Source organism: Atractosteus spatula (assembly GCF_055471065.1).
Source record: "Atractosteus spatula isolate fAtrSpa1 chromosome 16 unlocalized genomic scaffold, fAtrSpa1.hap1 SUPER_16_unloc_1, whole genome shotgun sequence".
NCBI classification, from domain to species: domain Eukaryota; kingdom Metazoa; phylum Chordata; class Actinopteri; order Semionotiformes; family Lepisosteidae; genus Atractosteus; species Atractosteus spatula.
The window spans coordinates 1,925,621-2,048,517 of NW_028296631.1; the positions used below are offsets into that span (position 1 = coordinate 1,925,621).

At 43.1% G+C, this 122,897-nt stretch overlaps 13 non-coding genes across 13 annotated transcripts; all 13 read right to left on the reverse strand.

Moving 5' to 3' along the window:
• Positions 1-2,144: 2,144 nt before the first annotated feature.
• Positions 2,145-2,226, reverse strand: trnas-aga (transfer RNA serine (anticodon AGA)). The gene has a single exon. It is a non-coding gene; the product is annotated as a tRNA-Ser (tRNA).
• A 1,842-nt stretch (positions 2,227-4,068) lies between these two features.
• trnag-gcc (transfer RNA glycine (anticodon GCC)) lies at positions 4,069-4,139 on the reverse strand. The gene has a single exon. It is a non-coding gene; the product is annotated as a tRNA-Gly (tRNA).
• A 21,253-nt stretch (positions 4,140-25,392) lies between these two features.
• Positions 25,393-25,474, reverse strand: trnas-aga (transfer RNA serine (anticodon AGA)). The gene has a single exon. It is a non-coding gene; the product is annotated as a tRNA-Ser (tRNA).
• Positions 25,475-29,010: 3,536 nt separating this feature from the next.
• On the reverse strand, positions 29,011-29,092 carry trnas-uga (transfer RNA serine (anticodon UGA)). The gene has a single exon. It is a non-coding gene; the product is annotated as a tRNA-Ser (tRNA).
• A 2,607-nt stretch (positions 29,093-31,699) lies between these two features.
• Positions 31,700-31,773, reverse strand: trnai-aau (transfer RNA isoleucine (anticodon AAU)). The gene has a single exon. It is a non-coding gene; the product is annotated as a tRNA-Ile (tRNA).
• A 19,856-nt stretch (positions 31,774-51,629) lies between these two features.
• Positions 51,630-51,700, reverse strand: trnag-gcc (transfer RNA glycine (anticodon GCC)). The gene has a single exon. It is a non-coding gene; the product is annotated as a tRNA-Gly (tRNA).
• Positions 51,701-56,776: 5,076 nt separating this feature from the next.
• trnag-gcc (transfer RNA glycine (anticodon GCC)) lies at positions 56,777-56,847 on the reverse strand. Its single transcript has one exon. It is a non-coding gene; the product is annotated as a tRNA-Gly (tRNA).
• Positions 56,848-69,216: 12,369 nt separating this feature from the next.
• Positions 69,217-69,298, reverse strand: trnas-aga (transfer RNA serine (anticodon AGA)). The gene has a single exon. It is a non-coding gene; the product is annotated as a tRNA-Ser (tRNA).
• Positions 69,299-72,827: 3,529 nt separating this feature from the next.
• On the reverse strand, positions 72,828-72,909 carry trnas-cga (transfer RNA serine (anticodon CGA)). The gene has a single exon. It is a non-coding gene; the product is annotated as a tRNA-Ser (tRNA).
• A 2,584-nt stretch (positions 72,910-75,493) lies between these two features.
• Positions 75,494-75,567, reverse strand: trnai-aau (transfer RNA isoleucine (anticodon AAU)). The gene has a single exon. It is a non-coding gene; the product is annotated as a tRNA-Ile (tRNA).
• Positions 75,568-76,125: 558 nt separating this feature from the next.
• Positions 76,126-76,196, reverse strand: trnag-gcc (transfer RNA glycine (anticodon GCC)). Its single transcript has one exon. It is a non-coding gene; the product is annotated as a tRNA-Gly (tRNA).
• A 14,712-nt stretch (positions 76,197-90,908) lies between these two features.
• trnas-aga (transfer RNA serine (anticodon AGA)) lies at positions 90,909-90,990 on the reverse strand. Its single transcript has one exon. It is a non-coding gene; the product is annotated as a tRNA-Ser (tRNA).
• A 1,452-nt stretch (positions 90,991-92,442) lies between these two features.
• On the reverse strand, positions 92,443-92,516 carry trnai-aau (transfer RNA isoleucine (anticodon AAU)). The gene has a single exon. It is a non-coding gene; the product is annotated as a tRNA-Ile (tRNA).
• Positions 92,517-122,897: the final 30,381 nt, after the last annotated feature.

Below are 122,897 nucleotides of genomic sequence, written 5' to 3' on the forward strand. Positions count from 1 at the left end.
CAACTGTTATTATTGATCACCGAATTATTGTACTTGACATGACTTCATTCAGCCTTTCCTGAACGTCTATGACAGGCAGAGAGAGTGCTGTTTCTGGTGCGATCTTTTGCAGCTGACATTTCACTGTTTTAAACGAACAAGAAATTAGATTGCTCATAAATCAGTTATTCTATATAAACACAGCGTAATTGCCCTCCGAAAATCCTCTTTTTCTTGTTCGTTTTAGAGACCTTGATCGAAACTGATTTTAGATGTCAGAAAGGATTTATTTTCTCTGTATTTCCTACATTGCTTTGTCGAGATTTTAACTTTATATCTAACTTTATATCTAGGCTCAGATTTCAACTATAAATCGTACAGTAATTAATAGCAGTAAATACTGATGTTTTGCGCCCTCTTACCACAAAAATATATGTTTTGTAGTTGGGATTAACTTTATTTCGTACGCGTAGCTACTCCGATTCGGACACCGAACAGTTAAAGATGGCGGCAAATCAGACACCCAGAGGGGGGGCGTCTTCTCGCCTCCATAACTAAAATGCCAAATAGGAGTGGCTTAAGCGACATACACAGTCGTGTAACTGACAGTTTGAGGTAGCCTATCGTGTAAATTTCGCTTTGTTGCTGATAGGTTAAGCTTTCGAAACTCTGCCCCAAAGTCATGTGACTGATTTTTCGCCCTGTTTCGTTGGTTAAACGCAATGATCACAAGCACCACCATGGTAACTGGGATGTGTAGTTTTTAATTCCGTTTGAATTATAACTGTACGTACTGTCTTCATATTTGGCCAGGGCTTTAAAGAGAAGGCGCGCCAAAAAAATTCGGTGCCGTCGTCTCCGCTTTAAAGGTACCCCCGTGCTGGAAGAATTTGACCTCGGAACGTTTGCCCAGCGTAGTTATAGTGGACATAAAAACAAGAGTTCGCTGGCATTATATCCTAGAAGACACAGACCGGCACCAGACCGGTAAATGCTTGATGAACTAGGGATTGGACAGTTTCCAAGTGCTTGTACAATCGATGGAAATGTTCAAATAAATGTGCAAAAGAAATAAACAAAATAATCATTTATTTCTTTATCATATTGGCTAGCTAATGTCCTCTCTTTGCTAGTTAGTGGCTGTGTTTCTGCGTTGGGTAGCAACGGGTGACTGTTCTCAGGCGGAAGATGTAAACAGCTTAATTTTCGTCTTAAATAATTTTTAAAAATTAAAATTCATTCTATACAGCAATCACATATTTGGGTACCGTTTCATAAAACTTTCATGCTTAAAATGTTTAGGGAGAAATGGAAGACTGGTGTGTATTTTTTCTTTAAACTATCAAGACCAGCCATACACAGTACAGTTTATGTACATACAGTAATGTTTATGTTCCTAAATTAATATCGTTTATGACCTTCAGATGCGTTATGCTCCTCTTCTTTTTATGCTCAGCTACTAAAATTTCCCTTTAGTGGTAAAATTCCATATAAATATTCAAAACTAAGCAGATTGAAATGTGCACAGTAAAGACATTAGATGATTAAATCTTTTCACTACCAACCAATGCACCACGAGTGCCCCTGTCGCAGGGCACCGTAGGGCGGTGCCCTACGGTGCCCTGCGGGTTGGTTACTGTACCACGGGTTTTTACCGCTCATTTTGAATGGCTGCATCTGTAGGTTGTCTCTCGCAGTGTTCAGGAATTGCATTCCGAAACTGAGTCAGATCAAAAGTTGTAAGAAAAGCACCTATGGTGTCGGTTCTAACAGCTTTATTGATTCGATGTTAAAGGCCGGAAATGGGGCACAAGACACGCGACCGCAAAAAGCGTCGCCATCTGCTTCCAGCTGCAAAATGCCGTTTGCGGACGCTGAAGCATTTGAACTTGAACTTTATTGCCATATGTAACCGGTACTGGTACAATGGAATTCTTACTTACAGAAGGTCTCTCGATTGTAAAACAAGTGTAAAAAACAAGACAAAGTGCAAACAGTGCATCAAGACAATGTACAAACAAACAATAGACAATGTGCAAGTAAACATGTAGACATTTCTTTCCAAGGCAGCGGGTACAAGCGATCTCGCGTTTTAAAACCACCAGGAAAAGCAGAAAGGCACTTTTCCTTGCTTGCGCCGGCACACAACGACGTGAGGAGAACACCGTAGTCGGCAGGATTCGAACCTGCGCAGGGAGACCCCAATGGATTTCTAGTCCATCACCTTAACCACTCGGCCACGACTACAGCAAGCGCTGCCGTTGCTGCGTTCTTGCTACAATCTCACATGGATCGCGAGGCACCGGTGGAAACCTTTTTCAAAGTCGTTCTCCATTAAAAAAAAAACCTTTCCAAAATACAAGCCTTGCAGACAGACACGCCTCAGAGGACTTAAGGGTGGCTTCATGTGGGAATGATAAAGTCTCCCTGTCCGGACAGGAAAATGGCACTTTGTTAGACACAAAGAAACAATCAACAACAGACAAATGTCTACAAGCATTTTAGAAGCCGCACTTGAAATAGCTCTTATATTCGTGTTAGACGCTGGAATCGCCTTTTTATTGACGCTCTTACGAACGCCATGGAAAGCAAAACAAAGCAAAGTAGAGCAGAACAAAACGAACAAAATAAAACCCTCACGTCCTGCACTTGAATATAATGCCGTTACGTGCCGAAGCGGTATTGGACGTCATCCTAGCACTGCAACCCGGGGCGTACGGTATATGGGAACGAGCACACGTCACGAATCGTCTCTAATCACTCCCTGCACTGTAAGGCGCCTTGAAGCGTGCACCCTCAACATTCATCTTTGCGCATCTGTGAAAGGTAAACTCTTGAGCAAACTCTGAACCAGACGCTCAAACTCCAGCTAGGATTAGGGGTTGCATTCCCACGCTACTTGAACACTTTGTTTACGCTCAGTGCTGGATTTTGGGAACTTTAGGACGAGTGGGACTTTTCTCCTATCTGTCAATTCGTTTTGTTTTGGAGACTCTTGGCTGTCTGTGTTGTATAGTGCAGCGTGAAGAAAACGTTTTCGAAAACTGTGCCGGCTCAAAAGTTGTAAGAAATCCTCTCCAGCTCTTTTAAGTCTCTTCAGTTTTGTCATTTAAAGTGAAACTAGATGTATAACTGGAGCCTCACTTATGCAAATGGTGAGGCTCCAGTTCGACATCTAGTTTTACTTTATATGACAGAAGTACGTCAGACTGCGCCGGACTGGGGGATCACTTCCGGTTATTTTTACCATCTTAAACATTTGAAATCCTCCCCTAGGCAATTGTGACACTTCATCTTGGCTCCACCTAGGACACTCTTCAATCTTCCATCACTTCTCTCTTCTCCTGCAACACTCTCGTCTGTCGGTAGTATGTGGCGTCTTTGCATTACCACCAATCTCACCACAGCAAGAAAGCAACAGGTTTTGGCAAGAGAGGAGGAGACTGCCTGGCCCGAACAGGGATCGAACCAGCGACTTTGGCGTTACTAGCACCACGCTCAAACCAACTGAGCTAACAGGCCTTGTTCCCACTGTCCTCTCTGTGCTGCAAAAAATGGAATTCAGGGAAGTTTCTTTTGTCCTTCTTTGAATAGAAAGCCCTGCAATTCAGTGTACGGGCTTTCTCGTGCTGTTTAATGGTTCTTCAAAAATTCAAATTCAAATCCTACACTGGCCTGAAGTGCCCCCCCCATTTCACAGCATTTTTCAGCTGATTTCAAATGTACCTAAAGGAGAAGCATTATTGAAGACCATCAATTACCAAGAGCTTTTGTCAAAGGTTTTGGTGGTCACTTTTAATGACCACAGAGAGCTATGACCTCGGTTTTACATCTCATCCAAAAGACAGCGCCTTTTTACCACACAGCGTCTCCGTCACTATACTGGGGCATTGGGACCCGCACAGACCTCAGGGTGAGCGTCCCACCGCTGGCTCCATTAACACCGCTTCCAGCTGTAAGCTTTGCTTTTCCCTGTAGGTCACCCTCATCCGGGTACTGACCTGGCTCACAGCTTCTAAGCTTCAGTGGGTTTTCAGTTGCGAGTTGAAAGGGGATGCAAGTGATGGAGCCGCTCGCTGCAAAAGCCACTGCATTGGCCAGGAATCGAACCCGGGCCTCCCGCGTGGCAGGCGAGAATTCTACCACTGAACCACCAATGCACGCTGCAAGGGTCTACAAAAAAGACGTTTTTTACCACTCTGTGCTGGATGTTGGGTCCCAAGGGAACTTCTGGACGAGTGAGAATTTTCTGCTATCAAAATTTGGTTTCGGAGACTTTTGGCAGCCTACAGATGCAGCCATTCAAAATGCGCGGGCGATACCGCATTATTTTGCGGTACGCTGTACGCAGTCTACCTCAAGCTACCGGTAAATACCGCGAGTTACCGTAAATTCTCCTATAATACGACAAGCAAAATAATAGTATCCGGAATTTCCGCAAGGTGGAGCTAATAAAGCTCAACCTCTCATGTTTGAGCTGTGGCCATCAAAGTCTTTAACGAAGATATTACTAATAGTATTAATAATGAATGACCTTGGACAAGCTGTAAGTGTAAACTCAAAGTATTGCCCTGGTCAACATTCTTTTTTTCATTGACCGTCTTTGTAAAAGTAACACCACAGCATTTCGCAATCACGCATTTGTTTCCAATCATGCAAAGTACAGTAATTTTTGAGAATCGATTCACCATGCCTTTCACATGCTCATAAAAGAGATTGATTTAGGAACATAAACATATTACCGTATGAAAACTGTACTGTATACAGTATGTATATGTATATTTAATGTCTTAACTGTGCCCGTTTAAGTATTGAATATTCATATCTGATTTTACCACTGAAGGGAAATCTTAGTAGCTGAGCATAAAAAGAATAGGAGCATACTGCAACGCGTGTGAAGCCATAAACGATATTAATTTTGGAACATAAACATAGAGTATATGGCTGGTCTCGGTACTTTAAAGAAAACATACACGAAACATGGTTTCATTATGACCAGAATCGGTCTTGAGATATTTTTAACTTGATTTACAGTATTTGAGAGGTATGTCTTAACACCGATACTACAGTGCTTAAGTACTGCTCACGTATATGTTTCTAGGTTTATATTATGCATTTCATACGGTCAAATTACTTTTGAGCAACTAATAAGAAGCGCGAAACGGTATGCGTTTTAGTTTCGTTTTGTGCTGGGACCCGTGGATTGATTAGAGATATCAAGTACATACAAGTCATTTTTTAAATGTTGTAGTTCGTCTTGAAAAAATGTTACGAGTACATCATCTATCAACAATTACACAGGTTCTGTTTCCATATTGCGGATTTTGGTTACGTAATATTATTTTCTAGATTTCACGTTGTGAATATATGATTTGGGCAAACAGAGCCGCAAAGAAGTACATTATGGGTTGTTGTTGTTTTTTTTGCAGTTTTATCTAGAACAAGCGATGCTTAAACCTTTGTCTGATTCTTGTGAAACTATCCACACGACAGTTACAGTACCTAGGAGTTGACTTCAGTGATGTCACTGATGGGATGTTTCTAAAAATCCATCCTCTGTAAAACGTCTTCTCTAGTTGTCCTGCATATGTATTCGCTAATGAAGCTGTGTGTTCTGAGCCTGGATCTCTACATTTCTGTATGAACCAGCTTAGAGGGCTAAAGACAGCTTGTGTTTAAATTGAGTGTAAGGCAATTTATGCTTCTAAAGTCATGGTCAGCATTTATTATTGTACTGTGCTGTAAACTTGTTCTGTGCCTAGTCACATTATTTTATAGCGTTTTTATAGTGTTATCAAATCCGGTGGCGCTGTGTGTTAGTTTCCTGACTCCCATGTCACATGGTCTGTGATTGAAACCTGTGAAACCGGTTTAATTCGTCACAGCCAGCACTCCGGCAGAGAGGGGGTTGTGCTCGTAAAGTAGAAGCAGGCGAGATTTCCAGCGAAAGACACCTCCCCCCCACCCTCATACGATTCGCATTGTAATTACACATTCTAATTGTATTACACATTGTACACATGCTTAAAAGAGAAGAGAGAAAACGCAAGCCTTCTTCAGGTGTGAGGGTCTTCTGCTCAGAATGAAACGCTAAAATGTAATGTAGGCTCTGAATGGGTTCAATTATGATTTGGGCTTGATTAAGGTCGCTGCCTTTCATCTAAAACCCTACTTGAATCCTTCTAAACTAAAAATCAGTGTTAGTGAGTTCTAAATAAAGAGGTATCCAGGTAACAGTGAAACGGGCGGACAGTCTGGGGAGATCGCCCGTTTTCCATGTAAATAGTTCCCTGGTTCCGCACCCCTTGGTGTTTCTCTCGCTCTCTCTCGGGTCACCTGATCATTAGCTCGAAAGATTTCAGTGCTTTGTGTATATTCTAATGGTAGTGGGGGCAGGGTGTGTGGGAACAGGTTTGGTTGAAATTGCATTGGAGATCTATGTTCTTCACACCTGAAACATTTTCTCTGAAAGCATTTTCTTCGCAGTTTAACCGATCTTGTTACAGCATGTTACAGTTTACTATTATTAACCATATTAATTTTAAGTGCTTAATGCCATTTTTTGACCAGGCACGAATATTCTTAAGTCCATATCTTCGCAAGTGAATCAGTGCGAATTGCAATACTAATTAAATTAAAACTACTAACTACTAACTAATACTAATTAAAACAAACCAGAAACGTGTTGTTCTGTCTAATGACATTACAAGTGGAAAGATTACAGATTTTAATCGTCTTTAATTTTGTTACGTTATACATTTTAGAAACGTTTCATCCATACAAACACCACAAAACTATTTTCGATTGTATTTCTGAATAGTATGTTACACTTAGTTCACTGTTTTAAATACATCTAATTAAGAAAGTTAGGTGTTAGCATAAACTATTAGCAATCAATAATATTAAATTTAGCACTGTAATAAGATGTTGCACTTTCCCCCGCATCTTGTAAAAATATATTTTCATTGTTCAAATATACATTAAGTCTGACTATCATATAATAAGTTAAATACAAAACTAAAGAAAAAATAGGGTTAAATATAATTCAAAATATTTTGCTAACAATGTTAACTGTTTATGAATAATAAAATGTATTAACTAAGGAGTAGGATGGCACAGTTGTTAGTATGTTTTTTGTTTTGTTTCTTTTTCATAAATACAACAGTAGTACCTGATGTCTCAGTGGCTTTCAAAATTAAATCATGCATGCAAACCTGTGAACTAGAAAGATAACTAAGATATTGTCATGGAAATATAACTATCAAGGAAGCCACAAAAGAGAGTTCTCACCTGAGTAAGGTCTTTATTTCAATATTGCAATATTGGGAGCCCTGCTGCCACTTCGCAAAGTGCAACCAGAGACTCAATTTGTTACAAGCAGTACAGGGTTTTTATAAGACGTTGCACTGTAAAAAAGTTCAGCACTTGGTCCCTTCTAAAACTTCCCCTTTCTCTAAGAGAAAACAGATTACATCATAGAGCGAGAGAAGAAAAACTAGATTTGTTATTCAAAGCTTATCGGTTACTTTCAGCTAATTCTAATGACCCAGACAGCATATATTGTTTTGGTACATTGTCTTCTAAACTAACCTAAACAGTGTACTTTGTTGACGAACTGTTTTCTAAAATTCTGCACGCACTGTAGCACAGCAGTTACATCCTTGAAATATATTATCTAAAAGCACCAATATATTTTTTTCAAAGCTCTCTACATTTTTAAGAATCAATTTACTTATTAGATTTCCACTTCAATATCCATCCATTTATAATGGTGGCGAAGTGGTTAGCATTGCTATCTTGCAGCTGAAGAAAGATGTGAAGACGGGGTTTTGAATTTAATCCTTTCTGTAGGGGGTTTAGACTTCTAAGTCACAAGCTGGGGTTTATGGCAGGAAAGGGGGTTAACTGATAAGGATTGCAGATGCAAGCTAGGAACCCCCCTGGGTGTAATGTTAAACTGACCATTTGCCCAGAACATCGTAAACTGGCCAAATACCATGAACCCCCCTCTTTACCATCAGACCGAGTGACGTCAGAAACGGAGAAGAAAACACTATATAACCCAAAAGTTTGTAACAGTACGTTGAACAATGCTTCGGTTTTGTTGTTTCTTGCGGGAAACAAGACTTCGGCTTTATTGTTCCTTGCATGCAATAAACTCATCTGTTTTACTTCATCTCAGGATCAAGAACCTTATTTCTTCTGTTACAACAAATTTGGCGTAGTCGGCGGATGCTCCAGAAGGCGCAGAACTTCCCATCGGCAGGAGAGACGGTCAGCGCGCACATACAGATGCAGCCATTCAAAATGCGTGCGTTATTTTGCGGCATACCCCGGTGGGCGTGTCGCGGCATCACGCAGTGTCACGCAGTGTGACGTGGTTAATCGCGCGTCATTTGACGCTCTGCCGGAAACTATCCGGCGTCACCTTGTAAAACCGCCAGGGGGAGCTTAACCTCTCATGTACAGCATTTGAGCCTTTAATTTTGAACAGTGTATTACAGCATGTTAATCTTCAGTCATTAAAATGTTGGTATATTTTATGAAAGCAAGATTGCTCAGTTGGACAAAAGTACACAACCTACCTTTATCAGAAATATTTATGCATCAAAGCCTTTACCGAAGATATTACTAATAGTATTAATAATGGATGACTTTGGACAAGCTGTATACTCAAAGTATAATTTCTTTAGCACATTTGTACAAGCACTTGGAATCTGTCCAAGCCATACTTTGTCAGGCATTTTGTTTTACTTCAACGGGCATAAAAACTTCCTTGCTTTTAACAGGGCGTTTCATAATTTCTAACTACGAAAATGATTTAAAATGCGACACCTATCATTCAACTAGAGCTTAAAATATCACAAGGAAAAATACACACCGGTATTCCATTTCTCCCTAAACATTGTAAGCTTCGAAGTCTTTCACTAACGTGATACCGGAGTCAACAAGCATACTTTTAGAATTTGATTAAAAGGGAATATAATATGGAATCGCGTATCTCAAGAATTTAATAACGGTATGATTATATCCGTGTACTGTGGCAGGGCTGTGTAGGGCTGTTTCGCCTGCCTGCTCATGCGAGCTGACTGTAGCCGACTGGTCTAGGTGCGTGCCTACCAACGGGCAGGTTGTGTGCTCGAATCCAGCTGGTGCTGAACCTTCCAGTTTTATTTATTTATTTTTTAATCGCGTAACATATTACCGTATGCAAACTGTACTGTATACAGTATGTATATGTATATTTAATGTCTTAACTGTGCCCGTTTAATTGAATTTTAAAAAATTATTTAACACGAACATTAAGCTGTTTACATCTTCCGCCTGAGAACAGTCACCCGTTGCTACCCAACGCAGAATGGTGATTGGCTGACACCATCTGACACCCCTCTGATTGGAGAAAAAAGACGTGCTAGTTTGCTATACATACTGTAACAGGAAGAGGATTTCTTTCTATTCAAAACGTGTATTTTAAAAGTTTAAGAAGTAAAAACCTTACAGCGTACACAGATTTCTAAACTGATCAGGATCGTTATCTTTGTCTTATGCATAATAATATTCACCGCTCTGTGCAGCAAATTAATAATAAACTTTATTTTATATAGCGTTTTAAACGAATAAGTAATTAGATTGCTCATAAACCTAATCACTTGCTTTTTCTTTTTATTTAGGCTCAGATTTCAACTATAGATCGTATTATTAATAACCATAATAACAACCAACCAACAAAAACAACCATATAAACATAATACCAACCAAAAACATAGATAACAACCACAATACAAAATCAAATATATCAAACCATTTTACTCTCGCAAAGTCCTCCAATTATCATAATCCCGCCCCTTATGCAAAACCAAACCTTCCTCCCATCCCAGTTTATCCTGTTTATCATAAACAAAATCCACCTCAATTTTCAACATAAAGCATTACACAAAATCAATACCTCAACACTCCATACTCAACAATGATAATTCACAAACAGCCAGAACATGTAACTACACATTCCCAAACAGACCTAATTTCCATAGCCCCGCCCCTTATGCAAAACCAACATCCCTCCCCTGTTCTCTCTCTCCCCTGGCGGTTGTAATTGTTTTTATTTTCAAATAAATTTTAGCAAAGTCATGCATTTTAAAAATCTTAAGATTTTTATATTTATGTCTTTATTTAGTGGTTTCATTAGTGACAAAGGCTAAACTTTCTTGGAAAAATGTCTTTTATGTAAACCATGTTTGCTATTTATTCATTCAGGGCTAAAATATGTTCATTGTATTCTAATGAAAGAAGGGTTCCTTTCGCCGTAGTCGGGAGCCTAGCCTTTAACTAGTAAGTACTGTACTTACTGGGTTTTTGAGGGGGGGGGGGGGAGAAAAATCGTTTTCCCAGCCTAACAGTATTATTTTTAACCTGTAAATTTGCTGGACAGAGAGGTGAACATTATTACACAGAAGACAAAGATAGCGATTTACGTTGCATTGTGTATCGTGCTGCTTTAATACAGTTTTAAATAATTGGAAGTCTAAACAGTATCAGCTTTATTTATGGGTTTTAAATAAAGGTGATTTAAACGCGATTTAAATCAATATAAATGTTTATATTGTAACGCATAGGTGACTATTCATTGTTATTAAAATGACTTAAATTCGATCATGTTGTGATATTTAGAAATATACATTTGTTTGGTGCGAGTGAAGTTTTATTTAATCTCTGAGCCATACTGATTCTTCTGGAAGCCAGTTTCCGCCAGGGAGTAAAAAAAAACACACTATGGTATTCTCTCCAATGCAGTGCAGTTAAAAACATACCTCTGATGCTGCTCCTAAATGAATATCGTTTATGACCATCAGAAGCTTTATGCTCCTTTTCTTTTTTCCAGTGGATTGAACAGGGAGAGGCATTTCATGATGTACTTTTCACTGATGAAACAACAGTGGCTCTGGAACAGTTTTCAACCATGTCGTTTTATAAAAAGGGGAGATATGTACACGTTACTGAAGCTAAACGTTTAGCCTTTGTCACTAATGTAAACACTAAATAAAGACGTATAGAAATCCCTACGTTACAGACTGTATATGGCTGGTATTGGTAGTTTAAAGAAAAAATACACACCAGTATTCCACTTTCTCCCTAAACATTTTAAGCATCAGAGTCTTACATGTGGTTATTTATTGCATAATTTAATTTTGAAAGCCACTGAGACATCAGGTACTACTGTTGTATGGTACAAGTGTGGTACTTTTAGGGGTTCCACGGTACAGAACACTAGTTATTTAAATATGATTGATAGATAAATAGGCCCACTTTATTCATCCTGAAGAAGATAGAAGACATCCTGATGTCTTAACACAGATACTACAGTGCTTAAGTACTACTCACGTATATGTTTCTAGGTTTATATTATGCATTTCATACGGTCAAATTACTTTTGAGCAACTAATAAGAAGCGCGAAACGGTATGCGTTTTAGTTTCGTTTCGTGCTGGGACCCGTGGATTGATTAGAGATATCAAGTACATACAAGTCATTTTTTAAATGTTGTAGTTCGTCTTGAAAAAATGTTACGAGTACATCATCTATCAACAATTACACAGGTTCTGTTTCCATATTGCGGATTTTGGTTACGTAATATTATGTTCTAGATTTCACGTTGTGAATATATGATTTGGGCAAACAGAGCCGCAAAGAAGTACATTATGGGTGGTTGTTTTTTTTTTGCAGTTTTATCTAGAACAAGCGATGCTTAAACCTTTGTCTGATTCTTGTGAAACTATCCACACGACAGTTACAGTACCTAGGAGTTGACTTCAGTGATGTCACTGATGGGATGTTTCTAAAAATCCATCCTCTGTAAAACGTCTTCTCTAGTTGTCCTGCATATGTATTCGCTAATGAAGCTGTGTGTTCTGAGCCTGGATCTCTACATTTGTGTATGAACCAGCTTAGAGGGCTAAAGACAGCTTGTGTTTAAATTGAGTGTAAGGCAATTTATGCTTCTAAAGTCATGGTCAGCATTTTTGTACTGTGCTGTAAACTTGTTCTGTGCCAAGTCACATTATTTTATAGCGTTTTTATAGCGTTATCAAATCCGGTGGCGCGGTGTTAGTTTCCTGACTCCCATGTCACATGGTCTGTGATTGAAACCTGTAATACCGGTTTAATTCGTCACAGCCAGCACTCCGGTTGTAAAGTAGAAGCAGGCGAGATTTCCAGCGAAAAACACCTCCCCCTTCTTCAGGTGTGAGGGTCTTCTGCTCAGAATGAAACGCTAAAATGTAATGTAGGCTCTGAATGGGTTCAATTGTGATTTGGGCTTGATTAAGGTCGCTGCCTTTCATCTAAAACCCTACTTGAATCCTTCTAAACTAAAAATCAGTGTTAGTGAGTTCTAAATAAAGAGGTATCCAGGTAACAGTGAAACGGGCGGACAGTCTGGGGAGATCGCCCGTTTTCCATGTAAATAGTTCCCTGGTTCCGCACCCCTTGGTGTTTCTCTCGCTCTCTCTCGGGTCACCTGATCATTAGCTCGAAAGATTTGAGTGCTTTGTGTATATTCTAATGGTAGTGGGGGCAGGGTGTGTGGGAACAGGTTTGGTTGAAATTGCATTGGAGATCTATGTTCTTCACACCTGAAACATTTTCTCTGAAAGCATTTTCTTCGCTGTTTAACCGATCTTGTTACAGCATGTTACAGTTTACTATTATTAACCATATTAATTTTAAGTGCTTAATGTAAAATCTTGTAAAAATATATTTTCATTGTTCAAATATACATTAAGTCTGACTATCATATAATAAGTTAAATACAAAACTAAAGAAAAAATAGGGTTAAATATAATTCAAAATATTTTGCTAACAATGTTAACTGTTTATGAATAATAAAATGTATTAGCTAAGGAGTAGGATGGCACAGTTGTTAGTATGTTTTTTGTTTTGTTTCTTTTTCATAAATACAACAGTAGTACCTGATGTCTCAGTGGCTTTCAAAATTAAATTATGCATGCAAACCTGTGAACTAGAAAGATAACTAAGATATCCATCCATTTATAATGGTGGCAAAGTGGTTAGCATTGCTATCTTGCAGCACTGGGGTCCTAGGTTCAATTCCTGCCATCCTGTGTGTGTGGGGTTTACATGTTCTCTCTGGGTTACATGGTTTTTCTCCATATGTGTGATATGACTCCCTCTCGCACTCCAAAACATACTGGTAAGTTAATTAGTTTATGGGAAACCTGGCCCTGGTCTGTGTGTGTTTGTGTCTGTCTGTCCTGTGATGGACTGGCGCTATGTCCAGGGTGTATTCTGCCTTGTGTCCGTTGCTTACTGGGATAGGCTCCAAATCCTCTGTACTGGATAAAGAGATTAGAAATGGAAGTAAAGGCACTGTGTGGATGGAACTATACACAGTGTTAGAAACCCACTATGAAATGGCAGCATCTCACTGAGAATAAAATATTTTATACTGCTGGCTTAAGGAAACAGCCTTTCCACCTCTCTTGCACATCAGTATCCATACCTAGTTATTTAAACAAATTGCCTCTAATTATAAACATCTTAATATGCTGGCTCTGTGGATCCGCATCAGCTATGTTTGCCCATTCCTTCAATTCATGTGCATCCAACACACAGTTCAATGCCAGCAACTACACATAATCTAAAATACAATCCTTATTTCAGTATCTATGTAAACATATAGTCTGTTAACTTCATCATCTTCATCAAAAGTATGCCTAACCCCATTAGGAAGTGTTCTTGTTATAAGTGTATTCCTCAGCTTTCCCCAAACTATCTTCTTCTTGCCAACATCTCTAGTCTTTTATCTTGCAATAACTCAGCCAACACTTAAATCTCCAAAAGCTGCTTGTGTTAATTTCTTTAAATCACAAATATCATGTGTAAATACTGGCCATGTAATACTCTGCATTGTGGAATAATAGTTTATTTTAAAGGGAACTAGAGAAATCAAGAAAGGCTTTTTTTCTAGAATTAATAAATGCACATCCTGTTCACTGGGGAAATTAAATCCACACTGAGCAATCTTCAATATGTTCACAATATGACAGCAAGAATCCTATCAGGGATGCATTACACCTGTTTTCAAGTCCTTGCACTGGTTACCTATCAGATTTCGAGTCAACTTCAAAATCCTTATCCTCCTTATGTACTGTCCTACAACTGGTATTATTGATCTCCGAATTATTGTACTTGACATGACTTCATTCAGCCTTTCCTGAACGTCTATGACAGGCAGAGAGAGTGCTGTTTCTGGTGCGATCTTTTACAGCTGACATTTCACTGTTTTAAACGAACAAGAAATTAGATTGCTCATAAATCACTTATTCTATATAAACACAGCGTAATTGCCCTCCGAAAATCTTCTTTTTCTTGTTCGTTTTAGAGACCTTGATCGAAACTGATTTTAGATGTCAGAAAGGATTTATTTTCTCTGTATTTCCTACATTGCTTTGTCGAGATTTTAACTTTATATCTAGGCTCAGATTTCAACTATAAATCGTACAGTAATTAATAGCAGTAAATACTGATGTTTATACATAAAAAAGTCATGCCTTGGAGTATAGACCCCCAAAGGAATGCCATAGACTCAAACTGCAAAATAAACACATACAGAAAGAAAGTATTTGTATTGTAATTGCAAATCCTGGTACTGTATGAGTGATTGGTATGACTTTCCTCATTACAAATCTCTTATTAGAATTTAAATTTCTCTGTAACTCCAGGTCAGAACAGAGAAAATGTAACTGCCTTAAGGAGTTTACGATTATGAAAAATAGAAGGATAAGCATGATACGTATGTCTTCTGTCATTTTCTAAGTCATGTTACTGAGCACCAAATCTTATTGAGAATATGAATCCATTTAAGGTTTATACCATTAAAGTAATGGTTTATTCCATGCTGAAAATGTTTGTACCAGACTTTTTTGAGGCCTGTTTAATTGTGTCTGAAGTCTGATGTTGTAAATTTTATTGTTAAAAAGATCCATGAAAATGTCACTACTAAAGTTAGCTGGTACTGTTGGTACTGTAAGTGGCAAGTAGAGCTCATATTTTAGATTTTGTGTAGTTGCTAGCGTTGAACTGTGTGTTGGATGCACATGAATGAAGCGACGGACACAAGGCAGAATACACCCTGGACATAGCGCCAGTCCATCACAGGACAGACACAAACACACACACACCAGGGCCAGTTTAAATCTAACCTCAGAACCTTTCTTTTCAGAAGACTTAGTGTCTGTATCTGCTTCATTTTCTAATTTTGGTAGCACCTCTACCTGCTTGTCTTTCTTATATGCATTTACTTTGTAATCTGTGGTCCTTTTATCTGTTTTTACATCTACTGTATTGCTTTGAGATGCCACCTTTAATGGTGATATATCAAATAAAGTTTTTTATTATTGTTATAGGGAAACATGATCAGATTGTCCCTGGTTCAGAAAAAAAAGATCTAAAGTATACTAGTTTGTCACTCTTCTAATTCCCTTTGCTAAATGACTTTTCATACTAATCTGATCAATCTAACTGCCAGTTTTCTGTGCTTTCTCTATCCTGCTAGATTTGCAATTATTCTGAAAATTTTCATCTTGAAATAACTCATTTCTAAATACCTTTTTCACTGTTAACATCTTGCAGCAACTCTGCGACAAAATATACACTCTGACAGTTCATCCTGCTACCAACATTAAATAAAACAAATCTTAAGATTTCTATATTTATGTCTTTATTTAGTGGTTTCATTAGTGACAAAGGCTAAACTTTCTTGGAAAAATGTCTTTTATGTGTTGCGGAAAAAACTGACTTGCTTTAACAAAATATGTTTACAAATCCTTTCACCTGGCATTTTCGTAGTTAGAAATTATGGAACGCTCTATTAAAAGCAAGGGAGTTTTTATGTCCGTTGCAGTTCTTTTGCAACATGAATATAATTATATCGTTATTAATTTCTTGAGATACGCGATTCCATATTATATTCCCTTTTAATCAAATTCTAAAAGTATGCTTGTTGACTCCGGTATCGCGGTAGTTAAAGACTTCGATGCTTAAAATGTTTAGGGAGAAATGGAATACTGGTGTGTATGTTTTCTTTAAAGTACCGATACCAGCCATATACTGTATGTTTAAGTTCCAAAATTAATATCGTTTATGGACTTCACACGCGTTGCAGTATGCTCCTATTCTTTTTATGCTCAGGCACAAAGTAAAAGGGGATGCTTCATATTGCTTGACTAATTTTAAAAACTAAGTTAGAAATGCAGACGCTCCCTCGGTGCGCTGCTCTGGTGCGCCGGCTCTTACACAGTGCCTGTCTGCCGTAAGCGTTACAATATACATACCCAACACTGCTTGTACCCATCTGTCATGCAAATAAAACACCTTGAATTGAATTGAATTGAGGGGAGAGGGGGGGAATACTAAAGCCAATACTGGCTCAATACCCTCGATGGGCTTTGACGTGCTAATGCGTTGGTTTAAGAGTCCGGGTGTGGCAGGCTTCCAATGTCAACTCGATTCGATTGGAAGACAATGAACGTATTTTGTGATATTTAGAAATATAAATTTGTTTGGTGCGAGTGAGGTTTTATTTAATCTCTGACCAAGGGAAACGTTTCATTTTTTTCAAAGAAATGTTTGTTAAAAAATAAAGTCATAGTTCTATGGGATTCAATCACAGACCATGTGACATGGGAGTCACGAAACTACTGTAACACACAGCGCCACCAGATTTAATAACGCAATAAAAACGCTATAAAATAATGTGACTAGGCACAGAAAAAGTTTACAGCACAGTACGATAATAAATGCTGACCATGACTTTAGAAGCATAAATTACCTTACACTCAATTTAAACACAAGCTGTCTTTCTGTATGAACCTCTAAGCAAAGACGTTTTTACTGTAAGTCTTTCTACGACAGACCAACGGACCACGAGTGCCCCTGTCGGTCAACCAATCGCTTACTGCGGTGCCACGCGTCATCTTGCGTCATACTGAGCGACGTCACCTGCGGTACGTGTCTGTGACGCACACTTTGAATGGCTGCATCTGTAACTAAGAGGTAAGGACTCCTCTTTTATTTAAAAGTCCCGACTCTCTCTGACCGATTGGGAAATCTCTGCTCCCTGCGAGAATCGCCCGAGATGACGGAGTAAACGTGAGTTTCTGAATTCCTCTGGCCCGGGGAAGGCACCGGTGTATGTAATGGGTTGGTTGCTGTAAGCCCAGAATTTGGTCTGGCAGGGGTTCCGCGGTATTGTGTACAGGCGTTCGAAGCTGGTGTATGCCTTAATTGCGCGTGGAGTTTTGAACGGGTTTTGGACCCTTACCGTGAAGTTCAGGACTGGTGTGGGTCTTAATTGCACCCGGAGTTCTGAAGGTCAGAACTGGTTTGGGTCTTAATTGCACCCGGAGTTCTGAGGCTCAGAATCGGCGTGGGCCTTAATTGCGCCCGGGGTTCTAGAGCAAGTGGTGCATTAAATGCACGTAGTTCAGGACTGGTGTGGGTCTTAATTGCACCCGGAGTTCTGTGGCTCGGGATCGGTGTGGGCCTTAATTGCGCCCGGGGTTCTGGAGCTGAGTGGTGCATTAAATGCACGTATAATCCAGGATTGGTGTGGGCTTTAATTACGCCCGGGGTCCTGAGATTAGCTACGCCTTGATCGTGCACAGATTGGAGTGGCGTGGTTTCTGGCGTGGCGTGGGTTTTTTTGTTTTAAAGGAAACAGGAGTAGAAGAGATATATGCATGTATGTTTTTGGTGTTTTCCTTGTTTGTGAAATACATATACACACGCACGACACTAACATAAACACACCTCATAATAAAAGAGCAAAGCATTAAGTAGCAGGATTTAAAGGACGTTGAGACCCGAGAATCGCCCTGATTGAGCTCAGTGCGTAAGTCCACCCCGGGGCAAAAGCAGCGATGCTGGCGTTCTGGGGATGGTGAATTACTGATCAAGAAAGGGGGTTTTCGAGGTCTCGTTTCTTACCTGTGAACAGTGCGGTGTAAATCCTCTCTAAAGTCTCTGAGAGGTATTTAGATCTGGAGGTAACAGACGCCTTTGGCTGAATGAGTGCAGGAATGCACAGGTTTTTCAAGTGAAAGCATCCCCCTACTGAATGAGCTGTTACCTCACACACGACAAAAGTAAATCTTAAAGAGACCGAACATGTGCGCTAACTGATGGTTTGAGAAAGTGGTGGAAGGGTCCGTTTAAATATCGGAAAAGTGTAAGTTGACGGAAAAGAAGGAGAAAAATATGGAAAAAGCTGAGTTTGTCAGAGGGAATTTGGGGCGAAGACGCCTGTAAAGAAAGCATATGAGTATTGATTGGCAAAAGCACAAGCATGTAGCTCCCACCCTGGTGCACGGCCGGCACCAGTAGTGGCAGATACATGACGAAAAAGAAAGAAATTGGGATGTGACTTAAAAGTGTGTTTACGGGGAAAATAAAAACCCGGAAGAAAATATACTTTACTCGCTACGAAAGAGTATAGAAAAAAAAAGCTAAAAGAGGCAGTACAGGAGAATGAGAAACTAAAGAAGGAATTAACTTCTGGTCACGCTGCACTGGTTAATGTGCTGCAGCCAGCGACTAAGTTATATCCTGCTCTCCCACAGGGGAACAAACAGGCAGGAAACGAAAATAATTGGGATCAATTCCCTCAGTGGCCATATGGAGAAGGGGGGTCTGATTGGGATAACACTTGGTATGAGTGTGATAAAGACGGATCAGGGTCTCCCCTGTTAGAGGGAGGGCGCCCGCAGATCTGTACTCTCACTCGAAGTGGGAAAGGACTTGATGTAGCAGGGGCTGGCGCCGTTGATGACAGCGCCACTCTAACACTGTCTCGCACCCCGTCGAGGGGGTCTGCAATCGCACTTACCTTCCCTGATTTCCCCCATACGATCAAATCCAAAACCGTAAGATATTGACCGGTGGGCTAAAGTACCGCACCCGAAATTAGAAATGCAGCGAACCTGGAGTGCGCTTCAGGAATTAAAAGGATTCATGTAGAAGTAAAACAAGAATACAGCACATTGTATTACGAAGAGAAAAATATATTCTCGATGTGTATGTGTGTTTTATGAATTTGTGTGCCGGCATGTATGTGTGTAACTGTGAGTTTTGGTATACTAAATGACGGTGTGAGTGTGTTTAGCCAGCGGGACTGGCTAGAGACGTAACTAAAGAGACTTGACGAAAATCAACTTAAGGAGATTGGAAAATATAAGAGCGTCTGAAACGTATAAGTACAGTACAGGTGGACGTAAAAGTAGTTAAACAGTTTTTGTATTATTATAAATTATTATAAATTGTAATTTATACAATTAGTTGCAATAGTGGAAACAATTTGGTTTTATTCGAATGTCTCGAAACCAGACATGCTGAAACGCTGTAGGTTTAGAATCGAGACTGGGGAGAATAACGTCTTGTGAGAAAATCTGTTTACCTAACGATTAGATCCTGTAAATCCCTTGTAGCCTCCCTAAGTCTGTCCCAGTCCAGTGGATAAAAATGTACTGTTAATGGAGTGTTGGTTTCTCTGTTAGGGGATACTGGAGCACTACTGTCCTGCTTGTTTCACTCCTCTGTTCAACAGTGTACTATAGAGCAATGTATAGGGGAAGATGGCAGGAGGCCACAGGAGTATTGGGACAGCAAGTTTTACTTGCCGAGTACCAGATTTTAATGGGTGGTTTTATACCAGATCTATTGGGTTGGAATATTATGCATTACAAAGAATGACTATGCAGAACAGGGTATCACGTAGCTTCAACTGGCTGTGATCACTCAGTATGTTGATGGTATTCTGAGTGCTTCCCCTGATGAGGAAACCCACAAGTCTGAGTTGCTTCAGCTTTAGAGTGTCTAATAGAAGCAGTTATGATAAGGCCCTTTTGTGTCTAGCATTGTGAAATTTTAACAGGGCCTGGGTGCAATGTTTTTTACAGGGTGAGCACAACTCTTAACAGATCTGCTTAAGGGGGGAGTGCAGTACAAGGACAAGATTGCCTTGGTTCCCGCAGCAAAAGCCGCCTTTAATAATTTGAAACAAGTTCTCTTACAGGTGCTGAGACTGGGGTTTCCTCAGATGGATCAACCATTCCTTTGTATTATTGCAAGTTGCTGACAGAGGCCACCCAAGGAGCCCGCGAGCAGGTCCTGGAGGCGTGGGGACCACCACCTGAAGGAGGGCACAACCTCATCCCAGGAGAGTGGGTGTGGATCAGGAAATTTCCTTCACAGGTTCTCCAGCCCAGGTGGGACGGACCCTACCAGATCCTGTTGACAACCGAGTCTGCGGTTCGAGTGGAAGGAAAAGATCGCTGGATCCACGCGCCACACTGCCGACGAGCCTCATCCCCATTTACAGACTCAGAAAGAAATCATTTCTGTTTATAAGAATAATTGTTGCTGTAGGACTATGTTCCGCAGGAATTAATGATCATCTCTCCCACAAAGGAGAACATGGAATTAATTCCTTTTTAGGCCTCTCCTATCTGACAGCTAAGAAAACCAACCAAAGTGCCTGCTGGGTGTGTGCCACATTACCCAAATATGTACAGGGAGGACTTCCTATGGGAGCCATTCCTTGGCGTCTCGAGGAAGTCATAGGCATGATCATTTGGAGGGATAATTTAGGAGATTTTAATATGACAAACTATGGGGGGTTGCCATAACACGACTTTAACCTGCACAACATTACAATATCTACAGGAGCGAGGCTTAGAGCCCACGAGTTTCACAGGCTCTTACGCTCCTAAATATAACAGAAGCCATACACCACCATACCTGACTCTCAATAAGGAACGTGAGGGAAACATATGTTTTCAGCACACTAATTGGTCTGCACTTGGTTGGATGGAGTCGTTGCAACCTTACCATCGCTGCAAATATATCCACCTCTACCTTCCAAATTCCAGGATGGGATCGGCACACCCCACAATTCAGTATAAGCTTCTTATTTTCAGAGGCATGGGGAGCGCCAAACGGAACATCTTTCATTTGTGGAAAACGAGCCTACCCATGGTTGCCAGCCCAGTGGTCTGGCTCGTGTTATTTAGGATATGTGGTTCCTCATATCCGTGTTCAAATCCACAGCCCCTTCGGACCTAACCACAGACCACAAAGAAAATTGGCTGATTGGGAATATTATTTAGGTATAATATTTCCACAAGCCGGCATGAACTTTCTGAGTCGAGAGTTAATTCAAATGGCCTCGACTTTAGAAGAATTAGCAAATTCTACCTCATCTAGTCTGAAGGCTGTTAATGATGAGATGGTAGCCCTCAGAACAGTGGCCATGCAGAACCGACTAGCTTTAGATTATGTACTGGCGGCCCAAGGAGGAACTTGTGCAGTAATTGACACTGAATGCTGCACATATATTCCTGATAATTCTGAGCACGTCTCAGATCTGGCCCAACACATTTACAATGAGGGACAGAAATATCAGGACTATTATACTGAAAATTGGGGAATTGGGTCTTGGGTAAAGTCTGTGTTTGGGGCCTGGGGTGGAACCTTTTTATAGTGTGTATCTGTAGGAGTAGTATTGTTTATATGTATAATTGTAATCATCACATTCACAAAAACATGTATCACATCTTGCTATAACCGTGGAACGTACAATGACATGGCAATACATACCTGTTCGCCAAGAAAGGAAAGATCTGCCCTGACATTGTATGTATAAAAATAGGCTACACTGACGTATGCCATATTTTATAAGGGGGGAATGAAGAAAGATGTGAAGACGGGGGTTTGAATTTAATCCTTTCTGTAGGGGGTTTAGACTTCTAAGTCACAAGCTGGGGTTTATGGCAGGAAAGGGGGTTAACTGATAAGGATTGCAGATGCAAGCTAGGAACCCCCCTGGGTGTAATGTTAAACTGACCATTTGCCCAGAACATCGTAAACTGGCCAAATACCATGAACCCCCCTCTTTACCATCAGACCGAGTGACGTCAGAAACGGAGAAGAAAACACTATATAACCCAAAAGTTTGTAACAGTACGTTGAACAATACTTCGGTTTTGTTGTTTCTTGCGGGAAACAAGACTTCGGCTTTATTGTTCCTTGCATGCAATAAACTCATCTGTTTTACTTCATCTCAGGATCAAGAACCTTATTTCTTCTGTTACAACACAGCACTGGGGTCCTAGGTTCAATTCCTGCCATCCTGTGTGTGAGGGGTTTACATGTTCTCTCTGGGTTAGATGGTTTTTCTCCATATGTGTGATATGACTCCCTCTCGCACTCCAAAACATACTGGTAAGTTAATTGGTTTATGGGAAAACTGGCCCTGGCGTGTGTGTGTTTGTGTCTGTCTGTCCTGTGATGGACTGGCGCTATGTCCAGGGTGTATTCTGCCTTGTGTCCTTTGCTTACTGGGATAGGCTCCAAATCCTCTGTACTTGATAAAGAGATTAGAAATGGATGGAAGTAAAGGCACTGTGTGGATGGAACTATACACAGTGTTAGAAACCCACGATGAAATGGCAGCATCTCACTGAGAATAAAATATTTTATAGTGCTGGCTTAAGGAAACCTTTCCACCTTTCCACCTCTCTTGCACATCAGTATCCATACCTAGTTATTTAAACAAATTGCCTCTAATTATAAACATCTTAATATGCTGGCTCTGTGGATCCGCATCAGCTATGTTTGCCCATTCCTTCAATTCATGTACATCCAACACACAGTTCAATGCCAGCAACTACACATAATCTAAAATACAATCCTTATTTCAGTATCTATGTAAACATATAGTCTGTTAACTTCATCATCTTCATCAAAAGTATGCCTAACCCCATTAGGAAGTGTTCTTGTTATAAGTGTATTCCTCAGCTTTCCCCAAATTATCTTCTTCTTGCCAACATCTCTAGTCTTTTATCCTGCAATAACTCAGCCAACACTTAAATCTCCAAAAGCTGCTTGTGTTAATTTCTTTAAATCACAAATATCATGTGTAAATACTGGCCATGTAATACTCTGCATTGTGGAATAATAGTTTATTTTAAAGGGAACTAGAGAAATCAAGAAAGGCTTTTTTTCTAGAATTAATAAATGCACATCCTGTTCACTGGGGAAATTAAATCCACACTGAGCAATCTTCAATATGTTCAGAATATGACGGCAAGAATCCTATCAGGGATGCATTACACCTGTTTTCAAGTCCTTGCACTGGTTACCTATCAGATTTCGAGTCAACTTCAAAATCCTTATCCTCCTTATATACTGTCCTACAACTGTTATTATTGATCACCGAATTATTGTACTTGACATGACTTCATTCAGCCTTTCCTGAACGTCTATGACAGGCAGAGAGAGTGCTGTTTCTGGTGCGATCTTTTGCAGCTGACATTTCACTGTTTTAAACGAACAAGAAATTAGATTGCTCATAAATCAGTTATTCTATATAAACACAGCGTAATTGCCCTCCGAAAATCCTCTTTTTCTTGTTCGTTTTAGAGACCTCGATCGAAACTGATTTTAGATGTCAGAAAGGATTTATTTTCTCTGTATTTCCTACATTGCTTTGTCGAGATTTTAACTTTATATCTAACTTTATATCTAGGCTCAGATTTCAACTATAAATCGTACAGTAATTAATAGCAGTAAATACTGATGTTTTGCGCCCTCTTACCACAAAAATATATGTTTTGTAGTTGGGATTAACTTTATTTCGTACGCGTAGCTACTCCGATTTAGACACCGAACAGTTAAAGATGGCGGCAAATCAGACACCCAGAGGGGGGAGGGGGGGGGCGTCTTCTCGCCTCCATAACTAAAATGCCAAATAGGAGTGGCTTAAGCGACATACACAGTCGTGTAACTGACAGTTTGAGGTAGCCTATCGTATAAATTTCGCTTTGTTGCTGATAGGTTAAGCTTTCGAAACTCTGCCCCAAAGTCATGTGACTGATTTTTCGCCCTGTTTCGTTGGTTAAACGCAATGATCACAAGCACCACCATGGTAACTGGGATGTGTAGTTTTTAATTCCGTTTGAATTATAACTGTACGTACTGTCTTCATATTTGGCCAGGGCTTTAAAGAGAAGGCGCGCCAAAAAATTTCGGTGCCGTCGTCTCCGCTTTAAAGGTACCCCCGTGCTGGAAGAATTTGACCTCGGAACGTTTGCCCAGCGTAGTTATAGTGGACATAAAAACAAGAGTTCGCTGGCATTATATCCTAGAAGACACAGACCGGCACCAGACCGGTAAATGCTTGATGAACTAGGGATTGGACAGTTTCCAAGTGCTTGTACAATCGATGGAAATGTTCAAATAAATGTGCAAAAGAAATAAAATAATCATTTATTTCTTTATCATATTGGCTAGCTAATGTCCTCTCTTTGCTAGTTAGTGGCTGTGTTTCTGCGTTGGGTAGCAACGGGTGACTGTTCTCAGGCGGAAGATGTAAACAGCTTAATTTTCATGTTAAATAATTTTTAAAAATTAAAATTCATTCTATACAGCAATCACATATTTGGGTACTGTTTCATAAAACTTTCATGCTTAAAATGTTTAGGGAGAAATGGAAGACTGGTGTGTATTTTTTCTTTAAACTATCAAGACCAGCCATACACAGTACAGTTTATGTACATACAGTAATGTTTATGTTCCTAAATTAATATCGTTTATGACCTTCAGATGCGTTATGCTCCTCTTCTTTTTATGCTCAGCTACTAAAATTTCCCTTTAGTGGTAAAATTCCATATAAATATTCAAAACTAAGCGGATTGAAATGTTCACAGTAAAGACATTAGTAAAGGTGCACAGTAAAGGCACCACGAGTGCCCCTGTCGGTCATTTTGACCAGCCAATCACTTACCGCGGTGCCCTACGGTGCCCTGCGGGTTGGTTACTGTACTACGGGTTTTTACCGCTCATTTTGAATGGCTGCATCTGTAGGTTGTCTCTCGCAGTGTTCAGGAATTGCATTCCGAAACTGAGTCAGATCAAAAGTTGTAAGAAAAGCACCTATGGTGTCGGTTCTAACAGCTTTATTGATTCGATGTTAAAGGCCGGAAATGGGGCACAAGACACGCGACCGCAAAAAGCGTCGCCATCTGCTTCCAGCTGCAAAATGCCGTTTGCGGACGCTGAAGCATTTGAACTTGAACTTTATTGCCATATGTAACCGGTACTGGTACAATGGAATTCTTACTTACAGAAGGTCTCTCGATTGTAAAACAAGTGTAAAAAACAAGACAAAGTGCAAACAGTGCATCAAGACAATGTACAAACAATAGACAATGTGCAAGTAAACATGTAGACATTTCTTTCCAAGGCAGCGGGTACAAGCGATCTCGCGTTTTAAAACCACCAGGAAAAGAAGAAAGGCACTTTTCCTTGCTTGCGCCAGCACACAACAATGTGAGGAGGACACCGTAGTCGGCAGAATTCGAACCTGCGCGGGGAGACCCCAATGGATTTCTAGTCCATCGCCTTAACCACTCGGCCACAACTACAGCAAGCACCGCTGTTGCTGCGTTCTTGCTACAATCTCACATGGATCGCGAGGCGCCGGCGGAAACATTTTTCAAAGTCAGTCTCCATTAAAAAAAAAACCTTTCCAAAATACAAGCCATGCAGACAGACACGCCTCAGAGGACTTAAGGGTGGCTTCATGTGGGAATGATAAAGCCTCCCCGTCTGGACAGGAAAATGGCACTTTGTTAGACACAAAGAAACAATCAACAACAGACAAATGTCCACAAGCATTTAAGAAGCCGCACCATGTTCTTGCTACAATCACACACGGATCGCGAGACGCCGGCGGAAATCTTTTTCAAAGTCGTTCTCCGTTAAAAAAAAAAACCTTTCCAAAATACAAACCTTGCAGACAGACACGCCTCAGAGGACTTAAGGGTTGCTTCATGTGGGAATGATAAAGTCTCCCCGTCCGGACAGGAAAATGGCACTTTGTTAGACACAAAAAAACAATCAACAACAGACAAATGTCTACAAGCATTTTAGAAGCCGCACTTGAAATAGCTCTTATATTCGTGTTAGACGCAGGAATCGCCTTTTTATTGACGTTCTTACGAACACCATGGAAAGCAAAATAAAGCAAAGCAGAGCAGAACAAAACGAACAAAATAAAACCCTCACGTCCTGCACTTGAATATAATGCCGTTACGTGCCGAAGCGGTATTGGACGTCATCCTAGCACTGCAACCCGGGGCGTACGGTATATGGGAACGAGCACACGTCACGAATCGTCTCTAATCACTCCCTGCACTGTAAGGCGCCTTGAAGCGTGCACCCTCAACATTCATCTTTGCGCATCTGTGAAAGGTAAACTCTTGAGCAAACTCTGAACCAGACGCTCAAACTCCAGCTAGGATTAGGGGTCGCATTCCCATGCTACTTGAACACTTTGTTCAAACCAGGCTGTCCGGACATGAGTTGGCGCGCTCCAGATTTTCTTTTTCTTTTTTTTCCCTCGTACTCGAGGGTCATTTTCCTGTTCCACATGCAATTTCAACATCTTCCTTGGGAGATGTCAAGCCAGCAAGCCACTGCTGTGCTTCAGTGGCCGGTGTGGAGTTCAGTGGCCCTGTTGTACACGGAAAGCACATTGAGCTCCTTGGACATGAAAAGTTCCAGTTAAAAGCCATTTGTCATCCTTTCTCTTGGTGTCGATGTTGCTATTGTATGTAAAGGTGGCAACTTGCTCAGCGAGCAGGCGGAGCGCACAGCGAATGCAGATGTGTCTGAGTTGTGTGTCCAAGTGGCTGCAAAAGGACAGAGCTCCTGGCGCGCTGTGGCTTAGTTGGTTAAAGCGCCTGCCTAGTAAACAGGAGATCCCGGGTCCGAATCCCAGCGGTTCCTTTTTTTGTTCTGTCTTCTCGAACAGGACTGGTCATTATGGACAACCGCCTACGGCTAGACTTAATTAAATGCAAGTATTCATTTCCTGTCTTGAACGACTTGTTTTTCTTAGAATGCAACTTGCAAAACATGAAATGCAAACCTTGCTAATCAGCGCTCGCGGCTGGAAAACAAAAAAGAAGTCAGCAATGTTTTTTCTTTAACCTTAACCCTGCTAATGGAGAAGAGTTAAACGACCGAGTCTACGTAGCTTAAACGGTCCGCACGTCGGGTTCTTAGCTGAAAGGGTAGTAAATCAGGCTCACCCAGTCCTTAATCTTTTAAAGAGGATAAAAAATTGAACCTAGTCGCCACATCACATACATCCTGTTCAATGATAAGAAGGTGACATCTGTCCTCGCTCCAGAGTAAATCACACGTTGAGGGCATTTTTTTTCCACTTTACCGTGAGTCGGGCTCGGTTGCACAGAGGCGAGAGCAGAGCAATGAGGTCACGGGGACAGGGGAGTCACACGCTGGCGGTTTGAACACGCGGAAGATCACTGAGGGATCTACAGTATATGGACCCTCTGTGCGCCACCCGTCCAAACTCTGGACTCTGAATCCTGCCATCCGAGTTTAGATCTCGGCGGAACCTGAGCCGCAGTTCCTTCTTAAAACGTAATCTGGTGAGCATTTCTAGAATCGTACTTGTATAGATGCAGCCTTTAATGTGTTGCTAGGTTAAAATTGATGACTTCTTGAACTTCAGTAGGCAATTGCCCTCTTGATTTCGGATTTAATTGCTTTACTACAGGGGTGATTTTATGATGACAGAGTCATGTTCAGGTACTTTGCTGGATGGAGGAAGCTCATTTCGGACTCTGTGATCTGCTCACCTGGAAAGGTCTGCTGTACTACTACAAGAGAGAAGTAGAGTCTGGAAGAAGGGAAAATTTTATGATGCTTTGGAAGAAAGTGTTTTTTTTTTCTTTGAAATCGAAATGAATCAGAATATCAGTGCAAAGGACAAACTCTTGGTTTGGTTTAAAGAGATATGGTTTTAAACAGACACAATGTAGAAAACAGGTGTTTCTCACTTTTGGAAAAGAATGGACCGGGGGTAATGTTTTACTAGTTGCACTGCTGAGCTCACTGGGTTGCAGTCGTGCAGTGTGACACCAGGGCCAGTGGCGCAATGGATAACGCGTCTGACTACGGATCAGGAGATTGTAGGTTCGGCTCCTGCCTGGCTCGGGTCACTTTTAAACGCATCAGGCTACTCCCTAAGTAGCCTGTGCTACTTACTGTATGTGGGTGTAATCGTACCCAGTACAAGATTTCCTTCATGTAAATGAACTGCACCTGGGCTCAGTACGGTGCTGAGAGCCCAGCGTTGCTGTTCTAATTAGCACGCACTGCATCGGCTATGAACCCGAACATTTCAATTATTCCGATCAGTAAGTCAACACGTAGTCCACATGAAAGGTAGAAATATTCTCTTGTCTGTCTCTTGTTTGTATATAACTGAATGTCCCTGACAATGTACTGTTAGTTTTAATTGAAGAACGGCATTTGTGTTCAAATATAGCAGACAAGTTTACGTAACTGCTCATGCGACACTCAGTTGTAATTAGTCAAGAAATAAAGTCGAACAACAGCTGAGGGTTTGAATGTGAACGTATCAGATTGCAGCGCCTTTTACTTCCATTGACAAATGATAGAGATTCGAAGAGAGATCCTTCAGACTGGCAAGCAAACCCACGGCTTTTTCGGTTTTCTATCTAGGCAACGTTGGTGTCTGCAATAGCATAAATGAAAGCACGATGCAATTTCTGTGGCTACATTTGTTGCACTTCATGCACAGTAAGAGTGTTTCTAACACCAAATAAAAACTCAACAATTAGCGATCACGCCTTCTCCTCAGTTAACCCACTGAAACCCTCGCTGATAAGAATTCTTTACTGCGTGCTTTACGAGCACCTATCTTGTCGGTTCTTTGAGCTTTATTGATCCGATTTTCAAAGGCATAAGTAGAGCACCAGACGTGCGAACGCAAAATGTGTGGTTATCTGAAGAATTGATTTCCATGGCAGCGGGTCCAAGCGATTTAGCGTTTTTATAGTACCAGAAAAGGAGAAGCGGCACTTCGCCTCTGCCGCGCAGGCACACTACAACGTGCGGCAGCCGCCGTAGACGGCAGGATTTGAACCTGCGCGGGGAGTCCCCACCAGATTTCAAGTCCATCGCCTTAACCACTCGGCCACGACTACGGCAAGCTTGCCACTGCCGCATTCCTCCTATAATCTAACACGAGTGCGAGGTGGCTGGGGAAACCTTTTCAGAGTCGCTCCCCGTTAAAAAAAATACCTTTGACAAAATACGTGCCGGCAGACAGACACGCCTCCGAGGGTTTAAGGGTGGCTTCACGTTCAAAGGATAAAGTCTCCCCGTCCTGATGTCAAAATGCAACTTTGGCAGACAGAAAAAACATCAACAAACCACAAATGTGGACAAGGATTTTACAAGCTGCACCACACTGCACTTTGAAAAGCATTTAAATTAGTGTTAGACGCAGGAATTGCCTTTGGTTTACGCGCTTACGAAAGCCCTCAGCTCCTGCAGTTGAATATAATGCCGTTACGTGTCGAAGCAGTAACGTACGTCATCCTACCACTGCAGCACGGGGAATATAGGGAAATGAGCACACGCTACGAATCGTCTCAATCACTCCCTAGAGTTGTAAGGCGCATTGAAGGGTGCACCGCCATCATTAATCGTTGCGCCTCTGTGAAAGGAAAGCTCTTGAGCAGTTTTGAAACAGCTCGGATGAAACACTTGATTGCTTCCATGTGCATCTGGAGTTCATTTCTTATTTTCACTTCACGCCGCCCAAAGCATTTCTAAAACAGGAGATTCGCGTTTGGGAATGCGCCCTGCCCTAAAAATAAAACAGGTCTACGGGTCTGAAACCTGCTCCACAGAAAACAGTTTTGTTGCGCTTTTGATCAAAGGGAGATTCGTTGTTCTTACTTTTTGATGACATAACATCCAAAGGGGCTTCTTTGGAGCTGAATTCCAACCAGCATCCTAAAGTTTCTTGGTGGTATCCTTTACAGTCCTCTGTTCGGTCGACAAGGGACTGAAGTGGGCAGCTTTCCTCACACATGCAGTGCAATGTACTGTAGTGTTCCCGTTCACTGAATTCGCAGTTCTGCATCAGACCTCTAACTCGTTTCCTAAGTCTTGGTCAGCTTGAATTTAAGCCACGAACCATGCTTCTACTGTATAAACGTCTAGAGGAATCACAAACTATTTGAGAGGCCATCATTCCAGGGGGAACTGACAAAGTCTATCTCTAAACACCTAGCGCAGTCTCTCGAGAGACTGTCAAAAATCTCTTTCTCCATTTGCGTTGCAAGTAAACGGAAACACAGTCTCAACCCAGAGTCACTTGGCAGTAGCGGCACTTAACCACTGTTATTGTCACTGCTTGATACCAACGTTAGCCTACTATACCATGTTCAGCCACCGCTGGAAAACGTACTGCTCTAGTACCACACGTGTCAGACATGGAGAGCGACAAGTGTGTGATTTGAACCCATGCATGCAGAGCACAATGTATTAGTAGTCCATCACCTTAACCACTCAGCCACGACTACAGCAAATGCTGTTATTGCTGCATTCTTGCTACAATCTCACATGGATCGCGAGACGCCGGCGGAAATCTTTTTCAAAGTCGTTCTCCGTTAAAAAAAAAAACCTTTCCAAAATACAAACCTTGCAGACAGACACGCCTCAGAGGACTTAAGGGTTGCTTCATATGGGAATGATAAAGTCTCCCCGTCTGGACAGGAAAATGGCACTTTGTTAGACACAAAAAAACAATCAACAACAGACAAATGTCTACAAGCATTTTAGAAGCCGCACTTGAAATAGCTCTTACATTCGTGTTAGACGCAGGAATCGCCTTTTTATTGACGCTCTTACAAACGCCATGGAAAGCAAAACAAAGCAAAGCAGAGCAGAACAAAACGAACAAAATAAAACCCTCATGTCCTGCACTTGAATATAATGCCGTTACGTGCCGAAGCGGTATTGGACGTCATCCTAGCACTGCAACCCGGGGCGTACGGTATATGGGAACGAGCACACGTCACGAATCGTCTCTAATCACTCCCTGCACTGTAAGGCGCCTTGAAGCGTGCACCCTCAACATTCATCTTTGCGCATCTGTGAAAGGTAAACTCTTGAGCAAACTCTGAACCAGACGCTCAAACTCCAGCTAGCATTAGGGGTAGCATTCCCACGCTACTTGAACACTTTGTTTACGCTCAGTGCTGGATTTTGGGAACTTTAGGACGAGTGGGACTTTTCTCCTATCTGTCAATTCGTTTTGTTTTGGAGACTCTTGGCTGTCTGTGTTGTATAGTGCAGCGTGAAGAAAACGTTTTCGAAAACTGTGCCGGCTCAAAAGTTGTAAGAAATCCTCTCCAGCTCTTTTAAGTCTCTTCAGTTTTGTCATTTAAAGTGAAACTAGATGTATAACTGGAGCCTCACTTATGCAAATATTGCAAATTTACATAAGTGAGGCTCCAGTTCGACATCTAGTTTCACTTTATATGACAGAAGTACATCAGACTGTGCCGGACTGGGGGATCACTTCCGGTTATTTTTACCATCTTAAACATTTGAAATCCTCCCCTAGGCAATTGTGACACTTCATCTTGGCTCCACCTAGGACACTCTTCAATCTTCCATCACTTCTCTCTTCTCCCACAACACTCTCGTCTGTCGGCAGTATGTGGCGTCTTTGAATTACCACCAATCTCACCACAGCAAGAAAGCAACGGGTTTTGGCAAGAGAGGAGGAGACTACCTGGCCCGAACGGGGATCGAACCCGCGTCCTTGGCGTTATTAGCACCACGCTCTAACCAACTGAGCTAACAGGCCTCGTGCCCGCTGTCCTCTCTGTGCTGCAAAAAATGGAATTCAGGGAAGTTTCTTTTGTCCTTCTTTGAATAGAAAGCCCTGCGATTCAGTGTACGGGCTTTCTCGTGCTGTTTAATTGTTCTTGTAACCCAAATCCTACACTGGCCTGAAGTGCCCCCCCATTTCACAGCATTTTTCAGCTGATTTCAAATGTACCTAAAGGAGAAGCATTATTGAAGACCATCAATTACCAAGAGCTTTTGTCAAAGGTTTTGGTGGTCACTTTTAATGACCACAGAGAGCTATGACCTCGGTTTTACATCTCATCCAAAAGACGGCGCCTTTTTACCACACAGCGTCTCCGTCACTATACTGGGGCATTGGGACCCGCACAGACCTCAGGGTGAGCACCCCACAGCTGGCTCCATTAACACCGCTTCCAGCTGTAAGCTTTGCTTTTCCCTGTAGGTCACCCTCATCCGGGTACTGACCTGGCTCACACCTTCTAAGCTTTAGTGGGTTTTCAGTTGCGAGTTGAAAGGGGATGCAAGTGATGGAGCCGCTCGCTGCAAAAGCCACTGGATTGGCCGGGAATTGAACCCGGGCCTCCCGCGTGGCAGGCAAGAATTCTACCACTGAACCACCAATTCACGCTGCAAGGGGCTCCAAAAAAGACGCTTTTTTACCACTCTGTGCTGGATGTTGGGTCCCAAGGGAACTTCTGGACGAGTGAGAATTTTCTGCTATCAAAATTTGGTTTCGGAGACTTTTGGCAGCCTACAGATGCAGCCATTCAAAATGCGCGGGCGATACCGCGTTATTTTGCGGTACGCTGTACGCAGTCTACCGCAAGCTACCGGTAAATACCGCGAGTTACCGTAAATTCTCCTATAATACGACAAGCAAAATAATAGTATCCGGAATTTCCGCAAGGTGGAGCTAATAAAGCTCAACCTCTCATGTTTGAGCTGTGGCCATCAAAGTCTTTAACGAAGATATTACTAATAGTATTAATAATGAATGACCTTGGACAAGCTGTAAGTGTAAACTCAAAGTATTGCCCTGGTCAACATTCTTTTTTTCATTGACCGTCTTTGTAAAAGTAACACCACAGCATTTCGCAATCACGCATTTGTTTCCAATCATGCAAAGTACAGTAATTTTTGAGAATCGATTCACCATGCCTTTCACATGCTCATAAAAGAGATTGATTTAGGAACATAAACATATTACCGTATGAAAACTGTACTGTATACAGTATGTATATGTATATTTAATGTCTTAACTGTGCCCGTTTAAGTATTGAATATTCATATCTGAGTTTACCACTGAAGGGAAATCTTAGTAGCTGAGCATAAAAAGAATAGGAGCATACTGCAACGCGTGTGAAGGCCATAAACGATATTAATTTTGGAACATAAACATAGAGTATATGGCTGGTCTCGGTACTTTAAAGAAAACATACACGAAACATGGTTTCATTATGACCAGAATCGGTCTTGAGATATTTTTAACTTGATTTACAGTATTTGAGAGGTATGTCTTAACACCGATACTACAGTGCTTAAGTACTGCTCACGTATATGTTTCTAGGTTTATATTATGCATTTCATACGGTCAAATTACTTTTGAGCAACTAATAAGAAGCGCGAAACGGTATGCGTTTTAGTTTCGTTTTGTGCTGGGACCCGTGGATTGATTAGAGATATCAAGTACATACAAGTCATTTTTTAAATGTTGTAGTTCGTCTTGAAAAAATGTTACGAGTACATCATCTATCAACAATTACACAGGTTCTGTTTCCATATTGCGGATTTTGGTTACGTAATATTATTTTCTAGATTTCACGTTGTGAATATATGATTTGGGCAAACAGAGCCGCAAAGAAGTACATTATGGGTTGTTGTTGTTTTTTTTGCAGTTTTATCTAGAACAAGCGATGCTTAAACCTTTGTCTGATTCTTGTGAAACTATCCACACGACAGTTACAGTACCTAGGAGTTGACTTCAGTGATGTCACTGATGGGATGTTTCTAAAAATCCATCCTCTGTAAAACGTCTTCTCTAGTTGTCCTGCATATGTATTCGCTAATGAAGCTGTGTGTTCTGAGCCTGGATCTCTACATTTCTGTATGAACCAGCTTAGAGGGCTAAAGACAGCTTGTGTTTAAATTGAGTGTAAGGCAATTTATGCTTCTAAAGTCATGGTAAGCATTTATTATTGTACTGTGCTGTAAACTTGTTCTGTGCCTAGTCACATTATTTTATAGCGTTTTTATAGTGTTATCAAATCCGTCACATGGTCTGTGATTGAAACCTGTGAAACCGGTTTAATTCGTCACAGCCAGCACTCCGGCAGAGAGGGGGTTGTACTCGTAAAGTAGAAGAAGGCGAGATTTCCAGCGAAAGACACCTCCCCCCCACCCTCATACGATTCGCATTGTAATTACACATTGTAATTGTATTACACATTGTACACATGCTTAAAAGAGAAGAGAGAAAACGCAAGCCTTCTTCAGGTGTGAGGGTCTTCTGCTCAGAATGAAACGCTAAAATGTAATGTAGGCTCTGAATGGGTTCAATTATGATTTGGGCTTGATTAAGGTCGCTGCCTTTCATCTAAAACCCTACTTGAATCCTTCGAAACTAAAAATCAGTGTTTGTGAGTTCTAAATAAAGAGGTATCCAGGTAACAGTGATACGGGCGGACAGTCTGGGGAGATCGCCCGTTTTCCATGTAAATAGTTCCCTGGTTCCGCACCCCTTGGTGTTTCTCTCGCTCTCTCTCGGGTCACCTGATCATTAGCTCGAAAGATTTCAGTGCTTTGTGTATATTCTAATGGTAGTGGGGGCAGGGTGTGTGCGAACAGGTTTGGTTGAAATTGCATTGGAGATCTATGTTCTTCACACCTGAAACATTTCCTCTGAAAGCATTTTCTTCGCAGTTTAACCGATCTTGTTACAGCATGTTACAGTTTACTATTATTAACCATATTAATTTTAAGTGCTTAATGCCATTTTTTGACCAGGCACGAATATTCTTAAGTCCATATCTTCGCAAGGGAATCAGTGCGAATTGCAATACTAATTAAATTAAAACTACTAACTACTAACTAATACTAATTAAAACAAACCAGAAACGTGTTGTTCTGTCTAATGACATTACAAGTGGAAAGATTACAGATTTTAATCGTCTTTAATTTTGTTACGTTATACATTTTAGAAACGTTTCATCCATACAAACACCACAAAACTATTTTCGATTGTATTTCTGAATAGTATGTTACACTTAGTTCACTGTTTTAAATACATCTAATTAAGAAAGTTAGGTGTTAGCATAAACTATTAGCAATCAATAATATTAAATTTAGCACTTGAATAAGCTGTTGCACTTTCCCCCGCATCTTGTAAAAATATATTTTCATTGTTCAAATATACATTAAGTCTGACTATCATATAATAAGTTAAATACAAAACTAAAGAAAAAATAGGGTTAAATATAATTCAAAATATTTTGCTAACAATGTTAACTGTTTATGAATAATAAAATGTATTAACTAAGGAGTAGGATGGCACAGTTGTTAGTATGTTTTTTGTTTTGTTTCTTTTTCATAAATACAACAGTAGTACCTGATGTCTCAGTGGCTTTCAAAATTAAATTATGCATGCAAACCTGTGAACCAGAAAGATAACTAAGATACCCATCCATTTATAATGGTGGCGAAGTGGTTAGCATTGCTATCTTGCAGCACTGGGGTCTTAGGTTCAATTTCTGCCATCCTGTGTGTGTGGGGTTTACATGTTCTCTCTGGGTTACATGGTTTTTCTCCATATGTGTGATATGACTCCCTCTCGCACTCCGAAACATACTGGTAAGTTAATTGGTTTATGGGAAAACTGGCCCTGGTGTGTGTGTGTTTGTGTCTGTCTGTCCTGTGATGGACTGGCGCTATGTCCAGGGTGTATTCTGCCTTGTGTCCGTTGCTTACTGGGATAGGCTCCAAATCCTCTGTACTGGATAAAGAGATTAGAAATGGATGGAAGTAAAGGCACTGTGTGGATGGAACTATACACAGTGTTAGAAACCCACGATGAAATGGCAGCATCTCACTGAGAATAAAATATTTTATAGTGCTGGCTTAAGGAAACAGCCTTTCCACCTCTCTTGCACATCAGTATCCATACCTAGTTATTTAAACAAATTGCCTCTAATTATAAACATCTTAATATGCTGGCTCTGTGGATCCGCATCAGCTATGTTTGCCCATTCCTTCAATTCATGTGCATCCAACACACAGTTCAATGCCAGCAACTACACATAATCTAAAATACAATCCTTATTTCAGTATCTATGTAAACATATAGTCTGTTAACTTCATCATCTTCATCAAAAGTATGCCTAACCCCATTAGGAAGTGTTCTTGTTATAAGTGTATTCCTCAGCTTTCCCCAAATTATCTTCTTCTTGCCAACATCTCTAGTCTTTTATCCTGCAATAACTCAGCCAACACTTAAATCTCCAAAAGCTGCTTGTGTTAATTTCTTTAAATCACAAATATCATGTGTAAATACTGGCCATGTAATACTCTGCATTGCGGAATAATAGTTTATTTTAAAGGGAACTAGAGAAATCAAGAAAAGCTTTTTTTCTAGAATTAATAAATGCACATCCTGTTCACTGGGGAAATTAAATCCACACTGAGCAATCTTCAATATGTTCAGAATATGACAGCAAGAATCCTATCAGGGATGCATTACACCTGTTTTCAAGTCCTTGCACTGGTTACCTATCAGATTTCGAGTCAACTTCAAAATCCTTATCCTCCTTATATACTGTCCTACAACTGTTATTATTGATCACCGAATTATTGTACTTGACATGACTTCATTCAGCCTTTCCTGAACGTCTATGACAGGCAGAGAGAGTGCTGTTTCTGGTGCGATCTTTTGCAGCTGACATTTCACTGTTTTAAACGAACAAGAAATTAGATTGCTCATAAATCAGTTATTCTATATAAACACAGCCCTCCGAAATCTATATAAATTGCCCTCTGAAAATCCTCTTTTTCTTGTTCGTTTTAGAGACCTTGATCGAAACTGATTTTAGATGTCAGAAAGGATTTATTTTCTCTGTATTTCCTACATTGCTTTGTCGAGATTTTAACTTTATATCTAAATTTATATCTAGGCTCAGATTTCAACTATAAATCGAACAGTAATTAATAGCAGTAAATACTGATGTTTTGCGCCCTCTTACCACAAAAATATATGTTTTGTAGTTGGGATTAACTTTATTTCGTACGCGTAGCTACTCCGATTCGGACACCGAACAGTTAAAGATGGCGGCAAATCAGACACCCAGAGAGGGGGGGGGGGGGCGTCTTCTTGCCTCCATAACTAAAATGCCAAATAGGAGTGGCTTAAGCGACATACACAGTCGTGTAACTGACAGTTTGAGGTAGTCTATCGTGTAAATTTCGCTTTGTTGCTGATAGGTTAAGCTTTCGAAACTCTGCCCCAAAGTCATGTGACTGATTTTTCGCCCTGTTTCGTTGGTTAAACGCAATGATCACAAGCACCACCGTGGTAACTGGGATGTGTAGTTTTTAATTCCGTTTGAATTATAACTGTACGTACTGTCTTCATATTTGGCCAGGGCTTTAAAGAGAAGGCGCGCCAAAAAAATTCGGTGCCGTCGTCTCCGCATTAAAGGTACCCCCGTGCTGGAAGAATTTGACCTCGGAACGTTTGCCCAGCGTAGTTATAGTGGACATAAAAACAAGAGTTCGCTGGCATTATATCCTAGAAGACACAGACCGGCACCAGACCGGTAAATGCTTGATGAACTAGGGATTGGACAGTTTCCAAGTGCTTGTACAATCGATGGAAATGTTCAAATAAATGTGCAAAAGAAATAAACAAAATAATTATTTATTTCTTTATCATATTGGCTAGCTAATGTCCTCTCTTTGCTAGTTAGTGGCTGTGTTTCTGCGTTGGGTAGCAACGGGTGACTGTTCTCAGGCGGAAGATGTAAACAGCTTAATTTTCGTGTTAAATAATTTTTAAAAATTAAAATTCATTCTATACAGCAATCACATATTTGGGTACCGTTTCATAAAAATTTCATGCTTAAAATGTTTAGGGAGAAATGGAAGACTGGTGTGTATTTTTTCTTTAAACTATTGTAGTGGCAATGCTTGTTAATAAGACAGAATTAAGCGTTGGTATGCTCCTAAAGGAGGCCCCATCTCACCCTCCATCTCTGTGGTGCAGCCACAGAGAAAGAATTCATGCAAGCTGATTTAAGATGTTTTTCTTTTGATAAGAAGCAAGCTCCCAGACGGGGATGCAATTAGCTAAGCCTGGCTATCATGATCAATGGTCATCCACTGGCGCCTATCTGTCTAGGGAGTGCCGAATGGACATCTGGACTGCATTTCTAAGTGTCAAGAGTAAGTGACTTATATCTCACCTTGACCAACCAATCAGGGACTGGCAGGGCGTGGTAATACCACGTGGGTCTCCAATGCCCGCCAAACTCTCAACCAATCAGCACACATCTGGGTCTTGATCAAAAAGGGAGCGCAAGCTCAGTTCTGGGCTCTCCTTGGCCATTTTCACGCATCCTCAGAGACAATCACGTGACAACTGCTGTTGTCTGCAAAAGGACTTGGACTTTGTTCTAAGCGCGAGGCCGAGGATCCCGTACGTATTCAGAATTCTACCAACGTGAATGCTCCGCTTGATCAACGGCAGCCTACAGTTGGACCCTCGTCGACAACCTGAATAGCTTATTCAGAAGCAGCGCTGGACCGGGAACGAACCAGCTTCTTCCCAGGCAAAAGAGTGACTTGTGAGGACTCGCGGTCACACTCTGTGCATAGAGACTTTCTACTAGCCAGCCGGACTGCTGGTAGATCCCTTCGGAGCAACGACTGCCCTGCGCGCCGCAGTCAGATTCCTCCGCCCGTCCTACTCCGAGCTGCACCTCGACTGGTTGGCCGGTAGCCAGAGGACGCCGACACAACGCCCATTGGACAACCGCTGCAACAGAGCCTGTCAGCTGGTTTGGTGTTCGTGCCGGGAAATTCCAAATCCAAACACAGTGGATAAGTAAACCCCATGTTCTACATTGCGTCTCGAGAATTTAATTGTACCTCAACACAAGTTGTTATCAATTTAATTCATGAGTAATGTATTTACTTCCGAGTTTAGAGTAACAGTGGGTAATAACACTGATTAGCGATTTGGTAACCGAACAATATATATTGACATATATTCTCTGTTGTGTATCTCTTTGTGTTTGCATCTCTTCGAGATTATATACCTTGTATATTGATAACCCTCACAGTAAGGTCTGCCGCTCGTATCCAGGCAGACTAGTATATGTTTGGTGCACAGTTTATATTAATAAATGTATCTCGTGTATTGAACCCGTGTGTGTGCGTTGTTAGTTGTTCTGACGATTGATTTTCTAAAAGCCCCAACGAACAACCTCGTGATTACTGCTACAATTGATAATTGTCTCAGTAAACCCATCAAACCACTACATTTAATGGCGTCCCTGGGTGGGCGAGTTTAGAATGAAATGAGAATCAATCGCACAGAATAACTGATATTGCTGTGAGTTCAAGTTCAGCACAGCACCGCGGCTTCTATACGCGAATACCGGGTGTGCTGATAACTGCGTAAAGAAATCCCCCTGTTTTCTAGCGTTTAGTGTAACGTGTACTGATTGGAAATCCATCTGCTCGGGTGTTTAGATTCCATACTGTATTTTGGTAAAAGAAAAAAAAGTAATACTCTTAAAGTTTCTCTGACGTAATGACAATGGCTGCTAAAATGTCTGAAGTGGAGTCGCTTATAAGTACTATTTCTAGCGACGACAATCCTGGTTACTGGAGCGGTATCGAAAAGTTGAACTTTGATGATATTGAGAAGCTGCAAGTAGATTTAGTAGCTAAGGTAGCGAACCAGCTTAACACAGGAGGGTCCGTGAACGCAGTTCAGGTCCTATCGAGTTTCGCCTTAAATCTAGCTAAACAGCTGGAACTGTCTTTGTCCGAGCTGACAAAGTTTCAAAAGCTTCAGGGAAAGCTAGAAAGATATAAGGCGGAGCGAGTTGAGTTGTTGGATATAATCAGAGAAAAGAGAGTGAAAAATGAGGAAAGTGAAGACAGACTCAGGGAAGTTTTAGGTAAATTAGATGACCTGTCTGCTAGAGAAACTGCGGCTGAGGTAGCTAGGAGAGACCTGGAAGCGAGCTTGAAAGAAAAAGAAAAAGAAATTGAGCGTTTAAATGAGCTCAGCCAGGAAAGGCAAAAGGAGTTAGATGCTGCCGTACTGGAAGCAAAACAGGCTAGATCCCACTTGCATGCCAGCCCACCTAGCAGCCCGGAGCGCTCACCCAGCGCGCCGGGAGGAGGTTTCTCCCGGCCAGGGTCTGTGGTCGGATCGGCATGGGGGAGATCGCCGAGTCCTGCGCGAGACGCAAGGGCGATGCAATTCAGGCATAGACCCCCTGCTCCTGATCACGGCCGTCCCCCTGCCCGCGGAGAAACCGTAAAAATTAACGTCCACTCCCTGAGGCAGTTAGCCAAAGATGTAGAAAGGTTTGACCCGTCAGTGTCAGGGAATAATGTGGAAACCTACATCGATGAGCCGAGACATACTTTGCAGTTTATGCCCGGAGCGTCCGAACAGGAAAAGGCTATGTTAGTAAGGAAAACTACTAGCCGAGCGGTCCACGAGTGGATGTCTAGACAAGGACCGGAGGTCTGTAATAGCTTTGAGGAGCTGTGTCAGGCAATGATCGGAGAATTTTCGGCTTTTATCGATCCCATAGCTGCCGTGGCCGCTGCGCACCATATTAAGCACGAAAAAGCTGAAGCCCCTCGCGACTATTATGAGAGGCTTAGGCGCACTTATTTTGCAGGGCGGAATGAAGAGGGTTGCGAAGAGAACGTGAATTTCAAAGGTTTATTCATTGCTAATCTGCATCCCTCAATCAGGAAAATGATTGTGATGCACACTGATACAAAAGCGATGAAAATGGCTGACATTAGAAGGTTGGCTCAAAAAGCCTGGGGAGCTGAAGTCTCTGCTTCCTCAGAGCGAAAACCTGCTAAAACGGCCGTGTTCGCCACTAAAGCCAGCAGGGTTGACGACTCGCCTCAGCTCGAGGGAGCTGAGGTTCCTGAGCCCGCTAAGCCCCGGCGCAAAATAGGCAGGCAGGACCGCACTAAGCGTCAGAGCCGCCGTGAGCGCTACGGGGAAGGCAAGGGCACAGGCAGAGCCTATCAGAAGGCTGGACGAAGGGAGTCGACTGCAACCCGCCTGGACAGGCTTGAACAAGCCCTGCTTGAGAGATCAGGACAGGGTAAACCTTCCGCACTGAATGCCGGAAGCGTGAATGAGCTTAGTGGGACCACGCCCCTTCTCACTGGAGGAGGCGGGGATCCATCCCAAACCCCTCCCTCAGTCTATCTGATTGGGTGGGAGGGTTCCTGCCTGGAAGAAGGCTGTGACTCTGAGTTGGGCGCTGACCCCGCCCCTGAAGTCAAAGAAAAGGCAGGCTTCCAACAATTCTTAGGGAATCTCAGCCAGAAAGGCAAAGCAAGGCGTATTTATATCAAGGTTTCTCTTGAAAACGTCTTAGATAGAGAAGCACTGGTTGACACTGGGGCTGAAATTAGTTTGATGTCAGCCGATCTACTCAGCGAGCTCAAACGAGTAGCGAAAGGAAAAGGCATCAGACTTAAGGTAGAACCGTGTAAGATAGATATTTCCAGCTATACCCAGGATCATGCCAGGATCACACACCGAGTGTGGGTGGCACTTAGGTTCGGGCCAATGAACGTGGTGCATCCTGTTTACATCTCTAGGTTTAAAACAGAGCCACTACTCATTGGCCAAGACCTGCTTGACAGGCTGGAGCCTCTGGTGGACTGCCAGCGTGGAAAATTGTGGGCTCAGGTCAAGCACCCTAAGCCTGTCGTACAGCAAAAAGGGGGGTTCAGTGGTTATGCTGTGATCACACAGTGCCCACTGAACACCATAGCTGAGTTGGAGGATTCTCCTGGTTCCTCTGGACGAGAAATAAATGTCTCTTCTTGCTTTCCAAAACTACAGGGAAGTCCTGCCCAGGCCAGCACTCCCACGGTCTCCCAACTACAGGAGCAGTGCTCCGAGCAGCTGCTTGACCCGCCAGGTAAAGCACACCCCTTTTTCATCCCTGAAGAAGAGTGGATCTCCCTGTCCGGTAATGAATGGGAGTCCTTTCTGTGCGCCCTGGTACCTCAGGGGGACAAGGACTACCACCCCATGGTGGTGGGAGGGGTCCAGGTGGCAGAAGTGCAGGTTGATGATGTAATTCTCAGCCTCAGCTCTGAGAAGTCCATAATCAGTGAAGGTCTGTTCGAGGACCTGTCGCGAAGCCGTCAGGTGACCCTGGTGACGCAATCACAGGGTCTGTGGTGGGCACCCCCACCTCATAGGTCCATTTGGAGCAAAGGAAGCTGTGCAGCTTCCATCTCCATCGGAAAAAGGAAGTTTGCTCACTACTTCCAGGTAGCACCTCAGCTGACCCATTCGGTCTGTATTGGTGCAGACCTGTTGGTTCGACTGGGCGCCCAGCTGGACACAGTAAACAGTGTGCTGTGGACACGGGTGAACCCAGATGCCCACTCTCTAAGCGGCGACCCCGAGAACATTCGGTCAGGTCAGACGATTCCTCAGGCCTGCCAGGTAGTAAACGAATCGGACCTGATCGTTCCTGCGTCAACAGCAGGGTTTCCGGTACGCCTTGTCCTAAAGAAGGGACAGAGGATGGATGCTGGCCGAGATCAGGCATGTGTTGACCCAGCTCTCCCGTGCAGGGGCCAAACTGTCTCTGGCTAAGGGACAGTGGTGTAGGACCCAAGTGGAGTACGTGGGACTATTGGTTGGAGCCCAAGGCATACAGCCACAGTCCAGCAGAGTCCAAGCTATCCAGAATATGAAGTCGCCCACTAACCTGTCTGAACTGCGCAGCTTTCTGGGAGTATGTAATTATTCCCGGCAGTTCATTGAGGATTACGCTGAAATAGCAAGGCCCCTCCACAAGCTGCTGCAGAAAGACGTGCCCTTTGAGTGGGGACCTTCCTCAGAACAGGCTGTGATGGAGCTGAAGCGCAGACTCGGTAGTGCGCCGTGCTTGGCCTACCCTGACAAAAATAAGGTCTTCTACCTTGAAGCAGGGTTCTCAGAGCACTGCCTTGGGGCTGCTCTGAGTCAGGAATATGACCAAGAGCGAAGGGTGGTGGCGTATGCCAGTCGAGCCCTGAACCCAGTGGAGCAAAAGTTCTTGGACTGCGAGAAGGCCCTGTTGTCTACGGTCTGGTCAGTAGAACACTTCCGTAGTTATGTAGGGGGACAAAAGATCATCATCGAAACCTGCCACCAACCTGTGACATTCCTGCATAGCCAGAGACTGAAAGCGGGCAGGGTGTCAAATAGCAGGATTGTGGCATGGATGATGGCCCTACAAGGCTATGAGATAGAGGTACGTTATGCACAGAGCAAGAAAATGTACCTGGGACAGGGCCTGGCTTTGGGCCAAGTGTGTCACGGCTGTGACACTGACATGGAAGCTCCAGAAACAATTCCCGCTGCTGAGCTACCGAACAATCACCGGTACTACGATGAAAACGTGGGCCAGGGCTTACCCATGGCCTATGTTGACGGTTGCTCTTTTCGCCACGAACAGCAGGTGCTAGCAGGGGTAGGAGTAGTCTGGCAAGACAATACTCCCTGTGGGCCGACCCGCTATAAGCTAGGACCAAAGACTAGTCAGTATGCGGAAGTAGCTGGGGTGCTGATCACCCTCCAGCAGGCCCTGACAAATGGCCTTAAACAATTTGTCATCTGTAGTGACTCGAACTACGCCCGACATAGCTTCGTGTCCCATCTTCCGTATTGGAAGGGTACCGGCATGAAAAATGCCCGGGGCAAGGAAGTAAAGAACAAAGAGTTGTTCCTGGCCAGTGACAAGCTCACGACCGAGGCTGGAATGATGGTTTACTGGAGGAAGGTGAAGGGACACTCCCAGGTGAAGGGACCCGACAAAGACGGGAATGATGAGGCCGACCGGCTGGCTAAATCTGGCTCCTTAGAGGGTGAACCCTGGCAGTTCCAGCAGGAATGGCTACCCCCAGAAACCGTGGCTGAGGTCAAGGCGGTCACCCGAAGCAGGGCTAGACAGGATGTCGGAGCTGACCCTCAATCTGTAGTGCTTGGGTCACAGGGTTTTAACACCGATCTTGCGGAAATGCAGAAACAGGACCCAGCAATTGGGCTAATGTATCAGCATATCGCTGACCCAGTGCGTCAACCTCTTTCGGAGCAGGTGCTGAGCCAGTCTCCAGAGCTGAAGGAGCTGGCAGAGGTGAAAGACAACCTAAAAATTATAAAGGGGTTGTTGGTTTGTGTACCAGTTGCACAAGGTGTCCCAAAGTGGGTAGTTCCCCGCTGCCATCGGGGGGTCATGATCCAACACGCTCATGACGAGCCCTGTGGGGGTCACCGGGGAATCAAGGCCACGTACGACACTATCCAGCAGGTGGCATTCTGGCCTCACATGGGCCAAGACATCGCCGCGTATGTAAAGGGGTGTCTGACGTGTAGCCAGTTCCAACCATCACGGCCCTTGCACCGTGCACCACTCCAGAAAAAGGGCATGACATTCCCCTGGTCCAATCTACAAATGGATTGGGTGGGGCCGCTGGTGAGGTCATCCAGAGGGAACAAATATTTCCTCACGGTTACGTGTGCATTCACAAAATGGATTGAGTGCCTCCCAGCACCCAACGACACGGCAGAGACAACTGCAGTGCTGTTGGTGAACCATGTGTTCAGTCGATGGGGACTCCCCCTGACCGTGGACTCGGATCGGGGAACCCATTTCACAGCTACAGTAATGGCAACCCTGTGGAATATGCTTGGGGTCAAGGCCCAGTTGCATATCTCCTACCACCCTCAATCCTCGGGCCAGGCAGAAAGGGCAAACCGAACGGTGGTTAGTATGCTCAAAAAGTTTGTCTCCACCAGCAGTAGGGACTGGGACATTAAGCTGCCCCTGGTTCTGATGGCCATCCGAGCCACGCCCCATTGCTCTACGGGGGTGCCACCTTTTGAGATGATGACAGGTCGGAAGATGACTCTTCCCCTACACTGTCTTTATGGGGTGGAGGACCTGAGCACGACGGGGGCTGCTACGGCCCATCAGTATGTGTCAGCAAGCACATCTGCAGGCAACCTTTGCTTTTGCCCAGAACAATCTGGGAAGGAGTGCAGAGGGTAGGAAAGCATACTATGACCGAAAGGCAGTTAACCAGGAACTCCAAGTAAGAGACAAGGTCCTGTACTTCCAATTTGCCAAACCCACAGGGGTGGCCCGGAAATTCTTACCCAGTTGGACAGGACCCCACGAGATTGTCGATAAGGTATCACCGGTAGCTTATCGAATTCGGATTGAAAAAGGAAGGCAATCTCTGGTCTATAAGTGGGTGCATCGCAACCACCTCCGGTTGTATCGCCCACCTCAAATGGCGCCGGAGGACACAGAATAGGGTTAAAAGTCTAAACCCGATCAAGAGGGGGGTGCCCCTTTGTAGCTGCAGGTAGTTAGGTACTGTAGTGTAGGTCCTCCTAGGAAAATATATTCAAAATTATAGTGGAACTGTACCATGTGCCTCATCTGTGTTCCAGAATGGGAATCCTAAAACTGCCACGGCTGGTCCTGACAGTGCTGTGGATCGCTTCGACACAGCCCCTTGAAGTTGTGGAACCCGGTCCTCCTACCGGCATAGTCCTGCAGGACGCTCCCGGATTGTTGTTAACAAATTGCAGAACATATACTCAGCGAGTGTATGTGCGGCTGGACCCAAGTGATGTGTTTCGGAAGCACATCAACATGAACAGTAGGGTGTCCCATCATGGCAGGCAGTGGGCTAAGGATGCTGTATGGCATGCCCAGCTAGACACTATACACATGCTCCGCCAGCTGAGGAAGGCAACAGTCAGCCAGGAGGAGATGACAGGCCTCAGCCGCCCCAAAAGGTTCTTGGGGGGTCTGATTGCTGCGGCCTCCGCCGTGGGCTCGCTATTTTCAGCTGGTCTGTTTGCTGCTTACACTGTCACCCTGACCACCCTGAGAAGGCAGGTGTCTGGGTTACTTAAGGAAATGCCAGAAATTCAGGACAGGCTGTATCAACAGCAGCAGCGGCTGGAAAGCCTAGGGAAAACCTTACAGGGCACAATATTAGCAGTAAACCTTCATGCAGCAGTGTTAAATAACACCCTCCACACCGTGGGCAGGATTGTCGACGTGTTACAGTGGGATTATGCTTACGTGCAACAGGTCAGGATGCTGATGCAGGATTTGCTTAGGGAGCTTAGTGCCAAGATAACTAGCTTAGCCATGGGACAGATTCCAACTTACTTGCTTCCACTGTCCTTAGTAGAAGAAGTACTTAGGACAACCACTTCTGAGATGGTGCAGCCATTACAGGTACATTTTGCATACAGTCTAGGCAGTGCCATTCCTATACATGTCAACCCTGAAGCCAAGGAAATAGGTTTCCTGTTGAACCTTCCCATCGTGAGTGGCAAGGATATCTATAGACTCAAGTCTATATCGAACGTTGGCTTCTGGAGGGGGGACATGCATGTGAAGTTGACCACCCCACCGCTCGTAGCTTACCAGGAGGATGATCCAAATTTGTATCTTGTTCCAAACCTGGAACTGTGTATATCAACCAAGGATATCCACTGGGTATGCCCAAGTAAGCCATTCCTTAGGGACACAACTCAGAGGTTGTGTGGTATCAGAAAGGGGGCTGCCACTGAAAAGTGTAAAGCCACAGTGACGAGCAAAAGTGAGGTTAACGAACCCCAGGTTGAGCAGGTGGGAAAGAAATGGCTGGTCAGCACACCACAGTTAACGGTTACAATAACATATGACAGGCATGATACAGCTACCGAAGTGCAGCTACCCAACCAAACAGTTTTTCTACAAGTTCCTGAAGGAGCGATAGTGCATCTCAACGATTTAGCACTGTATCACCTGGAGTCAGAACTATACGAAACGGAACTCGAGATTGTGGACGCTTTCAGAGGACACGGCATTGACTTGGATGAGAGAATCCAAGAGACAGTAAGTCTTGAGGGTGTACAGGTAGTCGAATTTGTTCTTAACGACACAAACTTAAAAACTACACTGGTAGGTCCCAAGCACAGTCGTTGTGGATCCTCTGGGGCGCTAGGAACAATAAACGTGGTCATCTTGACACTGCTGCTGGGTAGCTGGATCATGGCTGGGGTAATGTGTTGGATGCTGTTCTCTTGTATCAAAGCCTTGCGGGGTAGTTTGAATGAGACAAAGGGAGCAATGGTTTATCACCGAAATCAGGTAACCACTCCCAAACGTCTGCCTGCTGCAGAGCTATCCGATACTGATAGTGAACTGCCGGAAGTTTAAGGTCTAGAGCTAATGATGATGCCCAATGCCTCATTCCTAGGTACCTTATAACTGAGAGCAGGTATACGCAACGTTCTTTCCAACACTATTTCCTGTACAAATTCTCGAGAGGTAATGTGAATATTGGGTGGTAGAATCCACCGTGGTACAACAAACATCACTTAACTCTGTTTTTGTTTTGAAGGCAACAACGCCTCAGGACCTCGTGACCTTCAAAAAGGGGGGATATGTAGCGGCAATGCTTGTTAATAAGACAGAATTAAGCGTTGGTATGCTCCTAAAGGAGGCCCCATCTCACCCTCCATCTCTGTGGTGCAGCCACAGAGAAAGAATTCATGCAAGCTGATTTAAGATGTTTTTCTTTTGATAAGAAGCAAGCTCCCAGACGGGGATGCAATTAGCTAAGCCTGGCTATAATGATCAATGGTCATCCACTGGCGCCTATCTGTCTAGGGAGTGCCGAATGGACATCTGGACTGCATTTCTAAGTGTCAAGAGTAAGTGACTTATATCTCACCTTGACCAACCAATCAGGGACTGGCAGGGCGTGGTAATACCACGTGGGTCTCCAATGCCCGCCAAACTCTCAACCAATCAGCACACATCTGGGTCTTGATCAAAAAGGGAGCGCAAGCTCAGTTCTGGGCTCTCCTTGGCCATTTTCGCGCATCCTCAGAGACAATCACGTGACAACTGCTGTTGTCTGCAAAAGGACTTGGACTTTGTTCTAAGCGCGAGGCCGAGGATCCCGTACGTATTCAGAATTCTACCAACGTGAATGCTCCGCTTGATCAACGGCAGCCTACAGTTGGACCCTCGTCGACAACCTGAATAGCTTATTCAGAAGCAGCGCTGGACCGGGAACGAACCAGCTTCTTCCCAGGCAAAAGAGTGACTTGTGAGGACTCGCGGTCACACTCTGTGCATAGAGACTTTCTACTAGCCAGCCGGACTGCTGGTAGATCCCCTCGGAGCAACGACTGCCCTGCGCGCCGCAGTCAGATTCCTCCGGCCTTCCTACTCCGAGCTGCACCTCGACTGGTTGGCCGGTAGCCAGAGGACGCCGACACAACGCCCATTGGACAACCGCTGCAACAGAGCCTGTCAGCTGGTTTGGTGTTCGTGCCGGGAAATTCCAAATCCAAACACAGTGGATAAGTAAACCCCATGTTCTACATTGCGTCTCGAGAATTTAATTGTACCTCAACACAAGTTGTTATCAATTTAATTCATGAGTAATGTATTTACTTCCGAGTTTAGAGTAACAGTGGGTAATAACACTGATTAGCGATTTGGTAACCGAACGATATATATTGACATATATTCTCTGTTGTGTATCTCTTTGTGTTTGCATCTCTTCGAGATTATATACCTTGTATATTGATAACCCTCACAGTAAGGTCTGCCGCTCGTATCCAGGCAGACTAGTATATGTTTGGTGCACAGTTTATATTAATAAATGTATCTCGTGTATTGAACCCGTGTGTGTGCGTTGTTAGTTGTTCTGACGATTGATTTTCTAAAAGCCCCAACGAACAACCTCGTGATTACTGCTACAATTGATAATTGTCTCAGTAAACCCATCAAACCACTACACTATCAAGACCAGCCATACACAGTACAGTTTATGTACATACAGTAATGTTTATGTTCCTAAATTAATATCGTTTATGACCTTCAGATGCGTTATGCTCCTCTTCTTTTTATGCTCAGCTACTAAAATTTCCCTTTAGTGGTAAAATTCCATATAAATATTCAAAACTAAGCGGATTGAAATGTGCACAGTAAAGACATTAGATGATGAAATCTTTTCACTACCAACCAATGCACCACGAGTGCCCCTGTCGGTCATTTTGGCCAGCCAATCACTTACCGCGGTGCCCTACGGTGCCCTGCGGGTTGGTTACTGTACCACGGGTTTTTACCGCTCATTTTGAATGGCTGCATCTGTAGGTTGTCTCTCGCAGTGTTCAGGAATTGCATTCCGAAACTGAGTCAGATCAAAAGTTGTAAGAAAAGCACCTATGGTGTCGGTTCTAACAGCTTTATTGATTCGATGTTAAAGGCCGGAAATGGGGCACAAGACACGCGACCGCAAAAAGCGTCGCCATCTGCTTCCAGCTGCAAAATGCCGTTTGCGGAAGCTGAAGCATTTGAACTTGAACTTTATTGCCATATGTAACCGGTACTGGTACAATGGAATTCTTACTTACAGAAGGTCTCTCGATTGTAAAACAAGTGTAAAAAACAAGACAAAGTGCAAACAGTGCATCAAGACAATGTACAAACAAACAATAGACAATGTGCAAGTAAACATGTAGACATTTCTTTCCAAGGCAGCGGGTACAAGCGATCTCGCGTTTTTAAACCACCAGGAAAAGCAAAAAGGCACTTTTCCTTGCTTGCGCCGGCACACAACGACGTGAGGAGGACACCGTAGTCAGCAGGATTCGAACTTGCGCGGGGAGACCCCAATGGATTTCTAGTCCATTGCCTTAACCACTCGGACACGACTACAGCGAGCGCCGCCATTGCTGCGTTCTTGCTACAATCTCACATGGATCGCGAGGCGCCGGCGGAAACCTTTTTCAAAGTCGTTCTCCATTAAAAAAAAAACTTTTCCAAAATACAAGCCTTGCAGACAGACACACCTCAGAGGACTTAAGGGTTGCTTCATGTGGGAATGATAAAGTCTCCCCGTCCGGACAGGAAAATGGCACTTTGTTAGACACAAAAAAACAATCAACAACAGACAAATGTCTACAAGCATTTTAGAAGCCGCTCTTGAAATAGCTCTTACATTCGTGTTAGACGCAGGAATCGCCTTTTTATTGACGCTCTTACGAACGCCATGGAAAGCAAAACAAAGCAAAGCAGAGCAGAACAAAACGAACAAAATAAAACCCTCACGTCCTGCACTTGAATATAATGCCATTACGTTCCGAAGCGGTATTGGACGTCATCCTAGCACTGCAACCCGGGGCGTACGGTATATGGGAACGAGCACACGTCACGAATTGTCTCTAATCACTCTCTGCACTGTAAGGCGCCTTGAAGCGTGCACCCTCAGCATTCATCTTTGCGCATCTGTGAAAGGTAAACTCTTGAGCAAACTCTGAACCAGACACTCAAACTCCAGCTAGCATTAGGGGTAGCATTCCCACGCTACTTGAACACTTTGTTTACGCTCAGTGCTGGATTTTGGGAACTTTAGGACGAGTGGGACTTTTCTTCTATCTGTCAATTCGTTTTGTTTTGGAGACTCTTGGCTGTCTGTGTTGTATAGTGCAGCTTAAATAAAACGTTTTCGAAAACTGTGCCGGCTCAAAAGTTGTAAGAAATCCTCTCCAGCTCTTTTAAGTCTCTTCAGTTTTGTCATTTAAAGTGAAACTAGATGTATAACTGGAGCCTCACTTATGCAAATGGTGAGGCTCCAGTTCGACATCTAGTTTTACTTTATATGACAGAAGTACGTCAGACTGCGCCGGACTGGGGGATCACTTCCGGTTATTTTTACCATCTTAAACATTTGAAATCCTCCCCTAGGCAATTGTGACACTTCATCTTGGCTCCACCTAGGACACTCTTCAATCTTCCATCACTTCTCTCTTCTCCCGCAACACTCTCGTCTGTCGGTAGTATGTGGCGTCTTTGCATTACCACCAATCTCACCACAGCAAGAAAGCAACAGGTTTTGGCAAGAGAGGAGGAGACTGCCTGGCCCAAACAGGGATCGAACCAGAGACTTTGGCGTCACTAGCACCACGCTCAAACCAACTGAGCTAACAGGCCTTGTTCCCACTGTCCTCTCTGTGCTGCAAAAAATGGAATTCAGGGAAGTTTCTTTTGTCCTTCTTTGAATAGAAAGCCCTGCAATTCAGTGTACGGGCTTTCTCGTGCTGTTTAATGGTTCTTCAAAAATTCAAATTCAAATCCTACACTGGCCTGAAGTGCCCCCCCATTTCACAGCATTTTTCAGCTGATTTAAATGTACCTAAAGGAGAAGCATTATTGAAGACCATCAATTACCAAGAGCTTTTGTCAAAGGTTTTGGTGGTCACTTTTAATGACCACAGAGAGCTATGACCTCGGTTTTACATCTCATCCAAAAGACAGCGCCTTTTTACCACACAGCGTCTCCGTCACTATACTGGGGCATTGGGACCCGCACAGACGTCAGGGTGAGCGTCCCACCGCTGGCTCCATTAACACCGCTTCCAGCTGTAAGCTTTGCTTTTCCCTGTAGGTCATCCTCATCTGAGTACTGACCTGGCTCACAGCTTCTAAGCTTCAGTGGGTTTTCAGTTGCGAGTTGAAAGGGGATGCAAGTGATGGAGCCGCTCGCTGCAAAAGCCACTGCATTGGCCAGGAATCGAACCCGGGCCTCCCGCGTGGCAGGCGAGAATTCTACCACTGAACCACCAATGCACGCTGCAAGGGTCTACCAAAAAGACGCTTTTTTACCACTCTGTGCTGGATGTTGGGTCCCAAGGGAACTTCTGGACGAGTGAGAATTTTCTGCTATCAAAATTTGGTTTCGGAGACTTTTGGCAGCCTACAGATGCAGCCATTCAAAATGCGCGGGCGATACCGCATTATTTTGCGGTACGCTGTACGCAGTCTACCGCAAGCTACCGGTAAATACCGCGAGTTACCGTAAATTCTCCTATAATACGACAAGCAAAATAATAGTATCCGGAATTTCCGCAAGGTGGAGCTAATAAAGCTCAACCTCTCATGTTTGAGCTGTGGCCATCAAAGTCTTTAACGAAGATATTACTAATAGTATTAATAATGAATGACCTTGGACAAGCTGTAAGTGTAAACTCAAAGTATTGCCCTGGTCAACATTCTTTTTTTCATTGACCGTCTTTGTAAAAGTAACACCACAGCATTTTGCAATCACGCATTTGTTTCCAATCATGCAAAGTACAGTAATTTTTGAGAATCGATTCACCATGCCTTTCACATGCTCATAAAAGAGATTGATTTAGGAACATAAACATATTACCGTATGAAAACTGTACTGTATACAGTATGTATATGTATATTTAATGTCTTAACTGTGCCCGTTTAAGTATTGAATATTCATATCTGATTTTACCACTGAAGGGAAATCTTAGTAGCTGAGCATAAAAAGAATAGGAGCATACTGCAACGCGTGTGAAGGCCATAAACGATATTAATTTTGGAACATAAACATAGAGTATATGGCTGGTCTCGGTACTTTAAAGAAAACATACACGAAACATGGTTTCATTATGACCAGAATCGGTCTTGAGATATTTTTAACTTGATTTACAGTATTTGAGAGGTATGTCTTAACACCGATACTACAGTGCTTAAGTACTGCTCACGTATATGTTTCTAGGTTTATATTATGCATTTCATATGGTCAAATTACTTTTGAGCAACTAATAAGAAGCGCGAAACGGTATGCGTTTTAGTTTCGTTTTGTGCTGGGACCCGTGGATTGATTAGAGATATCAAGTACATACAAGTCATTTTTTAAATGTTGTAGTTCGTCTTGAAAAAATGTTACGAGTACATCATCTATCAACAATTACACAGGTTCTGTTTCCATATTGCGGATTTTGGTTACGTAATATTATTTTCTAGATTTCACGTTGTGAATATATGATTTGGGCAAACAGAGCCGCAAAGAAGTACATTATGGGTTGTTGTTGTTTTTTTTGCAGTTTTATCTAGAACAAGCGATGCTTAAACCTTTGTCTGATTCTTGTGAAACTATCCACACGACAGTTACAGTACCTAGGAGTTGACTTCAGTGATGTCACTGATGGGATGTTTCTAAAAATCCATCCTCTGTAAAACGTCTTCTCTAGTTGTCCTGCATATGTATTCGCTAATGAAGCTGTGTGTTCTGAGCCTGGATCTCTACATTTCTGTATGAACCAGCTTAGAGGGCTAAAGACAGCTTGTGTTTAAATTGAGTGTAAGGCAATTTATGCTTCTAAAGTCATGGTCAGCATTTATTATTGTACTGTGCTGTAAACTTGTTCTGTGCCTAGTCACATTATTTTATAGCGTTTTTATAGTGTTATCAAATCCGGTGGCGCTGTGTGTTAGTTTCCTGACTCCCATGTCACATGGTCTGTGATTGAAACCTGTGAAACCGGTTTAATTCGTCACAGCCAGCACTCCGGCAGAGAGGGGGTTGTGCTCGTAAAGTAGAAGCAGGCGAGATTTCCAGCGAAAGACACCTCCCCCCCACCCTCATACGATTCGCATTGTAATTACACATTCTAATTGTATTACACATTGTACACATGCTTAAAAGAGAAGAGAGAAAACGCAAGCCTTCTTCAGGTGTGAGGGTCTTCTGCTCAGAATGAAACGCTAAAATGTAATGTAGGCTCTGAATGGGTTCAATTATGATTTGGGCTTGATTAAGGTCGCTGCCTTTCATCTAAAACCCTACTTGAATCCTTCTAAACTAAAAATCAGTGTTAGTGAGTTCTAAATAAAGAGGTATCCAGGTAACAGTGAAACGGGCGACAGTCTGGGGAGATCGCCCGTTTTCCATGTAAATAGTTCCCTGGTTCCGCACCCCTTGGTGTTTCTCTCGCTCTCTCTCGGGTCACCTGATCATTAGCTCGAAAGATTTCAGTGCTTTGTGTATATTCTAATGGTAGTGGGGGCAGGGTGTGTGGGAACAGGTTTGGTTGAAATTGCATTGGAGATCTATGTTCTTCACACCTGAAACATTTTCTCTGAAAGCATTTTCTTCGCAGTTTAACCGATCTTGTTACAGCATGTTACAGTTTACTATTATTAACCATATTAATTTTAAGTGCTTAATGCCATTTTTTGACCAGGCACGAATATTCTTAAGTCCATATCTTCGCAAGGGAATCAGTGCGAATTGCAATACTAATTAAATTAAAACTACTAACTACTAACTAATACTAATTAAAACAAACCAGAAACGTGTTGTTCTGTCTAATGACATTACAAGTGGAAAGATTACAGATTTTAATCGTCTTTAATTTTGTTATGTTATACATTTTAGAAACGTTTCATCCATACAAACACCACAAAACTATTTTCGATTGTATTTCTGAATAGTATGTTACACTTAGTTCACTGTTTTAAATACATCTAATTAAGAAAGTTAGGTGTTAGCATAAACTATTAGCAATCAATAATATTAAATTTAGCACTGTAATAAGATGTTGCACTTTCCCCCGCATCTTGTAAAAATATATTTTCATTGTTCAAATATACATTAAGTCTGACTATCATATAATAAGTTAAATACAAAACTAAAGAAAAAATAGGGTTAAATATAATTCAAAATATTTTGCTAACAATGTTAACTGTTTATGAATAATAAAATGTATTAACTAAGGAGTAGGATGGCACAGTTGACTATGCAGAACAGGGTATCACGTAGCTTCAACTGGCTGTGATCACTCAGTATGTTGATGGTATTCTGAGTGCTTCCCCTGATGAGGAAACCCACAAGTCTGAGTTGCTTCAGCTTTAGAGTGTCTAATAGAAGCAGTTATGATAAGGCCCTTTTGTGTCTAGCATTGTGAAATTGTAACAGGGCCTGGGTGCAATGTTTTTTACAGGGTGAGCACAACTCTTAACAGATCTGCTTAAGGGGGGAGTGCAGTACAAGGACAAGATTGCCTTGGTTCCCGCAGCAAAAGCCGCCTTTAATAATTTGAAACAAGTTCTCTTACAGGTGCTGAGACTGGGGTTTCCTCAGATGGATCAACCATTCCTTTGTATTATTGCAAGTTGCTGACAGAGGCCACCCAAGGAGCCCGCGAGCAGGTCCTGGAGGCGTGGGGACCACCACCTGAAGGAGGGCACAACCTCATCCCAGGAGAGTGGGTGTGGATCAGGAAATTTCCTTCACAGGTTCTCCAGCCCAGGTGGGACGGACCCTACCAGATCCTGTTGACAACCGAGTCTGCGGTTCGAGTGGAAGGAAAAGATCGCTGGATCCACGCGCCACACTGCCGACGAGCCTCATCCCCATTTACAGACTCAGAAAGAAATCATTTCTGTTTATAAGAATAATTGTTGCTGTAGGACTATGTTCCGCAGGGATTAATGATCATCTCTCCCACAAAGGAGAACATGGAATTAATTCCTTTTTAGGCCTCTCCTATCTGACAGCTAAGAAAACCAACCAAAGTGCCTGCTGGGTGTGTGCCACATTACCCAAATATGTACAGGGAGGACTTCCTATGGGAGCCATTCCTTGGCGTCTCGAGGAAGTCATAGGCATGATCATTTGGAGGGATAATTTAGGAGATTTTAATATGACAAACTATGGGGGGTTGCCATAACACGACGCTCAGTGCTGGATTTTGGGAACTTTAGGACGAGTGGGACTTTTCTTCTATCTGTCAATTCGTTTTGTTTTGGAGACTCTTGGCTGTCTGTGTTGTATAGTGCAGCTTAAATAAAACGTTTTCGAAAACTGTGCCGGCTCAAAAGTTGTAAGAAATCCTCTCCAGCTCTTTTAAGTCTCTTCAGTTTTGTCATTTAAAGTGAAACTAGATGTATAACTGGAGCCTCACTTATGCAAATGGTGAGGCTCCAGTTCGACATCTAGTTTTACTTTATATGACAGAAGTACGTCAGACTGCGCCGGACTGGGGGATCACTTCCGGTTATTTTTACCATCTTAAACATTTGAAATCCTCCCCTAGGCAATTGTGACACTTCATCTTGGCTCCACCTAGGACACTCTTCAATCTTCCATCACTTCTCTCTTCTCCCGCAACACTCTCGTCTGTCGGTAGTATGTGGCGTCTTTGCATTACCACCAATCTCACCACAGCAAGAAAGCAACAGGTTTTGGCAAGAGAGGAGGAGACTGCCTGGCCCAAACAGGGATCGAACCAGAGACTTTGGCGTCACTAGCACCACGCTCAAACCAACTGAGCTAACAGGCCTTGTTCCCACTGTCCTCTCTGTGCTGCAAAAAATGGAATTCAGGGAAGTTTCTTTTGTCCTTCTTTGAATAGAAAGCCCTGCAATTCAGTGTACGGGCTTTCTCGTGCTGTTTAATGGTTCTTCAAAAATTCAAATTCAAATCCTACACTGGCCTGAAGTGCCCCCCCATTTCACAGCATTTTTCAGCTGATTTAAATGTACCTAAAGGAGAAGCATTATTGAAGACCATCAATTACCAAGAGCTTTTGTCAAAGGTTTTGGTGGTCACTTTTAATGACCACAGAGAGCTATGACCTCGGTTTTACATCTCATCCAAAAGACAGCGCCTTTTTACCACACAGCGTCTCCGTCACTATACTGGGGCATTGGGACCCGCACAGACGTCAGGGTGAGCGTCCCACCGCTGGCTCCATTAACACCGCTTCCAGCTGTAAGCTTTGCTTTTCCCTGTAGGTCATCCTCATCTGAGTACTGACCTGGCTCACAGCTTCTAAGCTTCAGTGGGTTTTCAGTTGCGAGTTGAAAGGGGATGCAAGTGATGGAGCCGCTCGCTGCAAAAGCCACTGCATTGGCCAGGAATCGAACCCGGGCCTCCCGCGTGGCAGGCGAGAATTCTACCACTGAACCACCAATGCACGCTGCAAGGGTCTACCAAAAAGACGCTTTTTTACCACTCTGTGCTGGATGTTGGGTCCCAAGGGAACTTCTGGACGAGTGAGAATTTTCTGCTATCAAAATTTGGTTTCGGAGACTTTTGGCAGCCTACAGATGCAGCCATTCAAAATGCGCGGGCGATACCGCATTATTTTGCGGTACGCTGTACGCAGTCTACCGCAAGCTACCGGTAAATACCGCGAGTTACCGTAAATTCTCCTATAATACGACAAGCAAAATAATAGTATCCGGAATTTCCGCAAGGTGGAGCTAATAAAGCTCAACCTCTCATGTTTGAGCTGTGGCCATCAAAGTCTTTAACGAAGATATTACTAATAGTATTAATAATGAATGACCTTGGACAAGCTGTAAGTGTAAACTCAAAGTATTGCCCTGGTCAACATTCTTTTTTTCATTGACCGTCTTTGTAAAAGTAACACCACAGCATTTTGCAATCACGCATTTGTTTCCAATCATGCAAAGTACAGTAATTTTTGAGAATCGATTCACCATGCCTTTCACATGCTCATAAAAGAGATTGATTTAGGAACATAAACATATTACCGTATGAAAACTGTACTGTATACAGTATGTATATGTATATTTAATGTCTTAACTGTGCCCGTTTAAGTATTGAATATTCATATCTGATTTTACCACTGAAGGGAAATCTTAGTAGCTGAGCATAAAAAGAATAGGAGCATACTGCAACGCGTGTGAAGGCCATAAACGATATTAATTTTGGAACATAAACATAGAGTATATGGCTGGTCTCGGTACTTTAAAGAAAACATACACGAAACATGGTTTCATTATGACCAGAATCGGTCTTGAGATATTTTTAACTTGATTTACAGTATTTGAGAGGTATGTCTTAACACCGATACTACAGTGCTTAAGTACTGCTCACGTATATGTTTCTAGGTTTATATTATGCATTTCATATGGTCAAATTACTTTTGAGCAACTAATAAGAAGCGCGAAACGGTATGCGTTTTAGTTTCGTTTTGTGCTGGGACCCGTGGATTGATTAGAGATATCAAGTACATACAAGTCATTTTTTAAATGTTGTAGTTCGTCTTGAAAAAATGTTACGAGTACATCATCTATCAACAATTACACAGGTTCTGTTTCCATATTGCGGATTTTGGTTACGTAATATTATTTTCTAGATTTCACGTTGTGAATATATGATTTGGGCAAACAGAGCCGCAAAGAAGTACATTATGGGTTGTTGTTGTTTTTTTTGCAGTTTTATCTAGAACAAGCGATGCTTAAACCTTTGTCTGATTCTTGTGAAACTATCCACACGACAGTTACAGTACCTAGGAGTTGACTTCAGTGATGTCACTGATGGGATGTTTCTAAAAATCCATCCTCTGTAAAACGTCTTCTCTAGTTGTCCTGCATATGTATTCGCTAATGAAGCTGTGTGTTCTGAGCCTGGATCTCTACATTTCTGTATGAACCAGCTTAGAGGGCTAAAGACAGCTTGTGTTTAAATTGAGTGTAAGGCAATTTATGCTTCTAAAGTCATGGTCAGCATTTATTATTGTACTGTGCTGTAAACTTGTTCTGTGCCTAGTCACATTATTTTATAGCGTTTTTATAGTGTTATCAAATCCGGTGGCGCTGTGTGTTAGTTTCCTGACTCCCATGTCACATGGTCTGTGATTGAAACCTGTGAAACCGGTTTAATTCGTCACAGCCAGCACTCCGGCAGAGAGGGGGTTGTGCTCGTAAAGTAGAAGCAGGCGAGATTTCCAGCGAAAGACACCTCCCCCCCACCCTCATACGATTCGCATTGTAATTACACATTCTAATTGTATTACACATTGTACACATGCTTAAAAGAGAAGAGAGAAAACGCAAGCCTTCTTCAGGTGTGAGGGTCTTCTGCTCAGAATGAAACGCTAAAATGTAATGTAGGCTCTGAATGGGTTCAATTATGATTTGGGCTTGATTAAGGTCGCTGCCTTTCATCTAAAACCCTACTTGAATCCTTCTAAACTAAAAATCAGTGTTAGTGAGTTCTAAATAAAGAGGTATCCAGGTAACAGTGAAACGGGCGACAGTCTGGGGAGATCGCCCGTTTTCCATGTAAATAGTTCCCTGGTTCCGCACCCCTTGGTGTTTCTCTCGCTCTCTCTCGGGTCACCTGATCATTAGCTCGAAAGATTTCAGTGCTTTGTGTATATTCTAATGGTAGTGGGGGCAGGGTGTGTGGGAACAGGTTTGGTTGAAATTGCATTGGAGATCTATGTTCTTCACACCTGAAACATTTTCTCTGAAAGCATTTTCTTCGCAGTTTAACCGATCTTGTTACAGCATGTTACAGTTTACTATTATTAACCATATTAATTTTAAGTGCTTAATGCCATTTTTTGACCAGGCACGAATATTCTTAAGTCCATATCTTCGCAAGGGAATCAGTGCGAATTGCAATACTAATTAAATTAAAACTACTAACTACTAACTAATACTAATTAAAACAAACCAGAAACGTGTTGTTCTGTCTAATGACATTACAAGTGGAAAGATTACAGATTTTAATCGTCTTTAATTTTGTTATGTTATACATTTTAGAAACGTTTCATCCATACAAACACCACAAAACTATTTTCGATTGTATTTCTGAATAGTATGTTACACTTAGTTCACTGTTTTAAATACATCTAATTAAGAAAGTTAGGTGTTAGCATAAACTATTAGCAATCAATAATATTAAATTTAGCACTGTAATAAGATGTTGCACTTTCCCCCGCATCTTGTAAAAATATATTTTCATTGTTCAAATATACATTAAGTCTGACTATCATATAATAAGTTAAATACAAAACTAAAGAAAAAATAGGGTTAAATATAATTCAAAATATTTTGCTAACAATGTTAACTGTTTATGAATAATAAAATGTATTAACTAAGGAGTAGGATGGCACAGTTGTTAGTATGTTTTTTGTTTTGTTTCTTTTTCATAAATACAACAGTAGTACCTGATGTCTCAGTGGCTTTCAAAATTAAATCATGCATGCAAACCTGTGAACTAGAAAGATAACTAAGATATTGTCATGGAAATATAACTATCAAGGAAGCCACAAAAGAGAGTTCTCACCTGAGTAAGGTCTTTATTTCAATATTGCAATATTGGGAGCCCTGCTGCCACTTCGCAAAGTGCAACCAGAGACTCAATTTGTTACAAGCAGTACAGGGTTTTTATAAGACGTTGCGCTGTAAAAAAGTTCAGCACTTGGTCCCTTCTAAAACTTCCCCTTTCTCTAAGAGAAAACAGATTACATCATAGAGCGAGAGAAGAAAAACTAGATTTGTTATTCAAAGCTTATCGGTTACTTTCAGCTAATTCTAATGACCCAGACAGCATATATTGTTTTGGTACATTGTCTTCTAAACTAACCTAAACAGTGTACTTTGTTGACGAACTGTTTTCTAAAATTCTGCACGCACTGTAGCACAGCAGTTACATCCTTGAAATATATTATCTAAAAGCACCAATATATTTTTTTCAAAGCTCTCTACATTTTTAAGAATCAATTTACTTATTAGATTTCCACTTTAATATCCATCCATTTATAATGGTGGCGAAGTGGTTAGCATTGCTATCTTGCAGCTGAAGAAAGATGTGAAGACGGGGGTTTGAATTTAATCCTTTCTGTAGGGGGTTTAGACTTCTAAGTCACAAGCTGGGGTTTATGGCAGGAAAGGGGGTTAACTGATAAGGATTGCAGATGCAAGCTAGGAACCCCCCTGGGTGTAATGTTAAACTGACCATTTGCCCAGAACATCGTAAACTGGCCAAATACCATGAGCCCCCCTCTTTACCATCAGACCGAGTGACGTCAGAAACGGAGAAGAAAACACTATTTAACCCAAAAGTTTGTAACAGTACGTTGAACAATGCTTCGGTTTTGTTGTTTCTTGCGGGAAACAAGACTTCGGCTTTATTGTTCCTTGCATGCAATAAACTCATCTGTTTTACTTCATCTCAGGATCAAGAACCTTATTTCTTCTGTTACAACAAATTTGGCGTAGTCGGCGGATGCTCCAGAAGGCGCAGAACTTCCCATCGGCAGGAGAGACGGTCAGCGCGCACATAACTAAGAGGTAAGGACTCCTCTTTTATTTAAAAGTCCCGACTCTCTCTGACCGATTGGGAAATCTCTGCTCCCTGCGAGAATCGCCCGAGATGACGGAGTAAACGTGAGTTTCTGAATTCCTCTGGCCCGGGGAAGGCACCGGTGTATGTAATGGGTTGGTTGCTGTAAGCCCAGAATTTGGTCTGGCAGGGGTTCCGCGGTATTGTGTACAGGCGTTCGAAGCTGGTGTATGCCTTAATTGCGCGTGGAGTTTTGAACGGGTTTTGGACCCTTACCGTGAAGTTCAGGACTGGTGTGGGTCTTAATTGCACCCGGAGTTCTGAAGGTCAGAACTGGTTTGGGTCTTAATTGCACCCGGAGTTCTGAGGCTCGGGATCGGTGTGGGCCTTAATTGCGCCCGGGGTTCTGGAGCTGAGTGGTGCATTAAATGCACGTATAATCCAGGATTGGTGTGGGCTTTAATTACGCCCGGGGTCCTGAGATTAGCTACGCCTTGATCGTGCACAGATTGGAGTGGCGTGGTTTCTGGCGTGGGTTTTTTTGTTTTAAAGGAAACAGGAGTAGAAGAGATATATGCATGTATGTTTTTGGTGTTTTCCTTGTTTGTGAAATACATATACACACGCACGACACTAACATAAACACACCTCATAATAAAAGAGCAAAGCATTAAGTAGCAGGATTTAAAGGACGTTGAGACCCGAGAATCGCCCTGATTGAGCTCAGTGCGTAAGTCCACCCCGGGGCAAAAGCAGCGATGCTGGCGTTCTGGGGATGGTGAATTACTGATCAAGAAAGGGGGTTTTCGAGGTCTCGTTTCTTACCTGTGAACAGTGCGGTGTAAATCCTCTCTAAAGTCTCTGAGAGGTATTTAGATCCGGAGGTAACAGACGCCCTTGGCTGAATGAGTGCAGGAATGCACAGGTTTTTCAAGTGAAAGCATCCCCCTACTGAATGAGCTGTTACCTCACACACGACAAAAGTAAATCTTAAAGAGACCGAACATGTGCGCTAACTGATGGTTTGAGAAAGTGGTGGAAGGGTCCGTTTAAATATCGGAAAAGTGTAAGTTGACGGAAAAGAAGGAGAAAAATATGGAAAAAGCTATGTTTGTCAGAGGGAATTTGGGGCGAAGACGCCTGTAAAGAAAGCATATGAGTATTGATTGGCAAAAGCACAAGCATGTAGCTCCCACCCTGGTGCACGGCCGGCACCAGTAGTGGCAGATACATGACGAAAAAGAAAGAAATTGGGATGTGACTTAAAAGTGTGTTTACGGGGAAAATAAAAACCCGGAAGAAAATATACTTTACTCGCTACGAAAGAGTATAGAAAATAAAAGCTAAAAGAGGCAGTACAGGAGAATGAGAAACTAAAGAAGGAATTAACTTCTGGTCACGCTGCACTGGTTAATGTGCTGCAGCCAGCGACTAAGTTATATCCTGCTCTCCCACAGGGGAACAAACAGGCAGGAAACGAAAATAATTGGGATCAATTCCCTCAGTGGCCATATGGAGAAGGGGGGTCTGATTGGGATAACACTTGGTATGAGTGTGATAAAGACGGATCAGGGTCTCCCCTGTTAGAGGGAGGGCGCCCGCAGATCTGTACTCTCACTCGAAGTGGGAAAGGACTTGATGTAGCAGGGGCTGGCGCCGTTGATGACAGCGCCACTCTAACACTGTCTCGCACCCCGTCGAGGGGGTCTGCAATCGCACCTACCTTCCCTGATTTCCCCCATACGATCAAATCCAAAACCGTAAGATATTGACCGGTGGGCTAAAGTACCGCACCCGAAATTAGAAATGCAGCGAACCTGGAGTGCGCTTCAGGAATTAAAAGGATTCATGTAGAAGTAAAACAAGAATACAGCACATTGTATTACGAAGAGAAAAATATATTCTCGATGTGTATGTGTGTTTTATGAATTTGTGTGCCGGCATGTATGTGTGTAACTGTGAGTTTTGGTATACTAAATGACGGTGTGAGTGTGTTTAGCCAGCGGGACTGGCTAGAGACGTAACTAAAGAGACTTGACGAAAATCAACTTAAGGAGATTGGAAAATATAAGAGCGTCTGAAACGTATAAGTACAGTACAGGTGGACGTAAAAGTAGTTAAACAGTTTTTGTATTATTATAAATTATTATAAATTGTAATTTATACAATTAGTTGCAATAGTGGAAACAATTTGGTTTTATTCGAATGTCTCGAAACCAGACATGCTGAAACGCTGTAGGTTTAGAATCGAGACTGGGGAGAATAACGTCTTGTGAGAAAATCTGTTTACCTAACGATTAGATCCTGTAAATCCCTTGTAGCCTCCCTAAGTCTGTCCCAGTCCAGTGGATAAAAATGTACTGTTAATGGAGTGTTGGTTTCTCTGTTAGGGGATACTGGAGCACTACTGTCCTGCTTGTTTCACTCCTCTGTTCAACAGTGTACTATAGAGCAATGTATAGGGGAAGATGGCAGGAGGCCACAGGAGTATTGGAACAGCAAGTTTTACTTGCCGAGTACCAGATTTTAATGGGTGGTTTTATTCCAGATCTATTGGGTTGGAATATTATGCATTACAAAGAATGACTATGCAGAACAGGGTATCACGTAGCTTCAACTGGCTGTGATCACTCAGTATGTTGATGGTATTCTGAGTGCTTCCCCTGATGAGGAAACCCACAAGTCTGAGTTGCTTCAGCTTTAGAGTGTCTAATAGAAGCAGTTATGATAAGGCCCTTTTGTGTCTAGCATTGTGAAATTGTAACAGGGCCTGGGTGCAATGTTTTTTACAGGGTGAGCACAACTCTTAACAGATCTGCTTAAGGGGGGAGTGCAGTACAAGGACAAGATTGCCTTGGTTCCCGCAGCAAAAGCCGCCTTTAATAATTTGAAACAAGTTCTCTTACAGGTGCTGAGACTGGGGTTTCCTCAGATGGATCAACCATTCCTTTGTATTATTGCAAGTTGCTGACAGAGGCCACCCAAGGAGCCCGCGAGCAGGTCCTGGAGGCGTGGGGACCACCACCTGAAGGAGGGCACAACCTCATCCCAGGAGAGTGGGTGTGGATCAGGAAATTTCCTTCACAGGTTCTCCAGCCCAGGTGGGACGGACCCTACCAGATCCTGTTGACAACCGAGTCTGCGGTTCGAGTGGAAGGAAAAGATCGCTGGATCCACGCGCCACACTGCCGACGAGCCTCATCCCCATTTACAGACTCAGAAAGAAATCATTTCTGTTTATAAGAATAATTGTTGCTGTAGGACTATGTTCCGCAGGAATTAATGATCATCTCTCCCACAAAGGAGAACATGGAATTAATTCCTTTTTAGGCCTCTCCTATCTGACAGCTAAGAAAACCAACCAAAGTGCCTGCTGGGTGTGTGCCACATTACCCAAATATGTACAGGGAGGACTTCCTATGGGAGCCATTCCTTGGCGTCTCGAGGAAGTCATAGGCATGATCATTTGGAGGGATAATTTAGGAGATTTTAATATGACAAACTATGGGGGGTTGCCATAACACGACTTTAACCTGCACAACATTACAATATCTACAGGAGCGAGGCTTAGAGCCCACGAGTTTCACAGGCTCTTACGCTCCTAAATATAACAGAAGCCATACACCACCATACCTGACTCTCAATAAGGAACGTGAGGGAAACATATGTTTTCAGCACACTAATTGGTCTGCACTTGGTTGGATGGAGTCGTTGCAACCTTACCATCGCTGCAAATATATCCACCTCTACCTTCCAAATTCCAGGATGGGATCGGCACACCCCACAATTCAGTATAAGCTTCTTGTTTTCAGAGGCATGGGGAGCGCCAAACGGAACATCTTTCATTTGTGGAAAACGAGCCTACCCATGGTTGCCAGCCCAGTGGTCTGGCTCATGTTATTTAGGATATGTGGTTCCTCATATCCGTGTTCAAATCCACAGCCCCTTCGGACCTAACCACAGACCACAAAGAAAATTGGCTGATTGGGAATATTATTTAGGTATAATATTTCCACAAGCCGGCATGAACTTTCTGAGTCGAGAGTTAATTCAAATGGCCTCGACTTTAGAAGAATTAGCAAATTCTACCTCATCTAGTCTGAAGGCTGTTAATGATGAGATGGTAGCCCTCAGAACAGTGGCCATGCAGAACCGACTAGCTTTAGATTATGTACTGGCGGCCCAAGGAGGAACTTGTGCAGTAATTGACACTGAATGCTGCACATATATTCCTGATAATTCTGAGCACGTCTCAGATCTGGCCCAACACATTTACAATGAGGGACAGAAATATCAGGACTATTATACTGAAAATTGGGGAATTGGGTCTTGGGTAAAGTCTGTGTTTGGGGCCTGGGGTGGAACCTTTTTATAGTGTGTATCTGTAGGAGTAGTATTGTTTATATGTATAATTGTAATCATCACATTCACAAAAACATGTATCACATCTTGCTATAACCGTGGAACGTACAATGACATGGCAATACATACCTGTTCGCCAAGAAAGGAAAGATCTGCCCTGACATTGTATGTATAAAAATAGGCTACACTGACGTATGCCATATTTTATAAGGGGGGAATGAAGAAAGATGTGAAGACGGGGGTTTGAATTTAATCCTTTCTGTAGGGGGTTTAGACTTCTAAGTCACAAGCTGGGGTTTATGGCAGGAAAGGGGGTTAACTGATAAGGATTGCAGATGCAAGCTAGGAACCCCCCTGGGTGTAATGTTAAACTGACCATTTGCCCAGAACATCGTAAACTGGCCAAATACCATGAACCCCCCTCTTTACCATCAGACCGAGTGACGTCAGAAACGGAGAAGAAAACACTATATAACCCAAAAGTTTGTAACAGTACGTTGAACAATACTTCGGTTTTGTTGTTTCTTGCGGGAAACAAGACTTCGGCTTTATTGTTCCTTGCATGCAATAAACTCATCTGTTTTACTTCATCTCAGGATCAAGAACCTTATTTCTTCTGTTACAACACAGCACTGGGGTCCTAGGTTCAATTCCTGCCATCCTGTGTGTGAGGGGTTTACATGTTCTCTCTGGGTTAGATGGTTTTTCTCCATATGTGTGATATGACTCCCTCTCGCACTCCAAAACATACTGGTAAGTTAATTGGTTTATGGGAAAACTGGCCCTGGCGTGTGTGTGTTTGTGTCTGTCTGTCCTGTGATGGACTGGCGCTATGTCCAGGGTGTATTCTGCCTTGTGTCCTTTGCTTACTGGGATAGGCTCCAAATCCTCTGTACTGGATAAAGAGATTAGAAATGGATGGAAGTAAAGGCACTGTGTGGATGGAACTATACACAGTGTTAGAAACCCACGATGAAATGGCAGCATCTCACTGAGAATAAAATATTTTATAGTGCTGGCTTAAGGAAACCTTTCCACCTTTCCACCTCTCTTGCACATCAGTATCCATACCTAGTTATTTAAACAAATTGCCTCTAATTATAAACATCTTAATATGCTGGCTCTGTGGATCCGCATCAGCAATGTTTGCCCATTCCTTCAATTCATGTGCATCCAACACACAGTTCAATGCCAGCACCTACACATAATCTAAAATACAATCCTTATTTCAGTATCTATGTAAACATATAGTCTGTTAACTTCATCATCTTCATCAAAAGTATGCCTAACCCCATTAGGAAGTGTTCTTGTTATAAGTGTATTCCTCAGCTTTCCCCAAATTATCTTCTTCTTGCCAACATCTCTAGTCTTTTATCCTGCAATAACTCAGCCAACACTTAAATCTCCAAAAGCTGCTTGTGTTAATTTCTTTAAATCACAAATATCATGTGTAAATACTGGCCATGTAATACTCTGCATTGTGGAATAATAGTTTATTTTAAAGGGAACTAGAGAAATCAAGAAAGGCTTTTTTCTAGAATTAATAAATGCACATCCTGTTCACTGGGGAAATTAAGTCCACACCGAGCAATCTTCAATATGTTCAGAATATGACGGCAAGAATCCTATCAGGGATGCATTACACCTGTTTTCAAGTCCTTGCACTGGTTACCTATCAGATTTCGAGTCAACTTCAAAATCCTTATCCTCCTTATATACTGTCCTACAACTGTTATTATTGATCACCGAATTATTGTACTTGACATGACTTCATTCAGCCTTTCCTGAACGTCTATGACAGGCAGAGAGAGTGCTGTTTCTGGTGCGATCTTTTGCAGCTGACATTTCACTGTTTTAAACGAACAAGAAATTAGATTGCTCATAAATCAGTTATTCTATATAAACACAGCGTAATTGCCCTCCGAAAATCCTCTTTTTCTTGTTCGTTTTAGAGACCTCGATCGAAACTGATTTTAGATGTCAGAAAGGATTTATTTTCTCTGTATTTCCTACATTGCTTTGTCGAGATTTTAACTTTATATCTAACTTTATATCTAGGCTCAGATTTCAACTATAAATCGTACAGTAATTAATAGCAGTAAATACTGATGTTTTGCGCCCTCTTACCACAAAAATATATGTTTTGTAGCTAGGATTAACTTTATTTCGTACGCGTAGCTACTCCGATTCAGACACCGAACAGTTAAAGATGGCGGCAAATCAGACACCCAGAGGGGGGAGGGGGGGGGCGTCTTCTCGCCTCCATAACTAAAATGCCAAATAGGAGTGGCTTAAGCGACATACACAGTCGTGTAACTGACAGATTGAGGTAGCCTATCGTGTAAATTTCGCTTTGTTGCTGATAGGTTAAGCTTTCGAAACTCTGCCCCAAAGTCATGTGACTGATTTTTCGCCCTGTTTCGTTGGTTAAACGCAATGATCACAAGCACCACCATGGTAACTGGGATGTGTAGTTTTTAATTCCGTTTGAATTATAACTGTACGTACTGTCTTCATATTTGGCCAGGGCTTTAAAGAGAAGGCGTGCCAAAAAATTTCGGTGCCGTCGTCTCCGCTTTAAAGGTACCCCCGTGCTGGAAGAATTTGACCTCGGAACGTTTGCCCAGCGTAGTTATAGTGGACATAAAAACAAGAGTTCGCTGGCATTATATCCTAGAAGACACAGACCGGCACCAGACCGGTAAATGCTTGATGAACTAGGGATTGGACAGTTTCCAAGTGCTTGTACAATCGATGGAAATGTTCAAATAAATGTGCAAAAGAAATAAAATAATCATTTATTTCTTTATCATATTGGCTAGCTAATGTCCTCTCTTTGCTAGTTAGTGGCTGTGTTTCTGCGTTGGGTAGCAACGGGTGACTGTTCTCAGGCGGAAGATGTAAACAGCTTAATTTTCATGTTAAATAATTTTTAAAAATTAAAATTCATTCTATACAGCAATCACATATTTGGGTACTGTTTCATAAAACTTTCATGCTTAAAATGTTTAGGGAGAAATGGAAGACTGGTGTGTATTTTTTCTTTAAACTATCAAGACCAGCCATACACAGTACAGTTTATGTACATACAGTAATGTTTATGTTCCTAAATTAATATCGTTTATGACCTTCAGATGCGTTATGCTCCTCTTCTTTTTATGCTCAGCTACTAAAATTTCCCTTTAGTGGTAAAATTCCATATAAATATTCAAAACTAAGCGGATTGAAATGTTCACAGTAAAGACATTAGTAAAGGTGCACAGTAAAGGCACCACGAGTGCCCCTGTCGGTCATTTTGACCAGCCAATCACTTACCGCGGTGCCCTACGGTGCCCTGCGGGTTTGTTACTGTACTACGGGTTTTTACCGCTCATTTTGAATGGCTGCATCTGTAGGTTGTCTCTCGCAGTGTTCAGGAATTGCATTCCGAAACTGAGTCAGATCAAAAGTTGTAAGAAAAGCACCTATGGTGTCGGTTCTAACAGCTTTATTGATTCGATGTTAAAGGCCGGAAATGGGGCACAAGACACGCGACCGCAAAAAGCGTCGCCATCTGCTTCCAGCTGCAAAATGCCGTTGGCGGACGCTGAAGCATTTGAACTTGAACTTTATTGCCATATGTAACCGGTACTGGTACAATGGAATTCTTACTTACAGAAGGTCTCTCGATTGTAAAACAAGTGTAAAAAACAAGACAAAGTGCAAACAGTGCATCAAGACAATGTACAAACAAACAATAGACAATGTGCAAGTAAACATGTAGACATTTCTTTCCAAGGCAGCGGGTACAAGCGATCTCGCGTTTTAAAACCACCAGGAAAAGCAGAAAGGCACTTTTCCTTGCTTGCGCCAGCACACAACGATGTGAGGAGGACACCGTAGTCGGCAGGATTCGAACCTGCGCGGGGAAACCCCAATGGATTTCTAGTCCATCGCCTTAACCACTCGGCCACAACTACAGCGAGCACCACCGTTGCTGCGTTCTTGCTACAATCTCACATGGATCGCGAGGCGCCGGCGGAAACATTTTTCAAAGTCAGTCTCCATTAAAAAAAAAACCTTTCCAAAATACAAGCCATGCAGACAGACACGCCTCAGAGGACTTAAGGGTGGCTTCATGTGGGAATGATAAAGCCTCCCCGTCCGGACAGGAAAATGGCACTTCGTTAGACACAAAGAAACAATCAACAACAGACAAATGTCCACAAGCATTTAAGAAGCCGCACCATGTTCTTGCTACAATCACACACGGATCGCGAGACGCCGGCGGAAATCTTTTTCAAAGTCGTTCTCCGTTAAAAAAAAAAAACCTTTCCAAAATACAAACCTTGCAGACAGACACGCCTCAGAGGACTTAAGGGTTGCTTCATGTGGGAATGATAAAGTCTCCCCGTCCGGACAGGAAAATGGCACTTTGTTAGACACAAAAAAACAATCAACAACAGACAAATGTCTACAAGCATTTTAGAAGCCGCACTTGAAATAGCTCTTATATTCGTGTTAGACGCAGGAATCGCCTTTTTATTGACGTTCTTACGAACACCATGGAAAGCAAAATAAAGCAAAGCAGAGCAGAACAAAACGAACAAAATAAAACCCTCACGTCCTGCACTTGAATATAATGCCGTTACGTGCCGAAGCGGTATTGGACGTCATCCTAGCACTGCAACCCGGGGCGTACGGTATATGGGAACGAGCACACGTCACGAATCGTCTCTAATCACTCCCTGCACTGTAAGGCGCCTTGAAGCGTGCACCCTCAACATTCATCTTTGCGCATCTGTGAAAGGTAAACTCTTGAGCAAACTCTGAACCAGACGCTCAAACTCCAGCTAGGATTAGGGGTCGCATTCCCATGCTACTTGAACACTTTGTTCAAACCAGGCTGTCCGGACATGAGTTGGCGCGCTCCAGATTTTCTTTTTCTTTTTTTTCCCTCGTACTCGAGGGTCATTTTCCTGTTCCACATGCAATTTCAACATCTTCCTTGGGAGATGTCAAGCCAGCAAGCCACTGCTGTGCTTCAGTGGCCGGTGTGGAGTTCAGTGGCCCTGTTGTACACGGAAAGCACATTGAGCTCCTTGGACATGAAAAGTTCCAGTTAAAAGCCATTTGTCATCCTTTCTCTTGGTGTCGATGTTGCTATTGTATGTAAAGGTGGCAACTTGCTCAGCGAGCAGGCGGAGCGCACAGCGAATGCAGATGTGTCTGAGTTGTGTGTCCAAGTGGCTGCAAAAGGACAGAGCTCCTGGCGCGCTGTGGCTTAGTTGGTTAAAGCGCCTGCCTAGTAAACAGGAGATCCCGGGTCCGAATCCCAGCGGTTCCTTTTTTTGTTCTGTCTTCTCGAACAGGACTGGTCATTATGGACAACCGCCTACGGCTAGACTTAATTAAATGCAAGTATTCATTTCCTGTCTTGAACGACTTGTTTTTCTTAGAATGCAACTTGCAAAACATGAAATGCAAACCTTGCTAATCAGCGCTCGCGGCTGGAAAACAAAAAAGAAGTCAGCAATGTTTTTTCTTTAACCTTAACCCTGCTAATGGAGAAGAGTTAAACGACCGAGTCTACGCAGCTTAAACGGTCCGCACGTCGGGTTCTTAGCTGAAAGGGTGGTAAATCAGGCTCACCCAGTCCTTAATCTTTTAAAGAGGATAAAAAATTGAACCTAGTCGCCACATCACATACATCCTGTTCAATGATAAGAAGGTGACATCTGTCCTCACTCCAGAGTAAATCACACGTTGAGGGCATTTTTTTTCCACTTTACCGTGAGTCGGGCTCGGCTGCACAGAGGCGAGAGCAGAGCAATGAGGTCACGGGGACAGAGGAGTCACACGCTGGCGGTTTGAACACGCGGAAGATCACTGAGGGATCTACAGTATATGGACCCTCTGTGCGCCACCCGTCCAAACTCTGGACTCTGAATCCTGCCATCCGAGTTTAGATCTCGGCGGAACCTGAGCCGCAGTTCCTTCTTAAAACGTAATCTGGTGAGCATTTCTAGAATCGTACTTGTATAGATGCAGCCTTTAATGTGTTGCTAGGTTAAAATTGATGACTTCTTGAACTTCAGTAGGCAATTGCCCTCTTGATTTCGGATTTAATTGCTTTACTACAGGGGTGCTTTTATGATGACAGAGTCATGTTCAGGTACTTTGCTGGATGGAGGAAGCTCATTTCGGACTCTGTGATCTGCTCACCTGGAAAGGTCTGCTGTACTACTACAAGAGAGAAGTAGAGTCTGGAAGAAGGGACAATTTTATGATGCTTTGGAAGAAAGTGTTTTTTTTTTCTTTGAAATTGAAATGAATCAGAATATCAGTGCAAAGGACAAACTCTTGGTTTGGTTTAAAGAGATATGGTTTTAAACAGACACAATGTAGAAAACAGGTGTTTCTCACTTTTGGAAAAGAATGGACCGGGGGTAATGTTTTACTAGTTGCAGTGCTGAGCTCACTGGGTTGCAGTCGTGCAGTGTGACGCCAGTGGCGCAATGGATAACGCGTCTGACTACGGATCAGGAGATTGTAGGTTCGACTCCTGCCTGGCTCGGGTCACTTTTAAACGCATCAGGCTACTCCCTAAGTAGCCTGTGCTACTTACTGTATGTGGGTGTAATCGTACCCAGTACGAGATTTCCTTCATGTAAATGAACTGCACCTGGGCTCAGTACGGTGCTGAGAGCCCAGCGTTGCTGTTCTAATTAGCACGCACTGCATCGGCTATGAACCCGAACATTTCAATTATTCCGATCAGTAAGTCAACACGTAGTCCACATGAAAGGTAGAAATATTCTCGTCTGTCTCTTGTTTGTATATAACTGAATGTCCCTGACAATGTACTGTTAGTTTTAATTGAAGAACGGCATTTGTGTTCAAATATAGCAGACAAGTTTACGTAACTGCTCATGCGACACTCAGTTATAATTAGTCAAGAAATAAAGTCGAACAACAGCTGAGGGTTTGAATGTGAACGTATCAGATTGCAGCGCCTTTTACTTCCATTGACAAATGATAGAGATTCGAAGAGAGATCCTTCAGACTGGCAAGCAAACCCACGGCTTTTTCGGTTTTCTATCTAGGCAACGTTGGTGTCTGCAATAGCATAAATGAAAGCACGATGCAATTTCTGTGGCTACATTTGTTGCACTTCATGCACAGTAAGAGTGTTTCTAACACCAAATAAAAACTCAACAATTAGCGATCACGCCTTCTCCTCAGTTAACCCACTGAAACCCTCGCTGATAAGAATTCTTTACTGCGTGCTTTACGAGCACCTATCTTGTCGGTTCTTTGAGCTTTATTGATCCGATTTTCAAAGGCATAAGTAGAGCACCAGACGTGCGAACGCAAAATGTGTGGTTATCTGAAGAATTGATTTCCATGGCAGCGGGTCCAAGCGATTTAGCGTTTTTATAGTACCAGAAAAGGAGAAGCGGCACTTCGCCTCTGCCGCGCAGGCACACTACAACGTGCGGCAGATGCTGTAGACGGCAGGATTTGAACCTGCGCGGGGAGTCCCCACCAGATTTCGAGTCCATCACCTTAACCACTCGGCCACGACTACAGCAAGCTCGCCACTGCCGCATTCCTCCTATAATCTAACACGAGTGCGAGGTGGCTGGGGAAACCTTTTCAGAGTTGCTCCCCGTTAAAAAAAAATACCTTTGACAAAATACGTGCCGGCAGACAGACACGCCTCCGAGGGTTTAAGGGTGGCTTCACGTTCAAAGGATAAAGTCTCCCCGTCCTGATGTCAAAATGCAACTTTGGCAGACAGAAAAAACATCAACAAACCACAAATGTGGACAAGGATTTTACAAGCTGCACCACACTGCACTTTGAAAAGCATTTAAATTAGTGTTAGACGCAGGAATTGCCTTTGGTTTACGCGCTTACGAAAGCCCTCAGCTCCTGCAGTTGAATATAATGCCGTTACGTGTCGAAGCAGTAACGTACGTCATCCTACCACTGCAGCACGGGGAATATAGGGAAATGAGCACACGCTACGAATCGTCTCAATCACTCCCTAGAGTTGTAAGGCGCATTGAAGGGTGCACCGCCATCATTAATCGTTGCGCCTCTGTGAAAGGAAAGCTCTTGAGCAGTTTTGAAACAGCTCGGATGAAACACTTGATTGCTTCCATGTGCATCTGGAGTTCATTTCTTATTTTCACTTCACGCCGCCCAAAGCATTTCTAAAACAGGAAATTCGCGTTTGGGAATGCGCCCTGCCCTAAAAATAAAACAGGTCTACGGGTCTGAAACCTGCTCCACAGAAAACAGTTTTGTTGCGCTTTTGATCAAAGGGAGATTCGTTGTTCTTACTTTTTGATGACATAACATCCAAAGGGGCTTCTTTGGAGCTGAATTCCAACCAGCATCCTAAAGTTTCTTGGTGGTATCCTTTACAGTCCTCTGTTCGGTCGACAAGGGACTGAAGTGGGCAGCTTTCCTCACACATGCAGTGCAATGTACTGTAGTGTTCCCGTTCACTGAATTCGCAGTTCTGCATCAGACCTCTAACTCGTTTCCTAAGTCTTGGTCAGCTTGAATTTAAGCCACGAACCATGCTTCTACTGTATAAACGTCTAGAGGAATCACAAACTATTTGAGAGGCCATCATTCCAGGGGGAACTGACAAAGTCTATCTCTAAACACCTAGCGCAGTCTCTCGAGAGACTGTCAAAAATCTCTTTCTCCATTTGCGTTGCAAGTAAATGGAAACACAGTCTCAACCCAGAGTCACTTGGCAGTAGCGGCACTTAACCACTGTTATTGTCACTGCTTGTTACCAACGTTAGCCTACTATACCATGTTCAGCCACCGCTGGAAAACGTACTGCTCTAGTACCACACGTGTCAGACATGGAGAGCGACAAGTGTGTGATTTGAACCCATGCATGCAGAGCACAATGTATTAGTAGTCCACCGCCTTAACCACTCAGCCACGACTACAGCAAACGCTGTTATTGCTGCATTCTTGCTACAATCTCACATGGATCGCGAGACGCCGGCGTAAATCTTTTTCAAAGTCGTTCTCCGTTAAAAAAAAAAACCTTTCCAAAATACAAACCTTGCAGACAGACACGCCTCCGAGGAATTAAGGGTTGCTTCATGTGGGAATGATAAAGTCTCCCCGTCCGGACAGGAAAATGGCACTTTGTTAGACACAAAAAAACAATCAACAACAGACAAATGTCTACAAGCATTTTAGAAGCCGCACTTGAAATAGCTCTTACATTCGTGTTAGACGCAGGAATCGCCTTTTTATTGACGCTCTTACGAACGCCATGGAAAGCAAAACAAAGCAAAGCAGAGCAGAACAAAATGAACAAAATAAAACCCTTATGTCCTGCACTTGAATATAATGCCGTTACGTGCCGAAGCGGTATTGGACGTCATCCTAGCACTGCAACCCGGGGCGTACGGTATATGGGAACGAGCACACGTCACGAATCGTCTCTAATCACTCCCTGCACTGTAAGGCGCCTTGAAGCGTGCACCCTCAACATTCATCTTTGCGCATCTGTGAAAGGTAAACTCTTGAGCAAACTCTGAACCAGACGCTCAAACTCCAGCTAGGATTAGGGGTAGCATTCCCACGCTACTTGAACACTTTGTTTACGCTCAGTGCTGGATTTTGGGAACTTTAGGACGAGTGGGACTTTTCTCCTATCTGTCAATTCGTTTTGTTTTGGAGACTCTTGGCTGTCTGTGTTGTATAGTGCAGCGTGAAGAAAACGTTTTCGAAAACTGTGCCGGCTCAAAAGTTGTAAGAAATCCTCTCCAGCTCTTTTAAGTCTCTTCAGTTTTGTCATTTAAAGTGAAACTAGATGTATAACTGGAGCCTCACTTATGCAAATGGTGAGGCTCCAGTTCGACATCTAGTTTCACTTTATATGACAGAAGTACGTCAGACTGCGCCGGAATGGGGGATCACTTCCGGTTATTTTTACCATCTTAAACATTTGAAATCCTCCCCTATGCAATTGTGACACTTCATCTTGGCTCCACCTAGGACACTCTTCAATCTTCCATCACTTCTCTCTTCTCCCGCAACACTCTCGTCTGTCGGTAGTATGTGGCGTCTTTGCATTACCACCAATCTCACCACAGCAACAGGTTTTGGCAAGAGAGGAGGAGACTGCCTGGCCCGAACGGGGATCGAACCCGCAACCTTGGCGTTATTAGCACCACACTCTTACCAACTGAGCTAACAGGCCTCGTGCCCCCTGTCCTCTCTGTGCTGCAAAAAATGGAATTCAGGGAAGTTTCTTTTGTCCTTCTTTGAATAGAAAGCCCTGCGATTCAGTGTACGGGCTTTCTCGTGCTGTTTAATGGTTCTTATAACCCAAATCCTACACTGGCCTGAAGTGCCCCCCCATTTCACAGCATTTTTCAGCTGATTTCAAATGTACCTAAAGGAGAAGCATTATTGAAGACCATCAATTACCAAGAGCTTTTGTCAAAGGTTTTGGTGGTCACTTTTAATGACCACAGAGAGCTATGACCTCGGTTTTACATCTCATCCAAAAGACGGCGCCTTTTTACCACACAGCGTCTCCGTCACTATACTGGGGCATTGGGACCCGCACAGACCTCAAGGTGAGCGCCCCACCCCTGGCTCCATTAACACCGCTTCCAGCTGTAAGCTTTGCTTTTCCCTGTAGGTCACCCTCATCCGGGTACTGACCTGGCTCACAGCTTCTAAGCTTCAGTGGGTTTTCAGTTGCAAGTTGAAAGGGGATGCAAGTGATGGAGCCGCTCGCTGCAAAAGCCACTGCATTGGCCGGGAATCGAACCCGGGCCTCCCGCGTGGCAGGCGAGAATTCTACCACTGAACCACCAATGCACACTGCAAGGCTCTACAAAAAAGACGCTTTTTTACCACTCTGTGCTGGATGTTGTGTCCCAAGGGAACTTCTGGACGAGTGAGAATTTTCTGCTATCAAAATTTGGTTTCGGAGACTTTTGGCAGCCTACAGATGCAGCCATTCAAAATGCGCGGGCGATACCGCATTATTTTGCGATACGCTGTACGCAGTCTACCGCAAGCTACCGGTAAATACCGCGAGTTACCGTAAATTCTCCTATAATACGACAAGCAAAATAATAGTATCCGGAATTTCCGCAAGGTGGAGCTAATAAAGCTCAACCTCTCATGTTTGAGCTGTGGCCATCAAAGTCTTTAACGAAGATATTACTAATAGTATTAATAATGAATGACCTTGGACAAGCTGTAAGTGTAAACTCAAAGTATTGCCCTTGTCAACATTCTTTTTTTCTTGACCGTCTTTGTAAAAGTAACACCACAGCATTTCGCAATCACGCATTTGTTTCCAATCATGCAAAGTACAGTAATTTTTGAGAATCGATTCACCATGCCTTTCACATGCTCATAAAAGAGATTGATTTAGGAACATAAACATATTACCGTATGAAAACTGTACTGTATACAGTATGTATATGTATATTTAATGTCTTAACTGTGCCCGTTTAAGTATTGAATATTCATATCTGAGTTTACCACTGAAGGGAAATCTTAGTAGCTGAGCATAAAAAGAATAGGAGCATACTGCAACGCGTGTGAAGGCCATAAACGATATTAATTTTGGAACATAAACATAGAGTATATGGCTGGTCTCGGTACTTTAAAGAAAACATACACGAAACATGGTTTCATTATGACCAGAATCGGTCTTGAGATATTTTTAACTTGATTTACAGTATTTGAGAGGTATGTCTTAACACCGATACTACAGTGCTTAAGTACTGCTCACGTATATGTTTCTAGGTTTATATTATGCATTTCATACGGTCAAATTACTTTTGAGCAACTAATAAGAAGCGCGAAACGGTATGCGTTTTAGTTTCGTTTTGTGCTGGGACCCGTGGATTGATTAGAGATATCAAGTACATACAAGTCATTTTTTAAATGTTGTAGTTCGTCTTGAAAAAATGTTACGAGTACATCATCTATCAACAATTACACAGGTTCTGTTTCCATATTGCGGATTTTGGTTACGTAATATTATTTTCTAGATTTCACGTTGTGAATATATGATTTGGGCAAACAGAGCCGCAAAGAAGTACATTATGGGTTGTTGTTGTTTTTTTTGCAGTTTTATCTAGAACAAGCGATGCTTAAACCTTTGTCTGATTCTTGTGAAACTATCCACACGACAGTTACAGTACCTAGGAGTTGACTTCAGTGATGTCACTGATGGGATGTTTCTAAAAATCCATCCTCTGTAAAACGTCTTCTCTAGTTGTCCTGCATATGTATTCGCTAATGAAGCTGTGTGTTCTGAGCCTGGATCTCTACATTTCTGTATGAACCAGCTTAGAGGGCTAAAGACAGCTTGTGTTTAAATTGAGTGTAAGGCAATTTATGCTTCTAAAGTCATGGTAAGCATTTATTATTGTACTGTGCTGTAAACTTGTTCTGTGCCTAGTCACATTATTTTATAGCGTTTTTATAGTGTTATCAAATCCGGTGGCGCTGTGTGTTAGTTTCCTGACTCCCATGTCACATGGTCTGTGATTGAAACCTGTGAAACCGGTTTAATTCGTCACAGCCAGCACTCCGGCAGAGAGGGGGTTGTACTCGTAAAGTAGAAGCAGGCGAGATTTCCAGCGAAAGACACCTCCCCCCCACCCTCATACGATTCGCATTGTAATTACACATTGTAATTGTATTACACATTGTACACATGCTTAAAAGAGAAGAGAGAAAACGCAAGCCTTCTTCAGGTGTGAGGGTCTTCTGCTCAGAATGAACTTCAACTTGAACTTTATTGCCATATGTAACCGGTACTGGTACAATGGAATTCTTACTTACAGAAGGTCTCTCGATTGTAAAACAAGTGTAAAAAACAAGACAAAGTGCAAAGAGTGCATCAAGACAATGTACAAACAAACAATAGACAATGTGCAAGTAAACATGTAGACATTTCTTTCCAAGGCAGCGGGTACAAGCGATCTCGCGTTTTAAAACCACCAGGAAAAGCAGAAAGGCACTTTTCCTTGCTTGCGCCGGCACACAACGACGTAAGGAGGACACCGTAGTCGGCAGGATTCGAACCTGCGCGGGGAGACCACAATGGATTTCTAGTCCATCGCCTTAACCACTCGACCACGACTACAGCAAGTGTCGCCGTTGCTGCGTTCTTGCTACAATTTCACATGGATCGCGAGGCGCCGGCGGAAACCTTTTTCAAAGTCGTTCTCCATTAAAAAAAAAACCTTTCCAAAATACAAGCCTTGCAGACAGACACGCCTCAGAGGACTTAAGGGTGGCTTCATGTGGGAATGATAAAGTCTCCCCGTCCGGACAGGAAAATGGCACTTTGTTAGACACAAAGAAACAATCAACAACAGACAAATGTCCACAAGCATTTAAGAAGCCGCACCATGTTCTTGCTACAATCTCACACGGATCGCGAGACGCCGGCGGAAATCTTTTTCAAAGTCGTTCTCCGTTAAAAAAAAAAACCTTTCCAAAATACAAACCTTGCAGACAGACACGCCTCAGAGGACTTAAGGGTTGCTTCATATGGGAATGATAAAGTCTCCCCGTCTGGACAGGAAAATGGCACTTTGTTAGACACAAAAAAACAATCAACAACAGACAAATGTCTACAAGCATTTTAGAAGCCGCACTTGAAATAGCTCTTACATTCGTGTTAGACGCAGGAATCGCCTTTTTATTGACGCTCTTACAAACGCCATGGAAAGCAAAACAAAGCAAAGCAGAGCAGAACAAAACGAACAAAATAAAACCCTCATGTCCTGCACTTGAATATAATGCCGTTACGTGCCGAAGCGGTATTGGACGTCATCCTAGCACTGCAACCCGGGGCGTACGGTATATGGGAACGAGCACACGTCACGAATCGTCTCTAATCACTCCCTGCACTGTAAGGCGCCTTGAAGCGTGCACCCTCAACATTCATCTTTGCGCATCTGTGAAAGGTAAACTCTTGAGCAAACTCTGAACCAGACGCTCAAACTCCAGCTAGCATTAGGGGTAGCATTCCCACGCTACTTGAACACTTTGTTTACGCTCAGTGCTGGATTTTGGGAACTTTAGGACGAGTGGGACTTTTCTCCTATCTGTCAATTCGTTTTGTTTTGGAGACTCTTGGCTGTCAGTGTTGTATAGTGCAGCGTGAAGAAAACGTTTTCGAAAACTGTGCCGGCTCAAAAGTTGTAAGAAATCCTCTCCAGCTCTTTTAAGTCTCTTCAGTTTTGTCATTTAAAGTGAAACTAGATGTATAACTGGAGCCTCACTTATGCAAATGGTGAGGCTCCAGTTCGACATCTAGTTTCACTTTATATGACAGAAGTACGTCAGACTGCGCCGGACTGGGGGATCACTTCCGGTTATTTTTACCATCTTAAATATTTGAAATCCTCCCCTATGCAATTGTGACACTTCATCTTGGCTCCACCTAGGACACTCTTCAATCTTCCATCACTTCTCTCTTCTCCCGCAACACTCTCGTCTGTCGGCAGTATGTGGCGTCTTTGCATTACCACCAATCTCACCACAGCAAGAAAGCAACGTGTTTTGTCAAGAGAGGAGGAGACTGAGAGGTATGTCTTAACACCGATACTACAGTGCTTAAGTACTGCTCACGTACATGTTTCTTGGTTCATATTATGCATTTCATACGGTCAAATTACTTTTGAGCAACTAATAAGAAGCGCGAAACGGTATGCGTTTTAGTTTCGTTTTGTGCTGGGACCCGTGGATTGATTAGAGATATCAAGTACATACAAGTCATTTTTTAAATGTTGTAGTTCGTCTTGAAAAAATGTTACGAGTACATCATCTATCAACAATTACACAGGTTCTGTTTCCATATTGCGGATTTTGGTTACGTAATATTATTTTCTAGATTTCACGTTGTGAATATATGATTTGGGCAAACAGAGCCGCAAAGAAGTACATTATGGGTTGTTGTTGTTTTTTTTGCAGTTTTATCTAGAACAAGCGATGCTTAAACCTTTGTCTGATTCTTGTGAAACTATCCACACGACAGTTACAGTACCTAGGAGTTGACTTCAGTGATGTCACTGATGGGATGTTTCTAAAAATCCATCCTCTGTAAAACGTCTTCTCTAGTTGTCCTGCATATGTATTCGCTAATGAAGCTGTGTGTTCTGAGCCTGGATCTCTACATTTCTGTATGAACCAGCTTAGAGGGCTAAAGACAGCTTGTGTTTAAATTGAGTGTAAGGCAATTTATGCTTCTAAAGTCATGGTCAGCATTTATTATTGTACTGTGCTGTAAACTTGTTCTGTGCCTAGTCACATTATTTTATAGCGTTTTTATAGTGTTATCAAATCCGGTGGCGCTGTGTGTTAGTTTCCTGACTCCCATGTCACATGGTCTGTGATTGAAACCTGTGAAACCGGTTTAATTCGTCACAGCCAGCACTCCGGCAGAGAGGGGGTTGTGCTCGTAAAGTAGAAGCAGGCGAGATTTCCAGCGAAAGACACCTCCCCCCCACCCTCATACGATTCGCATTGTAATTACACATTGTAATTGTATTACACATTGTACACATGCTTAAAAGAGAAGAGAGAAAACGCAAGCCTTCTTCAGGTGTGAGGGTCTTCTGCTCAGAATGAAACGCTAAAATGTAATGTAGGCTCTGAATGGGTTCAATTATGATTTGGGCTTGATTAAGGTCGCTGCCTTTCATCTAAAACCCTACTTGAATCCTTCGAAACTAAAAATCAGCGTTAGTGAGTTCTAAATAAAGAGGTATCCAGGTAACAGTGAAACGGGCGACAGTCTGGGGAGATCGCCCGTTTTCCATGTAAATAGTTCCCTGGTTCCGCACCCCTTGGTGTTTCTCTCGCTCTCTCTCGGGTCACCTGATCATTAGCTCGAAAGATTTCAGTGCTTTGTGTATATTCTAATGGTAGTGGGGGCAGGGTGTGTGGGAACAGGTTTGGTTGAAATTGCATTGGAGATCTATGTTCTTCACACCTGAAACATTTTCTCTGAAAGCATTTTCTTCGCAGTTTAACCGATCTTGTTACAGCATGTTACAGTTTACTATTATTAACCATATTAATTTTAAGTGCTTAATGCCATTTTTTGACCAGGCACGAATATTCTTAAGTCCATATCTTCGCAAGGGAATCAGTGCGAATTGTAATACTAATTAAATTAAAACTACTAACTACTAACTAATACTAATTAAAACAAACCAGAAACGTGTTGTTCTGTCTAATGACATTACAAGTGGAAAGATTGCAGATTTTAATCGTCTTTAATTTTGTTACGTTATACATTTTAGAAACGTTTCATCCATACAAACACCACAAAACTATTTTCGATTGTATTTCTGAATAGTACAGATGCAGCCATTCAAAATGCGTGAGGTATTTCGCGGCATACCCCGGTGGGCGTGTCACAGTATCACGCGGTATGACGCAGTTAACGTGGTGTCACGTGGTTAACTATCCGGCGTCGCCTTGTAAAACCGCCAGGGGGAGCTTAACCTCTCATGTACAGCATTTGAGCCTTTAATTTTGAACTGTGTATTACAGCATGTTAATCATCAGTCATTAAAATGTTGGTATATTTTATGAAAGCAAGATTGCTCAGTTGTACAAAAGTACACAACCTACCTTTATCAGAAATATCAAAGCCTTTACTGAAGATATTACTAATAGTATTAATAATGGATGACTTTGGACAAGCTGTATACTCAAAGTATAATTTCTTTAGCACATTTGTACAAGCACTTGGAATCTGTCCAAGCCATACTTTGTCAGGCATTTTGTTTTACTTCAACGGGCATAAAAACTTCCTTGCTTTTAACAGGGCGTGTCATAATTTCTAGCTACGAAAATGATTTAAAATGCGACACCTATCATTCAACTAGAGCTTAAAATATCACAAGGAAAAATACACACTGGTATTCCATTTCTCCCTAAACATTGTAAGCTTCGAAGTCTTTAACTAACGTGATACCGGAGTCAACAAGCATACTTTTAGAATTTGATTAAAAGGGAATATAATATGGAATCGCGTATCTCAAGAATTTAATAACGGTATGATTACATCCGTGTACTGCGGCAGGGCTGTGTAGGGCTGTTTCGCCTACCTGATCATGCGAGCTCTCTTGTAGCCTACTGGTCTAGGTGCGTGACTATCAACTGGCAGGTTGTGTGTTCAAATCCAGCTGGTGCTGGACTTTTATTTTAACAAACATTTCTTCGAAAAAATAGGTAAGCGATATTATGGACAATCAATTGACTTTTATATTTCAAAATATCGCAACATGATCGATTATGTGTTTATGTGTTTAATTATGTGTTTTTAATCATAATCAGGCTAATGCATTTCTACATTTTCTGTATGAACCAGCTTAGAGGTTCATACAGAAAGACAGCTTGTGTTTAAATTGAGTGTAAGGTAATTTATGCTTCTAAAGTCATGGTCAGTATTATTGTACTGTGCTGTACTGTGTCACATTATTTTATAGCGTTTTTATTGTGTTATTAAATCCGGTGGCGCTGTGTTAGTTTCCTGACTCACATTATTTAAACTACCACACTGATCATTCATCTCTAAATAAACTTTATTTTATATAGCGTTTTAAGCGATTAGGTAATTAGATTGCTCATAAACCTAATCGCTTTTTCTACATAAACACAGTGTGATTGCTCTCTGAAAATGCTTTTCCTTTATTTTTAAAGTAGGCTCAGATCGTATTATTCTAAACTTTCTTGGAAAAATGTATTTTATGTAAACCATGTTTGCTATTAATTCATTTAGGGCTAAAATACGTTCATTGTCTTCCAATCGAGTCGAGTTGACATTGGAAGCCTGCTACACCCGGACTGTTAAACCAACGCATTAGCACGTCAAAGCCCATTGAGCCAGTATTGGCTTTAGTATCCCCCCCTTCTCCCCTCAATTCAATTCAATTCAAGGTGTTTTATTTGCATGACAGATGGGTACAAGCAGTGTTGGGTATGTATATTGTAACGCTTACAGCAGACAGGCACTGTGTAGGAGCCGACGCACCAGAGCAGCGCCTGCATTTATAACTTAGTTTTTAAAATTAGTCAAGCAATACGAAGCATCTCCTTTTACTTAGTGCCTGAGCACACTGCAACGCGTGTGAAGCCCATAAACGATATTAATTTTGGAACTTAAACATACAGTATATGGCTGGTCTCGGTACTTTAAAGAAAACATACACACCAGTATTCCATTTCTCCCTAAACATTTTAAGCATCGAAGTCTTTAACTAACGCGATACCGGAGTCAACAAGCATACTTTTAGAATTTGATTAAAAGGGAATATAATATGGAATCGCGTATCTCCAGAATTTAAAGACCAGACAATCGCAAACTCGTTTTCAATAAAATTATTTTATTCATTCAGCAGTTTGTGAGAGGGACATCCAGCAGGGAGAGACACACACACCGGTTTTCATTGACAACATTGTTTTTTTTTCAATTCCTCTTGTCTAACAGGAATGTTTTGTTTGTGGACAGACTGTTAGACAAGAGGAAAAGACCGCCTCCTCCTACGAAGCATTTCGTTGATCCGATCACGAATTCTTTTCCAGTCGTACGCAGCAAGGGTTGAGAATCTCCGATTCACCATCGTACTAATGGTTTCCCGGAGATTGCAAGGCAAGGCACTTTTGCCTCTGGACCCATCGAAATTTACAGACGTGGTCCACCCCCAGTAAATTTCAAAAGTCACAAGATTTCGAAACACGAGGGCGGCGTAGCGGTCGGCTCTTGCTTTCCCGTCTATGCCGATGCACTGCAAGTACAACCCCCCCTCCATCTCCTGGGTGATGGGTAGCAGTTGGACATCTGGGAGAATTATTCGTCCCACTGGCATCTGTGAATTCCGCTGTGCTTCCTGGGGGGAGATAGCCGGCGGGGACAGCATCAACAGAGTCCTGCGCGGTGGTGAACTGAGAGGCCGGGATGGAGTGTCCTGAGGCGGTGTGTGCTCTGCGGGGGGCAGAGCTTCCGCCAGGCATTGCAACCTGCGCGGCGGGGAGAGGCACTTTTCAGGAGACAGCTGCTCAACTGTTTGACTGCTGGAACATACTGTCTCCTTCCTCTGCATTTTCAGGAGTGTCTCTAGCCTCCCAGTCCTCCCCAGTAATGCATCGTACTGCTCCCGCTGCTGCCGAAATGTCTCCATACAGGTGCTGCTTCTACAGGTTGGCACCCTGGCCAGTGGCCGAGAGCAGAGACCCACGGCCTGTGGCAAAATAACATAAGTCATGTAAGAAATAAAGTCACACAGTAGTATTCATCAGTCGCGGAACAGAAGTCAAAATAAACTTTTCTTTTTTTCCGTCTTACCGCTTTCTTTTTTACTGTCCTTGTGGTAGATCGTTTCGCCCGTGCGGTGTTTTCTTGAAGAACAGGCTACGAAGAAATAATTATAATTGAATTTAAAATTCAAAACGGCAATAATACCTTGTAATATGCGCTGTAATCGCGTATTTCAGATGAAGTCTGCTGTATTTGCTTACCCTTCGCTCTTTGGAAGCTGGGGCGGCAGAAGCACCTCGTCTCTTCCCGTAAAAGGTCTTGGTCTCCATACTGTACTATGGTCGCTGTAGTGCAGGTTCGCAGTTTTTTTTTTTGCGATGGGAGCTCACCCAATCCCTTGGTGTCTTTTATGCTATATTCACCTGTACGGCTAGAGTGTGTTCATTGTCTTCCAATGAAAGGCGGGTGCCTTTTGCCGAAGTCGGGAGACATTGGGGGCTTGCCACACCCGGACTGTTAAACCAACGCATTAGCACGTCAAAGCGCATTGAGGACCCGGGCGCAATAGTTGTTTTGTCCCTTGATTTACTGATCTGCATTAATTAAATCTTGTCAGTCAGGTCTTTTTTTCTCTATTTTAATTGTCGTTTACACATGCACGACTTTAAAAGCTAGCATGACAGGTTTCGATTCACATTAGCTGGCGAGCCTTGTTAAAAAAAACAATGACAATGTAACATGCCACTGTTTGTTCATGAACAAAGTTATACTGAGATTTCCTTAGATACGCGATTAAAAAATAAATAAAAATTTGAATCTCCTGCGGAACACATTCCATAAGAATCAGCGGTTCTACAACATATATCGCCTTTAAAGGTGGCTTCTCAAAACGCTTTACGGGATAAAAACAACCAGAACAGCAGCAACAACAATATTGTATTTCATTGCACTTTGAAAACCAAGTAATAACTTAACTCAGTACGTGCAAACGTTTTGTATGTTGCTGTCTTGAATGCCTGCGTACCCATAAGTATCTTATTTGCCTTGAGGCCTGTCTACAGTATATTTGTCCCCCTATCTCCCTCAATTCAATTCAATTCAAGGTGTTTTATTTGCATGACAGATGGGTACAATTCTTGTTGGGAATGTATACTTTGATATTTACACCCGGCGCGTCACCGAGGGAGCGTCTGCATTTATAACTTAGTTTTTAAAATTAGTCAAGCAATATGAAGCATCTCCTTTAGCTTTTAAGTCCCTTATGGTTTTTTCGTATTATATTCCCTATTAATCAAACTCTAAGAGTATGTATCGGCTTGTCAGTCAGGTCTTTTTTTCTCTTTTTCAATTGTCGTTTACACATGCACGACTTTAAAAGCTAGCAAGACAGGTTTCGATTCACATTAGCTGGCGAGCCTTGTTAAAAAAAACAATGACAATGTAACATGCCACTGTTTGTTCATGAACAAAGTTATACTGAGACTTCCTTAGATACGCGATTAAAAAATAAATAAAAATTTGAATCTCCTGCGGAACATATTCCATAAGAATCAGTGGTTCTACAACATATATCGCCTTTAAAGGTGGCTTCTCAAAACGCTTTACGGGATAAAAACAACCAGAACAGCAGCGACAACAATATTGTATTTCATTGCACTTTGAAAATTGCATTTGAGCACGGTTTTTGACTTTCTTAAAATTGCATTTTGGGCGCGGACAGCACATACAAGGGTTAATGAACTGCGCCAAGAAATTTAAAATAGTTTTCTTTAGGTGTGAGGGTAGGAATGGACCGCAGCAGGCATAATCAGCAAACCAGGAAAACAAAGAACAGGACAGGTGAGATGTGTAGCCAGAAAGCGAGTGATCAGAAAAAGGAAATGGATTTGTCAACTGATTGTCCATAATATCGCTTACCTATTTTTTCGAAGAAATGTTTGTTAAAATAAAAGTCCAGCACCAGCTGGATTCGAACACACAACCTGCCAGTTGGTAGGCACACACCTAGACCAGTAGGCTACAAGACAGCTCGCATGATCAGGCAGGCGAAACAGCCCTACACAGCCCTGCCGCAGTACACGGATATAATCATACCGTTATTAAATTCTTGAGATACGCGATTCCATATTATATTCCCTTTTAATCAAATTCTAAAAGTATGCTTGTTGACTCCGGTATCACGTTAGTTAAAGACTTCGAAGCTTACAATGTTTAGGGAGAAATGGAATACTGGTGTGTATTTTTTTCTTTAAAGTACCAAGACCAGCTATATACTGTATGTTTATGTTCCAAAATTAATATCGTTTATGGCCTTCACACGCGTTACAGTATGCTCCTATTCTTTTTATGCTCAGCTACTAAGATTTCACTTCAGTGGTAAAATTCAATATCTACAACGAGCACAGTAAAGACGTTTACAGTAAGTCTTTCTACGACAGACCAATGGACCATGAGTGCCCCTGTCGGTCAACCAATCACGCACCGCGGTATCCCGTGTCATCATACCTGCGGTATCTGTACCGCGGTGTCTGTACCGCGCACTTTGAATGGCTGCATCTGTATGTTACACTTAGTTCACTGTTTTAAATAGATCTAATTAAGAAAGTTAAGTGTTAGCATAAACTATTAGCAATCAATAATATTAAATTTAGCACTGTAATAAGCTGTTGCACTTTCCCCCGCATCTTGTAAAAATATATTTTCATTGTTCAAATATACATTAAGTCTGACTATCATATAATAAGTTAAATACAAAACTAAAGAAAAAATAGGGTTAAATATAATTCAAAATATTTTGCTAACAATGTTAACTGTTTATGAATAATAAAATGTATTAACTAAGGAGTAGGATGGCTCAGTTGTTAGTATGTTTTTTTGTTTTGTTTCTTTTTCATAAATACAACAGTAGTACCTGATGTCTCAGTGGCTTTCAAAATTAAATTATGCATGCAAACCTGTGAACTAGAAAGATAACTAAGATATCCATCCATTTATAATGGTGGCGAAGTGGTTAGCATTGCTATCTTGCAGCACTGGGGTCCTAGGTTCAATTCCTGCCATCCTGTGTGTGAGGGGTTTACATGTTCTCTCTGGGTTAGATGGTTTTTCTCCATATGTGTGATATGACTCCCTCTCGCACTCCAAAACATACTGGTAAGTTAATTGGTTTATGGGAAAACTGGCCCTGGCGTGTGTGTGTTTGTGTCTGTCTGTCCTGTGATGGACTGGCGCTATGTCCAGGGTGTATTCTGCCTTGTGTCCGTTGCTTACTGGGATAGGCTCCAAATCCTCTGTACTGGATAAAGAGATTAGAAATGGATGGAAGTAAAGGCACTGTGTGGATGGAACTATACACAGTGTTAGAAACCCACGATGAAATGGCAGCATCTCACTGAGAATAAAATATTTTATAGTGCTGGCTTAAGGAAACAGCCTTTCCACCTCTCTTGCACATCAGTATCCATACCTAGTTATTTAAACAAATTGCCTCTAAGTATAAACATCTTAATATGCTGGGTCTGTGGATCCGCATCAGCTATGTTTGCCCATTCCTTCAATTCATGTGCATCCAACACACAGTTCAATGCCAGCAACTACACATAATCTAAAATACAATCCTTATTTCAGTATCTATGTAAACATATAGTCTGTTAACTTCATCATCTTCATCAAAAGTATGCCTAACCCCATTAGGAAGTGTTCTTGTTATAAGTGTATTCCTCAGCTTTCCCCAAATTATCTTCTTCTTGCCAACATCTCTAGTCTTTTATCCTGCAATAACTCAGCCAACACTTAAATCTCCAAAAGCTGCTTGTGTTAATTTCTTTAAATCACAAATATCATGTGTAAATACTGGCCATGTAATACTCTGCATTGTGGAATAATAGTTTATTTTAAAGGGAACTAGAGAAATCAAGAAAGGCTTTTTTTCTAGAATTAATAAATGCACATCCTGTTCACTGGGGAAATTAAATCCACACTGAGCAATCTTCAATATGTTCAGAATATGACAGCAAGAATCCTATCAGGGATGCATTACACCTGTTTTCAAGTCCTTGCACTGGTTACCTATCAGATTTCGAGTCAACTTCAAAATCCTTATCCTCCTTATATACTGCCCTACAACTGTTATTATTGATCACCGAATTATTGTACTTGACATGACTTCATTCAGCCTTTCCTGAACGTCTATGACAGGCAGAGAGAGTGCTGTTTCTGGTGCGATCTTTTGCAGCTGACATTTCACTGTTTTAAACGAACAAGAAATTAGATTGCTCATAAATCAGTTATTCTATATAAACACAGCGTAATTGCCCTCCGAAAATCCTCTTTTTCTTGTTCGTTTTAGAGACCTTGATCGAAACTGATTTTAGATGTCAGAAAGGATTTATTTTCTCTGTATTTCCTACATTGCTTTGTCGAGATTTTAACTTTATATCTAACTTTATATCTAGGCTCAGATTTCAACTATAAATCGTACAGTAATTAATAGCAGTAAATACTGATGTTTTGCGCCCTCTTACCACAAAAATATATGTTTTGTAGTTGGGATTAACTTTATTTCGTACGCGTAGCTACTCCGATTCGGACACCGAACAGTTAAAGATGGTGGCAAATCAGACACCCAGAGGGGGGGCGTCTTCTCGCCTCCATAACTAAAATGCCAAATAGGAGTGGCTTAAGCGACATACACAGTCGTGTAACTGACAGTTTGAGGTAGCCTATCGTGTAAATTTCGCTTTGTTGCTGATAGGTTAAGCTTTCGAAACTCTGCCCCAAAGTCATGTGACTGATTTTTCGCCCTGTTTCGTTGGTTAAACGCAATGATCACATGCACCACCATGGTAACTGGGATGTGTAGTTTTTAATTCCGTTTGAATTATAACTGTACGTACTGTCTTCATATTTGGCCAGGGCTTTAAAGAGAAGGCGCGCCAAAAAATTTTGGTGCCGTCGTCTCCGCTTTAAAGGTACCCCCGTGCTGGAAGAATTTGACCTCGGAACGTTTGCCCAGCGTAGTTATAGTGGACATAAAAACAAGAGTTCGCTGGCATTATATCCTAGAAGACACAGACCGGCACCAGACCGGTAAATGCTTGATGAACTAGGGATTGGACAGTTTCCAAGTGCTTGTACAATCGATGGAAATGTTCAAATAAATGTGCAAAAGAAATAAACAAAATAATCATTTATTTCTTTATCATATTGGCTAGCTAATGTCCTCTCTTTGCTAGTTAGTGGCTGTGTTTCTGCGTTGGGTAGCAACGGGTGACTGTTCTCAGGCGGAAGATGTAAACAGCTTAATTTTCGTGTTAAATAATTTTTAAAAATTAAAATTCATTCTATACAGCAATCACATATTTGGGTACCGTTTCATAAAACTTTCATGCTTAAAATGTTTAGGGAGAAATGGAAGACTGGTGTGATTTTTTTCTTTAAACTATCAAGACCAGCCATACACAGTACAGTTTATGTACATACAGTAATGTTTATGTTCCTAAATTAATATCGTTTATGACCTTCAGATGCGTTATGCTCCTCTTCTTTTTATGCTCAGCTACTAAAATTTCCCTTTAGTGGTAAAATTCCATATAAATATTCAAAACTAAGCGGATTGAAATGTGCACAGTAAAGATATTAGATGATTAAATCTTTTCACTACTAACCAATGCACCACGAGTGCCCCTGTCGGTCATTTTGGCCAACCAATCACTTACCGCGGTGCCCTACGGTGCCCTGCGGGTTGGTTACTGTACCACGGGTTTTTACCGCTCATTTTGAATGGCTGCATCTGTAGGTTGTCTCTCGCAGTGTTCAGGAATTGCATTCCGAAACTGAGTCAGATCGAAAGTTGTAAGAAAAGCACCTATGGTGTCGGTTCTAACAGCTTTATTGATTCGATGTTAAAGGCCGGAAATGGGGCACAAGACACGCGACCGCAAAAAGCGTCGCCATCTGCTTCCAGCTGCAAAATGTAGTTTGCGGACGCTGAAGCATTTGAACTTGAACTTTATTGCCATATGTAACCGGTACTGGTACAATGGAATTCTTACTTACAGAAGGTCTCTCGATTGTAAAACAAGTGTAAAAAACAAGACAAAAACAAGACAAAGTGCAAACAGTGCATCAAGACAATGTACAAACAAACAATAGACAATGTGCAAGTAAACATGTAGACATTTCTTTCCAAGGCAGCGGGTACAAGCGATCTCGCGTTTTAAAACCACCAGGAAAAGCAGAAAGGCACTTGCTTGCACCGACACACGACGACATGAGGAGGACACCGTAGTCGGCAGGATTCGAACCTGCGCAGGGAGACCCCAATGGATTTCTAGTCCATCGCCTTAACCACTCGGCCACGACTACAGCAAGCGCTGTGGTTGCTGCGTTCTTGCTACAATCTCACATGGATCGCGAGGCGCCGGCGGAAACCTTTTTCAAAGTCGTTCTCCATTAAAAAAAAAACCTTTCCAAAATACAAGACTTGCAGACAGACACGCCTCAGAGGACTTAAGGGTGGCTTCATGTGGGAATGATAAAGTCTCCCCGTCCGGACAGGAAAATGGCACTTTGTTAGACACAAAGAAACAATCAACAACAGACAAATGTCCACAAGCATTTAAGAAGCCGCACCATGTTCTTGCTACAATCTCACACGGATCGCGAGACGCCGGCGGAAATCTTTTTCAAAGTCGTTCTCCGTTAAAAAAAAAAAACCTTTCCAAAATACAAACCTTGCAGACAGTCACGCCTCAGAGGACTTAAGGGTTGCTTCATGTGGGAATGATAAAGTCTCCCCGTCCGGACAGGAAAATGGCACTTTGTTAGACACAAAAAAACAATCAACAACAGACAAATGTCTACAAGCATTTTAGAAGCCGCACTTGAAATAGCTCTTATATTCGTGTTAGACGCTGGAATCGCCTTTTTATTGACGCTCTTACGAACGCCATGGAAAGCAAAACAAAGCAAAGCAGAGCAGAACAAAACGAACAAAATAAAACCCTCACGTCCTGCACTTGAATATAATGCCGTTACGTGCCGAAGCGGTATTGGACGTCATCCTAGCACTGCAACCCGGGGCGTACGGTATATGGGAACGAGCACACGTCACGAATCGTCTCTAATCACTCCCTGCACTGTAAGGCGCCTTGAAGCGTGCACCCTCAACATTCATCTTTGCGCATCTGTGAAAGGTAAACTCTTGAGCAAACTCTGAACCAGACGCTCAAACTCCAGCTAGGATTAGGGGTTGCATTCCCACGCTACTTGAACACTTTGTTTACGCTCAGTGCTGGATTTTGGGAACTTTAGGACGAGTGGGACTTTTCTCCTATCTGTCAATTCGTTTTGTTTTGGAGACTCTTGGCTGTCTGTGTTGTATAGTGCAGCGTGAAGAAAACGTTTTCGAAAACTGTGCCGGCTCAAAAGTTGTAAGAAATCCTCTCCAGCTCTTTTAAGTCTCTTCAGTTTTGTCATTTAAAGTGAAACTAGATGTATAACTGGAGCCTCACTTATGCAAATGGTGAGGCTCCAGTTCGACATCTAGTTTCACTTTATATGACAGAAGTACGTCAGACTGCGCCGGACTGGGGGATCATTCCCGGTTATTTTTACCATCTTAAACATTTGAAATCCTCCCCTAGGCAATTGTGACACTTCATCTTGGCTCCACCTAGGACACTCTTCAATCTTCCATCACTTCTCTCTTCTCCCGCAACAATCTCGTCTGTCGGCAGTATGTGGCGTCTTTGCATTACCACCAATCTCATCACAGCAAGAAAGCAACGGGTTTTGGCAAGAGAGGAGGAGACTGCCTGGCCCGAACGGGGATCGAACCCGCTACCTTGGCGTTATTAGCACCACGCTCTAACCAACTGAGCTAACAGGCCTCGTGCCTGCTGTCCTCTCTGTGCTGCAAAAAATGGAATTCAGGGAAGTTTCTTTTGTCCTTCTTTGAATAGAAAGCCCTGCGATTCAGTGTACGGGCTTTCTCGTGCTGTTTAATGGTTCTTGTAACCCAAATCCTACACTGGCCTGAAGTGCCCCCCCATTTCATAGCATTTTTCAGCTGATTTCAAATGTACCTAAAGGAGAAGCATTATTGAAGACCATCAATTACCAAGAGCTTTTGTCAAAGGTTTTGGTGGTCACTTTTAATGAGCACAGAGAGCTATGACCTCGGATTTACATCTCATCCAAAAGACGGCGCCTTTTTACCACACAGCGTCTCCGTCACTATACTGGGGCATTGGGACCCGCACAGACCTCAGGGTGAGCGTCCCACCGCTGGCTCCATTAACACCGCTTCCAGCTGTAAGCTTTGCTTTTCCCTGTAGGTCACCCTCATGCGGTTACTGACCTGGCTCACAGCTTCTAAGCTTCAGTGGGTTTTCAGTTGCGAGTTGAAAGGGGATGCAAGTGATGGAGCCGCTAACTGCAAAAGCCACTGCATTGGCCGGGAATCGAACCCGGGCCTCCCACGTGGCAGGTGAGAATTCTACAACTGAACCACCAATGCACACTGCAAGGGTCTCCAAAAAAGACGTTTTTTTACCACTCTGTGCTGGATGTTGGGTCCCAAGGGAACTTCTGGACGAGTGAGAATTTTCTGCTATCAAAATTTGGTTTCGGAGACTTTTGGCAGCCTACAGATGCAGCCATTCAAAATCCGCAGGCGATACCGCATTATTTTGCGGTACGCTGTACGCAGTCTACCGCAAGCTACCGGTAAATACCGCGAGTTACCGTAAATTCTCCTATAATACGACAAGCAAAATAATAGTATCCGGAATTTCCGCAAGGTGGAGCTAATAAAGCTCAACCTCTCATGTTTGAGCTGTGCCCATCAAAGACTTTAACGAAGATATTACTAATAGTATTAATAATGAATGACCTTGGACAAGCTGTAAGTGTAAACTCAAAGTATTGCCCTGGTCAACATTTTTTTTTTCATTGACCATCTTTGTAAAAGTAACACCACAGCATTTCGCAATCACGCATTTGTTTCCAATCATGCAAAGTACAGTAATTTTTGAGAATCGATTCACCATGCCTTTCACATGCTCATAAAAGAGATTGATTTAGGAACATAAACATATTACCATATGAAAACTGTAATGTATACAGTATGTATATGTATATTTAATGTCTTAACTGTGCCCGTTTAAGTATTGAATATTCATATCTAATTTTACCACTGAAGGGAAATCTTAGTAGCTGAGCATAAAAAGAATAAGAGCATACTGCAACGCGTGTGAAGGCCATAAACGATATTAATTTTGGAACATAAACATACAGTATATGGCTGGTCTCGGTACTTTAAAGAAAACATACACGAAACATGGTTTCATTATGACCAGAATCGGTCTTGAGATATTTTTAACTTGATTTACAGTATTTGAGAGGTATGTCTTAACACCGATACTACAGTGCTTAAGTACTGCTCACGTATATGTTTCTAGGTTTATATTATGCATTTCATACGGTCAAATTACTTTTGAGCAACTAATAAGAAGCGCGAAACGGTATGCGTTTTAGTTTCATTTTGTGCTGGGACCCGTGGATTGATTAGAGATATCAAGTACATACAAGTCATTTTTTAAATGTTGTAGTTCGTCTTGAAAAAATGTTACGAGTACATCATCCATCAACAATTACACAGGTTCTGTTTTCATATTGCGGATTTTGGTTACGTAATATTATTTTCTAGATTTCACGTTGTGAATATATGATTTGGGCAAACAGAGCCGCAAAGAAGTACATTATGGGTTGTTGTTGTTTTTTTTGCAGTTTTATCTAGAACAAGCGATGCTTAAACATTTGTCTGATTCTTGTGAAACTATCCACACGACAGTTACCGTACCTAGGAGTTGACTTCAGTGATGTCACTGATGGGATGTTTCTAAAAATCCATCCTCTGTAAAACGTCTTCTCTAGTTGTCCTGCATATGTATTCGCTAATGAAGCTGTGTGTTCTGAGCCTGGATCTCTACATTTCTGTATGAACCAGCTTAGAGGGCTAAAGACAGCTTGTGTTTAAATTGAGTGTAAGGCAATTTATGCTTCTAAAGTCATGGTCAGCATTTATTATTGTACTGTGCTGTAAACTTGTTCTGTGCCTAGTCACATTATTTTATAGCGTTTTTATAGTGTTATCAAATCCGGTGGCGCTGTGTGTTAGTTTCCTGACTCCCATGTCACATGGTCTGTGATTGAAACCTGTGAAACCGGTTTAATTCGTCACAGCCAGCACTCCGGCAGAGAGGGGGTTGTACTCGTAAAGTAGAAGCAGGCGAGATTTCCAGCGAAAGACACCTCCCCCCCACCCTCATACGATTCGCATTGTAATTACACATTGTAATTGTATTACACATTGTACACATGCTTAAAAGAGAAGAGAGAAAACGCAAGCCTTCTTCAGGTGTGAGGGTCTTCTGCTCAGAATGAAATGCTAAAATGTAATGTAGGCTCTGAATGGGTTCAATTATGATTTGGGCTTGATTAAGGTCGCTGCCTTTCATCTAAAACCGTACTTGAATCCTTCGAAACTAAAAATCAGTGTTTGTGAGTTCTAAATAAAGAGGTATCCAGGTAACAGTGAAACGGGCGGACAGTCTGGGGAGATCGCCCGTTTTCCATGTAAATAGTTCCCTGGTTCCGCACCCCTTGGTGTTTCTCTCGCTCTCTCTCGGGTCACCTGATCATTAGCTCGAAAGATTTCAGTGCTTTGTGTATATTCTAATGGTAGTGGGGGCAGGGTGTGTGGGAACAGGTTTGGTTGAAATTGCATTGGAGATCTATGTTCTTCACACCTGAAACATTTTCTCTGAAAGCATTTTCTTCGCAGTTTAACCGATCTTGTTACAGCATGTTACAGTTTACTATTATTAACCATATTAATTTTAAGTGCTTAATGCCATTTTTTGACCAGGCACGAATATTCTTAAGTCCATATCTTCGCAAGTGAATCAGTGCGAATTGCAATACTAATTAAATTAAAACTACTAACTACTAACTAATACTAATTAAAACAAACCAGAAACGTGTTGTTCTGTTTAATGACATTACAAGTGGAAAGATTACAGATTTTAATCGTCTTTAATTTTGTTACGTTATACATTTTAGAAACGTTTCATCCATACAAACACCACAAAACTATTTTCGATTGTATTTCTGAATAGTATGTTACACTTAGTTCACTGTTTTAAATACATCTAATTAAGAAAGTTAGGTGTTAGCATAAACTATTAGCAATCAATAATATTAAATTTAGCACTGTAATAAGCTGTTGCACTTTCCCCCGCATCTTGTAAAAATATATTTTCATTGTTCAAATATACATTAAGTCTGACTATCATATAATAAGTTAAATACAAAACTAAAGAAAAAATAGGGTTAAATATAATTCAAAATATTTTGCTAACAATGTTAACTGTTTATGAATAATAAAATGTATTAACTAAGGAGTAGGATGGCACAGTTGTTAGTATGTTTTTTGTTTTGTTTCTTTTTCATAAATACAACAGTAGTACCTGATGTCTCAGTGGCTTTCAAAAGTAAATCATGCATGCAAACCTGTGAACTAGAAAGATAACTAAGATATCCATCCATTTATAATGGTGGCGAAATGGTTAGCATTGCTATCTTGCAGCACTGGGGTCCTAGGTTCAATTCCTGCCATCCTGTGTGTGTGGGGTTTACATGTTCTCTCTGGGTTACATGGTTTTTCTCCATATGTGTGATATGACTCCCTCTCGCACTCCAAAACATACTGGTAAGTTAATTGGTTTATGGGAAAACTGGCCCTGGTGTGTGTGTGTTTGTGTCTGTCTGTCCTGTGACGGACTGGCGCTATGTCCAGAGTGTATTCTGCCTTGTGTCCGTTGCTTACTGGGATAGGCTCCAAATCCTCTGTACTGGATAAAGAGATTAGAAATGGATGGAAGTAAAGGCACTGTGTGGATGGAACTATACACAGTGTTAGAAACCCACGATGAAATGGCAGCATCTCACTGAGAATAAAATATTTTATAGTGCTGGCTTAAGGAAACAGCCTTTCCACCTCTCTTGCACATCAGTATCCATACCTAGTTATTTAAACAAATTGCCTCTAAGTATAAACATCTTAATATGCTGGGTCTGTGGATCCGCATCAGCTATGTTTGCCCATTCCTTCAATTCATGTGCATCCAACACACAGTTCAATGCCAGCAACTACACATAATCTAAAATACAATCCTTATTTCAGTATCTATGTAAACATATAGTCTGTTAACTTCATCATCTTCATCAAAAGTATGCCTAACCCCATTAGGAAGTGTTCTTGTTATAAGTGTATTCCTCAGCTTTCCCCAAATTATCTTCTTCTTGCCAACATCTCTAGTCTTTTATCCTGCAATAACTCAGCCAACACTTAAATCTCCAAAAGCTGCTTGTGTTAATTTCTTTAAATCACAAATATCATGTGTAAATACTGGCCATGTAATACTCTGCATTGTGGAATAATAGTTTATTTTAAAGGGAACTAGAGAAATCAAGAAAGGCTTTTTTTCTAGAATTAATAAATGCACATCCTGTTCACTGGGGAAATTAAATCCACACTGAGCAATCTTCAATATGTTCAGAATATGACAGCAAGAATCCTATCAGGGATGCATTACACCTGTTTTCAAGTCCTTGCACTGGTTACCTATCAGATTTCGAGTCAACTTCAAAATCCTTATCCTCCTTATATACTGTCCTACAACTGTTATTATTGATCACCGAATTATTGTACTTGACATGACTTCAATCAGCCTTTCCTGAACGTCTATGACAGGCAGAGAGAGTGCTGTTTCTGGTGCGATCTTTTGCAGCCTACATTTCACTGTTTTAAACGAACAAGAAATTAGATTGCTCATAAATCAGTTATTCTATATAAACACAGCGTAATTGCCCTCCGAAAATCCTCTTTTTCTTGTTCGTTTTAGAGACCTTGATCGAAACTGATTTTAGATGTCAGAAAGGATTTATTTTCTCTGTATTTCCTACATTGCTTTGTCGAGATTTTAACTTTATATCTAACTTTATATCTAGGCTCAGATTTCAACTATAAATCGTACAGTAATTAATAGCAGTAAATACTGATGTTTTGCGCCCTCTTACCACAAAAATATATGTTTTGTAGTTGGGATTAACTTTATTTCGTACGCGTAGCTACTCCGATTCGGACACCGAACAGTTAAAGATGGCGGCAAATCAGACAACCAGAGAGGGGGGGGGGGGGGGCGTCTTCTCGCCTCCATAACTAAAATGCCAAATAGGAGTGGCTTAAGCGACATACACAGTCGTGTAACTGACAGTTTGAGGTAGTCTATCGTGTAAATTTCGCTTTGTTGCTGATAGGTTAAGCTTTCGAAACTCTGCCCCAAAGTCATGTGACTGATTTTTCGCCCTGTTTCGTTGGTTAAACGCAATGATCACAAGCACCACCGTGGTAACTGGGATGTGTAGTTTTTAATTCCGTTTGAATTATAACTGTACGTACTGTCTTCATATTTGGCCAGGGCTTTAAAGAGAAGGCGCGCCAAAAAAATTCGGTGCCGTCGTCTCCGCATTAAAGGTACCCCCGTGCTGGAAGAATTTGACCTCGGAACGTTTGCCCAGCGTAGTTATAGTGGACATAAAAACAAGAGTTCGCTGGCATTATATCCTAGAAGACACAGACTGGCACCAGACCGGTAAATGCTTGATGAACTAGGGATTGGACAGTTTCCAAGTGCTTGTACAATCAATGGAAATGTTCAAATAAATGTGCAAAAGAAATAAACAAAATAATTATTTATTTCTTTATCATATTGGCTAGCTAATGTCCTCTCTTTGCTAGTTAGTGGCTGTGTTTCTGCGTTGGGTAGCAACGGGTGACTATTCTCAGGCGGAAGATGTAAACAGCTTAATTTTCGTGTTAAATAATTTTTAAAAATTAAAATTCATTCTATACAGCAATCACATATTTGGGTACCGTTTCATAAAAATTTCATGCTTAAAATGTTTAGGGAGAAATGGAAGACTGGTGTGTATTTTTTCTTTAAACTATTGTAGTGGCAATGCTTGTTAATAAGACAGAATTAAGCGTTGGTATGCTCCTAAAGGAGGCCCCATCTCACCCTCCATCTCTGTGGTGCAGCCACAGAGAAAGAATTCATGCAAGCTGATTTAAGATGTTTTTCTTTTGATAAGAAGCAAGCTCCCAGACGGGGATGCAATTAGCTAAGCCTGGCTATCATGATCAATGGTCATCCACTGGCGCCTATCTGTCTAGGGAGTGCCGAATGGACATCTGGACTGCATTTCTAAGTGTCAAGAGTAAGTGACTTATATCTCACCTTGACCAACCAATCAGGGACTGGCAGGGCGTGGTAATACCACGTGGGTCTCCAATGCCCGCCAAACTCTCAACCAATCAGCACACATCTGGGTCTTGATCAAAAAGGGAGCGCAAGCTCAGTTCTGGGCTCTCCTTGGCCATTTTCACGCATCCTCAGAGACAATCACGTGACAACTGCTGTTGTCTGCAAAAGGACTTGGACTTTGTTCTAAGCGCGAGGCCGAGGATCCCGTACGTATTCAGAATTCTACCAACGTGAATGCTCCGCTTGATCAACGGCAGCCTACAGTTGGACCCTCGTCGACAACCTGAATAGCTTATTCAGAAGCAGCGCTGGACCGGGAACGAACCAGCTTCTTCCCAGGCAAAAGAGTGACTTGTGAGGACTCGCGGTCACACTCTGTGCATAGAGACTTTCTACTAGCCAGCCGGACTGCTGGTAGATCCCCTCGGAGCAACGACTGCCCTGCGCACCGCAGTCAGATTCCTCCGCCCGTCCTACTCCGAGCTGCACCTCGACTGGTTGACCGGTAGCCAGAGGACGCCGACACAACGCCCATTGGACAACCGCTGCAACAGAGCCTGTCAGCTGGTTTGGTGTTCGTGCCGGGAAATTCCAAATCCAAACACAGTGGATAAGTAAACCCCATGTTCTACATTGCGTCTCGAGAATTTAATTGTACCTCAACACAAGTTGTTATCAATTTAATTCATGAGTAATGTATTTACTTCCGAGTTTAGAGTAACAGTGGGTAATAACACTGATTAGCGATTTGGTAACCGAACGATATATATTGACATATATTCTCTGTTGTGTATCTCTTTGTGTTTGCATCTCTTCGAGATTATATACCTTGTATATTGATAACCCTCACAGTAAGGTCTGCCGCTCGTATCCAGGCAGACTAGTATATGTTTGGTGCACAGTTTATATTAATAAATGTATCTCGTGTATTGAACCCGTGTGTGTGCGTTGTTAGTTGTTCTGACGATTGATTTTCTAAAAGCCCCAACGAACAACCTCGTGATTACTGCTACAATTGATAATTGTCTCAGTAAACCCATCAAACCACTACATTTAATGGCGTCCCTGGGTGGGCGAGTTTAGAATGAAATGAGAATCAATCGCACAGAATAACTGATATTGCTGTGAGTTCAAGTTCAGCACAGCACCGCGGCTTCTATACGCGAATACCGGGTGTGCTGATAACTGCGTAAAGAAATCCCCCTGTTTTCTAGCGTTTAGTGTAACGTGTACTGATTGGAAATCCATCTGCTCGGGTGTTTAGATTCCATACTGTATTTTGGTAAAAGAAAAAAAAGTAATACTCTTAAAGTTTCTCTGACGTAATGACAATGGCTGCTAAAATGTCTGAAGTGGAGTCGCTTATAAGTACTATTTCTAGCGACGACAATCCTGGTTACTGGAGCGGTATCGAAAAGTTGAACTTTGATGATATTGAGAAGCTGCAAGTAGATTTAGTAGCTAAGGTAGCGAACCAGCTTAACACAGGAGGGTCCGTGAACGCAGTTCAGGTCCTATCGAGTTTCGCCTTAAATCTAGCTAAACAGCTGGAACTGTCTTTGTCCGAGCTGACAAAGTTTCAAAAGCTTCAGGGAAAGCTAGAAAGATATAAGGCGGAGCGAGTTGAGTTGTTGGATATAATCAGAGAAAAGAGAGTGAAAAATGAGGAAAGTGAAGACAGACTCAGGGAAGTTTTAGGTAAATTAGATGACCTGTCTGCTAGAGAAACTGCGGCTGAGGTAGCTAGGAGAGACCTGGAAGCGAGCTTGAAAGAAAAAGAAAAAGAAATTGAGCGTTTAAATGAGCTCAGCCAGGAAAGGCAAAAGGAGTTAGATGCTGCCGTACTGGAAGCAAAACAGGCTAGATCCCACTTGCATGCCAGCCCACCTAGCAGCCCGGAGCGCTCACCCAGCGCGCCGGGAGGAGGTTTCTCCCGGCCAGGGTCTGTGGTCGGATCGGCATGGGGGAGATCGCCGAGTCCTGCGCGAGACGCAAGGGCGATGCAATTCAGGCATAGACCCCCTGCTCCTGATCACGGCCGTCCCCCTGCCCGTGGAGAAACCGTAAAAATTAACCTCCACTCCCTGAGGCAGTTAGCCAAAGATGTAGAAAGGTTTGACCCGTCAGTGTCAGGGAATAATGTGGAAACCTACATCGATGAGCTGAGACATACTTTGCAGTTTATGCCCGGAGCGTCCGAACAGGAAAAGGCTATGTTAGTAAGGAAAACTATTAGCCGAGCGGTCCACGAGTGGATGTCTAGACAAGGACCGGAGGTCTGTAATAGCTTTGAGGAGCTGTGTCAGGCAATGATCGGAGAATTTTCGGCTTTTATCGATCCCATAGCTGCCGTGGCCGCTGCGCACCATATTAAGCACGAAAAAGCTGAAGCCCCTCGCGACTATTATGAGAGGCTTAGGCGCACTTATTTTGCAGGGCGGAATGAAGAGGGTTGCGAAGAGAACGTGAATTTCAAAGGTTTATTCATTGCTAATCTGCATCCCTCAATCAGGAAAATGATTGTGATGCACACTGATGCAAAAGCGATGAAAATGGCTGACATTAGAAGGTTGGCTCAAAAAGCCTGGGGAGCTGAAGTCTCTGCTTCCTCAGAGCGAAAACCTGCTAAAACGGCCGTGTTCGCCACTAAAGCCAGCAGGGTTGACGACTCGCCTCAGCTCGAGGGAGCTGAGGTTCCTGAGCCCGCTAAGCCCCGGCGCAAAATAGGCAGGCAGGACCGCACTAAGCGTCAGAGCCGCCGTGAGCGCTACGGGGAAGGCAAGGGCACAGGCAGAGCCTATCAGAAGGCTGGACGAAGGGAGTCGACTGCAACCCGCCTGGCCAGGCTTGAACAAGCCCTGCTTGAGAGATCAGGACAGGGTAAACCTTCCGCACTGAATGCCGGAAGCGTGAATGAGCTTAGTGGGACCACGCCCCTTCTCACTGGAGGAGGCGGGGATCCATCCCAAACCCCTCCCTCAGTCTATCTGATTGGGTGGGAGGGTTCCTGCCTGGAAGAAGGCTGTGACTCTGAGTTGGGCGCTGACCCCGCCCCTGAAGTCAAAGAAAAGGCAGGCTTCCAACAATTCTTAGGGAATCTCAGCCAGAAAGGCAAAGCAAGGCGTATTTATATCAAGGTTTCTCTTGAAAACGTCTTAGATAGAGAAGCACTGGTTGACACTGGGGCTGAAATTAGTTTGATGTCAGCCGATCTACTCAGCGAGCTCAAACGAGTAGCGAAAGGAAAAGGCATCAGACTTAAGGTAGAACCGTGTAAGATAGATATTTCCAGCTATACCCAGGATCATGCCAGGATCACACACCGAGTGTGGGTGGCACTTAGGTTCGGGCCAATGAACGTGGTGCATCCTGTTTACATCTCTAGGTTTAAAACAGAGCCACTACTCATTGGCCAAGACCTGCTTGACAGGCTGGAGCCTCTGGTGGACTGCCAGCGTGGAAAATTGTGGGCTCAGGTCAAGCACCCTAAGCCTGTCGTACAGCAAAAAGGGGGGTTCAGTGGTTATGCTGTGATCACACAGTGCCCACTGAACACCATAGCTGAGTTGGAGGATTCTCCTGGTTCCTCTGGACGAGAAATAAATGTCTCTTCTTGCTTTCCAAAACTACAGGGAAGTCCTGCCCAGGCCAGCACTCCCACGGTCTCCCAACTACAGGAGCAGTGCTCCGAGCAGCTGCTTGACCCGCCAGGTAAAGCACACCCCTTTTTCATCCCTGAAGAAGAGTGGATCTCCCTGTCCGGTAATGAATGGGAGTCCTTTCTGTGCGCCCTGGTACCTCAGGGGGACAAGGACTACCACCCCATGGTGGTGGGAGGGGTCCAGGTGGCAGAAGTGCAGGTTGATGATGTAATTCTCAGCCTCAGCTCTGAGAAGTCCATAATCAGTGAAGGTCTGTTCGAGGACCTGTCGCGAAGCCGTCAGGTGACCCTGGTGACGCAATCACAGGGTCTGTGGTGGGCACCCCCACCTCATAGGTCCATTTGGAGCAAAGGAAGCTGTGCAGCTTCCATCTCCATCGGAAAAAGGAAGTTTGCTCACTACTTCCAGGTAGCACCTCAGCTGACCCATTCGGTCTGTATTGGTGCAGACCTGTTGGTTCGACTGGGCGCCCAGTTGGACACAGTAAACAGTGTGCTGTGGACACGGGTGAACCCAGATGCCCACTCTCTAAGCGGCGACCCCGAGAACATTCGGTCAGGTCAGACGATTCCTCAGGCCTGCCAGGTAGTAAACGAATCGGACCTGATCGTTCCTGCGTCAACAGCAGGGTTTCCGGTACGCCTTGTCCTAAAGAAGGGACAGAGGATGGATGCTGAGATGGTTTTCTTCCAACCATCAGCTCAGTTTATCAGACTGAACCTAGCAGTCTGTGGTACCCCCAGACTGGAAAGGAATGGCCGAGCCACCTGCCTGTTGGTGCAAAACATAGCAAAACAAGATGTCAAAATCCCTGCTCGCACTGACATGGGACTGGTAATTGACAATGGGTTCTATGATTTCGAACTGGCCATCCCAGTACTGGGGCAGCTCCCTGGTCCCTTGGCCAGGGAGGGGGGGACCGAGCAGGTGTACTACACCTACCCCCGGCGGATGATTGCAATTATGCCAATAGAGGGATTCTGCAACCAGGAGGTGTGCAGAGTGGACCTTAGCGATAAGGATGAGATGGTTGTGTATACAGTACACGCAGGGGTTCCGACGGACCACTCAGCCGAGAGTGCGACCCGGGATACCGCCATGCCGTCAAAAGCGGGGTTCCTAGAGCAGGTACAGGATCAGGTTGGTAAGGCAGATGCCCTGGAAACGGAAAGCCAGCGTCAGCAGCTGCATCAGATCTTCCAGGATTTCCAGGAAGTGTTTGCACGGGACGCCTATGACTGCGGGGTGACGGATTTGCACACAGTGCGCATTCCTACGGCCCCTGGCGCCCGCCCAACCTATGTCAGGCAGTATCGCATTCCCCTCACGGCATACGAGTACATAAAGCAGACGTTGGATGCTCTACTAGAGCGTCAGATCATAAGGGAGTGTAACTCCACTTATAACTCCCCACTGTGGCCGGTGCTGAAACCCAATGGTAAGTGGCGTCTGACCATTAACTACCGGCAGTTGAATAAACAGGTTCCTTTGTCACGATGGCCAATGATCTACCTAGATCGGGAGTTAGCCAAGGTGACAACAGCAAAATATTTCACCACAGTGGATGTGGCCAATGGGTTCTGGACCCTTAAGGTAGAACCGACAGACCAGTACAAACTGGCCTTTTCCTTTGGAAACAGGCAGTTCACCTGGAATCGATGCCCCTTTGGGTATTCCAACTCCCCAGCGGAGTTCAACATATTTCTGCACAAAGCCATGAGTGATGCAGCCGCCAGGGGCAACCTGGTCTATGTGGACGATATTCTGATGCGGAGTCAGACCTGGGAAGAACACATGGCCGAGATCAGGCATGTGTTGACCCAGCTCTCCCGTGCAGGGGCCAAACTGTCTCTGGCTAAGGGACAGTGGTGTAGGACCCAAGTGGAGTATGTGGGACTATTGGTTGGAGCCCAAGGCATACAGCCACAGTCCAGCAGAGTCCAAGCTATCCAGAATATGAAGTCGCCCACTAACCTGTCTGAACTGCGCAGCTTTCTGGGAGTATGTAATTATTCCCGGCAGTTCATTGAGGATTACGCTGAAATAGCAAGGCCCCTCCACAAGCTGCTGCAGAAAGACGTGCCCTTTGAGTGGGGACCTTCCTCAGAACAGGCTGTGATGGAGCTGAAGCGCAGACTCGGTAGTGCGCCGTGCTTGGCCTACCCTGACAAAAATAAGGTCTTCTACCTTGAAGCAGGGTTCTCAGAGCACTGCCTTGGGGCTGCTCTGAGTCAGGAATATGACCAAGAGCGAAGGGTGGTGGCGTATGCCAGTCGAGCCCTGAACCCAGTGGAGCAAAAGTTCTTGGACTGCGAGAAGGCCCTGTTGTCTACGGTCTGGTCGGTAGAACACTTCCGTAGTTATGTAGGGGGACAAAAGATCATCATCGAAACCTGCCACCAACCTGTGACATTCCTGCATAGCCAGAGACTCAAAGCGGGCAGGGTGTCAAATAGCAGGATTGTGGCATGGATGATGGCCCTACAAGGCTATGAGATAGAGGTACGTTATGCACAGAGCAAGAAAATGTACCTGGGACAGGGCCTGGCTTTGGGCCAAGTGTGTCACGGCTGTGACACTGACATGGAAGCTCCAGAAACAATTCCCGCTGCTGAGCTACCGAACAATCACCGGTACTACGATGAAAACGTGGGCCAGGGCTTACCCATGGCCTATGTTGACGGTTGCTCTTTTCGCCACAAACAGCAGGTGCTAGCAGGGGTAGGAGTAGTCTGGCAAGACAATACTCCCTGTGGGCCGACCCGCTATAAGCTAGGACCAAAGACTAGTCAGTATGCGGAAGTAGCTGTGGTGCTGATCACCCTCCAGCAGGCCCTGACAAATGGCCTTAAACAATTTGTCATCTGTAGTGACTCGAACTACGCCCGACATAGCTTCGTGTCCCATCTTCCGTATTGGAAGGGTACCGGCATGAAAAATGCCCGGGGCAAGGAAGTAAAGAACAAAGAGTTGTTCCTGGCCAGTGACAAGCTCACGACCGAGGCTGGAATGATGGTTTACTGGAGGAAGGTGAAGGGACACTCCCAGGTGAAGAGACCCGACAAAGACGGGAATGATGAGGCCGACCGGCTGGCTAAATCTGGCGCCTTAGAGGGTGAACCCTGGCAGTTCCAGCAGGAATGGCTACCCCCAGAAACCGTGGCTGAGGTCAAGGCGGTCACCCGAAGCAGGGCTAGACAGGATGTCGGAGCTGACCCTCAATCTGTAGTGCTTGGGTCACAGGGTTTTAACACCGATCTTGCGGAAATGCAGAAACAGGACCCAGCAATTGGGCTAATGTATCAGCATATCGCTGACCCAGTGCGTCAACCTCTTTCGGAGCAGGTGCTGAGCCAGTCTCCAGAGCTGAAGGAGCTGGCAGAGGTGAAAGACAACCTAAAAATTATAAAGGGGTTGTTGGTTTGTGTACCAGTTGCACAAGGTGTCCCAAAGTGGGTAGTTCCCCGCTGCCATCGGGGGGTCATGATCCAACACGCTCATGACGAGCCCTGTGGGGGTCACCGGGGAATCAAGGCCACGTACGACACTATCCAGCAGGTGGCATTCTGGCCTCACATGGGCCAAGACATCGCCGCGTATGTAAAGGGGTGTCTGACGTGTAGCCAGTTCCAACCATCACGGCCCTTGCACCGTGCACCACTCCAGAAAAAGGGCATGACATTCCCCTGGTCCAATCTACAAATGGATTGGGTGGGGCCGCTGGTGAGGTCATCCAGAGGGAACAAATATTTCCTCACGGTTACGTGTGCATTCACAAAATGGATTGAGTGCCTCCCAGCACCCAACGACACGGCAGAGACAACTGCAGTGCTGTTGGTGAACCATGTGTTCAGTCGATGGGGACTCCCCCTGACCGTGGACTCGGATCGGGGAACCCATTTCACAGCTACAGTAATGGCAACCCTGTGGAATATGCTTGGGGTCAAGGCCCAGTTGCATATCTCCTACCACCCTCAATCCTCGGGCCAGGCAGAAAGGGCAAACCGAACGGTGGTTAGTATGCTCAAAAAGTTTGTCTCCACCAGCAGTAGGGACTGGGACATTAAGCTGCCCCTGGTTCTGATGGCCATCCGAGCCACGCCCCATTGCTCTACGGGGGTCCCACCTTTTGAGATGATGACAGGTCGGAAGATGACTCTTCCCCTACACTGTCTTTATGGGGTGGAGGACCTGAGCACGACGGGGGCTGCTACGGCCCATCAGTATGTGTCAGCAAGCACATCTGCAGGCAACCTTTGCTTTTGCCCAGAACAATCTGGGAAGGAGTGCAGAGGGTAGGAAAGCATACTATGACCGAAAGGCAGTTAACCAGGAACTCCAAGTAGGAGACAAGGTCCTGTACTTCCAATTTGCCAAACCCACAGGGGTGGCCCGGAAATTCTTACCCAGTTGGACAGGACCCCACGAGATTGTCGATAAGGTATCACCGGTAGCTTATCGAATTCGGATTGAAAAAGGAAGGCAATCTCTGGTCTATAAGTGGGTGCATCGCAACCACCTCCGGTTGTATCGCCCACCTCAAATGGCGCCGGAGGACACAGAATAGGGTTAAAAGTCTAAACCCGATCAAGAGGGGGGTGCCCCTTTGTAGCTGCAGGTAGTTAGGTACTGTAGTGTAGGTCCTCCTAGGAAAATATATTCAAAATTATAGTGGAACTGTACCATGTGCCTCATCTGTGTTCCAGAATGGGAATCCTAAAACTGCCACGGCTGGTCCTGACAGTGCTGTGGATCGCTTCGACACAGCCCCTTGAAGTTGTGGAACCCGGTCCTCCTACCGGCATAGTCCTGCAGGACGCTCCCGGATTGTTGTTAACAAATTGCAGAACATATACTCAGCGAGTGTATGTGCGGCTGGACCCAAGTGATGTGTTTCGGAAGCACATCAACATGAACAGTAGGGTGTCCCATCATGGCAGGCAGTGGGCTAGGGATGCTGTATGGCATGCCCAGCTAGACACTATACACATGCTCCGCCAGCTGAGGAAGGCAACAGTCAGCCAGGAGGAGATGACAGGCCTCAGCCGCCCCAAAAGGTTCTTGGGGGGTCTGATTGCTGCGGCCTCCACCGTGGGCTCGCTATTTTCAGCTGGTCTGTTTGCTGCTTACACTGTCACCCTGACCACCCTGAGAAGGCAGGTGTCTGGGTTACTTAAGGAAATGCCAGAAATTCAGGACAGGCTGTATCAACAGCAGCAGCGGCTGGAAAGCCTAGGGAAAACCTTACAGGGCACAATATTAGCAGTAAACCTTCATGCAGCAGTGTTAAATAACACCCTCCACACCGTGGGCAGGATTGTCGACGTGTTACAGTGGGATTATGCTTACGTGCAACAGGTCAGGATGCTGATGCAGGATTTGCTTAGGGAGCTTAGTGCCACGATAACTAGCTTAGCCATGGGACAGATTCCAACTTACTTGGTTCCACTGTCCTTAGTAGAAGAAGTACTTAGGACAACCACTTCTGAGATGGTGCAGCCATTACAGGTACATTTTGCATACAGTCTAGGCAGTGCCATTCCTATACATGTCAACCCTGAAGCCAAGGAAATAGGTTTCCTGTTGAACCTTCCCATCGTGAGTGGCAAGGATATCTATAGACTCAAGTCTATATCGAACGTTGGCTTCTGGAGGGGGGACATGCATGTGAAGTTGACCACCCCACCGCTCGTAGCTTACCAGGAGGATGATCCAAATTTGTATCTTGTTCCAAACCTGGAACTGTGTATATCAACCAAGGATATCCACTGGGTATGCCCAAGTAAGCCATTCCTTAGGGACACAACTCAGAGGTTGTGTGGTATCAGAAAGGGGGCTGCCACTGAAAAGTGTAAAGCCACAGTGACGAGCAAAAGTGAGGTTAACGAACCCCAGGTTGAGCAGGTGGGAAAGAAATGGCTGGTCAGCACACCACAGTTAACGGTTACAATAACATATGACAGGCATGATACAGCTACCGAAGTGCAGCTACCCAACCAAACAGTTTTTCTACAAGTTCCTGAAGGAGCGATAGTGCATCTCAACGATTTAGCACTGTATCACCTGGAGTCAGAACTATACGAAACGGAACTCGAGATTGTGGACGCTTTCAGAGGACACGGCATTGACTTGGATGAGAGAATCCAAGAGACAGTAAGTCTTGAGGGTGTACAGGTAGTCGAATTTGTTCTTAACGACACAAACTTAAAAACTACACTGGTAGGTCCCAAGCACAGTCGTTGTGGATCCTCTGGGGCGCTAGGAACAATAAACGTGGTCATCTTGACACTGCTGCTGGGTAGCTGGATCATGGCTGGGGTAATGTGTTGGATGCTGTTCTCTTGTATCAAAGCCTTGCGGGGTAGTTTGAATGAGACAAAGGGAGCAATGGTTTATCACCGAAATCAGGTAACCACTCCCAAACGTCTGCCTGCTGCAGAGCTATCCGATACTGATAGTGAACTGCCGGAAGTTTAAGGTCTAGAGCTAATGATGATGCCCAATGCCTCATTCCTAGGTACCTTATAACTGAGAGCAGGTATACGCAACGTTCTTTCCAACACTATTTCCTGTACAAATTCTCGAGAGGTAATGTGAATATTGGGTGGTAGAATCCACCGTGGTACAACAAACATCACTTAACTCTGTTTTTGTTTTGAAGGCAACAACGCCTCAGGACCTCGTGACCTTCAAAAAGGCGGGATATGTAGCGGCAATGCTTGTTAATAAGACAGAATTAAGCGTTGGTATGCTCCTAAAGGAGGCCCCATCTCACCCTCCATCTCTGTGGTGCAGCCACAGAGAAAGAATTCATGCAAGCTGATTTAAGATGTTTTTCTTTTGATAAGAAGCAAGCTCCCAGACGGGGATGCAATTAGCTAAGCCTGGCTATAATGATCAATGGTCATCCACTGGCGCCTATCTGTCTAGGGAGTGCCGAATGGACATCTGGACTGCATTTCTAAGTGTCAAGAGTAAGTGACTTATATCTCACCTTGACCAACCAATCAGGGACTGGCAGGGCGTGGTAATACCACGTGGGTCTCCAATGCCCGCCAAACTCTCAACCAATCAGCACACATCTGGGTCTTGATCAAAAAGGGAGCGCAAGCTCAGTTCTGGGCTCTCCTTGGCCATTTTCGCGCATCCTCAGAGACAATCACGTGACAACTGCTGTTGTCTGCAAAAGGACTTGGACTTTGTTCTAAGCGCGAGGCCGAGGATCCCGTACGTATTCAGAATTCTACCAACGTGAATGCTGGTAGATCCCCTCGGAGCAACGACTGCCCTGCGCGCCGCAGTCAGATTCCTCCGGCCTTCCTACTCCGAGCTGCACCTCGACTGGTTGGCCGGTAGCCAGAGGACGCCGACACAACGCCCATTGGACAACCGCTGCAACAGAGCCTGTCAGCTGGTTTGATGTTCGTGCCGGGAAATTCCAAATCCAAACACAGTGGATAAGTAAACCCCATGTTCTACATTGCGTCTCGAGAATTTAATTGTACCTCAACACAAGTTGTTATCAATTTAATTCATGAGTAATGTATTTACTTCCGAGTTTAGAGTAACAGTGGGTAATAACACTGATTAGCGATTTGGTAACCGAACGATATATATTGACATATATTCTCTGTTGTGTATCTCTTTGTGTTTGCATCTCTTCGAGATTATATACCTTGTATATTGATAACCCTCACAGTAAGGTCTGCCGCTCGTATCCAGGCAGACTAGTATATGTTTGGTGCACAGTTTATATTAATAAATGTATCTCGTGTATTGAACCCGTGTGTGTGCGTTGTTAGTTGTTCTGACGATTGATTTTCTAAAAGCCCCAACGAACAACCTCGTGATTACTGCTACAATTGATAATTGTCTCAGTAAACCCATCAAACCACTACACTATCAAGACCAGCCATACACAGTACAGTTTATGTACATACAGTAATGTTTATGTTCCTAAATTAATATCGTTTATGACCTTCAGATGCGTTATGCTCCTCTTCTTTTTATGCTCAGCTACTAAAATTTCCCTTTAGTGGTAAAATTCCATATAAATATTCAAAACTAAGCGGATTGAAATGTGCACAGTAAAGACATTAGATGATTAAATCTTTTCACTACCAACCAATGCACCACGAGTGCCCCTGTCGGTCATTTTGGCCAGCCAATCACTTACCGCGGTGCCCTACGGTGCCCTGCGGGTTGGTTACTGTACCACGGGTTTTTACCGCTCATTTTGAATGGCTGCATCTGTAGGTTGTCTCTCGCAGTGTTCAGGAATTGCATTCCGAAACTGAGTCAGATCAAAAGTTGTAAGAAAAGCACCTATGGTGTCGGTTCTAACAGCTTTATTGATTCGATGTTAAAGGCCGGAAATGGGGCACAAGACACGCGACCGCAAAAAGCGTCGCCATCTGCTTCCAGCTGCAAAATGCCGTTTGCGGACGCTGAAGCATTTGAACTTGAACTTTATTGCCATATGTAACCGGTACTGGTACAATGGAATTCTTACTTACAGAAGGTCTCTCGATTGTAAAACAAGTGTAAAAAACAAGACAAAGTGCAAACAGTGCATCAAGACAATGTACAAACAAACAATAGACAATGTGCAAGTAAACATGTAGACATTTCTTTCCAAGGCAGCGGGTACAAGCGATCTCGCGTTTTAAAACCACCAGGAAAAGCAAAAAGGCACTTTTCCTTGCTTGCGCCGGCACACAACGACGTGAGGAGAACACCGTAGTCGGCAGGATTCGAACTTGCGCAGGGAGACCCCAATGGATTTCTAGTCCATTGCCTTAACCACTCGGACACGACTACAGCGAGCGCCGCCATTGCTGCGTTCTTGCTACAATCTCACATGGATCGCGAGGCGCCGGCGGAAACCTTTTTCAAAGTCGTTCTCCATTAAAAAAAAAACCTTTCCAAAATACAAGCCTTGCAGACAGACACACCTCAGAGGACTTAAGGGTTGCTTCATGTGGGAATGATAAAGTCTCCCCGTCCGGACAGGAAAATGGCACTTTGTTAGACACAAAAAAACAATCAACAACAGACAAATGTCTACAAGCATTTTAGTAGCCGCTCTTGAAATAGCTCTTACATTCGTGTTAGACGCAGAAATCGCCTTTTTATTGACGCTCTTACAAACGCCATGGCAAGCAAAACAAAGCAAAGCAGAGCAGAACAAAACGAACAAAATAAAACCCTCATGTCCTGCACTTGAATATAATGCCGTTACGTGCCGAAGCGGTATTGGACGTCATCCTAGCACTGCAACCCGGGGCGTACGGTATATGGGAACGAGCACACGTCACGAATCGTCTCTAATCACTCCCTGCACTGTAAGGCGCCTTGAAGCGTGCACCCTCAACATTCATCTTTGCGCATCTGTGAAAGGTAAACTCTTGAGCAAACTCTGAACCAGACGCTCAAACTCCAGCTAGCATTAGGGGTAGCATTCCCACGCTACTTGAACACTTTGTTTACGCTCAGTGCTGGATTTTGGGAACTTTAGGACGAGTGGGACTTTTCTCCTATCTGTCAATTCGTTTTGTTTTGGAGACTCTTGGCTGTCTGTGTTGTATAGTGCAGCGTGAAGAAAACGTTTTCGAAAACTGTGCCGGCTCAAAAGTTGTAAGAAATCCTCTCCAGCTCTTTTAAGTCTCTTCAGTTTTGTCATTTAAAGTGAAACTAGATGTATAACTGGAGCCTCACTTATGCAAATGGTGAGGCTCCAGTTCGACATCTAGTTTTACTTTATATGACAGAAGTACGTCAGACTGCGCCGGACTGGGGGATCACTTCCGGTTATTTTTACCATCTTAAACATTTGAAATCCTCCCCTAGGCAATTGTGACACTTCATCTTGGCTCCACCTAGGACACTCTTCAATCTTCCATCACTTCTCTCTTCTCCCGCAACACTCTCGTCTGTCGGTAGTATGTGGCGTCTTTGCATTACCACCAATCTCACCACAGCAAGAAAGCAACAGGTTTTGGCAAGAGAGGAGGAGACTGCCTGGCCCGAACAGGGATCGAACCAGCGACTTTGGCGTTACTAGCACCACGCTCAAACCAACTGAGCTAACAGGCCTTGTTCCCACTGTCCTCTCTGTGCTGCAAAAAATGGAATTCAGGGAAGTTTCTTTTGTCCTTCTTTGAATAGAAAGCCCTGCAATTCAGTGTACGGGCTTTCTCGTGCTGTTTAATGGTTCTTCAAAAATTCAAATTCAAATCCTACACTGGCCTGAAGTGCCCCCCCCATTTCACAGCATTTTTCAGCTGATTTCAAATGTACCTAAAGGAGAAGCATTATTGAAGACCATCAATTACCAAGAGCTTTTGTCAAAGGTTTTGGTGGTCACTTTTAATGACCACAGAGAGCTATGACCTCGGTTTTACATCTCATCCAAAAGACAGCGCCTTTTTACCACACAGTGTCTCCGTCACTATACTGGGGCATTGGGACCCGCACAGACCTCAGGGTGAGCGTCCCACCGCTGGCTCCATTAACACCGCTTCCAGCTGTAAGCTTTGCTTTTCCCTGTAGGTCATCCTCATCCGGGTACTGACCTGGCTCACAGCTTCTAAGCTTCAGTGGGTTTTCAGTTGCGAGTTGAAAGGGGATGCAAGTGATGGAGCCGCTCGCTGCAAAAGCCACTGCATTGGCCAGGAATCGAACCCGGGCCTCCCACGTGGCAGGTGAGAATTCTACCACTGAACCACCAATGCACGCTGCAAGGGTCTACAAAAAAGACGCTTTTTTACCACTCTGTGCTGGATGTTGGGTCCCAAGGGAACTTCTGGACGAGTGAGAATTTTCTGCTATCAAAATTTGGTTTCGGAGACTTTTGGCAGCCTACAGATGCAGCCATTCAAAATCCGCAGGCGATACCGCATTATTTTGCGGTACGCTGTACGCAGTCTACCGCAAGCTACCGGTAAATACCGCGAGTTACCGTAAATTCTCCTATAATACGACAAGCAAAATAATAGTATCCGGAATTTCCGCAAGGTGGAGCTAATAAAGCTCAACCTCTCATGTTTGAGCTGTGGCCATCAAAGTCTTTAACGAAGATATTACTAATAGTATTAATAATGAATGACCTTGGACAAGCTGTAAGTGTAAACTCAAAGTATTGCCCTGGTCAACATTCTTTTTTTCATTGACCGTCTTTGTAAAAGTAACACCACAGCATTTCGCAATCACGCATTTGTTTCCAATCATGCAAAGTACAGTAATTTTTGAGAATCGATTCACCATGCCTTTCACATGCTCATAAAAGAGATTGATTTAGGAACATAAACATATTACCGTATGAAAACTGTACTGTATACAGTATGTATATGTATATTTAATGTCTTAACTGTGCCCGTTTAAGTATTGAATATTCATATCTGATTTTACCACTGAAGGGAAATCTTAGTAGCTGAGCATAAAAAGAATAGGAGCATACTGCAACGCGTGTGAAGCCATAAACGATATTAATTTTGGAACATAAACATACAGTATATGGCTGGTCTCGGTACTTTAAAGAAAACATACACGAAACATGGTTTCATTATGACCAGAATCGGTCTTGAGATATTTTTAACTTGATTTACAGTATTTGAGAGGTATGTCTTAACACCGATACTACAGTGCTTAAGTACTGCTCACGTATATGTTTCTAGGTTTATATTATGCATTTCATACGGTCAAATTACTTTTGAGCAACTAATAAGAAGCGCGAAACGGTATGCGTTTTAGTTTCGTTTTGTGCTGGGACCCGTGGATTGATTAGAGATATCAAGTACTTACAAGTCATTTTTTAAATGTTGTAGTTCGTCTTGAAAAAATGTTACGAGTACATCATCTATCAACAATTACACAGGTTCTGTTTCCATATTGCGGATTTTGGTTACGTAATATTATTTTCTAGATTTCACGTTGTGAATATATGATTTGGGCAAACAGAGCCGCAAAGAAGTACATTATGGGTTGTTGTTGTTTTTTTTGCAGTTTTATCTAGAACAAGCGATGCTTAAACCTTTGTCTGATTCTTGTGAAACTATCCACACGACAGTTACAGTACCTAGGAGTTGACTTCAGTGATGTCACTGATGGGATGTTTCTAAAAATCCATCCTCTGTAAAACGTCTTCTCTAGTTGTCCTGCATATGTATTCGCTAATGAAGCTGTGTGTTCTGAGCCTGGATCTCTACATTTCTGTATGAACCAGCTTAGAGGGCTAAAGACAGCTTGTGTTTAAATTGAGTGTAAGGCAATTTATGCTTCTAAAGTCATGGTCAGCATTTATTATTGTACTGTGCTGTAAACTTGTTCTGTGCCTAGTCACATTATTTTATAGCGTTTTTATAGTGTTATCAAATCCGGTGGCGCTGTGTGTTAGTTTCCTGACTCCCATGTCACATGGTCTGTGATTGAAACCTGTGAAACCGGTTTAATTCGTCACAGCCAGCACTCCGGCAGAGACGGGGTTGTGCTCGTAAAGTAGAAGCAGGCGAGATTTCCAGCGAAAGACACCTCCCCCCCACCCTCATACGATGCGCATTGTAATTACACATTCTAATTGTATTACACATTGTACACATGCTTAAAAGAGAAGAGAGAAAACGCAAGCCTTCTTCAGGTGTGAGGGTCTTCTGCTCAGAATGAAACGCTAAAATGTAATGTAGGCTCTGAATGGGTTCAATTATGATTTGGGCTTGATTAAGGTCGCTGCCTTTCATCTAAAACCCTACTTGAATCCTTCTAAACTAAAAATCAGTGTTAGTGAGTTCTAAATAAAGAGGTATCCAGGTAACAGTGAAACGGGCGGACAGTCTGGGGAGATCGCCCGTTTTCCATGTAAATAGTTCCCTGGTTCCGCACCCCTTGGTGTTTCTCTCGCTCTCTCTCGGGTCACCTGATCATTAGCTCGAAAGATTTCAGTGCTTTGTGTATATTCTAATGGTAGTGGGGGCAGGGTGTGTGGGAACAGGTTTGGTTGAAATTGCATTGGAGATCTATGTTCTTCACACCTGAAACATTTTCTCTGAAAGCATTTTCTTCGCAGTTTAACCGATCTTGTTACAGCATGTTACAGTTTACTATTATTAACCATATTAATTTTAAGTGCTTAATGCCATTTTTTGACCAGGCACGAATATTCTTAAGTCCATATCTTCGCAAGTGAATCAGTGCGAATTGCAATACTAATTAAATTAAAACTACTAACTACTAACTAATACTAATTAAAACAAACCAGAAACGTGTTGTTCTGTCTAATGACATTACAAGTGGAAAGATTACAGATTTTAATCTTCTTTAATTTTGTTACGTTATACATTTTAGAAACGTTTCATCCATACAAACACCACAAAACTATTTTCGATTGTATTTCTGAATAGTATGTTACACTTAGTTCACTGTTTTAAATACATCTAATTAAGAAAGTTAGGTGTTAGCATAAACTATTAGCAATCAATAATATTAAATTTAGCACTGTAATAAGATGTTGCACTTTCCCCCGCATCTTGTAAAAATATATTTTCATTGTTCAAATATACATTAAGTCTGACTATCATATAATAAGTTAAATACAAAACTAAAGAAAAAATAGGGTTAAATATAATTCAAAATATTTTGCTAACAATGTTAACTGTTTATGAATAATAAAATGTATTAACTAAGGAGTAGGATGGCACAGTTGTTAGTATGTTTTTTGTTTTGTTTCTTTTTCATAAATACAACAGTAGTACCTGATGTCTCAGTGGCTTTCAAAATTAAATCATGCATGCAAACCTGTGAACTAGAAAGATAACTAAGATATTGTCATGGAAATATAACTATCAAGGAAGCCACAAAAGAGAGTTCTCACCTGAGTAAGGTCTTTATTTCAATATTGCAATATTGGGAGCCCTGCTGCCACTTCGCAAAGTGCAACCAGAGACTCAATTTGTTACAAGCAGTACAGGGTTTTTATAAGACGTTGCACTGTAAAAAAGTTCAGCACTTGGTCCCTTCTAAAACTTCCCCTTTCTCTAAGAGAAAACAGATTACATCATAGAGCGAGAGAAGAAAAACTAGATTTGTTATTCAAAGCTTATCGGTTACTTTCAGCTAATTCTAATGACCCAGACAGCATATATTGTTTTGGTACATTGTCTTCTAAACTAACCTAAACAGTGTACTTTGTTGACGAACTGTTTTCTAAAATTCTGCACGCACTGTAGCACAGCAGTTACATCCTTGAAATATATTATCTAAAAGCACCAATATATTTTTTTCAAAGCTCTCTACATTTTTAAGAATCAATTTACTTATTAGATTTCCACTTCAATATCCATCCATTTATAATGGTGGCGAAGTGGTTAGCATTGCTATCTTGCAGCTGAAGAAAGATGTGAAGACGGGGTTTTGAATTTAATCCTTTCTGTAGGGGGTTTAGACTTCTAAGTCACAAGCTGGGGTTTATGCCAGGAAAGGGGGTTAACTGATAAGGATTGCAGATGCAAGCTAGGAACCCCCCTGGGTGTAATGTTAAACTGACCATTTGCCCAGAACATCGTAAACTGGCCAAATACCATGAACCCCCCTCTTTACCATCAGACCGAGTGACGTCAGAAACGGAGAAGAAAACACTATATAACCCAAAAGTTTGTAACAGTACGTTGAACAATGCTTCGGTTTTGTTGTTTCTTGCGGGAAACAAGACTTCGGCTTTATTGTTCCTTGCATGCAATAAACTCATCTGTTTTACTTCATCTCAGGATCAAGAACCTTATTTCTTCTGTTACAACAAATTTGGCGTAGTCGGCGGATGCTCCAGAAGGCGCAGAACTTCCCATCGGCAGGAGAGACGGTCAGCGCGCACATAACTAAGAGGTAAGGACTCCTCTTTTATTTAAAAGTCCCGACTCTCTCTGACCGATTGGGAAATCTCTGCTCCCTGCGAGAATCGCCCGAGATGACGGAGTAAACGTGAGTTTCTGAATTCCTCTGGCCCGGGGAAGGCACCGGTGTATGTAATGGGTTGGTTGCTGTAAGCCCAGAATTTGGTCTGGCAGGGGTTCCGCGGTATTGTGTACAGGCGTTCGAAGCTGGTGTATGCCTTAATTGCGCGTGGAGTTTTGAACGGGTTTTGGACCCTTACCGTGAAGTTCAGGACTGGTGTGGGTCTTAATTGCACCCGGAGTTCTGAAGGTCAGAACTGGTTTGGGTCTTAATTGCACCCGGAGTTCTGAGGCTCAGAATCGGCGTGGGCCTTAATTGCGCCCGGGGTTCTAGAGCAAGTGGTGCATTAAATGCACGTAGTTCAGGACTGGTGTGGGTCTTAATTGCACCCGGAGTTCTGTGGCTCGGGATCGGTGTGGGCCTTAATTGCGCCCGGGGTTCTGGAGCTGAGTGGTGCATTAAATGCACGTATAATCCAGGATTGGTGTGGGCTTTAATTACGCCCGGGGTCCTGAGATTAGCTACGCCTTGATCGTGCACAGATTGGAGTGGCGTGGTTTCTGGCGTGGCGTGGGTTTTTTTGTTTTAAAGGAAACAGGAGTAGAAGAGATATATGCATGTATGTTTTTGGTGTTTTCCTTGTTTGTGAAATACATATACACACGCACGACACTAACATAAACACACCTCATAATAAAAGAGCAAAGCATTAAGTAGCAGGATTTAAAGGACGTTGAGACCCGAGAATCGCCCTGATTGAGCTCAGTGCGTAAGTCCACCCCGGGGCAAAAGCAGCGATGCTGGCGTTCTGGGGATGGTGAATTACTGATCAAGAAAGGGGGTTTTCGAGGTCTCGTTTCTTACCTGTGAACAGTGCGGTGTAAATCCTCTCTAAAGTCTCTGAGAGGTATTTAGATCTGGAGGTAACAGACGCCTTTGGCTGAATGAGTGCAGGAATGCACAGGTTTTTCAAGTGAAAGCATCCCCCTACTGAATGAGCTGTTACCTCACACACGACAAAAGTAAATCTTAAAGAGACCGAACATGTGCGCTAACTGATGGTTTGAGAAAGTGGTGGAAGGGTCCGTTTAAATATCGGAAAAGTGTAAGTTGACGGAAAAGAAGGAGAAAAATATGGAAAAAGCTGAGTTTGTCAGAGGGAATTTGGGGCGAAGACGCCTGTAAAGAAAGCATATGAGTATTGATTGGCAAAAGCACAAGCATGTAGCTCCCACCCTGGTGCACGGCCGGCACCAGTAGTGGCAGATACATGACGAAAAAGAAAGAAATTGGGATGTGACTTAAAAGTGTGTTTACGGGGAAAATAAAAACCCGGAAGAAAATATACTTTACTCGCTACGAAAGAGTATAAAAAAAAAAGCTAAAAGAGGCAGTACAGGAGAATGAGAAACTAAAGAAGGAATTAACTTCTGGTCACGCTGCACTGGTTAATGTGCTGCAGCCAGCGACTAAGTTATATCCTGCTCTCCCACAGGGGAACAAACAGGCAGGAAACGAAAATAATTGGGATCAATTCCCTCAGTGGCCATATGGAGAAGGGGGGTCTGATTGGGATAACACTTGGTATGAGTGTGATAAAGACGGATCAGGGTCTCCCCTGTTAGAGGGAGGGCGCCCGCAGATCTGTACTCTCACTCGAAGTGGGAAAGGACTTGATGTAGCAGGGGCTGGCGCCGTTGATGACAGCGCCACTCTAACACTGTCTCGCACCCCTTCGAGGGGGTCTGCAATCGCACCTACCTTCCCTGATTTCCCCCATACGATCAAATCCAAAACCGTAAGATATTGACCGGTGGGCTAAAGTACCGCACCCGAAATTAGAAATGCAGCGAACCTGGAGTGCGCTTCAGGAATTAAAAGGATTCATGTAGAAGTAAAACAAGAATACAGCACATTGTATTACGAAGAGAAAAATATATTCTCGATGTGTATGTGTGTTTTATGAATTTGTGTGCCGGCATGTATGTGTGTAACTGTGAGTTTTGGTATACTAAATGACGGTGTGAGTGTGTTTAGCCAGCGGGACTGGCTAGAGACGTAACTAAAGAGACTTGACGAAAATCAACTTAAGGAGATTGGAAAATATAAGAGCGTCTGAAACGTATAAGTACAGTACAGGTGGACGTAAAAGTAGTTAAACAGTTTTTGTATTATTATAAATTATTATAAATTGTAATTTATACAATTAGTTGCAATAGTGGAAACAATTTGGTTTTATTCGAATGTCTCGAAACCAGACATGCTGAAACGCTGTAGGTTTAGAATCGAGACTGGGGAGAATAACGTCTTGTGAGAAAATCTGTTTACCTAACGATTAGATCCTGTAAATCCCTTGTAGCCTCCCTAAGTCTGTCCCAGTCCAGTGGATAAAAATGTACTGTTAATGGAGTGTTGGTTTCTCTGTTAGGGGATACTGGAGCACTACTGTCCTGCTTGTTTCACTCCTCTGTTCAACAGTGTACTATAGAGCAATGTATAGGGAAAGATGGCAGGAGGCCACAGGAGTATTGGGACAGCAAGTTTTACTTGCCGAGTACCAGATTTTAATGGGTGGTTTTATACCAGATCTATTGGGTTGGAATATTATGCATTACAAAGAATGACTATGCAGAACAGGGTATCACGTAGCTTCAACTGGCTGTGATCACTCAGTATGTTGATGGTATTCTGAGTGCTTCCCCTGATGAGGAAACCCACAAGTCTGAGTTGCTTCAGCTTTAGAGTGTCTAATAGAAGCAGTTATGATAAGGCCCTTTTGTGTCTAGCATTGTGAAATTTTAACAGGGCCTGGGTGCAATGTTTTTTACAGGGTGAGCACAACTCTTAACAGATCTGCTTAAGGGGGGAGTGCAGTACAAGGACAAGATTGCCTTGGTTCCCGCAGCAAAAGCCGCCTTTAATAATTTGAAACAAGTTCTCTTACAGGTGCTGAGACTGGGGTTTCCTCAGATGGATCAACCATTCCTTTGTATTATTGCAAGTTGCTGACAGAGGCCACCCAAGGAGCCTGCGAGCAGGTCCTGGAGGCGTGGGGACCACCACCTGAAGGAGGGCACAACCTCATCCCAGGAGAGTGGGTGTGGATCAGGAAATTTCCTTCACAGGTTCTCCAGCCCAGGTGGGACGGACCCTACCAGATCCTGTTGACAACCGAGTCTGCGGTTCGAGTGGAAGGAAAAGATCGCTGGATCCACGCGCCACACTGCCGACGAGCCTCATCCCCATTTACAGACTCAGAAAGAAATCATTTCTGTTTATAAGAATAATTGTTGCTGTAGGACTATGTTCCGCAGGAATTAATGATCATCTCTCCCACAAAGGAGAACATGGAATTAATTCCTTTTTAGGCCTCTCCTATCTGACAGCTAAGAAAACCAACCAAAGTGCCTGCTGGGTGTGTGCCACATTACCCAAATATGTACAGGGAGGACTTCCTATGGGAGCCATTCCTTGGCGTCTCGAGGAAGTCATAGGCATGATCATTTGGAGGGATAATTTAGGAGATTTTAATATGACAAACTATGGGGGGTTGCCATAACACGACTTTAACCTGCACAACATTACAATATCTACAGGAGCGAGGCTTAGAGCCCACGAGTTTCACAGGCTCTTACGCTCCTAAATATAACAGAAGCCATACACCACCATACCTGACTCTCAATAAGGAACGTGAGGGAAACATATGTTTTCAGCACACTAATTGGTCTGCACTTGGTTGGATGGAGTCGTTGCAACCTTACCATCGCTGCAAATATATCCACCTCTACCTTCCAAATTCCAGGATGGGATCGGCACACCCCACAATTCAGTATAAGCTTCTTATTTTCAGAGGCATGGGGAGCGCCAAACGGAACATCTTTCATTTGTGGAAAACGAGCCTACCCATGGTTGCCAGCCCAGTGGTCTGGCTCATGTTATTTAGGATATGTGGTTCCTCATATCCGTGTTCAAATCCACAGCCCCTTCGGACCTAACCACAGACCACAAAGAAAATTGGCTGATTGGGAATATTATTTAGGTATAATATTTCCACAAGCCGGCATGAACTTTCTGAGTCGAGAGTTAATTCAAATGGCCTCGACTTTAGAAGAATTAGCAAATTCTACCTCATCTAGTCTGAAGGCTGTTAATGATGAGATGGTAGCCCTCAGAACAGTGGCCATGCAGAACCGACTAGCTTTAGATTATGTACTGGCGGCCCAAGGAGGAACTTGTGCAGTAATTGACACTGAATGCTGCACATATATTCCTGATAATTCTGAGCACGTCTCAGATCTGGCCCAACACATTTACAATGAGGGACAGAAATATCAGGACTATTATACTGAAAATTGGGGAATTGGGTCTTGGGTAAAGTCTGTGTTTGGGGCCTGGGGTGGAACCTTTTTATAGTGTGTATCTGTAGGAGTAGTATTGTTTATATGTATAATTGTAATCATCACATTCACAAAAACATGTATCACATCTTGCTATAACCGTGGAACGTACAATGACATGGCAATACATACCTGTTCGCCAAGAAAGGAAAGATCTGCCCTGACATTGTATGTATAAAAATAGGCTACACTGACGTATGCCATATTTTATAAGGGGGGAATGAAGAAAGATGTGAAGACGGGGGTTTGAATTTAATCCTTTCTGTAGGGGGTTTAGACTTCTAAGTCACAAGCTGGGGTTTATGGCAGGAAAGGGGGTTAACTGATAAGGATTGCAGATGCAAGCTAGGAACCCCCCTGGGTGTAATGTTAAACTGACCATTTGCCCAGAACATCGTAAACTGGCCAAATACCATGAACCCCCCTCTTTACCATCAGACCGAGTGACGTCAGAAACGGAGAAGAAAACACTATATAACCCAAAAGTTTGTAACAGTACGTTGAACAATACTTCGGTTTTGTTGTTTCTTGCGGGAAACAAGACTTCGGCTTTATTGTTCCTTGCATGCAATAAACTCATCTGTTTTACTTCATCTCAGGATCAAGAACCTTATTTCTTCTGTTACAACACAGCACTGGGGTCCTAGGTTCAATTCCTGCCATCCTGTGTGTGAGGGGTTTACATGTTCTCTCTGGGTTAGATGGTTTTTCTCCATATGTGTGATATGACTCCCTCTCGCACTCCAAAACATACTGGTAAGTTAATTGGTTTATGGGAAAACTGGCCCTGGCGTGTGTGTGTTTGTGTCTGTCTGTCCTGTGATGGACTGGCGCTATGTCCAGGGTGTATTCTGCCTTGTGTCCTTTGCTTACTGGGATAG